The 144,179-nt window shown below is 48.0% G+C and overlaps 1 protein-coding gene across 2 annotated transcripts; it reads right to left on the bottom strand.

Moving 5' to 3' along the window:
* Window positions 1-62,987: 62,987 nt before the first annotated feature.
* EPHA4 (EPH receptor A4) lies at window positions 62,988-133,173 on the bottom strand. 2 transcript variants are annotated; one of them, XM_075569686.1, is made up of 18 exons: window positions 132,963-133,171; window positions 128,293-128,360; window positions 124,119-124,782; window positions 102,581-102,736; window positions 95,472-95,807; window positions 83,440-83,564; window positions 83,081-83,240; window positions 82,811-82,922; window positions 78,580-78,638; window positions 77,493-77,606; window positions 77,175-77,360; window positions 75,708-75,769; window positions 74,633-74,842; window positions 72,584-72,733; window positions 70,932-71,125; window positions 67,454-67,609; window positions 66,405-67,141; window positions 62,988-64,993 (listed from the first exon to the last, which is right to left on the bottom strand). In XM_075569686.1, the coding sequence occupies exons 1-17, from the start codon at window positions 133,051-133,053 to the stop codon at window positions 67,027-67,029; spliced, it is 2,958 nt and encodes a 985-aa protein (XP_075425801.1). In that variant the 5' UTR covers window positions 133,054-133,171; the 3' UTR covers window positions 62,988-64,993; window positions 66,405-67,026. The 2 variants fall into 2 exon arrangements, with proteins under 2 accessions (XP_075425801.1, XP_075425803.1); XM_075569688.1 differs by lacking the exons at window positions 62,988-64,993; window positions 66,405-67,141 and having other exon boundaries at window positions 67,450-67,609; window positions 132,963-133,173.
* Between the last annotated feature and the right edge of the window lie 11,006 nt (window positions 133,174-144,179).

Genomic DNA, 144,179 nt, shown 5'->3' with positions numbered 1-144,179 from the left:
TCGGAAGGGGATGTCGGTAGCAGCTCCAGCTGGGCTAGTTTGGGCTAACATAATGGCGGCTTAAATGTTTCTGCATTCTACGGGCCAATAGGAAGCTGTGACGTCATCCCTTGCAGCTCCCTATTGGTCCACGTGACACGGGACATTTAAACAGCAGAGTAATACCTTACGGAGGTAAGTAACTCGGGAAGCAAGGGGTCAACGCAGTTCTGCTCCGGAAACCCCCTGCTTCAAATGTATGTAAAAAAATAAATAACATAAAGGGTCCCCATACTGTATGTATTTTGGGAAATCTTGCCAAAATGATATAATACTCACGTCATTATGTTTAGAAGAGTGCTGCTGGGATGTGACCACACACAGGCACAAACCCAACATGATACCTATGTACATCCTGAGCCGCAATGCTGGATGGATTAGTGTAATAAACCCTTTTTTGTTTCCTAATTCACCACAAATGAGGATTTTTTTAGTTACTTCTTGGAGTCACCAAAAGGAAAGTTTAACTCCGCAGCAAAGGAAATGAATCTTCTCGTTGCGCAGTGAGTCTGCAAGACATTATCCGCTTATACGGTCACTGGTTAGTTTAAGTAGCGTCGCTGTACTTGGAATGAGAAAGACACAATCAATTCCTGTCCCAAACTTCTTACAATATGATTTTTTTATGTTCCTGTACATGAGGCCGAGTGACGGCTCTTAGTTGAGGTCATTGGGAGCTGGAGCCGAAAAACTGAGGTCCCCACCCAGAGGAGGAACGAGGGAGGGGGGGGGTGGAGGCAAGTGAGACAGTTGCCCTGGGCATGGCCTGTTACGGGGAGAGGGTGGGGCTGGGCCTGCCCCATCAGTCCAATCTGGAAGACAGTCCCAACTTCCAGTGTCTGCCACTGGTAGGGCCGGCTTGTTCTTTTGTGGGGCTCGGTGAACTGGTTTTCCAGGGCCTCTTACCTGGTCCAGCGCGGCATCTCCTCCTGAGACGACGTGGCGTCCTTACATCGTGATGTCACTGTGTCATGCAGCATCACATTGTCATGGCAACGTGATGACATTTGACGTTGCGGTGCCATGATAATGGGACACTGAAGGAGGACATGCTGCCGGACAGGTAAGAGACAGTTCCAGAGGCCCAGCGCTCTCCCCCAGCACCCAGCTTTATTGTTGTGGGGAAGAGCGCACGGCCTCTGTAACTGCGGGACTGTGCGGTGGCGCGGCCATCAAGCCGGCCCTGCCCACCGGGACGGACCCTCCCCCACTGGAGGGAGAGAGAGGGGGTTCTATAAATTGGTGGGTGCAATTGGTGGAACTTGCCCCAGGCACACAAATACCTAGTACCACCTCTGTCTCCACCAATGGTCAACCCCATACCTGCTAATAGGAGTCAGCTATTATGTATGTGGCCAAATGCAGGCCTATTTGGGGGAGCTCAAGGACGGAGTACCAGCAACTTTAGGGATCAACAAGAAACTCCATAGTTGTATAGTAACTGGGGGTATAATGAATAATTTTTCTATTGGATTTTGTTATTTAACGCTGACCTTTTAATATAGTGTTTGTATAAAAAATATATTTGTCCTTCCGACACCTTTTTCCTTTCAAAAACACCACCCTGACAAATCTGCTCCCCACAAATGCAGGGTGCGCCCTGAAACCAAGACGCCTCAGTGCACATCCAATATGACAAATTATTTAGTACCTAACTATATGTTTTTTCTTCTTATAACTTTGGGTCATTTAGTTTAATTTTTTGGCCACAACATTTTAAGCCTACGCCCTGAACACGGTAGATCCTATTTGCAGGTCCTACACTACCTATTGTATACTGTGATCTACTGTACCCCCCCAAAGCACAATACCCCAAAATACCCCCACAGCACAATACCCCAAAATACCCCCACAGCACAATACCCCAAAATACCCACACAGCACAATAACCCCAAAATACCTACACAGCAAAATACCCCCCACAGCAAAATACCCACACAGCACAATACCCCAAAATACCCCCACAGCACAATAACCCCAAAATACCCCCACAGCACAATACCCCCACACAGCACAATACCCCCACACAGCACAATACCCCAAAATACCCACACAGCACAATACCCCAAAATACCCACACAGCACAATACCCCAAAATACCCACACAGCAAAATACACCAAAATACCCACACAGCACAATACCCCCACACAGCACAATACCCCCACACAGCACAATACCCCAAAATACCCACACAGCACAATACCCCAAAATACCCCCACAGCAAAATACCCCCCACAGCACAATAACCCCAAAATACCCCCACAGCAAAATACCCCAAAATACCCCCCACAGCAAAATACCCCCCACAGCACAATATCCCACAATCCCCCCTCCCCAAAGCACAATCCCCCCCACAGCACAATCCCCCCCACAGCACAATCCCCCCCACAGCACAATCCCCCCCACAGCACAATCCCCCCCACAGCACAATTCCCCCACATAGAACAATACCCCCCACAGCACAATACCCCTCACAGCACAATCCCCCTCACAGCACAATACCCCACAATCCCCCCCCCCAGTACAGCACAATACAGATGGACCCCAACTCACCTGCACCCCGCGCGTCACTTGGAGCGGGGGGACCGCGGCCAAAGTGCGGATTCCCGGCTTCTGAATGCAAATCCCGCTGCGTTAATCCTACAGGGCCGCGCCAGTCTGGAAGAGCTGCGCAGCGAGAAGCGGTCCCTCTGTCTGCGTCTCACACACACCTTGTGCCACACTGGTCTCGCCCACACTGGTCTCGCCCACACTAATCTCGCCCACAGATGCGGAACTTGGGCCCGGAACAGATGACTGGCAGGGGAGGCAACACAGCCAACAAACTCCCCCCCCCCCCCAGCAAAAGGATTGCCGGGATTGCGTTGGGGACCTCTTCCTTAGAGCAACTCCTGTCCTCGAAGGCCACCCACAGGTTAGGTTTCAAGGATATCCCTGCTTCAGCACAGATGGTTCAATCTGTGGCCACTAATTGGGCCACCTGTGCTGAAGCAGGGATATCTTTGAAACCAAACCAGTATGTGGCCTTTGAGGACTGGAGTTGGTACCCCTCCTGCCTTAGAGCAACTCCTAGACATCAAACTGCCCCCTGACTGCCCTCCGGGGATCAGCTGCTCCCTGATTGTCCTCCGGGGATCAGCTGCTCCCTGATTGCCCTCCGGGGATCAGCTGCTCCCTGACTGCCCTCCGGGGATCAGCTGCTCCCTGACTGCCCTCCGGGGATCAGCTGCTCCCTGATTGCCCTCCAGGGATCAGCTGCTCCCTGACTGCCCTCCGGGGATCAGCTGCTCCCTGATTGCCCTCCGGGGATCAGCTGCTCCCTGATTGCCCTCCAGTGATCAGCTGCCCCCTGACTGCGCTCCGGGGATCAGCTGCTCCCTGACTGCCCTCCGGGGATCAGCTGCTCCCTGACTGCCCTCCGGGGATCAGCTGCTCCCTGATTGTCCTCCGGAGATCAGCTGCTCCCTGATTGCCCTCCGGGGATCAGCTGCTCCCTGATTGCGCTCCGGCGATCAGCTGCTCCCTGACTGCCCTCCGGGGATCAGCTGCTCCCTGACTGCCCTCCGGGGATCAGCTGCTCCCTGACTGCCCTCCGGGGATCAGCTGCTCCCTGATTGCCCCCCAGGGGATCAGCTGCTCCCTGATTGCCCTCCGGAGATCAGCTGCTCCCTGATTGCCCTCCGGGGATCAGCTGCTCCCTGACTGCGCTCCGGGGATCAGCTGCTCCCTGACTGCCCTCCGGGGATCAGCTGCTCCCTGACTGCCCTCCGGGGATCAGCTGCTCCCTGACTGCCCTCCGGGGATCAGCTGCTCCCTGACAGCCCTCCGGGGATCAGCTGCTCCCTGATTGCCCTCCGGGGATCAGCTGCTCCCTGATTGCCCTCCGGAGATCAGCTGCTCCCTGATTGCCCTCCGGGGATCAGCTGCTCCCTGACTGCGCTCCGGGGATCAGCTGCTCCCTGACTGCCTTCCGGGGATCAGCTGCTCCCTGACTGCCCTCCGGGGATCTGCTGCTCCCTGACTGCCCTCCGGGGATCTGCTGCTCCCTGACTGCCCTCTGGAGATCAGCTGCTCCCTGATTGCCCTCCGGGGATCAGCTGCTCCCTGACTGCGCTCCGGGGATCAGCTGCTCCCTGATTGCCCTACGGGGATCAGCTGCTCCCTGACTGCGCTCCGGGGATCAGCTGCTCCCTGACTGCCCTCCGGGGATCAGCTGCTCCCTGACTGCCCTCCGGGGATCAGCTGCTCCCCGACTGCCCTCCGGGGATCAGCTGCTCCCTGACTGCCCTCCGGGGATCAGCTGCTCCCTGACTGCCCTCCGGGGATCTGCTGCTCCCTGACTGCCCTCCGGGGATCAGCTGCTCCCTGACTGCCCTCTGGAGATCAGCTGCTCCCTGATTGCCCTCCGGAGATCAGCTGCTCCCTGATTGCCCTCCGGGGATTAGCTGCTCCCTGACTGCGCTCCGGGGATCAGCTGCTCCCTGACTGCCCTCCGGGGATCAGCTGCTCCCTGACTGCCCTCCGGGGATCAGCTGCTCCCTTACTGCCCTCCGGGGATCAGCTGCTCCCTGACTGCCCTCCGGGGATCAGCTGCTCCCTGACTGCCCTCCGGGGGGTTTTCTGCTGCTCCCTGACTGCCCTCCGGGGATCTGCTGCTCCCTGACTGCCCTCCGGGGATCAGCTGCTCCCTGACTGCCCTCCGGGGATCAGCTGCTCCCTGACTGCCCTCCGGGGATCAGCTGCTCCCTGACTGCCCTCCGGGGATCTGCTGCTCCCTGACTGCCCTCTGGAGATCAGCTGCTCCCTGATTGCCCTCCGGAGATCAGCTGCTCCCTGATTGCCCTCCGGGGATCAGCTGCTCCCTGACTGCTCTCCGGGGATCAGCTGCTCCCTGACTGCGCTCCGGGGATCAGCTGCTCCCTGACTGCCCTCCGGGGATCAGCTGCTCCCTGACTGCCCTCCGGGGATCAGCTGCTCCCTGACTGCCCTCCGGGGATCAGCTGCTCCCTGACTGCCCTCCGGGGATCAGCTGCTCCCTGACTGCCCTCCGGGGATCTGCTGCTCCCTGACTGCCCTCCGGGGATCAGCTGCTCCCTGACTGCCCTCCGGGGATCAGCTGCTCCCTGACTGCCCTCCGGGGATCAGCTGCTCCCTGATTGCCCTCCGGGGATCAGCTGCTCCCTGACTGCGCTCCGGGGATCAGCTGCTCCCTGACTGCCCTCCGGGGATCAGCTGCTCCCTGACTGCCCTCCGGGGATCAGCTGCTCCCTGACTGCCCTCCGGGGATCAGCTGCTCCCTGACAGCCCTCCGGGGATCTGCTGCTCCCTGACTGCCCTCTGGAGATCAGCTGCTCCCTGATTGCCCTCCGGGGATCAGCTGCTCCCTGACTGCGCTCCGGGGATCAGCTGCTCCCTGATTGCCCTCCGGGGATCAGCTGCTCCCTGACTGCGCTCCGGGGATCAGCTGCTCCCTGACTGCCCTCCGGGGATCAGCTGCTCCCTGACTGCTCTCCGGGGATCAGCTGCTCCCTGACTGCCCTCCGGGGATCAGCTGCTCCCTGACTGCCCTCCGGGGATCAGCTGCTCCCTGACTGCCCTCCGGGGATCTGCTGCTCCCTGACTGCCCTCCGGGGATCAGCTGCTCCCTGACTGCCCTCCGGGGATCAGCTGCTCCCTGACTGCCCTCCGGGGATCAGCTGCTCCCTGACTGCTCTCCGGGGATCAGCTGCTCCCTGACTGCCCTCCGGGGATCTGCTGCTCCCTGACTGCCCTCTGGAGATCAGCTGCTCCCTGATTGCCCTCCGGAGATCAGCTGCTCCCTGATTGCCCTCCGGGGATCAGCTGCTCCCTGACTGCTCTCCGGGGATCAGCTGCTCCCTGACTGCGCTCCGGGGATCAGCTGCTCCCTGACTGCCCTCCGGGGATCTGCTGCTCCCTGACTGCCCTCCGGGGATCAGCTGCTCCCTGACAGCCCTCCGGGGATCATCTGCTCCCTGACTGCCCTCCGGGGATCAGCTGCTCCCTGACTGCCCTCCGGGGATCAGCTGCTCCCTGACTGCCCTCCGGGGATCTGCTGCTCCCTGACTGCCCTCTGGAGATCAGCTGCTCCCTGATTGCCCTCCGGAGATCAGCTGCTCCCTGATTGCCCTCTGGGGATCAGCTGCTCCCTGACTGCGCTCCGGGGATCAGCTGCTCCCTGACTGCCCTCCGGGGATCAGCTGCTCCCTGACTGCCCTCCGGGGATCAGCTGCTCCCTGACTGCCCTCCGGGGATCTGCTGCTCCCTGACTGCCCTCCGGGGATCAGCTGCTCCCTGACTGCCCTCCGGGGATCAGCTGCTCCCTGACTGCCCTCCGGGGATCAGCTGCTCCTTGACTGCCCTCCGGAGATCAGCTGCTCCCTGATTGCCCTCCGGGGATCAGCTGCTCCCTGACTGCTCTCCGGGGATCAGCTGCTCCCTGACTGCCCTCCGGGGATCAGCTGCTCCCTGACTGCCCTCCGGGGATCAGCTGCTCCCTGACTGCCCTCCGGGGATCAGCTGCTCCCTGACTGCCCTCTGGAGATCAGCTGCTCCCTGATTGCCCTCCGGAGATCAGCTGCTCCCTGACTGCCCTCCGGGGATCAGCTGCTCCCTGACTGCGCTCCGGGGATCAGCTGCTCCCTGACTGCCCTCCGGGGATCAGCTGCTCCCTGACTGCCCTCCGGGGATCAGCTGCTCCCTGACTGCCCTCCGGGGATCAGCTGCTCCCTGACTGCCCTCCGGGGATCAGCTGCTCCCTGACTGCCCTCCGGGGATCTGCTGCTCCCTGACTGCCCTCCGGGGATCAGCTGCTCCCTGACTGCCCTCCGGAGATCAGCTGCTCCCTGATTGCCCTCCGGAGATCAGCTGCTCCCTGATTGCCCTCCGGGGATCAGCTGCTCCCTGACTGCGCTCCGGGGATCAGCTGCTCCCTGACTGCCCTCCGGGGATCAGCTGCTCCCTGACTGCCCTCCGGGGATCAGCTGCTCCCTGACTGCCCTCCGGGGATCAGCTGCTCCCTGACTGCCCTCCGGGGATCAGCTGCTCCCTGACTGCCCTCCGGGGATCAGCTGCTCCCTGACTGCCCACCGGGGATCTGCTGCTCCCTGACTGCCCTCCGGGGATCTGCTGCTCCCTGACTGCCCTCTGGAGATCAGCTGCTCCCTGATTGCCCTCCGGAGATCAGCTGCTCCCTGATTGCCCTCCGGGGATCAGCTGCTCCCTGATTGCGCTCCGGGGATCAGCTGCTCCCTGACTGCCCTCCGGAGATCAGCTGCTCCCTGACTGCCCTCCGGGGATCAGCTGCTCCCTGATTGCCCTCCGGAGATCAGCTGCTCCCTGATTGCCCTCCGGGGATCAGCTGCTCCCTGACAGCGCTCCGGGGATCAGCTGCTCCCTGACTGCCCTCCGGGGATCAGCTGCTCCCTGACTGCCCTCCGGGGATCAGCTGCTCCCTGACTGCCCTCCGGGGATCAGCTGCTCTCTGACTGCCCTCCGGGGATCAGCTGCTCCCTGACTGCCCTCCGGGGATCAGCTGCTCCCTGACTGCCCTCCGGGGATCAGCTGCTCCCTGACTGCCCTCCGGGGATCTGCTGCTCCCTGACTGCCCTCCGGGGATCTGCTGCTCCCTGACTGCCCTCTGGAGATCAGCTGCTCCCTGATTGCCCTCCGGGGATTAGCTGCTCCCTGACTGCGCTCCGGGGATCAGCTGCTCCCTGATTGCCCTCCGGGGATCAGCTGCTCCCTGACTGCGCTGCGGGGATCAGCTGCTCCCTGACTGCCCTCCGGGGATCAGCTGCTCCCTGACTGCCCTCCGGGGATCAGCTGCTCCCTGACTGTCCTCCGGGGATCAGCTGCTCCCTGACTGCCCTCCGGGGATCAGCTGCTCCCTGACTGCCCTCCGGGGATCTGCTGCTCCCTGACTGCCCTCCGGGGATCAGCTGCTCCCTGACTGCCCTCCGGGGATCAGCTGCTCCCTGACTGCCCTCCGGGGATCAGCTGCTCCCTGACTGCCCTCCGGGGATCAGCTGCTCCCTGACTGCCCTCCGGGGATCTGCTGCTCCCTGACTGCCCTCCGGAGATCAGCTGCTCCCTGATTGCCCTCCGGAGATCAGCTGCTCCCTGATTGCCCTCCGGGGATCAGCTGCTCCCTGACTGCTCTCCGGGGATCAGCTGCTCCCTGACTGCGCTCCGGGGATCAGCTGCTCCCTGACTGCCCTCCGGGGATCAGCTGCTCCCTGACTGCCCTCCGGGGATCAGCTGCTCCCTGACTGCCCTCCGGGGATCAGCTGCTCCCTGACTGCCCTCCGGGGATCTGCTGCTCCCTGACTGCCCTCCGGGGATCTGCTGCTCCCTGACTGCCCTCCGGGGATCAGCTGCTTCCTGACTGCCCTCCGGGGATCAGCTGCTCCCTGACTGCCCTCCGGGGATCAGCTGCTCCCTGACTGCCCTCCGGGGATCTGCTGCTCCCTGACTGCCCTCTGGAGATCAGCTGCTCCCTGATTGCCCTCCGGAGATCAGCTGCTCCCTGATTGCCCTCTGGGGATCAGCTGCTCCCTGACTGCGCTCCGGGGATCAGCTGCTCCCTGACTGCCCTCCGGGGATCAGCTGCTCCCTGACTGCCCTCCGGGGATCAGCTGCTCCCTGACTGCCCTCCGGGGATCTGCTGCTCCCTGACTGCCCACCGGGGATCAGCTGCTCCCTGACTGCCCTCCGGGGATCAGCTGCTCCCTGACTGCCCTCCGGGGATCAGCTGCTCCTTGACTGCCCTCCGGAGATCAGCTGCTCCCTGATTGCCCTCCGGGGATCAGCTGCTCCCTGACTGCTCTCCGGGGATCAGCTGCTCCCTGACTGCCCTCCGGGGATCAGCTGCTCCCTGACTGCCCTCCGGGGATCAGCTGCTCCCTGACTGCCCTCCGGGGATCAGCTGCTCCCTGACTGCCCTCTGGAGATCAGCTGCTCCCTGATTGCCCTCCGGAGATCAGCTGCTCCCTGACTGCCCTCCGGGGATCAGCTGCTCCCTGACTGCGCTCCGGGGATCAGCTGCTCCCTGACTGCCCTCCGGGGATCAGCTGCTCCCTGACTGCCCTCCGGGGATCAGCTGCTCCCTGACTGCCCTCCGGGGATCAGCTGCTCCCTGACTGCCCTCCGGGGATCAGCTGCTCCCTGACTGCCCTCCGGGGATCAGCTGCTCCCTGACTGCCCTCCGGGGATCTGCTGCTCCCTGACTGCCCTCCGGGGATCAGCTGCTCCCTGACTGCCCTCTGGAGATCAGCTGCTCCCTGATTGCCCTCCGGAGATCAGCTGCTCCCTGATTGCCCTCCGGGGATCAGCTGCTCCCTGACTGCGCTCCGGGGATCAGCTGCTCCCTGACTGCCCTCCGGGGATCAGCTGCTCCCTGACTGCCCTCCGGGGATCAGCTGCTCCATGACTGCCCTCCGGGGATCAGCTGCTCCCTGACTGCCCTCTGGGGATCAGCTGCTCCCTGACTGCCCTCCGGGGATCAGCTGCTCCCTGGCTGCCCTCCGGGGATCTGCTGCTCCCTGACTGCCCTCCGGGGATCTGCTGCTCCCTGACTGCCCTCTGGAGATCAGCTGCTCCCTGATTGCCCTCCGGAGATCAGCTGCTCCCTGATTGCCCTCCGGGGATCAGCTGCTCCCTGATTGCGCTCCGGGGATCAGCTGCTCCCTGACTGCCCTCCGGGGATCAGCTGCTCCCTGACTGCCCTCCGGGGATCAGCTGCTCCCTGACTGCCCTCCGGGGATCAGCTGCTCCCTGACTGCCCTCCGGGGATCAGCTGCTCCCTGACTGCCCTCTGGGGATCAGCTGCTCCCTGATTGCCCTCCGGAGATCAGCTGCTCCCTGATTGCCCTCGGGGATCAGCTGCTCCCTGACTGCGCTCCGGGGATCAGCTGCTCCCTGACTGCCCTCCGGGGATCAGCTGCTCCCTGACTGCCCTCCGGGGATCAGCTGCTCCCTGACTGCCCTCCGGGGATCTGCTGCGCCCTGACTGCCCTCCGGGGATCAGCTGCTCCCTGACTGCCCTCCGGGGATCAGCTGCTCCCTGACTGCCCTCCGGGGATCAGTTGCTCCCTGACTGCCCTCCGGGGATCAGCTGCTCCCTGACTGCCCTCCGGGGATCAGCTGCTCCCTGACTGCCCTCCGGAGATCAGCTGCTCCCTGATTGCCCTCCGGGGATCAGCTGCTCCCTGACTGCGCTCCGGGGATCAGCTGCTCCCTGACTGCCCTCCGGGGATCAGCTGCTCCCTGACTGCCCTCCGGGGATCAGCTGCTCCCTGACTGCCCTCCGGGGATCAGCTGCTCCCTGACTGCCCTCCGGGGATCAGCTGCTCCCTGACTGCCCTCCGGGGATCAGCTGCTCCCTGACTGCCCTCCGGGGATCTGCTGCTCCCTGACTGCCCTCCGGGGATCTGCTGCTCCCTGACTGCCCTCTGGAGATCAGCTGCTCCCTGATTGCCCTCCGGAGATCAGCTGCTCCCTGATTGCCCTCCGCCCTCAGGGGATCAGCTGCTCCCTGACTGCGCTCCGGGGATCAGCTGCTCCCTGACTGCCCTCCGGGGATCAGCTGCTCCCTGACTGCCCTCCGGGGATCAGCTGCTCCCTGACTGCCCTCCGGGGATCAGCTGCTCCCTGACTGCCCTCCGGGGATCAGCTGCTCCCTGACTGCCCTCCGGGGATCAGCTGCTCCCTGACTGCCCTCCGGGGATCAGCTGCTCCCTGACTGCCCTCTGGGGATCTGCTGCTTCCTGACTGCCCTCCGGGGATCAGCTGCTCCCTGACTGCCCTCCGGGGATCAGCTGCTCCCTGACTGCCCTCCGGGGATCAGCTGCTCCCTGACTGCCCTCCGGGGATCAGCTGCTCCCTGATTGCCCTCCAGAGATCAGCTGCTCCCTGATTGCCCTCCGGGGATCAGCTGCTCCCTGACTGCCCTCCGGGGATCAGCTGCTCCCTGACTGCCCTCCGGGGATCAGCTGCTCCCTGACTGCCCTCCGGGGATCTGCTGCTTCCTGACTGCCCTCCGGGGATCAGCTGCTCTCTGACTGCCCTCCGGGGATCAGCTGCTCCCTGACTGCCCTCCGGGGATCAGCTGCTCCCTGACTGCCCTCCGGGGATCAGCTGCTCCCTGATTGCCCTCCGGAGATCAGCTGCTCCCTGATTGCCCTCCGGGGATCAGCTGCTCCCTGACTGCGCTCCGGGGATCAGCTGCTCCCTGACTGCCCTCCGGGGATCAGCTGCTCCCTGACTGCCCTCCGGGGATCAGCTGCTCCCTTACTGCCCTCTGGAGATCAGCTGCTCCCTGATTGCCCTCCGGAGATTAGCTGCTCCCTGACTGCCCTCCGGGGATCAGCTGCTCCCTGACTGCGCTCCGGGGATCAGCTGCTCCCTGACTGCCCTCCGGGGATCAGCTGCTCCCTGACTGCCCTCCGGGGATCAGCTGCTCCCTGACTGCCCTCCGGAGATCAGCTGCTCCCTGACTGCCCTCCGGGGATCACCTGCTCCCTGACTGCCCTCCGGGGATCTGCTGCTCCCTGACTGCCCTCCGGGGATCAGCTGCTCCCTGACTGCCCTCTGGAGATCAGCTGCTCCCTGATTGCCCTCCGGAGATCAGCTGCTCCCTGATTGCCCTCCGGGGATCAGCTGCTCCCTGACTGCGCTCCGGGGATCAGCTGCTCCCTGACTGCCCTCCGGGGATCAGCTGCTCCCTGACTGCCTTCCGGGGATCAGCTGCTCCCTGACTGCCCTCCGGGGATCAGCTGCTCCCTGACTGCCCTCCGGAGATCAGCTGCTCCCTGACTGCCCTCCGGGGATCAGCTGCTCCCTGACTGCCCTCCGGGGATCAGCTGCTCCCTGACTGCCCTCCGGGGATCAGCTGCTCCCTGACTGCCCTCCGGGGATCAGCTGCTCCCTGACTGCCCTCCGGGGATCAGCTGCTCCCTGACTGCCCTCCGGGGATCAGCTGCTCCCTGACTGCCCTCCGGGGATCAGCTGCTCCCTGACTGCCCTCCGGGGATCAGCTGCTCCCTGACTGCCCCCCGGGGATCAGCTGCTTCCTGACTGCCCTCCGAGGATCAGCTGCTCCCTGACTGCCCTCCGGGGATCAGCTGCTCCCTGACTGCCCTCCGGGGATCAGCTGCTCCCTGACTGCCCCCCGGGGATCAGCTGCTTCCTGACTGCCCTCTGGGGATCAGCTGCTCCCTGACTGCCCTCCGGGGATCAGCTGCTCCCTGACTGCCCTCCGGGGATCAGCTGCTCCCTGACTGCCCCCCGGGGATCAGCTGCTTCCTGACTGCCCTCCGGGGATCAGCTGCTCCCTGACTGCCCTCCGGGGATCAGCTGCTCCCTGACTGCCCTCCGGGGATCAGCTGCTCCCTGATTGCCCCCCGGGGATCAGCTGCTTCCAGACTGCCCTCCGGTGATCAGCTGCTCCCTGACTGCCCTCCGGGGATCAGCTGCTCCCTGACTGCCCTCCGGGTATCTGCTGCTCCCTGACTGCCCTCCGGGGATCAGCTGCTCCCTGACTGCCCTCCGGGGATCAGCTGCTCCCTGACTGCCCTCTGGAGATCAGCTGCTCCCTGATTGCCCTCCGGAGATCAGCTGCTCCCTGATTGCCCTCCGGGGATCTGCTGCTCCCTGACTGCGCTCCGGGGATCAGCTGCTCCCTGACTGCCCTCCGGGGATCAGCTGCTCCCTGACTGCCTTCCGGGGATCAGCTGCTCCCTGACTGCCCTCCGGGGATCAGCTGCTCCCTGACTGCCCTCCGGGGATCTGCTGCTCCCTGACTGCCCTCCGGGGATCAGCTGCTCCCTGACTGCCCTCCGGGGATCAGCTGCTCCCTGACTGCTCTCCGGAGATTAGCTGCTCCCTGACTGCCCTCCGGGGATCAGCTGCTCCCTGACTGCCCTCCGGGTATCAGCTGCTCCCTGACTGCCCTCCGGGGATCAGCTGCTCCCTGACTGCCCTCCGGGGATCAGCTGCTCCCTGACTGCCCTCCGGGGATCAGCTGCTCCCTGACTGCCCTCCGGGGATCAGCTGCTCCCTGACTGCCCTCCGGGGATCAGCTGCTCCCTGACTGCCCTCCGGGGATCAGCTGCTCCCTGACTGCCCTCCCGGGATCAGCTGCTCCCTGACTGCCCTCCGGGGATCAGCTGCTCCCTGACTGCCCTCCGGGGATCAGCTGCTCCCTGACTGCCCTCCGGGGATCAGCTGCTCCCTGACTGCCCCCCGGGGATCAGCTGCTTCCTGACTGCCCTCCGGGGATCAGCTGCTCCCTGACTGCCCTCCGGGGATCAGCTGCTCCCTGACTGCCCTCCGGGGATCAGCTGCTCCCTGACTGCACCCCGGGGATCAGCTGCTTCCTGACTGCCCTCCGGGGATCAGCTGCTCCCTGACTGCCCTCCGGGGATCAGCTGCTCCCTGACTGCCCTCCGGGGATCAGCTGCTCCCTGACTGCCCTCCGGGGATCTGCTGCTCCCTGACTGCCCTCCGGGGATCAGCTGCTCCCTGACTGCGCTCCGGGGATCAGCTGCTCCCTGACTGCCCTCCGGGGATCAGCTGCTCCCTGACTGCCCTCCGGGGATCAGCTGCTCCCTGACTGCCCCCCGGGGATCAGCTGCTTCCTGACTGCCCTCCGGGGATCAGCTGCTCCCTGACTGCCCTCCGGGGATCAGCTGCTCCCTGACTGCCCTCCGGGGATCAGCTGCTCCCTGACTGCCCCCCGGGGATCAGCTGCTTCCTGACTGCCCTCCGGGGATCAGCTGCTCCCTGACTGCCCTCCGGAGATCAGCTGCTCCCTGACTGCCCTCCGGGGATCAGCTGCTCCCTGACTGCCCTCCGGGGATCTGCTGCTCCCTGACTGCCCTCCGGGGATCAGCTGCTCCCTGACTGCGCTCCGGGGATCAGCTGCTCCCTGACTGCCCTCCGGGGATCAGCTGCTCCCTGACTGCCCTCCGGGGATCAGCTGCTCCCTGACTGCCCCCCGGGGATCAGCTGCTTCCTGACTGCCCTCCGGGGATCAGCTGCTCCCTGACTGCCCTCCGGGGATCAGCTGCTCCCTGACTGCCCTCCGGGGATCAGCTGCTCCCTGACTGCCCCCCGGGGATCAGCTGCTTCCTGACTGCCCTCCGGGGATCAGCTGCTCCCTGATTGCCCCCCGGGGATCAGCTGCTTCCAGACTGCCCTCCGGTGATCAGCTGCTCCCTGACTGCCCTCCGGGGATCAGCTGCTCCCTGACTGCCCTCCGGGTATCTGCTGCTCCCTGACTGCCCTCCGGGGATCAGCTGCTCCCTGACTGCCCTCCGGGGATCAGCTGCTCCCTGACTGCCCTCTGGAGATCAGCTGCTCCCTGATTGCCCTCCGGAGATCAGCTGCTCCCTGATTGCCCTCCGGGGATCTGCTGCTCCCTGACTGCGCTCCGGGGATCAGCTGCTCCCTGACTGCCCTCCGGGGATCAGCTGCTCCCTGACTGCCTTCCGGGGATCAGCTGCTCCCTGACTGCCCTCCGGGGATCAGCTGCTCCCTGACTGCCCTCCGGGGATCTGCTGCTCCCTGACTGCCCTCCGGGGATCAGCTGCTCCCTGACTGCCCTCCGGGGATCAGCTGCTCCCTGACTGCTCTCCGGAGATTAGCTGCTCCCTGACTGCCCTCCGGGGATCAGCTGCTCCCTGACTGCCCTCCGGGTATCAGCTGCTCCCTGACTGCCCTCCGGGGATCAGCTGCTCCCTGACTGCCCTCCGGGGATCAGCTGCTCCCTGACTGCCCTCCGGGGATCAGCTGCTCCCTGACTGCCCTCTGGGGATCAGCTGCTCCCTGACTGCCCTCCGGGGATCAGCTGCTCCCTGACTGCCCTCCCGGGATCAGCTGCTCCCTGACTGCCCTCCGGGGATCAGCTGCTCCCTGACTGCCCTCCGGGGATCAGCTGCTCCCTGACTGCCCTCCGGGGATCAGCTGCTCCCTGACTGCCCCCCGGGGATCAGCTGCTTCCTGACTGCCCTCCGGGGATCAGCTGCTCCCTGACTGCCCTCCGGGGATCAGCTGCTCCCTGACTGCCCTCCGGGGATCAGCTGCTCCCTGACTGCACCCCGGGGATCAGCTGCTTCCTGACTGCCCTCCGGGGATCAGCTGCTCCCTGACTGCCCTCCGGGGATCAGCTGCTCCCTGACTGCCCTCCGGGGATCAGCTGCTCCCTGACTGCCCTCCGGGGATCTGCTGCTCCCTGACTGCCCTCCGGGGATCAGCTGCTCCCTGACTGCGCTCCGGGGATCAGCTGCTCCCTGACTGCCCTCCGGGGATCAGCTGCTCCCTGACTGCCCTCCGGGGATCAGCTGCTCCCTGACTGCCCCCCGGGGATCAGCTGCTTCCTGACTGCCCTCCGGGGATCAGCTGCTCCCTGACTGCCCTCCGGGGATCAGCTGCTCCCTGACTGCCCTCCGGGGATCAGCTGCTCCCTGACTGCCCCCCGGGGATCAGCTGCTTCCTGACTGCCCTCCGGGGATCAGCTGCTCCCTGACTGCCCTCCGGAGATCAGCTGCTCCCTGACTGCCCTCCGGGGATCAGCTGCTCCCTGACTGCCAACCGGGGATCTGCTGCTCCCTGACTGCCCTCCGGGGATCAGCTGCTCCCTGACTGCGCTCCGGGGATCAGCTGCTCCCTGACTGCCCTCCGGGGATCAGCTGCTCCCTGACTGCCCTCCGGGGATCAGCTGCTCCCTGACTGCCCCCCGGGGATCAGCTGCTTCCTGACTGCCCTCCGGGGATCAGCTGCTCCCTGACTGCCCTCCGGGGATCAGCTGCTCCCTGACTGCCCTCCGGGGATCAGCTGCTCCCTGACTGCCCCCCGGGGATCAGCTGCTTCCTGACTGCCCTCCGGGGATCAGCTGCTCCCTGACTGCCCTCCGGGGATCAGCTGCTCCCTGACTGCCCTCCGGGGATCAGCTGCTCCCTGACTGCCCTCCGGGGATCTGCTGCTCCCTGACTGCCCTCCGGGGATCAGCTGCTCCCTGACTGCGCTCCGGGGATCAGCTGCTCCCTGACTGCCCTCCGGGGATCAGCTGCTCCCTGACTGCCCTCCGGGGATCAGCTGCTCCCTGACTGCCCCCCGGGGATCAGCTGCTTCCTGACTGCCCTCCGGGGATCAGCTGCTCCCTGACTACCCTCCGGGGATCAGCTGCTCCCTGACTGCCCTCCGGGGATCAGCTGCTCCCTGACTGCCCCCCGGGGATCAGCTGCTTCCTGACTGCCCTCCGGGGATCAGCTGCTCCCTGACTGCCCTCCGGGGATCAGCTGCTCCCTGACTGCCCTCCGGGGATCTGCTGCTCCCTGACTGCCCTCCGGGGATCAGCTGCTCCCTGACTGCGCTCCGGGGATCAGCTGCTCCCTGACTGCCCCCCGGGGATCAGCTGCTCCCTGACTGCCCTCCTGGGATCAGCTGCTCCCTGACTGCCCCCCGGGGATCAGCTGCTTCCTGACTGCCCTCCGGGGATCAGCTGCTCCCTGACTGCCCTCCGGGGATCAGCTGCTCCCTGACTGCCCTCCGGGGATCAGCTGCTCCCTGACTGCCCTCCGGGGATCAGCTGCTCCCTGACTGCCCTCCGGGGATCAGCTGCTCCCTGACTGCCCCCCGGGGATCAGCTGCTTCCTGACTGCCCTCCGGGGATCAGCTGCTCCCTGACTGCCCTCCGGGGATCAGCTGCTCCCTGACTGCCCTCCGGGGATCAGCTGCTCCCTGACTGCCCTCCGGGGATCTGCTGCTCCCTGACTGCCCTCCGGGGATCAGCTGCTCCCTGACTGCGCTCCGGGGATCAGCTGCTCCCTGACTGCCCTCCGGGGATCAGCTGCTCCCTGACTGCCCTCCGGGGATCAGCTGCTCCCTGACTGCCCCCCGGGGATCAGCTGCTTCCTGACTGCCCTCCGGGGATCAGCTGCTCCCTGACTGCCCTCCGGGGATCAGCTGCTCCCTGACTGCCCTCCGGGGATCAGCTGCTCCCTGACTGCCCCCCGGGGATCAGCTGCTTCCTGACTGCCCTCCGGGGATCAGCTGCTCCCTGACTGCCCTCCGGGGATCAGCTGCTCCCTGACTGCCCTCCGGGGATCTGCTGCTCCCTGACTGCCCTCCGGGGATCAGCTGCTCCCTGATTGCCCTCCGGGGATCTGCTGCTCCCTGACTGCCCTCCGGGGATCAGCTGCTCCCTGACTGCCCTCCGGGGATCTGCTGCTCCCTGACTGCCCTCCGGGGATCAGCTGCTCCCTGACTGCCCTCCGGGGATCTGCTGCTCCCTGACTGCCCTCCGGGGATCAGCTGCTCCCTGATTGCCCTCCGGGGATCTGCTGCTCCCTGACTGCCCTCCGGGGATCAGCTGCTCCCTGACTGCCCTCCGGGGATCTGCTGCTCCCTGACTGCCCTCCGGGGATCAGCTGCTCCCTGACTGCGCTCCGGGGATCAGCTGCTCCCTGACTGCCCTCCGGGGATCAGCTGCTCCCTGACTGCCCTCCGGGGATCTGCTGCTCCCTGACTGCCCTCCGGGGATCAGCTGCTCCCTGACTGCCCTCCGGGGATCAGCTGCTCCCTGACTGCCCTCCGGAGATCAGCTGCTCCCTGACTGCCCTCCGGGGATCAGCTGCTCCCTGACTGCCAACCGGGGATCTGCTGCTCCCTGACTGCCCTCCGGGGATCAGCTGCTCCCTGACTGCGCTCCGGGGATCAGCTGCTCCCTGACTGCCCTCCGGGGATCAGCTGCTCCCTGACTGCCCTCCGGGGATCAGCTGCTCCCTGACTGCCCCCCGGGGATCAGCTGCTTCCTGACTGCCCTCCGGGGATCAGCTGCTCCCTGACTGCCCTCCGGGGATCAGCTGCTCCCTGACTGCCCTCCGGGGATCAGCTGCTCCCTGACTGCCCCCCGGGGATCAGCTGCTTCCTGACTGCCCTCCGGGGATCAGCTGCTCCCTGACTGCCCTCCGGGGATCAGCTGCTCCCTGACTGCCCTCCGGGGATCAGCTGCTCCCTGACTGCCCTCCGGGGATCTGCTGCTCCCTGACTGCCCTCCGGGGATCAGCTGCTCCCTGACTGCGCTCCGGGGATCAGCTGCTCCCTGACTGCCCTCCGGGGATCAGCTGCTCCCTGACTGCCCTCCGGGGATCAGCTGCTCCCTGACTGCCCCCCGGGGATCAGCTGCTTCCTGACTGCCCTCCGGGGATCAGCTGCTCCCTGACTACCCTCCGGGGATCAGCTGCTCCCTGACTGCCCTCCGGGGATCAGCTGCTCCCTGACTGCCCCCCGGGGATCAGCTGCTTCCTGACTGCCCTCCGGGGATCAGCTGCTCCCTGACTGCCCTCCGGGGATCAGCTGCTCCCTGACTGCCCTCCGGGGATCTGCTGCTCCCTGACTGCCCTCCGGGGATCAGCTGCTCCCTGACTGCGCTCCGGGGATCAGCTGCTCCCTGACTGCCCCCCGGGGATCAGCTGCTCCCTGACTGCCCTCCTGGGATCAGCTGCTCCCTGACTGCCCCCCGGGGATCAGCTGCTTCCTGACTGCCCTCCGGGGATCAGCTGCTCCCTGACTGCCCTCCGGGGATCAGCTGCTCCCTGACTGCCCTCCGGGGATCAGCTGCTCCCTGACTGCCCTCCGGGGATCAGCTGCTCCCTGACTGCCCTCCGGGGATCAGCTGCTCCCTGACTGCCCCCCGGGGATCAGCTGCTTCCTGACTGCCCTCCGGGGATCAGCTGCTCCCTGACTGCCCTCCGGGGATCAGCTGCTCCCTGACTGCCCTCCGGGGATCAGCTGCTCCCTGACTGCCCTCCGGGGATCTGCTGCTCCCTGACTGCCCTCCGGGGATCAGCTGCTCCCTGACTGCGCTCCGGGGATCAGCTGCTCCCTGACTGCCCTCCGGGGATCAGCTGCTCCCTGACTGCCCTCCGGGGATCAGCTGCTCCCTGACTGCCCCCCGGGGATCAGCTGCTTCCTGACTGCCCTCCGGGGATCAGCTGCTCCCTGACTGCCCTCCGGGGATCAGCTGCTCCCTGACTGCCCTCCGGGGATCAGCTGCTCCCTGACTGCCCCCCGGGGATCAGCTGCTTCCTGACTGCCCTCCGGGGATCAGCTGCTCCCTGACTGCCCTCCGGGGATCAGCTGCTCCCTGACTGCCCTCCGGGGATCTGCTGCTCCCTGACTGCCCTCCGGGGATCAGCTGCTCCCTGATTGCCCTCCGGGGATCTGCTGCTCCCTGACTGCCCTCCGGGGATCAGCTGCTCCCTGACTGCCCTCCGGGGATCTGCTGCTCCCTGACTGCCCTCCGGGGATCAGCTGCTCCCTGACTGCCCTCCGGGGATCTGCTGCTCCCTGACTGCCCTCCGGGGATCAGCTGCTCCCTGATTGCCCTCCGGGGATCTGCTGCTCCCTGACTGCCCTCCGGGGATCAGCTGCTCCCTGACTGCCCTCCGGGGATCTGCTGCTCCCTGACTGCCCTCCGGGGATCAGCTGCTCCCTGACTGCGCTCCGGGGATCAGCTGCTCCCTGACTGCCCTCCGGGGATCAGCTGCTCCACCCACACGCATTTATTTTCCAAGCAAAACTCCATTTTTCTTCCACGAACGGATCGCACGTACATCCCGCGTCATGGGATCATCATGCAGCGGTTTGCCCGGTACACATTGTGCAGTGTACACATTGTGCAGTGTACACATTGTGCAGTGTACACATTGTGCGGTGCGGTGTGTGTGCAGTGTACACATTGTGCGGTGCCGTGTGTGTGCAGTGTACACATTGTGCGGTGCCGTGTGTGTGCAGTGTACACATTGTGCGGTGCCGTGTGTGTGCAGTGTACACATTGTGCGGTGCCGTGTGTGTGTGCAGTGTACACATTGTGCGGTGCCGTGTGTGTGTGCAGTGTACACATTGTGCGGTGTGTGTGCAGTGTACACATTGTGCGGTGCCGTGTGTGTGCAGTGTACACATTGTGCGGTGCCGTGTGTGTGCAGTGTACACATTGTGCGGTGCAGTGTACACATTGTGCGGTGCCGTGTGTGTGCAGTGTACACATTGTGCGGTGCCGTGTGTGTGCAGTGTACACATTGTGCGGTGTGTGTGCAGTGTACACATTGTGCGGTGCAGTGTGTGTGCAGTGTACACATTGTGCGGTGCGGTGTGTGTGCAGTGTACACATTGTGCGGTGCCGTGTGTGTGCAGTGTACACATTGTGCGGTGCCGTGTGTGTGCAGTGTACACATTGTGCGGTGCCGTGTGTGTGCAGTGTACACATTGTGCGGTGCCGTGTGTGTGTGCAGTGTACACATTGTGCGGTGTGTGTGCAGTGTACACATTGTGCGGTGCCGTGTGTGTGCAGTGTACACATTGTGCGGTGCCGTGTGTGTGTGCAGTGTACACATTGTGCGGTGCCGTGTGTGTGTGCAGTGTACACATTGTGCGGTGTGTGTGCAGTGTACACATTGTGCGGTGCCGTGTGTGTGCAGTGTACACATTGTGCGGTGCCGTGTGTGTGCAGTGTACACATTGTGCGGTGCAGTGTACACATTGTGCGGTGCCGTGTGTGTGCAGTGTACACATTGTGCGGTGCCGTGTGTGTGCAGTGTACACATTGTGCGGTGTGTGTGCAGTGTACACATTGTGCGGTGCAGTGTGTGTGCAGTGTACACATTGTGCGGTGCGGTGTGTGTGCAGTGTACACATTGTGCGGTGCGGTGTGTGTGCAGTGTACACATTGTGCGGTGCCGTGTGTGTGCAGTGTACACATTGTGCGGTGTGTGTGCAGTGTACACATTGTGCGGTGCAGTGTGTGTGCAGTGTACACATTGTGCGGTGCGGTGTGTGTGCAGTGTACACATTGTGCGGTGCGGTGTGTGTGCAGTGTACACATTGTGCGGTGCCGTGTGTGTGCAGTGTACACATTGTGCGGTGTGTGTGCAGTGTACACATTGTGCGGTGCCGTGTGTGTGTGCAGTGTACACATTGTGCGGTGCGGTGTGTGTGCAGTGTACACATTGTGCGGTGCGGTGTGTGTGCAGTGTACACATTGTGCAGTGTACACATTGTGCGGTGCAGTGTACACATTGTGCGGTGCCGTGTGTGTGCAGTGTACACATTGTGCGGTGCCGTGTGTGTGCAGTGTACACATTGTGCGGTGCAGTGTGTGTGCAGTGTACACATTGTGCGGTGCCGTGTGTGTGTGCAGTGTACACATTGTGCGGTGCCGTGTGTGTGCAGTGTACACATTGTGCGGTGCGGTGTGTGTGCAGTGTACACATTGTGCGGTGCCGTGTGTGTGCAGTGTACACATTGTGCGGTGCCGTGTGTGTGCAGTGTACACATTGTGCGGTGCAGTGTGTGTGCAGTGTACACATTGTGCGGTGCAGTGTGTGTGCAGTGTACACATTGTGCGGTGCCGTGTGTGTGTGCAGTGTACACATTGTGCGGTGCCGTGTGTGTGCAGTGTACACATTGTGCGGTGCGGTGTGTGTGCAGTGTACACATTGTGCGGTGCGGTGTGTGTGCAGTGTACACATTGTGCGGTGGGGTGTGTGTGCAGTGTACACATTGTGCGGTGCCGTGTGTGTGCAGTGTACACATTGTGCGGTGCCGTGTGTGTGCAGTGTACACATTGTGCGGTGCCGTGTGTGTGCAGTGTACACATTGTGCGGTGCAGTGTACACATTGTGCGGTGCCGTGTGTGTGCAGTGTACACATTGTGCGGTGCAGTGTGTGTGCAGTGTACACATTGTGCGGTGCCGTGTGTGTGCAGTGTACACATTGTGCGGTGCGGTGTGTGTGCAGTGTACACATTGTGTGGTGCCGTGTGTGTGCAGTGTACACATTGTGCGGTGGGGTGTGTGTGCAGTGTACACATTGTGCGGTGCGGTGTGTGTGCAGTGTACACATTGTGTGGTGCCGTGTGTGTGCAGTGTACACATTGTGCAGTGGGGTGTATGTGTGCAGTGTACACATTGTGCGGTGCAGTGTACACATTGTGCGGTGCCGTGTGTGTGCAGTGTACACATTGTGCGGTGCAGTGTGTGTGCAGTGTACACATTGTGCGGTGCGGTGTGTGTGCAGTGTACACATTGTGCGGTGCGGTGTGTGTGCAGTGTACACATTGTGCGGTGCGGTGTGTGTGCAGTGTACACATTGTGCGGTGCGGTGTGTGTGCAGTGTACACATTGTGCAGTGCGGTGTGTGTGCAGTGTACACATTGTGCGGTGGGGTGTGTGTGTGCAGTGTACACATTGTGCGGTGCAGTGTACACATTGTGCGGTGCCGTGTGTGCAGTGTACACATTGTGCGGTGCCGTGTGTGTGCAGTGTACACATTGTGCGGTGCGGTGTGTGTGCAGTGTACACATTGTGCGGTGCCGTGTGTGTGCAGTGTACACATTGTGCGGTGCCGTGTGTGTGCAGTGTGCAGTACAGTCGTCTCTCTGATTGCTGTCCTCCGAGCTGCATTGTAATTCTGCCCCCGTCGCTGCATTCCTGCCTCATTTACATGCGGGGCCGCTGGGGAGAGCCCTGCAGATCCTCTTTCTGTCATTGTACCGAACTCGCAGGCACCGCTTTCAGGTCTAAATGTATTCATCAAATTCTACGACAGCCTTGATTGTATTTTGCAGGTTAACATGATCTTGAAGCTGCACCTCCCCCCCTCCCCCCCCCCCCCACCCCCAGAAGTCTATATGAGTTTAACAGTCTACATTGCGTTTAAACATTTTTTTTTAAGCAGGGGTTCTCCACAGCTTCACCCCGTTAATTTCAGCTCTGCGCACCCCATGCTTCCAGACCTTCATAGGGGGTGCCGGTATCCCTGTGAAGTTTAAATCTCCTGGTCACACTGGCCAATAGGAAGCCACAACGGATGACATCACGGCTTTCTATTGATCCGTGTGACGCGGAACATTTAAAGCCGCCATTATGTTAGCTACGCAGTTTCTCTGACTGCAGAGATACTGTACCGGCACCCCCTTCGGAGGTAAGAATCTCGGGAAGCAGGGGGTCCCCAGAGGTGAAATTAACGCAGTTCAGATCTGGGGACCCCCTGCTTCAATCCTGTAATTAAAAAAATTTTTATTTTAAAATGCAGCCTGTTCTGCAGCATTATCTCCTATAATGTGTTTCCCCTGAGAATCTTCTGCTCTTGTTAAAAAAAAAAAAAAAAAAAAATGTTTTTCTAGTGCTAAAAATCATGCTCAATCTCTATTTTCGGAGGTTGCCATGGCAACATTTACACTGCACTGGGCTCTGGGGAGAGCTCCATTTTAACCTCCCGGGCACTTAATATGTCAAACCCTTCTATCTCCTGAACGTATCTTCAAATGAAAAAATAATAAAATAATAAAATGAAACCAGCGTTGAGAACAGATATCTTAAAGTGGACAAAAAAGGCACACAAGGCATTACTTTCCAGCACTAGATAGACTGATGTAAAAAAGGCCATAGTCATGTGACAGAAGTTACCCATGGGACTATTCTTTCAATGTTTGTTGGTTGTTTAAATGAGCAATCTAAGTGCGTCGGGTCTCTGGAGCTGAACCCCTTTTATTTCAGCTCGGGGTACCTCTGCTTCTCGAGATACTTACCACCATAGGGGGCGCTGGTATCTCAGTGCGGTTTAAAGGTCCTGGTTACGTGGGCCAATTGGAAGCCATACCTGATGATGTCACGGCTTCCTATTGGCCTGCAGGACATGGGAGCTTTGAAACTCCGCCATTACGAGAACCCCAGCTAGACCTGCCTGCGCTGCTACCGGCACCCCCTACGGAGAAAAGTGTCTCGGGAAGCAGGGGGGCTCTGGAGCTGAAATTACTGGGGTTCAGCTCGGAGACCCCTTGCTTCAATCCTATCGCATGGCTTGGATTGCCTCTTTAATCCCTTCTCTGCTAGACGGGTCTGCAGTACAATGCGGGGCAGACACCTCCTGCAGCAGAGGGAAGACGATATAGGAGTTTTTCTATTCGAGGCCAACTCCACAGCACATAAAAAAAAGTATATATACAATACATATCTTCGTGAAGGGAGAGTCAGTAACACCAAGGTTGGGTGCTAAAAAAAAAAATGTGGTTTGGTTCTGGACCTTTTTTTTTTTTAATGACGAGGGGAAAAAAACTCAAAATTTGCAGGACTTTTTATTTTTTACATGTCTTTTTTTAAAAAAAATTTTAATTAATTTATTTATTTTTTACAAATGGTTGCGTGAAGTTCGGATTTCAAACCCACAAACCTGGCCGTCCTAGTGAATCCCAAACCGAAGAGAGAAATCTTTTTCTACTTCATAGTTGCAGTGATTAGATCAAGTATGATTGGCAAAGTAGGCCTCGGGAGATCTGCAATGGCAGTCATCTTTAATATGCCCCAGCAGTATTACTGCACTGTAGTGCAGTATTTCTATTAGACGATTTCACAGTGTGGCATGAGATGACTAGGAAGAAAAAGAGTCAATATTGCCATTTGAAGCCTCGATCCTCCCAACACCTTAAAAAAAAAAAAGTTATATCATAAACTAAGTTTATATTGTGCATTTCAAACATCCTTTCCCCCCCCCCCCCCCCCAAAACATTCATTTTTGAATTTTTCAGCTGCTTATTATTTGACTTGAATCTGCTGATACCATCACAACCTCTGTTGTTTCAATGTGTAAGGATGGCGGCAGCCATTTTAATTTCCCTGGGAGGCAACGTTTCAGAAAAGGATATCTCCAAAGTGCAACTATAGGCTTCACATTGCTAAAAAAAAACTAATTGCCTATTTGTGTATTTATTAAATGTTTAACCAGGAAGAATACATTGAGAGTTACCTCTCGTTTTCAACTACGTCCTGGGCATAGTTATGGTAACAATACAAAACATGTTTGGCAGCTAAAGGATTAAAGTTTTAGTGGCCGAGAGGCATGTAGTGTTTTGCAAAGGAGTATGTCGAATACCCCGCTGGGTGCAGTAGAGGTTAAAAAATGGAATGGAACGGGTGCATTAATTGCAATTCGAAAGTACATTTCCAAGTGAGACTGCTGCTTTTAAGCGCTCCATTTGTCAGTTTCAGTTCGCGGGTATAAGGGAGTGCAGATAGATTCTATCGGTACAATATGGCACCCATTAAAGTTTCAGTGGCTGTAATTTAATCCCGATGGGGAAGCTTCAAAATATGCTTCTCCAAGGCTGAACCAGATGTTTCCAAACCCAGAGATGGGGGAGGGATGAAAATGATCCCTAAACCACGAAACTTCACTCTCCAGAGGGAGAAAGAGATAAATACTCAGTTTGGCCTTGTCACAAAAATTGCATGTCTGCTGCTCGACTATAAACCTTTACGCTGGTTGCCGGGGCATGATTGAAGCGTCGGCCATTTTGAATTTGTTTGTTTTGTATGTGTGTGTGTGTATATATATATATTATATATTATATATACAGTAATGTACGCAGCGCCTTACAGAATAGACATTAGAATACAGGGAGGTAAAACAGATTAAGTGTATTGAACACAACCGCTCATAAAAGGAAACGGAATCCCTGTTTCCGGAGAGTTGTTGTGGTGATGTCGCCAGATTTACTGTTCCCAGAGCCGCGGGCTATAAATCAAAATGCGCCAGCTCCGGTGGACAGTAAACGCAAGTGGGGGAGGGGGTCCGTTCTTCTAACTAAGATCTCCCACGTAGAGATTTCCCGCGGCAGGGGATGCCGTATTCTGGACTCTGCGGGTTCTCCCGGCAGCAGGAACATTAAGGTTGGATATATACACACACGTCATTAGGGTTGCCAGACAGCTTCTCCAAAAATACTGGACACAATGGTGAAAGGTGCGATGCTCTTGAGAGTCACACACACACCTCTCACCTCTCTCTGCTCCATGCCGTTTCCTCCTCTCCTTGGCCCCACTCCTAGGCTCCTAACACCTCCTCCTGATTGGCTGCATTACCCAGAAGTATTCAATCAGGGTGGAGGAAGCTGCCCAGCCCCCTAGCAGCAGCCCTGCTCTCTCCCTGCTCGAGGAAATCCCACGGCCCCCCAAGCCGGTCAGGTCACTATGTCCAGAGAGTTAATACCAGTATACACATACATGCCCAGTATTACCTTAAATGTTTTACTGGACAGTATATCCAAATACTGGACAGTCCGGTTCAATACTGGACACCTGGCCACCCTAGACTCCATACAATACATAAACGAATCAGCTATTCATTCAAATTGGTTATTTAAAAATAGGGCCTTCTGCTTTATTGAACACTAATATAGGTTGGGTCATCAGGGACACAGTTCAACAAATGCCCATTTGTAGTGTACGTTTTACAGGTACATTCCTGCACAATGAGTTGTGCGGTGCTTGTGCGTCACAGGGATTGCCTTCAAATGTCCCTTGTAAGAATGTATTAGCGCATTACCCAAGAGATCAGTAAAAAGCCACTCTTTATCAAAGTATCAAAGCCCTGTATAATTGGTATTACATCTTTAAGCTCGCTATTCCCACAGAGCTTGAAATAGGGCTGTGAAATGAAGTGTTTTATCAAAAGTTTTAAACAGGGACCTTTCCTTTAATACAAAGGCCACCTTCCTAATTTCCATTCGTAATACGCGCAATTGATCCTGGTACCATTTTTCTGTTCATCCTAATATACATATATTTTATATTATACATGTATTTTCTATGTGCCTGGAGATAACAGCCACCAATTATCGACAATAGCACTTGTCAGATAAAAAGAAAATTGCTTTTAATGATAGCGCCGTGTCCTAGGAACAGTACTCACGTTGTGATAGTGCGTGTGATGAGCTCGTCTCTGTCTGCGAGCTGGGCTCTGAACTTTGGGAGTGGTACATAAGTGCGGTACCCCACCGGCCTAAAAGAAAGAAGATCGAGAGGTGAACTGCAATAGAAAAAACGAATTTATTTCATCATGGGTAAAAAATGGAGCTAAAATAATAATATCACCTACGCGTTTCGCGTGTCAACGCTCTATCAAGGTAGTGGTTCTGTGGGGAGAAAGATTGTGTCGGCCATGCCCATCACGTGCATGTTGGGTCCCTGGTCTGAGCACTTGGATTAAAGCACATCATGTGTTTTCAAGAGATATACAATAAACACATCTACTGAGCCAGAAAGCCGTTTCAGGAAGCCATGGGGCAGTTGTCCTAACCCCTCCGCATTGCGAGGGGTTCAAGATGTCGTCCTATTCAACGTAGCCACAAGCCATAGGAGGAATGCAGAGGCACACTATGACATGCAATTTACTGTGAAAAAGTGCTTATTTACCATATATTTATTCACCTGGTCTGAACAAATCTCAGAAAAAGCACCAGATAGACAAGTATTCTCCTAATTCATCTTTAAGTAAGCTTCACAATCCCCGTGCAGTGAGACGCATCCACACCTACTGCAGTCTGTCTCCGGTATCTTAGAACAATCGTCGTGGGCCACTTCTCTTTTACTGGGGTTGCTTTAGCACAGGGGCGGACAACCAACAGGTGAAGTTTTCAGGATATCCCTGCTTCAGCACAGGTGGCTCAATCAGTGGCTCAGTCAAAGACTGAGCCACTGATTGAGCCACCTCTGCTGACGCTGGGACTAATTGAGCCACTTGTGCTGAAGCTGGGACTGATTGAGCCACCTGTGCTGAAGCAGAGATATCCTGAAAACCTGGCTGTTGATGGCCTTTGAGGACGGCAGTTCCCCACCCCTGTTATAGCATGAAAGTGCTTGGCCATGTAAGAGTGTCTGCAACTTGTACCAGTTCTTTCCTCATTTCAGATATGTTACATCCAGAGAACCGTGCCAGGGTTTAGAAAACCTAAAACCCGTGTAACAAGGGGGCAAATATCTTTTGACCTTGAAAGGAAGGTGAAGCAACAATTCAGGCTGTTTGTTTGGGGGGTTTTAACCCTCACCTCCCCTTTTTATTCATTTTTTTTTCTTTACAGGTTTGGAGCCAGGTGACCCTCAGGAGCTAAACCATGTTATTTTCAGCTCCAGGTACCCCGAGAGACTTGCTGATTAAGTTACCCAATCCCCATTCAGGGTAAACAAAATGGCCACCACATCTTGCACCTCTGTGGGCCAATAGGAAACCGCTACATCATTGTCCGGGTCATCCTGTTGGACGCTATTTAAATACCAGGAAGTAATGCCAGTAACTTCACCGGGAAGCACCCCAGGAGCCGGGGGTCCTCGGAACAGGACATATTGCAGTTTAGCTCCGGAGGACCTTCTGGTTCCCATCTGAACAAAAACAACGTATTTATACTCTGGGTTTGTAAGTAAAAAATTAGCAGTTCTCTGTAAAATTGAAACAAATCTAACCACTGGTTTAATAGCGTAATTCATGCACTTTTTATTATAGTTTTTTTTTTTTTTTTTTAACCCGGATTGAAGTCGGGGGTCTCTGGAGCTGAACCCCATTAATTTCAGCTTTGGGGACCCCCTGCTTCCCGAGATACAGACCTCCGTAGCGGGCGCCGGTATCTTGGCAAAGGATAAAGCTCCCGTGTCACGTGGGCCAATAGGAAGCCGATCCTGATGACATCACGGCTTGCGATTGGCCCGCTGGGCGCTGGAGCTGGGAAGCTCCGCCATCACGTTATCCCTGCTAACCTAGCGGAGCAGGTCCCGGAGGGGGAAGGAATGGGGATCAGCTCCGGAGACCCCCTGCTTCAATCCCATGTTAAAGGGCTGCCTCTTAACTCGCTCACAACGGTTTTATTTCCCCGGTAGGGATTTGTAGATAACAGACTTGAGTAACGCATTGTGTGATATGAATACGACCTGCTGTTTACGTTTTATTCCCATTAGCCCTCTGAGTTCCCACTAGTAATCCACCAGATTGCCACAGCCCCTCCGCCCTCCCCCCACCCCTTCCCCGCGATCACGGGACCGCTTCTCAGAAGAGATGTCCCCCTCCGCTTCTGTTCACGTTCCGTGCTCCACAGACGAGCAAATCCCAGAAATCCCCTACAAAAACTGAGCAATTAGATTATGACGTAGCTCGGGGGTGGCCAACACCAGTCCCCGAGGACCGCCAACAGGTCAGGTTTTCAGGATATCCCTGCTTCAATCAGTCTCTGCTTAAGCACAAGTGGCTTAATCAGCTGTTGCTTCAGCACAGGTGGCTCAATCAGAGGCTCAGTCTTCGATTGAGCCTCTGATTGAGCCACCCGTGCTGAAGCAGGGATATCCTGACAACCTGACCTGTTGGTGGACCTTGAAGACTGGAGTTGGCCACCCTCTGACGTAGCCATGGGGCCCCTGGAGCGTCTGACCGCATATCTTAAGAGCTACATCCCCAAAGGGTTAATCAGTCTCACCGTGCATTCCTGTGCGAGGTTTTACGTTTGTGTAGAAGTATATTTGCGCGGTACGTGGCAGACAGCAGCGATTCATCTCTGCAGAGCTGTGAATATTCCTCTCCTATTTCTGGATTCCCAGCGGCAGGATTTTCCCTCTGCTAGATCCCGTAGAGAGCGCCCGTCTGCGGCTTGTCCCGCTGGTACAGGCGGAGCACTGCGTTACTGGCCGCATCTTGCAGCGTAATGTACGGTTGCCAAGTATCCAGTATCGAACCGGACTGTCCTGTATTTGGACAGTGTCCAGTATAAAATGAGTGGACATAGTGACCTGACCGGCTTGGGGGGGGAGCGGGATTTACCCCGGGCGGGGACAGACACCATTGTGTGCAGTATTTTTGGAGAAGCCACCTGGCCACCCTAAGTGTAAGGGGCTACATTCAAGACAAGATGTGACATAACCCTTCTCTTTATTACAGCCTCCAAAATACACAGCTGTGTTCACGGCTACGTTCTGCCAGGTATCCTTCCGTAAAGCAATAAAAAACTTAAAAAAACTCGCAGCAGTCGTAGCCAGACTTAATATCGCCTTGAGGATTTGGGCCGTGTGAATACAAAGGGACAAGTGGTTAGAACTCCGGCTTAGCTTCTTTTATCATTAGGAGAATTAATGGAATCCTTTCAGGGGATTGAGGGAAGGAATCTGACTTGTAAAGACAACAGCTCGGCCAATCTTGTGAGGGGGAGGTGGGGGGAACGGGCAGGTTGTTTGCTTGCCAAATTGATGCAGGATTGTGTTCGGGGGGCTGTTTTTGGAGGAGAAGGAAGAGAGCCGTTGCGCTCAGACCTGTGTGTGGGACTCATTGTGGCCCCTAACCTGTCTTGTATTTTCAGCACAAATAACCCCTTAACGTGTTGAAGAGAGGAGTAAGAAATGCATTGGGGAGTGGCTTTCTAAGAGGTTGAGGAGCTGGAAATGTTTGGGTTGTACTCCATGGTCAGATAGCCAGGCCGGGGACTCACACAGTCACAATACTTGTAAAATGCTTCCATGCTTTTTTAAATCCAAGAGAGTGTTTTCTTTTCAGAAGTTAATTTTTTTTTTTTTTACATAGGATTGAAGCAGGGGGTCTCCAGATCTCAACCCCATTATTTGCTCTGGGGACCCCCTGCTTCCAGACATATACACCTCCGTAGTAGGTACCGGTATCCCTCTGCTTTTTAAAACGCCCGCGTCACGTGGGCTAATAGGAAGCTGCCCCGGATGATGTCATGGCTTCCCATTGGCCCGCGAGGTTTGAAAAGCGGCCCCTACCTGACCCCTGCTAGCTGAGCAGAGTGGCCACGGGCACCTACTATGGAGCTAACCATCTCAGGAAGCAGGGGGGTCCCTGAGCTGAAATTAAGGGGGTTCAGCATCGGAGACCCCCTGCTTAAAAAATTTGCAAAAATCTTCGCCGGCCTGGATTGGCGCTTTTTAAAGGATGAAAACGTCTGTAATGAGACAGGCCAGCTGTGCCTGTCTATTCGGGAGACTTCCTGATATTTAGCTTGTTTTCATCTCTAATCTCCCTGAAACAGATTATACGTTGGTCAGTACGGATGCCACCCCGAGTCCAAACGTGCGAAGCGTTATTAAAAAGAGGCTTACGTTGTGAGACTTTTAACCCTTTCAGTGCCATTCCAAGACCAGCGCGGTTGTCTTTTTCCAGCATCGGCCCCAAACCAGCTCTAAAAAGCTCACTTTAAACAAACGCTGACCCCGTGATTACGGTAATTGCACCTAGCTGCGCACAGACGGGAAGCCCCAATGGCACCTCTTTAACGTAGCAAGCTGTACTGCTTGACCAAAACACAGATGATCCTGCTGTTTGGGGTCTGTCTCAGTTATCTCTTTGTTACCTTGTACTCTGCACATACCGAGCACTGAATAACAGGATCCCACAGATGGATTAAATTGTCTGCCAGAAAGATTACCCCAGGAACCAACAGAGAGGAAAATATCAATCTTATTCTTTAGGAATTCTTTGGAGGGGGAAAGGCTACAAGAATCCATAAGACAGACAGGCTACATCATACGATCTGAGCTTTAATGGTGATGTGGAGGGGGCTGCCACTTTTACACATAGGCGATATAAATAACTGAGCATGACCGGATTGTTCTAGAGCAGGAGGGGCCAACTGAAGTCCTCAAGACCCCCCAACAGGTCAGGTTTTCAGGATATCCCTGCTTCAAAACAGAGGGCTCAATCAGTCCCAGCTTCAGCACACGTGGCTCAATCAATGGCTCAGTCTATGACTGGGCCACTGATTGAGCCACCTGTGCTGAAGCAGGGATATCCAGAAAACCTGAGCAGTTGGTAGCTCTTGAGGACTGGAGTTGGCCGCCCCTGCTCTAGTGTGTGTCAGATACAAATTAGCAATGACGTTTCATTCATTCCACTAATACGGTGAATTCTCTGAAATATAGGGGAGCTACTTCGTGCTCAGGACAAATACTACATCTCCAAGGGGTTACAGCTGTGTTACAAGACATTAAAACAAGGATTGTATTTCACTGGTCAGTGGGATGGCTGCTTTATGTAAACATTGTTTATTACATGAATCAACCATATATCTACATCTATATATATAAAATTGAATGGTTAGTGCTATCTGCGGTGAATCTGATTGGTCCTCAGCCTATGGCCAATCAGATTGGTGGGTCTGACGTCACCCAACTGCCACTCTCTTCCCCCTCGGCGCCACATACACACACACACACACACACACACCTCTCTCTCCGGCGCTCATCTCTCCCCTCCCTCCGCTCACCTCTCCCCTCCGCTCACCTCTCCCCTCCCTACGCTCACCTCTCCCTCCCTCCCTCCGCTCACCTCTCCCTCCCTCCGCTCACCTCTCCCTCCCTCCGCTCACCTCTCCCTCCCTCCGCTCATCTCCATCCCCGGCGGGGGAACAGGCAGGCTGCCTCGCGGCGCCTAAGATGGCGGCGCCCGGAAGGACCCCCTTCCTCCCTCGCGGCGCCTAAGATGGCGGCGCCCGGAAGGACCCCCTTCCTCCCTCGCGGCGCCGAGTGAGAAGATGGCGGCGCCCGGAAGTAGAGGTAGGTGTCACAGCCTCCCCCCAGGAGTGCCTCCCTGACCCCTGGTCTTACCTGCGCGCAGCTCCACTCTCTCCCGGTGCCCGGCTCCCCCCTCCCTCTAATACCCCCTGCGCGCTCTCCCCACGCGGTGCCCTCCCCGGCCTTTCCCCCTCCCGACGCCGCTCGCTGGGTGTCGCGCTCGGTTCACACACACACCGAAAGGCGGTTACGTCAGGAGGACCCCGGGGCGTGGAACGTCATTAGGTGACGTCACGGGGCGGAGCCTCGGATGACTTTTAACCCTCTGGCTGCCGTGTGTGTCTCACTGTGTGTGTGTGTGACACTGTGTGTGTGTGTGTGTGACACTGTGCGTGTGTGTCGCCCCCCCCTGCCTTTCAGGGCCCCCCCTGTATTTCAGGGCCCCCCCTGCATTTCACGCCCCCCCCTGCCTTTCACGCCCCCCCCCTGCCTTTCACGCCCCCCCCCTGCCTTTCACACCCCCCCCCTGCCTTTCACACCCCCCCCCTGCCTTTCACGCCCCCCCTGCCTTTCACGCCCCCCCTGCCTTTCACGCCCCCCCTGCCTTTCACGCCCCCCCCTGCCTTTCACGCCCCCCTGCCTTTCACGCCCCCCCCTGCCTTTCACGCCCCCCCTGCCTTTCACGCCCCCCCCTGCCTTTCACGCCCCCCCCTGCCTTTCACGCCCCCCCCTGCCTTTCACGCCCCCCCCTGCCTTTCACGCCCCCCCCTGCCTTTCACGCCCCCCCCTGCCTTTCACGCCCCCCCTGCCTTTCACGCCCCCCCCTGCCTTTCACGCCCCCCCCTGCCTTTCACGCCCCCCCCTGCCTTTCACGCCCCCCCCCTGCCTTTCACGCCCCCCCCTGCCTTTCACGCCCCCCCTGCCTTTCACGCCCCCCCCCCTGCCTTTCACGCCCCCCCCCTGCCTTTCACGCCCCCCCTGCCTTTCACGCCCCCCCCCCTGCCTTTCACGCCCCCCCCCCTGCCTTTCACGCCCCCCCTGCCTTTCACGCCCCCCCTGCCTTTCACGCCCCCCCCTGCCTTTCACGCCCCCCCCCTGCCTTTCACGCCCCCCCCCCCTGCCTTTCACGCCCCCCCCGCCTTTCACGCCCCCCCCCTGCCTTTCACGCCCCCCCCCTGCCTTTCACGCCCCCCCCCTGCCTTTCACGCCCCCCCCTGCCTTTCACGCCCCCCCCCCCTGCTTTTCACGCCCCCCCCTGCCTTTCACACCCCCCCCCCGCCTTTCACGCCCCCCCTGCCTTTCACGCCCCCCCCTGCCTTTCACGCCCCCCCCTGCCTTTCACGCCCCCCCCCTGCCTTTCACGCCACCCCCCTGCCTTTCACGCCCCCCCTGCCTTTCACGCCCCCCCTGCCTTTCACGCCCCCCCTGCCTCCGGGCAACGCCGGGTATATCAGCTAGTACTCAATAAAAAAGACATTATGGAACTAGAGAGAGTGCAGAGAAGAGCCACCAAATTAATAAGGGGGATGGAAAATCTGATTTATGAGGAGAGGCTAGCTAAATTAAATTTATTTACATTAGAAAAGAGGTGTCTAAGAGGGGATATGATAACTATACACAAATATATTGGGGTGAAATACAAGAAAATTTCAATAGAACTATTCATCCCACGGGCAGTACAAAGGACACAGGTATACCTTAAGTTTGGAGGAAAGGAAATTTCACCAGCAACAAAGGAAAGGTTCTTTACAGTAAGGGCAGTTACAGTATGTGATTCATTACCCATGGAGACTGTGATGGCAGATAATAATGTACACTACACCTTGCCTAGAATGAATATGCAATTATTGCAGTTATGCATTTCTCTGCATATACTGTATTACAGCGACAAGTTGCTTTGTCTATCATATTGATTTTCTTTGCTTAATATTTGCAACAAACACTTATTATACTGCATGTAGTACACATGTACATTGATCTGCTTATTATAATCCAGATGTGCGTTACAATGAATGCAGCTAAACATTGCACACGCATTTATCTGCATAGTGTACCAATGGTCTTTGCCTAGCATATAACACAGGTATACATTGCCCTGCTTATAATGCATATACACATTGCTCTGCACACAGTACAGATGCATATTGCTCTGTATATAAAACAGCATTAGTTATCTTTGCCAGTGAAAGGAATAAGGACCACAACAAACCCCCAGGGGAGTGAAGGAGCTAATTATGTCTTGAAGTGAAGTGTAACCCATTAAATAGATGGCATCTACTATTGATTGCAATTCATGGGGAAATCTCTGCTTGTCGTGTCGAAAGGTTAATGTAATTACATGGTCGGCGGTAGGATCGGCTTCAGCTGGTGATATGGAGAAGTGGAAAGCTTTGTCCGAGGCTTATTAAGTTGTCATAGAATAAATAATTAATCTCTACTTTTCTGGGGAGATTTCTCCGCTCGCAGTTAATCGTCCTCTATTTTGCAGGGTTAGTCACACAGATGTTTAGTGTTCAGTGCATTCTTCACTGGGTTTTGTAGCTCTGCACTACTGATTGGTTACCGTTAAATGATTGTTTGGGGGTCACATGGCTCCTAAACAGGGGTGTATCTGTTGGTAACCAAACCACTGCGGTTCATTGATACAGTAATATACCAATCCCCTGCAATGTTAGGACATACAGTAGCGACATCTTTTATTGAACTAAATGCCGGCGGCATGCCGGGATCTACCCCAGCTGCCGCCAGTAATAACCGCGCGCCGCCGCGTTTCCCCCACGCACCCCCCCTCCACTTCGCGCGCAATTTACTCCCCTTCCCGACCCCGGCTCCTGCTCTGCCCCTCTGCTTCCCCGCACCCCCGCTTACCTTAATTTGATCTCCAGGGGTGTCGGGGAAGCCTGGGGAAGACGGGGAAGACGGGCGCGCATGTTACTGTGACGTCACAGTGCGCCGCCACGCGCCGCAGCTACCCGCTTCACAGACGCATGCAGCCAGCGGCTTTTGCTCGAATAAAAGCTGCCGCTGCTGTATAATGCCTCACAATGTGTATGTTGAGGGTACAGTAGTGTAACCCATAGAGCCCCCCCCCCGGTCGCAGATCGGACGCCTAGGGTGTACTAAGGTATGGCTACATGTGTCTAGGTGGTGCATACCTGTGTGGAACAGGAGGGCCCGAGTCTCCCGCGATGGTATGGGGAACAACAGGGACAGGTTTCTGGGGTACATGCCTTCATCTCTTAGTGGTGCAACGCCTCCATCTCTGGCAAGCCCTAGCAGGGTAGGGTGAAATCCTTCCAGAGAACCCCACTCAGGGGCGAGAGATTTCAGTCTCACACAGTCTCTTATAAAAGCAGCAGCTGCTCTCTTTATTGCTCACAGCACACAGCAGGGTAGCAACAGCAATAACAGCACACGGTATGGCAGGTACAGGGTCTTCTCTTCCTCCAGATTGCACCCCTTCAGGATGGGCTCTCTGGGGCTCTGTATCCCTGCCACCACCCCAAGCTGCGGGCGCTCAGGGTGGGGCTAGCTCTTCCCTCACCCCCTAGGCAGGGTGAGAGGCATTGGTCCACCGTAGCTCTATCAGCTCTACTCAGGGCCGGCCTGAGCTCCTCCAAATGTGACACACTACTGGCACTCTCCAACTCTGAACTGCCAGGAACTCTTCCACTCAGAACTGACACTGGGACTCACTAAATAGACTGTGCACTGCCCTTTATGACTTTGGCAGGCCCCTCCCCTATGTCTCTTGCCTTAGACACAGAGTCAGGTGGCCTACCTCCACCACTCAGGGCAGGGCTTGAAGTGGGGGAAACCCATGATAACTACTGGCAGCCTGCCCTTAGCAGGGCATACACCAGTAGGAGGATAGACATATAGCCCAATTTCTTACCAGGGCTACAGTAGTATCAGGTGGTTCTAGTTATAGGGTATTTGTCACCTTGTGTAATCTCTGTATACACGACTGTAGCTGTAAGAAGAGGCTGTAAGTCAAAAAAGGAGCCGTACACATTGCATAATTTAGGGGAAAATATGACTGTTCAGAACCTGTTGTAATGGATTTATGGATCATTGTTTTATATCCGAAGTGTTAGAGACGCAATGGTCCATAGTGTTCCCTTCTGTCTGTGACACCTTGTTAAAATGAGAGTTGCTCGGCCCATTTGCACTGTCTGTCTTTTTAATGTTTCCATTGCAGTGTGGTCTCATTGTTACATAGTTACAGAGTTACAGAGTTACATAGTTACATAGTTACATAGTAGATGAGGTTGAAAAAGACATCTGTCCATCAAGTTCAACCTATGCTAAATTTGGTCTTGCTGTCCTTTGAGCTGAATACGTGTTTGTGCGTACGTGTGTGTGAGTGTATGTGTGAGTGTGTGTGTGTGTGAGGGGGAGTGTGTGTGTGGGGGCGTGTGTGTGATCCGCTGCAGATCCAAATCCGCCCCCAAAATTCGCCTGGGACCCGATGAAGCTTCCGGCCTGCACGAGTTGGGTAGGCAGTGACCCCTCGTTGTACGATGGGGAAGTTCTAGGACAGGAGTGGAAACTCCAGACCTCAAGGGCCATCAATGTCAGGTTTTAATGATATCCCTGCTTCAGCACAGGTGGCTCCATCATAATGATGGAGCCATTAATTGAGCCACCTGTCTTGAAGCAGGGATATCTTTAAAACCTGACCTGTTTGGTGGCCCTCCAGGACTGGAGTTGGCCATCCCTGCTCCAGGGCAAACCTTCAGGGTCTCAGAGTCATGTGTGCAAGTCTGCACATGACTCTGCCATTGTATATAATGAAGGTGGTTGAGCACATGGAGAATATATGACTCTTCCCCCTTGTTGAGATGCTTCTTTTGAATTGATTATGACCTATGTAGGTTGACATATTATTCGCTTGGGCATTTAAATAGTAATCTGTATACAGAGTCTCTTGGAATGGATGAAGGTTTAGTTCCTTTCCTATATATTCATCACCCACACTATCCCAGCGAGCAAATTTGTTTGCTCTTCAGTGAATTTAATTACTTTTTTTATTTTACACGTGTGGGTTATTTGTTATCTATTATTTTTATTATTACCACTCTCCCTCAATGCCAGGGTATAAATTACTGGTTATATTTATGTATTATGGCTACTGCCTGTCTGTTACTCACCTTAATGATCGTTTTTGGAGTAATCGCATGAGAGATCTCTTTGGATATATAGGGGATATATAGGGGCCTATGCTTGTAGCCTTCATTTAAAAAAAATCGCTGGGCCATTTAAATCGCCATTGTTTTGAGCGTTGCTATCACGGTATTCAGAAAGCCTCAATATCCTGTAATAGCAAAATTCCCAAAACGGCGAGTAGCCAGTGGCGTGATGATCACCTCTCTGAAAAGACCTTATGCTGCGCAAATCTCGCCCTAAATTAATGTATTTTAATAAAAAATGTAATACTAGTGTAGATGACCAGAATCGCATTGATTTCAGTTCCGGGGACCCCCTGCTTTCCGAGATACAGACCCCGTTATGGGGTGCCTGTATCTCCTATGCATTTTATTCCCACGGTCACGTGATGCGGGACATTTAAATTCATAGGAGATACCGGCACCCCATAACGGGGCCTGTATCTCGGAAAGCAGGGGGTCCCGAACCTGAAATCAACGCGGTTCTGCTCCGGAGACCCCCTGCTCATCTACACTTATAATAACATTTATATTAAAACAGCTGCTACCCACAATAAACATTAAAAACACAACAACACTAATAATCACCTCCTCTACCCCTACATGATTGATACCAGAGGCTGCGGGTGTCAGGGGTTCCTCAGGTGGTTCCCGCGGGTGTCTGTGGGCCCTCAGGTGGTCCCCGCTTGTTTGAGGTACCAATCATGTGGCCAAATTTTTTACATACATTGAAATAAATACACTCCCTTCCCCCACCCCACCCAACACATACAGTACAGCAATGGGCAAAATAACTATTATCCAGATATGGATAATAGCTCATTTGCCCATTGTAAAATAAAACATTAGCCAGCCAGCATAAATATTGTAAAAAACCTTTCTATTTACCCCTTCCATCATGAAGGGCATCCTCGTCAGCATATTCCATGTCCATGTCCTCCAATGCCAGCAAGAATACATGAAAAAATACACTCTAATGGCCCCTAACCCCTTAATCACCTTAGCGGTTAATAAACTCTGTAGTAATTGAGGGGTGTCATGGGAGACCAGTACTTTTACACCGAATCCACCGGGATCACTAGCACCAGACGGGACAAGGTGGTTGAATAAAATGAGGTTTATTTTGGCACGCCAGCAGATAAAAAAAAGATGCCCAAAACAAGATACAATACCAATGGGGGGACTGGGGAGTAGACTCTAGCCTCGCTAGGTGCAGGGGCCTGCTTCAAGAAGGCTTGCCCTGTCCGCTTCTCATCCAGGATATCAGAGTGCTGATCACACAGCAGCCACTCTGACATATATCTCCAGCTGGTCACAGTCAAGATCCAAACTCCTTCACAGAATGTCTCTTAGATAGTCTAGTGCTCTGATCAGCAGCACCCCTTATAAAGACCTCGGTGGCTATCCTTTACATGGGATAGGGGCTGCTAGCCAATTGGAGCACGGATTAAGTTTGTGCCACAAAAGCCAGAGGAGGGGTGTGCTAAGGCACTCAAGACCTCCCACTGGGTAGGAGCCTCAAAGTCTGGGCAGTACAATGCTCTTACTCCTAGATCTAATCAGCAGCCTTTCACCTCTCCCCAGGAGTCCTGACACCTAGCTGTCCCAACCCCGGTTTTAAGCCTATTATTTCTATGGAAAGCAACAACTTAGTGGATCGCTGAGTCTTTCTCCATAGAAATGACAGTAACAGTGGAATATCTCATTTACTTTCTTGCAAGGTTGACACCCAAAGCACATTACAGTGATTTACACACAGACCACAAATCATAAGACAATGCTGTTTTTCTAAACTGGGGGAAGGATTAAAGAATACATGCTTTGAAATACATTCTTACAGACATGGGTTACATTTACATATTCCCTGTTCTTACCCAGATATTAAAGTAGATTTCGCCGAAATAAGCCTTACATAGGTGGCCAAGTTACATGGATTTAGGGGTAGCTAGCTGGGCTTCAACCCAGTTTTGTGATGCCAGCTACCGCTACCGTTACAAGGGGTAAACCCCCGTCCCCTGCTACCCACCCGGGAGGCCTAACCATCCACCCAGGAACACTATACCCACCCTGTACCCATCGATTGGCATAGTGGTACATCATACTCATATAATATGGGCACTATAAGCCACTATATCAGCCAATGGTCACCCTAATCAAAAAGCATGAAGGCCAAAAATACACAATAATAAAATATATACACAAGCACCTAAACACCCCAACAATAAAAGAACTAAAAATCCTAATAGTAAGCCACATCAATAACATTTATCTATCTCCAAAACTTAAAGTGATGTCACATCATTTTGAACTAAGGTAACTTATCACATGGTATAGCAATCAATGGTATTGTCTTCAATCCCATTAGCTGTAATACCATGTGATATAGCTATGTGGTTTTAAGGATGTGACATACCTCCTTTGGAGATGACATCACATCCTTAAAAAAAAAAAGAGGTGGGCGCAAGAGGTGGGCGCAATCAGATTGGAGCTGTACCATCTGACCTGAAAATGTGACGTCACAGGCCCTTTATAAATCCTGGATGCCTCATTTAACAGGAAGAAGATGACGAGACAACATCCATTGGGACTTACCATGGGGTTCGGTTGACAGATGAAGAAAGAAGATATAAGATTAAAGAAAAGAAAGAAATAATGACAGAAGAAGATAGAAGTAGGTAACCAAACACGACATGACTGGAAACGTCAACCAAAAACTCAACCAAAATCAAAACCTCTTTCAAATCCAAAACACCAAAAACCTGGAGGGGGCCGCTCGCTGGGACAGCTCACCTCCAATGGAAAGCAAACAAAACAAAGATTATACCCCCACAGAAGGAATTGGATAGATGCAGCCTCAAGACAAAGCTAATGTAGAAACCAAGGATTCCCAAATCCGGGTGGACAACCTCAAGATGGTCTCCTGGAATGTTGGGGGCCTGAACTCACCAGCAAAAAGAAGGAAGATACTCGCCCACATCAAAAGATCCAAAGCGCAGGTGACATTCCTCCAAGAGACATACCTCCTGAAGGAGGATACCAAAAGACTAAAAGCGTCACGGATCTAATAAATAATCGCGGCACCACACACTAGAAGGCAAAGAGGAACTGCAATACCAATAAACAAAAATGTGAACTACACCATCCATAAAATTCTGAAAGATCCGGGAGGAGGATATCTCATGGTCGACATAACCATAGAAGACTCGAGATTGTTGTTGGTTAATGTATATGCCCCGAACTTGCCTAACCATTGTTTTTCACAGATCTTTACCAAAGAATTTTGGAGTGGGACGCAGAGACCGTTGTTGTAGGAGGCGACTTCAATGTATTGGAGGACTGGACACTTGACAGACCAGGAAACAAAAGGGTACCGCACCCCTCACACTCACAACGGGGAACTTTAAAATCCTTCAGGGAGAACCTAACACTGGTAGACCCCTGGAGAATTTTAAACCCGCTAGAAAAAGATTTCAGTTTTTTTTACACGCACACAATATGTTCTCAAGAATAGACCGGTTCCTAATCTCAGCTAATTTAATGCAGAGAATAAACTCAGCTAAAATAGAAAATATAATAATTTCAGACCATGCACCAATATGGATCAACTTAAGACTAAGTAAACCCAAAAATATCTCACAAAGCTGGCGCATGCCTACGTATCTAGCCGACTCAAAAGAGTTCAAAACGTATCTACAAAACCAGTGGTCCAACTATGAGATGGACAACCAGCAGCACACTGTAGAACCCATTCTGTACTGGAAAACATCTAAAGCAGTACTTAGAGGCCATATAATTGCTTACAGTATTAGGGAAAACAAAACCCTAAACACACAGCTAACACAGGCGTTCCAAATATACAAGACAGGTAATACAGAACAAAATAAGAAGCAGTATTTAGAAACCAAAGAGTTGTACGAGACACTGCTGACTTAAAGAGCACAATACTAAATTATGTAGAAAAAAACCCAGTTATTTTAGATGGGGCAATAAACCTGGGAATTTATTGGCCAATCTAACAAAAGAAACCAAAATCATTAATCAAATAGTGTCCATTAGCACTAAGGAGGGTAGCAGAACAACAAACACCAAAGAAAATTGTGCAACATTCCTAAATTACTAGAAAGAAGTCTACACAACAATCCCAGATGAAAAAGAATTAGGAGGAAAAGTTATACAAGAAGCATACCTTCCTCAGATCTCCCAAGCAAATAGAGAGGCCCTAGATAAATCTATAACAACCCAAGAAGTACAGGAAACTATCAACACACTTAAAAAGAACTAATCTCCAAGAGGCCTTAGCGCAGAATACTACAAATTATTATATCCCAAAATAGCAATATCACTAACCAATTTATCCAACCATATAAGGGAGGAAAAACAAATGCTGCAAAACTTTAATCTAGCGAAAATAATTGTCATCCCAAAACCAGGCAGAAACCTGGAACAACCATCGTCATACAGACCCATTTCCCTCTTAAACCAAGATTTTAAAATTCTAACAAAAACTTACACATATCGCCTCAAAAATATACTCCCCATTATTATCTCCAGAGCAAACAGGGTGACAGTCAGTTACGAGTGTAAGATCTGCGGTGGATACAGGACAGTAAATCTCAACGCCGAAAAGGCATTCGACAAAATGACATGGGCACACATTACCAGGACTCTCCTGGCACAACATTTTGGGGAAAATGTTACAACTTTAATTCAAACTATATACAACTCCCCCAAAGCCTACTGCTGCGGCCAAGTTTATTCGAGCATTTGCCCGTTCTTGGCCGCAGCAGTAGCCTGGCGCGCGCCCGAGAGTGACGGGCGCGCGCCGAAGCAGCGGAAGAGCGCCCTCCGATCGGGGCGCTCTCCCTACCGCTGCCGGGTCCGCCGGGTCCCCCGGAACCCCCTGCCGCTGTCCCGCGATCGCGGGACACCAGGGCTCCCTCGGGGAGCCCCTTGACGCGCGTGCAGGGGGCGCACGCTCCCGAAGACGCGTGACCGCGCGTCTATGACGCGCGGCACGCCGAGGGGCGGCCACTAGCAAGCCGGGAAATCTCCCGGCTTGCGGTACCGGCCACACTCTAATAAAGTGTGTCGGTAGTGTATATCACAGCTAATGCACTGAACTCTGAACTTTTCACTTTACAACGGGGAACAAGGCAGGGCTGTCCCCTATCCCCAATGTTATTTGATATAGCGCTAGACCCCCTAATTCGACAAATAAAACAGATGAGGAATTCAAGGGCATTCAAATAGGTGACAAAGAACTAAAAATAGCTACATTTGCGGACGATAAGCTTCTTTTCATTTCAAACACTCAAAAGGCAATACCCGCTATTATAGAGGCAATACAAATATACGGCAAAGTCTTGGGTCCCTTTCCATTTAAATGGGCAAAAAAACACATGAAATTTGTGGGGATACTCATCCCGAGTGATATCCATCAATTATATAATATTAATGTTAGACCACTGATAGATAACATCACACAAACACTCCAAAAATGGCAAAACGTAAGCATAACATTTCTGGGGAGATGCCACCTGGTGAAGATGACAATCTTCCCAAAAATCATATATATACTACAGATGTTGCCAATCATAATAAGAGACAAAGACGAAAAAGCTCTAAATAAAGCATTTCAAATTTTTATATGGAAAACAAAAAGACTAGAATTAGTATGGCAAAACTACAGCAACATAAAAGCAACGGAGGTGTAACCTCCCCTCACTTACAATGTGCTGCTATCTTGAGATATGCGGGAGAAGACCAACACATGAGCCCAGATATAAACTTGGCATATTTGTTACACATGCCTTCTCACGAGGTCCCAAGAGCCATAAACGAAATCCCATTATTATTCAGCACATATAAAGCCATATAGAGCCAGGAAAACACTCGGTATAGAGCCAGGAGGAAAACACTCTCTTTACAAAGGAAAAAGTCGCTATTTCTACCGTTCACTAAGAATCCGAGGTTTCAGGAAGGGAAGGCGAATTACCCTTTTGAGGCCTGGGAAAAGAAGGGAATCCTTGGAATAGGACAGTTCCTGCATAAACTAAATCATACAATTTACTGATTCCAGGAACTGAAAGATAAATATACGCTACCTAACACACAATTCTTCGCATATTTACAGGCCAGGCATTACGCATTGACATCACTAAATGACTTACCAACAGCAGATAGAGAAAATCAACTTGACGCTCTCTTCCAGATGGCAAAATATGGGAAAATCTCAATATCACATTTTTATCAATGTCTGAAGAAAACATTACATTTTGATAACACACCGGGAATTGGAGCTTGGGTAACAGACTGCCCAAACCTAAGTATGGAGACTATCATGAGACAGTTTGGGAAATCGTTGAAAATCATCCCATCCACAGTATATCAAGAAATGCACTACAACATTCTCCATAGGACATATACTCCGCCCAAATTCAGATACAAAGCAAAACTATCACTGGACAGTAAATGTACAAAGTGCGCAGCCCCAGAGGCAGACTTATACACTACTAGCTGATATACCCGGCGCTGCCTGGGATTTAATGTTCTGGCTCCCCCTCTCTCTCTCTCCCTTCCAATGTCTCCCCCCTCTCTTTCTCCCCCGTTCACACCAATATGCCCCCCCCCCTTCACAGCTCCGTCACCCCCCCTGTTCACAGCTCTGTTTCCCCCCCCCCCCCCCAGTTCACATCTCCGATGGGTGAGTGGGTGGGTTGGTAACTGGGTGGGTGGGATCGTGACTGGGTCGGTGAGTGAGTGGGTGGGTGGGTTGGTGACTGGATGACTTTGACTGAGTGGGTGACTTTGACTGAGTGGGTGACTGTAACAGGGGACTTATCCCTGTTCAGTAATGTGCCTTTAATCTAGCAGTGTGGTATTAATTACTAAACACCACCTGCCTGATTAGATTGCTTACAAAAGCCTGCCTTTGAGACAGGGAGTGACTCTCCTTAGCTCTGACTGAGATCTGACCTTTGGAGCTGAACGGTCTTGAGCTCTGCACAGCAGAGCTGATTTCAATATACTGGTAACAGCGGACGTCAAGTCACTGTATACAATTATAGACCATCAATTGGGCTGCAGGGCAATATCTCAAAAATTGGATTCCACTACCCAACTAACATCTGTTAAAAAACAATTTTTGATTGACAGCATTTTTTTCATTTTAACCCATAATTATTTTACTTTCAACTCACTTTTTTATAATCAAGTATGTGGAACCGCGATGGGAACCAGGTTTGCCCCAAGTTATGCAAACCTTTTTATGGACAGTTGGGAAGAAAGTTCTATTTGGAACAACTGTCTATATGGGGCAGACCTGGTGCTCTGGAAACGTTATATAGATGACGTTATATTCATCTGGTCCAGCGGCGAAGCATTATTACAACACTTTTTTTCTTATTTGAATAATAATGATAAAAATCTTGAGTTCACTTTTAATCACAGTACAGAGCACATTGATTTTTTAGATTTAAATATTTATATCACCAATCACACTCTACACACTAAAACATACTTTAAGCCAGTGCAGGCAAATACCTACCTGAGAGCCGACAGTTCACATAACCCATTGTGGATAAAGAATATACCGAGGGGCCAGTTTCTCCGCTTGAGACGCAATTGTTCCGATATTGGTGACTTTGCGTTACAGGCGGAGGAACTGAAGTGCAAGTTTCTTAGTAGGAACTACCCAGAGCAACCTTTAGATGAGGTTATCAATCATGTTACCAACATGAAAAGAGAGGATCTTCTGGTTTATAAGAAAAAAGATTTGAAAAACAATTTTTTTGAAAAGGTCCCATTTATTACACAATATAATGGCATGGCACCAAAAATCAGAAAAATAATCAACAACACTGGCCAATCCTACTGAGGGATAGTGTTCTAGCAGGAGTTCTACCTGTGAAACCGCAAATTATATTTACTAGGGCGTCCAATTTAAAATCTAGGGTAGCTCCTAGTTGTCCACTGATTCATTTAAAAGAGAATAGAGCTGTGTTGAATAAGGGTTTTTTTAAATGCTTCAAGTGTATGGCGTGTGCATACAGTAGTAATGCTAAGATTTTTAAATCTAACGTCACTAAGATAGAACATCCTATCAAGTCACATATTAACTGTCATATGTGTTTTGTCATATATCTGCTACAATGTCCTTGTGGCCTGCAATATGTGGGAAGGACCGGAAGAACATACCAGAGGAGAGTGTATGAACACATATACAATATCAAAAGAGGACTGATAACCCATAGCGTATCCCACCATTTCCTCACACATCATGGTAAAAATCCTAGCGGTCTTAAATGTCAAGCTATTGAGACAATTCCTGCTAGTGCAAGAGGTGGTGATAGATTACAAAAATCTAGTATGCGTGAGGCTTACTGGATATACGAGCTTAAAACATTATCACCTCAAGGGTTAAATATAGACTTTGAGCTAGGAGCGTTCTTATAACATCAGGCGTATGTTTTCTTTTATTCCTGCACCCTTTGAATGGGACTTTTTATATATATATATATATATATATATATATTTTTTTTTTTTAATTATTTTTATCTACTCTACTGTTCATTGCCTATGCCATTAACTTATCCATCCACTATCTTATCTGTTTTTATGTCATGTTAAATGTTGTGTCATGTTGTTTTTTTATGTTTGCAAAGCTGAATCAAATGTCAGTGATCTATTAAGCTAATTGGTGTATCCCCTTGACTGCCCTGATTGACAGACCAATCGGAGCCAAGCTAAGGATATATATACCAGGGCTCACTGCCATAACTTTATATCACCTGAGGAAGTGTGGTTACCCACACGAAACGCGTAGGGCTGTTTTATTAAATTTTGGACACTTTTGCTGAGTACAAGCTGTTATATCGCTGAGCGCTTTTGTTGAGCGAAGTAGGGGCAAGGAGGTGCGGATCGCCATTTCCCTGAGGCTTCACTGGATTCACCAGTCCTGGCGTCACATCCGGCGACGTCATTTCTGGTTTCGGCGCAACGGAGACGTCATTTCCGGTCCTCACCAGTAAGGAGTAACAGAGGGAATACACGGCATCCTGAGAACCCTGCGACCCCCCCACACGTGGATTTCGGCTCACATTGACTTATGCGAATCTACATCTGCCGTCCTGTGAGTGTTATTCAGATTTTAACCCACCGGAGCGGCATATCAGCAACCTGTCCTACTTTTTATTTTCAGTTATAATAAATTAACTTTTATCACTAGCTTTGCTTTAATGTTGTCTGTTTAGTTGTGTCTGTCTGTCTTGTCCCCCTGTGTCAGCCAGCTTGCATTTTTTTGTCTGTGTAATCTGTTTAGCTGTGTTGCACTAAATTCTCTCTTCTTTTATTCCACGTTCCACATCCCCTGCATGAATTCCTAACGGAGCACTCAAAGATTCAGTGACTGTAGCACATCCTGGAATTGGGACTATTTCTACTGGACTTCCATCCATTGTGGACTGATCAGGCGCCGGTATCTCTCTTTTATTTATGCTGTTCATCTGATTGTACTATCAGTTTCACCAGGCTGCCTATCTACCAATAAGGTTCCCCCTCTTAACAGGGTACATTGTTATTCCCATTAGCGCTTTTTTACATCACCTTTTTTTCTTAGAGCTGATTTCAAGACACAGGAAGACTACTACACCTGAAGCTGAACCAGGAAGTGAGAAGATTTTCCCTCCAAGAAACAGATAAGACTTTTATTCTTAAGAGTCTGCTTATATCTGCTTATTTTCATGCTATATGTTTTGGGGCTGCGAGACATGTTTAACTAATGGAGATGTGAACTAATTGCATGGGATTTCACTAGAAATACTCCCAAGTGAATGGAAGCTTTGTTCCCCCCCTCCCCCCCTGTGTTTGGATAATTTCCTGATGAAAAAGGAACATGCACAATAAAGCCTATTATAATTTCTCCTAATTGTGTACCTCTGTGAACGTCCATCTACATTTGGTGTCCGAGGTGGGACAAGAGGTGTCCTTGTAGTTAAAAAGGACCGGAGATTTTTAGACGAAAAATTTTTTTGATGCTTTTTGCCTACAAACAGTCTGAGAAAAAAAACAAAAAAAAAACTCAAGCAGCAGAGATCAGAGTTAAAGGGACACACCACTGAAACTTACACTGCATTGAAACTTAAAAAAACACAGATGGACTCTTTGCCCCAATCCCAAGAGGAGAGAGACTGCTGAAGCAGCTAAAACTTTATTTGCCTATCACAAAGCGTAATATGGTCATTGAAATAGGGGTTTTGCCTTCCAGCCATAGTCAAGGTTCAAGAAGTGAGTCAGCCCTTAAAAAGGGATAGGTGTTTGTTCTTTTCAAAAGTTTCGCTGAAGCAGTAAATGCAGATGGTGACCCACGAGTGGTACTGATTTTGCAAATAAAGGTTGCCACACCGCATAGGCTACCAGCTGTGAATGGAGTATATGCAGAAAAGTGTGAAAATTGATACAAGACTGTGCTGAAGCAGGGGAATTTTTAGCAAACAAATGCTGAGTGTAAAATTGCCCTATAAAGGAAAAGGTTTTTCAAAGCCAATTGCTGAGTGTTGAGTCTACTGCAAAGAATGTTTTTTTTTCTGCAAGTAAAAAAGTATGCCTATTATCTTGGGAGCAGAACAGACACCCAACGTGTGAAGTGTGAATGCCATAATACCCAAAGATGAGACTGAAAATAACTGAACTCAGGCAGAAAACCAAATTCTGTTGCTGAAGTGGAGGGATTGCATCTAGCAAGTAAATGGTGTATAGCAAATAGACTTTTTTTTACCTAGCAACTGCACATCTTGTATACCTGATAAAAGAAAATGCATGCACAGTACTGCTGATATTGAAAAAAAAAAAAATTACCCAAGAAAGAAAAGTCTACAGAGATGCCTGTGAGAGCTACGACCTCTACAAGCAAAATATGCCCATCTGTAGGACTACCACAATTGGGGGTTCTAGCAAATACAGTGGCAACAGCTGCAATAGCGCCTCCTGAGGTCAGGAAGAAAATTACACCTGATTGCCTAAAAATGGAGGACAAGATGCAGCGTTCCTGTAATGAACCCTACCGCACGGAAGAGTGGCCCTTCCAGTCCAATAAAGAGAAAGACATCTTTTACGGGAACCCGAACCGAGTCACACCCACAAAACACCCCAAGAATGGTGGGGGTGCCTGAACTCGGCACGAACAGAAAAGACCGCTCCCTTTGATGACGAATATGATCAGCAGGAGACAGAGCGGGAGCAGTGGATCACCGAATATTTCTGTCAGCTAAAGCAGCTGCAAGAAAAGCCTGGTGTATATAATGAAGCTGCTAAAATTTCAAATGAAGATGGAGACCCCAATATCCCTGAAGGGACGGTGTCATCCAAATCAAAAAGGCGGAAAAAGAAAAGCAGTTCTTCACTTACCGTGGAAGGAACAGACACGTCCGCAGATCCTGTGGAGGAAAAGGGGGACCAAGTTGCCCTGCAGCGTAGAGAAAATGGAGAATTCGTCCCGCGGGTAACCGAATATCCAGAGGGCCCAAGGCAGAAGTCATGTACCCCAAAGATGTGTCTGTCCGGTGCCAACAGTGAGGAACCCTCGGCCAACCATCCCAGGGAAGTGGAGTCGGAGCCAGTGAGTGACGATCCCTTGACCAGCCCTGAAGATGCACTGCAAGCTGCCAGGCGTGACTGTGATCTACTCTGTGAAGAATTGGAAAGGGAGAGAAAAAATAATGCTGAGCTACAGAAGACTGTGCTCGCAATTTACTCTGCGGCCAAGACCGAATTGGAGGATCTCAAGACTGAGCTAGATACTGCAAAGGCTACTATTTCCGCCATGGAGGAAAAGCAGAGCCAATCTGATAAAATGGTGGCTACGCTAAAGCGGAAGTATGAGGAGGCACTGAAGCAGATGACAGTCTTCCAGCAAGAGGTTCACACTCTTCGCATAGAGCTGAATGCCTCACAACAGGAGGTCAACAGTGTCCGGATAGAGGTGGACGTATCTCAGAAAGAGGTTCAGACACTCCACAGAGCACTGGATGCCTCACATCATGAGACCAACAGCTGCCGCACAGACCTGGAAGTTTCCAGAAAGGAACTACACAGTCTCACTGAGGAGCTGGACATTGCTAAAGAAACTATTGGTAATCTTGAAACAGATCTCAAAGTCTCTCAGAAGGAGCTTCAGACCCTCAACCTAGAGAAGGAAGTCTCACGCCAGGACATGGTCATTCTCAAAGCAGATGTGCGTAAATGGAAGGAGGACTGCAAAGAGGCCCTGAAGAATACAGAGACTGAAAATGGAGAAAATTCAAGATTAAAAAGAGAAAACTTAAAACTGAAAGAAGAAAATTTTCAGTTAACAGAACAAGTCAAGGAAACGTTTGACGCAGAGCACCGACTGCAGAACCATACACACCTCCAGTATGCTGAGGAGAAGCAGCAACCGCTACAGGAAGAAAAACTGCAGGCTGCTAAAGAGGTACAAGCGCTGCAGGAACGTCTGAATACCCAGTACGTCCCCACAGAGCAGTATGAGGAGCTAAAGGCCACGCTGCATGTCTTCAGAGTATCGTTGGAAGCGGAGCTTCGATACCGTGTGACTCTGTATGAGAGGGAGCGTGAGAAGGCTCAGAAACTGGAGCAAGAGCTGGAGAGACAGAGAGACTATTCCATTCCCTTGTGTCAGTACACCAAGGAGAAAACAGACACAGCAGCAACCTTGACGACAAAAATTACAGAGCTCCAGAATGTGAAGGAGACTCTGATACAGATTCCTCCAATACGGAAAAAGGTATTGGCTCTGCCCAAGCACCAGTATCCCACAGTAACTAATGCCCGTAAGGACAAGAGTACAGTGAGAGTTGGGGACTCCACGCAACTTCAAAACAAAATTACGAAGTTTGAGCCACCAAAGAAAGCACTAACCAAACCTACAGCTGCCCAACAGGCAACAAACAGAGGTAGGAGTGCAGAATCAAAGCCAGAAGAATCCTTAGCTGAAGAAGCTGAACTGGCAAACTTTCCCTCCAAGAAACAGATAATACTTTTATTCTTAAGAGACTGCTTATATCTGCTTATTTTCATGCTATATGTTTTGGGGCTGCGAGACATGCTTAACTAATGGAGATGTGAACTAATTGCATAGGATTTCACTAGAAATACTCCCAAGTGAATGGAAGCTTTATTCCCCCCCCCCTGTGTTTGGATAATTTCCTGATGAAAAAGGAACAGGCACAATAAAGCCTATTATAATTTCTCCTAATTGTGTACCTCTGTGAACGTCCATCTACATTTGGTGTCCGAGGTGGGACAAGAGGTGTCCTTGTAGTTAAAAAGGATAAAGCCTCCTAATTGTGTACCTCTGTGAACGTCTGTCTACAGTGACTTTGACTGAGTGGGTGGGTGGGTGACTGACTGGGTGGGAGACTTACCTTGACCGGGTGGGTGGTGGTCCTGGCGGCAGACGGTTCCCCTCCTGGCCCTGATATCTCCGTGGCATGCGGGGGGCAAGAGTGGCAGGCTGTGACAGGAGGGTCGCGCCGCGCTTCCCCTCCGTTCCTCGTTGGGAGCGAGGGGGGAGGAGCCTGGAGTTGGCGGCTGGGGCAGGAGGGCCACGCCACGCTTCCCCTCTGTCCGGGAGCTGGTGCAGGGTGGCGAGGGTGAGAGTGAGGGCCACGCCGCGCTTCCCCTCCGTCCGGGAGCCGGTGCAGGGCGGCGAGGATGGGGGCCACGCCGCGCTTCCCCTCCGTCCGGGAGCCGGTGCAGTTCGACGAGGGTGAGAGCCGCGCCGCGCTTCCCCTCCGTCCGGAAGCCGGTGCAGGGCGGCAAGGGTGAGGGCTGCGCCGCGCTTCCTCTCCGTCCGGGAGCCTGTGCAGGTCGGCGAGGGTGAGAGTGAGGGCCCCGCCGCGCTTCCCCTCCGTCCGGGAGCTGGTGCAGGGCGGTGAGGGGTGGTGTGTGTGTGTGTGTGTGTGTGTAGCTGCGGGTGAGGAGAAGCGAGTGTCAGTTGGGTGACGTCATAGAGGCACCAATCTGATTGGCCAGAGGCTGAGGACCAATCCGATTCGCCGCATCTAGCACCAGACTCACAAGATTCAGTTTTATTATATATAGATGGAAAAGTGCCTATGCCTATGGAACTGCCCAGTGGTCCTAGACTTCAGGTCACGAATAGGCGAGTACTGCAAGGATTCCCTGAATACAACAATCCGTATAGATCCTGAATATGCGATTTTTTATATTATAAACCTAAACGCTGAAGGGGCAGCAGGGGACCAAACCGATAACAGCAAACTCAAACAAATTATAGCTATGGCTGCAAGGGAAACAATCTTACAACAACGGATACATAACACTCCCCCATCTCTGCAGCTGTGGAGAGAAAACATGTTTGGCATATTCACATTAGACTGGGTGGAAGCCACGATGGGCAAAGAAAAAAAAGCGGAACCATTCTTCCAAATCTGGGAAAGCTTAATTGCCGCACAGTCAGATGAAACAGAGGCAAAAATCCAGGAAAACTTTCAACACACAACATAGTATGCAACACGCACACACACACACAACATGGTAAGCAACACACACACACAACATGGTATTCAACACGCACACACACACACAACATGGTATTCAAGACGCACACACACAACATGGTATGCAACACGCACACACACAACATGGTATGCAACACGCACGCACACACACACACACAACATGGTATGCAACACGCACACACACAACATGGTATGCAACACGCACACACACAACATGGTGTGCAACACGCACACACACACACAACATGGTATGCAACACGCACACACACAACATGGTATGCAACACGCACACACACACAACATGGTGTGCAACACGCACACACACACACAACATGGTGTGCAACACGCACAATAACCAGGAATCCCCCAATAAGATTCTGAACACCACACCATTTTAAAAAAAAACCCAGAGGCCTGGGGGTAGGAAGGTACCAACAGGACTACTAACCATACCATAAGACTAGTGAAATAAACATTTCAAGGTTTCAGACAGAGGTGTATGGGTTGCACAGGATAGAAGAGAGTATAAACATAAGATTGAAGAGTCCTTATATGAACGACTTAGTTAGTCCGACAGAGGTCCAAAACAGACGAAGCAAAGGCTGGGGTACACTATCAAGAGGGAAGAAGCGGAAGATAAAATGAGATAACGGGTTGACATAGTACAGTTAAATGTTTACAACCTGAGTTAAAGGTTAAAGTGTTACCATATTAAAAAATAAAAAGGAAATTATGCAAAACGAATATTGTATGGAACATACTGTAAAGAGATACCTGTATAAGAATCTGATACATGATGCATGTTAAAAATGTATTGTATATATAAGTATATATAAGTCTGTAGAATTTCCAATACAAAAAATGTAAGTTTTTGATTAGGATGACCATTGGCTGCTATGTGGCGTATCATGCCCATATTATATGGGTATGATGTACCACTATGCCAATCAATGGGTACAGGGTGGGTATAGGGTTCCCAGGGTGGGTGGTTATACCTCCTGGGTGGGAAGCGGGGGACGGAGGTTAACTCCTTAATTACTATAGCGGTTATTAACCGCTAAGGTGATTAAGGGGTTAGAGGCATTTAGATTGTATTTTTTTATGTATTCTTGCTGGCTTCGGAGGACATGAACCTGGAGTATGCTGACGAGGACGCCCTTCATGATGGCAGGGGTAACTAGAAAGGTTTATTTACTTTATTTATGCTGGCTGGCTGTTTTATTTTATAATGGGCAAATGAGCTATTATCCATATCTGGACAATAGTAATTTTGCCCATTACTGTACTGTATGTGTTGGGGAGGAGGTGTATTTATTTCAATGTATTGGAAAAGAAATTTGGCCACAGGATTGGTACCGTACCCACGGGGACCACCCGAGGGCCCACAGACACCAGCGGGGACCACCTGAGGGCCCACAGACACCCGCGGGGACCACCCGAGGGCCCACAGACACCCGCGAGGACCACCTGAGGACCACCGGAAACCAGCGGCCTCTAGTATCAATCATGTGGGGGTAAAGGAGGTGGGTATTAGTGTTTATTGTGGGTAGCATGGGTGGGTGAAGGGGGTATTTGGCCCTTGGTGGGTAGTGGGAGAAGTTAACCTCTTCATTGCCTTAGCTGTTAGCTGTTAAGGTAATGAAGTTGACTGTAAAAGCATTTTTACTGCATGGAATTCATGTCGGGGGTCTCTGGTGCTGATATTAATGGTTATCAGCTCCGGAGACTCCCGGCATCAATCCAATGCAGGAAAAAAGCATTTTGTTTCTAAGTCCCGTCTCGCCGTCTCAGCAGCTTCTCACCAGCCTCACGCCAACTTTTCCTGGTGTGAGGAATTTGGGAGAAACTCGCCATTCTAGAGCCGCGATAGGCCTCGATAAGCTAATCGATTTTACTAGAATTGCCACGAGTTTCAAAACCTGCTGATAAGTGGCTTATCGGCGCTCACCCGGCGATTTTTACTTGAAGGCTCAAAATTTGGGCAATTCATTCTTTTATCGCCCACTTATCAAGGCTTACTGGATAGCAGTAGGCATTTTGGCCGATAAGTGCTCGATAAGTGTGTTATGAACTAAGGAGAAGATCTGGAAGAGTCCCTGGCAGAGCAAGCAGAGGTAGCTATGCGCGATGCTGAGAGATCTTAGGACTGATTGTTGGGTGACCTGGGGCCAGTCTACGTTTCGCCCGGGTTAGCGGACACTAGCTGGCGGGAGAGCAGTTAACCTAGCAATATAGTCATATAAAGCGGTACTGAAGCGTTTTGCGAAGTACAGGCCTGCTACACAAATCCATAGTTAAGAGCTCCCACGGTGTCCGAGCTGCCAGTTTGACGGGACCATTACACAGGCATTGATGTCCAGGATTGGGTGCCCTCAGCAACAAACACTGACATACACCTGCGCAGAGTTTAGTGGGGAGTGTTATGTTACTATGTTATGTGGATGCATGTGATGATCCTTCTGGTAAGAATCACAAGGTACCAGGGTGTCCATTGCTACGTACTTTATAAATACTGGCGTACTATAAACACTATTGTACCCTGCTTCCTTTATGTATGACCCAACGTCACATGTGGAACATCACATAGAGAAGGACGACTCGGGCCCCCACTTCGGCAGTTGGTGTTAGTCTGAGGCAAATAAGAGTGTGTACATGTACAGTATAAGATGAGGGTATGGATAGGTAGTTGTAGAAAGAAAGAGAAATCAAAAGGCACTCACGGTTCCACAAATCAGTTGCACAGGGGTTTCAGGGACACAGATTAATTTGAACAAAAAAAAATGTAGTAACGATGCACCCGCAGAACTCCTTAACTTCAAACACTTCTTTCATTCAAAAAGGCAGGATCGACATTTCGATCGATCCTGACTACTTTAATAAAAGAAATGTTTACAGTTAAGAAGTCCTGCGAGTGCATTGTTACCATCACACACACACACACCATTCAAACCTAATCCTGGCCACGTACAACTGCTGGACTCTCTCCATGGGATATTGTTTGCCTTAGTGGTGTTAGAAGAAAAGATGAATGCCTTATTGAGCTCAAAAGACACCTATTCTATTGCAGCGGTAAGGATAATGGATGAATCAGTGGAGTAAACTTCATCATTAAAAAGAGATTGGAAAAGTGGAGTATGATAGCTCATCAGAAAGAGTGCCCACAATCACCAGTTGACAAAGAAATACAGGCTTCCAATAATCCAAGTGCATGCTCCAACATCAAGTCATGCAGACAATGAAGTGCAAGACTTCTACCATGAAATCAACAAACTTAACAATGGAAATTGTCACCTCCAGATCGTTATGGGAGATTTCAATGTAAAGATTGGTGCTCATCAGCAAGACGAAGCATCAGTTGGTAAGTATGGTTACAGTAACAGGAATGAACATGGTGACACATTGGTACAATTTGCAGAATGTGAAAACTTCTACATCATGAATTTATTCTTCAAGAATCCAAATAGAAAATGGACATGGACTGGACCCACAGGAGTCAGAAATGAAATGGACTATATCATAAACTAACGAGAAACACGTGATGGAAGACTGCATAGTCCTTAACCGTTTTGACACAAGGAGTGATCACTGATTGGCTCGCTGCAGATTACATCTGAATGCAAAGTTGGAAAGAAGAAAACGGATTAAAAAGAAGACAAAAATAATCAACATTGACCTCAAGAATAGCAGCAGAAAATTGCAACTGGAACTGAAAAATCACTTCAGCTCCCTCAAAATGCGTGGGGACACGTTGACAAAAAATGATGGCAAACTTTTGAAGATTGTAGTTGAACACAGAAAAAACTGCAGGAATCAGGATAAAAAAAACAGGATAAGAAAATATCTGATAGGAGATCAGAAATTAAGCAATCCCAAGAAGCAGGAATACAAATGGAATATGCAGAGCCATGCAAGACAATCCGCAAGTGTATCAGTGAAGATGTAAGAAAGTGTAACTGTGATATGGTGAGGAAGATTATTGAAGATAACAAATCTTAAAGACGACAAAAACAGTGACTTATGGTGGGAAAGAAGAAAACCATTGCACTCATACAAGACGACGGATCATATCACTGCTGATCTCCTCTTCTCCCTCTACCACTTGCCCTCTTGATCCCATTCCCTCCCATCTCCTAAAACCTCTTGCTCCTTCTATAATCCCTATGCTCACACAGATCTTTAACTCTTCCCTCTACTCTGGTACCTTTCCTTCATCCTTCAAGCATGCAACCGGTATACCATTACTCAAAAACAGCAAGCTTGACCCTACCTGTCCTTCTAACTATCGACCTGTCTCCCTCCTGCCTTTTGCCTCCAAACTCCTTGAACGTCTTGTATTCTCTCGATTGCTACACTTTCTCAACACCTATTCTGTACTAGACCCTCTACAATCTGGCTTCCGCACTGCTCACTCTACTGAAAGAGCCCTCACTAAAATAACTGACGACCTCCACGCTGCCAAAGACAGAGGTCATTACACTCTGCTCATATTACTCGACCTCTCTGCAGCATTCGACACCGTGGACCACCCTCTTCTCCTTCACATTCTCCATACTCTTGGTATTCGGAACAAAGCTTTATCCTGGATCTCCTCTTACCTCTCCCATCGTACCTTCAGTGTCTCTTTTGCTAACACCTCCTCCTCCTCCTCTATTGATCTCTCTGTGGGGGTACCCCAGGGCTCTGTCCTGGGACCCCTTCTCTTTTCTCTCTACACACACTCTCTAGGTGACCTAATCACATCTTTTGGGTTTAAATATCACCTCTATGCTGACGACACACAAATTTACCTTTCAACCCCTGACCTTACACCTGCTATACAGACCAAAGTTTCTGAATGCCTCTCTGGAATATCATCCTGGATGGCCATCCGCCGACTGAAACTTAACATGGCAAAAACAGAGCTCCTTATACTACCTCCCAAACCTGGCCCTACTACATCCTTCCACATTGCTATTGGAAATACGATCATTCACCCAGTAGCCCAAGCACGCTGCCTAGGGGTCACACTTGATTCCTCTCTCTCATTCTCCTCTCATATTCAAAACGTTTCTAAAACTTGTCGCTTTTTCCTCCGCAATATCACAAAGATACGCCCTTTCCTCTGTTACTCAACTGCTAAAACTCTGACTCAGGCCCTCATTCTCTCACGTCTCGATTACTGCAACCTCCTGCTGTCCGGCCTTCCTACCTCTCACCTGTCTCCCCTACAATCTATCCTAAACACTGCTGCCAGAATCACTCTACTCTTTCCTAAATCTGTCTCAGCGTCTCCCCTGCTGAAATCCCTCTCCTGGCTTCCGATTAAATCGCGTATCTCACACTCAATTCTACTGCTCACTTTTAAAGCTTTACATTCTTCTGCCCCTCATTACATCTCAGCCCTAATTTCTCGCTATGCACCATCACGACTCTTGCGTTCTTCTCAAGGATGTCTTCTTTCTACCCCCTTTGTATCTAAAGCTCTCTACTGCCTTAAACCTTTCTCACTTTCTGCCCCACACCTCTGGAATGCCCTTCCCCTCAATACCCGACTAGCCCCCTCGCTATCCACCTTTAAGACCCACCTTAAGACACATCTGCTTAAAGAAGCATATGAGTAGCACTGGATAATCATGGACACATGACACAAAGCTTGGCCCCCTGCAGACGCACTTACTAGTATTCCCTCCTACTGTCTCTGTACGTTCTCCCTACCTACCAATTAGATTGTAAGCTCCTCGGAGCAGGGACTCCTTCCTTAATGTTACTTTAGCAGTATGTCTGAAGCACTTATTCCCATGATCTGTTATTTATATTTGTTATTTATATGACATGTATTACTACTGTGAAGCGCTATGTACATTTTATGGCGCTATACAAATAAAGACATACATACATACATCAACAACAAAGGACCGTACACTTATCATAAAGAGTGTTGAGGACTTCTTCCACGTGAAATGATGCGCAAACATCCGATAACAGAGGGCATAATCCAGAAGAGGAGAAGCAAAAAGAAACCACCAGTGATGTACTATGCGTCCTTCCATAAGAAGCGACAAAAGCACTAAAATCCATGAAGAATTGGGAGGCTCCCGGGAAAGATGGAATTACAACTGAGATCTGAGCAGCCAGGGAAGAAGTAGAATAAAATCCTTAAACTCTTTACACGCTGTTTGAAGAACAGGAAAATTCCAGAGTAATGGAGTAATGCCGTAGTTATCCTCACCCACAAGAACGGAGACAAAGAAGAACTCAAGAACTATAGACAAATCAGTCTACTTGCAATCACTCACAAGATTTTCACGAAGATATTCCCTAAATGGATGCAACAGACCCTGGACCGTGCCCAGCCTCGAGAACACGCGGGATTTCGTAGTGGATACAACAGAATGAACCACATCCAAGTCATACAAAAAGTGATTTTCAGAAATAATGAGTATGACCTACCACTTAGGATTCGTAGATTACGAAAAAGCCTTTGGTTCTATCTACAACTCAGCGGTCCTAGATGCATTAAGACGACAAAATGTTGAAGAAACTTACATTGATTATTATAAAGAAAATTTATGGAGATTTCTACATCAACCATTGGATTACATTAAGATGCAAGCAAGATAAGGATCAATAAGGGAGTGCGGCAGGGAGACACCATGTCACCAAAGCTTTTCACAGCAACACTTGAAGAATTGTTCAAGACATTAGATTAGGAAGAAAAAGGAATCAAAATCAATGGTGTATACTGTATCTGAGTCACCCATGATTTGCAGATGACATTGTTATTTTTACCACACGTTCAGAAGACGTTCAGCAACAAATTGGAGAACTCGCCAAAGCAAGTAAGAATGTGGCCTCCGTATGAATATAAACAAGACAAAAGTGATATTCAACAAATGTGTCAAGTCTGTGAATAAATGGAATAGAACTAGAAATCAAAGACTGTCTACCATGGCCGGTAAATAACACTGGATGGGGGAACCCTTTAAATTAAATCAATAGGAGAATGAGGATGGAATGGAGGCATTTGGAGGAAACAAGACAATATTTCAAGGAAACCTTCCACTGTGCCACAAGAGGAAACTTTTTGACCAGTGTATTCTGCCCTTATGGATGTGAAACTTGGACCCTAAATGCAAAGACAATTCAGAAGCTTCAGACAACACAAACATATGGAGAGATGTGTGAAGGGTATTACCTGAAGAGACAGGAAAAAGAATGAATGGGTTCGAAACCAAAGAAAAAGTTTTGTGACATCATCACAAGGGGGAAGAAATTAAAATGGCGGTGGGTCGGACATATCACAAGAAGAAATGACCATAGTTGGACACAGGTGGTACTTGACTTGATTCCAAGAGAGATTAAAAGACCATGACAATGACCAAAAGTAAAATCGGAGAATAAAATCAGAACATTTGTTGGAGCAATGTGGAAGAGTAAGGCTTGTAACCGGAGTTCCTAGAAAATGATTGGGGAGGCTTCCATGAAGCAGTGGATCGACAAAGGCTGAAGATGTGTGTGTATAGAGAGATAAGAGGGAGAGTGGGAGGATCCCTCTATCTTGGAGCACGAACACTATACTGAGCAGGTAGGAGACGCGCTGCCCGCTGCATATACACCACAGAAGCCGGAAGGGTGACGTCATCCCCCCTGGGGCCGCGAGGGTGGCAAAAAACAACAGCTGGCTGAGGACTGACCCACAAGAGTCTATCTGTGAATGAACGGACATCTGACGGAGGCGGGTGGTGAGCGGCCATGATGTATTGTCTCTCCTTTATACTCATTAGTGTTATTGCATTTTTGTAAGTGCATTTTTATACTTTTTCATATAAACATTTTTATACTCACTGATCTGTGCTATGGAGCTATTTGTCTCTTACTGTTGAGGTACATCTTTCCTGACCTTACTGGGAGATCACACAGCCTTTCCAGCTTTTCCTGCTACACAGACCACAGATTACCACAGCCTATTGATTTATGCCTGAAAACCACTTGTATCTTGTGAGTAGGCTGAATATAGAGCCAAGATAAAGATCTGACATATTCCCCTCATTGCAATACATCTGCACTTAGATTTTTGTTTTGTGTTGCTGGTTCTCCTTCTACATATGCTCCCCCTGGATTGTGAGAATACATTTACTACGTTGTGGGACCAGTGAAGACAGGTCCCACCAGAGGCTTTGAGCATGGAGTTTTCAACCGTATATTTGTATTTACTCAAGTCACTTTATCACATTTCTATATTTAACAGATTAATTTTTTCACTTTAAAAATAGTGATCACTCTTTGTTGCTTTGCGCCTTATTTGATCACCTTCACTTGTACATCTAACCATGTATTGTCATCATAACTCTGTGCCCAGGACTATACGGGAAAACGAGAGGTAACTCTCACTGTATTACTTCCTGGTAAAACATTTTACAAATAAATAAATCTAGATCAGAAGTGAAAGTTGACTTCTAACTTTTTAGATGAACCTAGCTTACTGTCCTATTCTGCGGCACAAACCTAGCATCTGTAAAAGGCATTTATGGCCACCTGCACCTCTCACTTGCTCCCACCATCTCAAGGTCTCATGTATTTAAAATAAAATGGTTTATCTGTATACTTCTGATGCATCCACAACCTTCTAACCCTTTTAACCTTTTTTTTTTGGTTAAGGAACCTTATAATTATATTGTGAAATTCTGCGGTACCCCAACCCACTCTAATAGCATGGCTCCGATCAGATGCATTGTAAGGAACCCCAACCCTCTCCAATAGCGTGTCTGAGATCAGATGCATTGTAAGGAACCCCAACCCTCTTTAATAGCATGACTCAGATCCAACACATTGTAAGGAACCCCAACCCTCTCTAATAGCGCGTCTGAGATCAGATGCATTGTAAGGAACCCCAACCCTCTCTAATAGCGCGTCTGAGATCAGATGCATTGTAAGGAACCCCAACCCTCTCTAATAGCGCGTCTGAGATCAGATGCATTGTAAGGAACCCCAACCCTCTCTAATAGCGCGTCTGAGATCAGATGCATTGTAAGGAACCCCGACCCTCTCTAATAGCGTGTCTCATATCAGATGCATTGTAAGGAACCCCAGCCCTGTCTAATAGCGCGTCTGAGATCAGATGCATTGTACATTCTTCTGCATTTGTTACAATTTGCAAATAATCTGAAAATTGCAGGGAATCCTTCAGGGGTACCCGGGGGAACCCAAGTGTTCCTAGGAACCCTGGTTGAAAAACATCTAACCTCTGACAAGAACTAGCGGTCTCTCCTGCAAGAACCCTCTCTCCACTAAGCTTATTGATGGTGGTTGTTATGGAGAAAAGCTGCTCTGTAGTAAAGGGATTTTCCTTGAAATGTTTTGTGTGAGTGAGAACAGGTCACATTGCGTCTAATGCACCAAAACTGTAAGCTCTTTAGAGAAGAGCTATACTGTGCCTATACATTGTATATACAGGGCTGTGATCACTGCTGGCTTGATATACTCATAAAAAAAATATACTCTAAAGCAGAGTCTATGGCAGTTTGCAGCTTCACTGGACTGTTACGAAGCTGCAAACTGCCATTTCTTTGCATATAAAATCTATTTGTGTTTTTTGCATTCCTTTTATTTCCTAAGCTTCTTTAGTTATTAAAGCAATAATGTTTAACCCTTCAACCACATCCCGTTCTCAACACAGCAAGAGCCCAGCGGGAGCTCTGCCAGGCGGTGAGCAGACACAAGCAGGGAATTAAACAGAGCCTCAAGATTATTTCACAGGTTGTGCTTCTCCCCCCATTCATTTAACACGCAACGATGAAGCCATGTACTGTAGCGCTAAGCTCATGTAAGGACGCTGCCTTCTACTTTCAGAACCACGCGTGGCACATTTTGTATCCCAAGTTGTATTTATGTAGCAGCTGTATATCAAGAAATGAATGCGAGTTACCAGAATGGGTTTGGAGCAGAGATGTGCTTCTAAAGAGTACAGGATATGCAGAGCCATTAAAAGGTCAGCACCGATCCTTAGAATCCGAACGCTCATGCAGTTAAATACACCGACGGAAAATAGACCTTTTGCATTAAAATGCATTTTTTGGTTGTAGAACCCCAAAAATCTCACTATTTTGGACATTCTATAAAATGGTAAATTCTAGAAAACATTTATATATTTGTATTGCGCTGACATAATTGAAGCAGGTATAGAATATTGTTATTCCTACTGTAATATGATTGCACACGTGGTTGTCAAAATAGCCATGTGTACATACATGTAATTGGCGAGAGTGCCTAGCGCAGGGCTTCTCAAAGGTCTCTTCTGGGAAGCCTGGGTGCACCGGGTTTTAGGAGTAACCAGTGGATTACCAAACACGTGTGTGCACTTATCCAACGTAATAAGGGGGACGGTTGCTAGGAAAGCCTTGGCCAGCCCATGTTTTGCAGAGTAGGGGCAGAGCTGACATGGCAAACATCCTCTGTGATGCCTATTGCTAAAAATGTAACGGATGTTTTGGCTTATATTTTTAGAGATGTTTATCCATATCTTTACCTTGTGGTGCCAGGTGAACCTGCACATGAGGGCTAAATAAATGTTAACCTCTTACGTAGCAGAGGGGTAGAACAATTCCCAGGATGGTAGCTACTAACGCAGGGGTAGCCAACTCCTGTCCTCAAGCCACCTGTGCTGAAGCTGGGACCGATTGAGCCACCTGTGCTGAACCTGGGACCGATTGAGCCATATGTGCTGAACCTGGGACCGATTGAGCCACTTGTACTGAAGCCGGGATATCCTGAAAAGCCCTTGAGAGCTACCAACAGGTCAGGTTGAGTTGGCGACCCCTGTACCAACGTAACACACATGGACGAATGTTCCAGACTGAAGACATCACACAGTGCTCAGGTTTTTTTTAAATCTTTTTCAGCAACTACTTTATTTTTTTCTCCAGAACGCAAACTTTTGCATGAAGTTTGCCATTTTACAATTTTACAAACTAGGTATAAAAAGACCATAAATAAACAAGATAAGTTATGCGTACCTAAAATTCCAGGGAAGAGGAACCAGTTACCCTTCCCCGCCGGAAAAAAAAAAAGTTACAAATTAAACCAAAATAAAAGATCTAACCAACACATGAACCAAGAAAAATGCTCTGTTAGAACTTTATTTCTAGTGTGAGCTAAATTAATATCCCTTATTTGCAGTGGCACAAACAAAAATATAAAATGTCCCTTTTTGTTTTAGTAACTTTCTCTGGTTACGGCTCAGTGGGTTACGGACAAACGTTAAGAAGTGAGAATGCTGCTAACAGCCAATGTGTTAACCCCTTCACTGCCAGAGGGGCCAGCAGCGCAGGGGCGAGAGGCTCCTGTAGGACTCCAGGTATGGTTATGGATACACCATTTGCAATGTATTTTTTTTTCCGTGGCAGTAACACACAAATACTGATTATTGTGCACAAAGTCTGCAGCATGTGTACTACTTAATGCGGCACGCAGGACCGCCTTAAGGGATGTGAAGGGGCTTAACAGAAAGGTAATGCTTTGTCTGTCCATATGATAGTTGAACATATTGCAGGTCACTATGTGCATGTTCGTGAATACCAAGGGTTAGTTGAACGTGCTTGCAATTTATATCCATGTTCTTGGGGTAAATAGCACGGCTGCGTTCACGTGTTGAGGTGTTCCCTCTACGTCTGGGTCACAGAATAGAAGAAAACCCCAATCTGCCTTTTGTCATATTCATGATACCATTTATTTCCACCACACTTCCAGATGGCAGGCAGCTACCTTGTCATCGTTGGTTTCATGAGCGTTACGGATGTCACATGGAGCTCATGGCTTTATAGGAGCAGTGTTAGGCTCTGGTGACCCTCCTCTTAGAAATCACATAAAGGCAGGGGTTATCAACTCCAGTCCTCAAGACCCTCCAACACCCCAAAAGGTCAGGTTTGAAGGATATCCCTGCTTCAGCACAGGTGGCTCAGTCACCTGTGCGTAAGCAGGGATATCCTTCAAACCTGACCTGTTGGGGGTCTTTGAGGCCCAGAGTGGTGAACCCCTGACATAAGGAATACCTGAGACTAACCCTACGCCTTCACTGTTTCCAGTCTGTATGGCTCAGAAGTGGAGTTAATCCAGAGGGTTAAGCACGAAGACATCTGTCTTGGTTATATATAATATAATATATATGTATAAAAAAAAACTTAGTTGGCAGCTCTGTCTGGTTGTAACTGTGATAACTGATAAATTGCATATCTTTATCTTGAAAGCAAAGTCTCTCATAATCTCATAAACGGGGCCCATTCCAGACAGATGAGGAGCAGACGTTGACGGTAGTGCAGCAACCGTGGCAATCTAATGGATGCACCATAACGCAAACGAGTCCCTGGGGCGGGCGCACGCCGGGCCCCTTTATTAAGGTTAGTTTTGGCATCTAGTTCTGTTCCAGGCAACAGTTACCTCCTTAGGGTTTCACCTCTCTCTTACAATGCACTGTTCGAACGTTTGTTTGTTTTGTGACTTGGCAGTGGAACAAAAGAAAGCGATTTGGATCTGAAGAGCCACTGTTCCCTTCCATTTACTCAGTGGGAGGAGGACTCCCTGATGGTCTCCACCATTGGGGCTTACTGAAGGCCGCTGACATTATCCTGGTCCAAGGTTGTTGCAGCCAACATGGCACCAGTTGTCTTCCAATGTCATAATGCCGGGGCATCAAGCGGGGGGCGTTGCCACTGCATGGAATGAACTTCAAGCGAGGAAGACCCGTGGGGTGGTTTTTCCCCCTTTTTCCTGGTTGGAGAAGCGATAGTTGTTTTGCCGAGGTGGTAATTCCACTGACCCATTTCTGTGATGTTTGTAGGAACGTTTTTACTTCCGTTCTGTTGCCCTTTTCCCCCCCTGTGGGTTTGCCATGGATCACCAGAGGAAGTAGAACGTAATTCCCTGCAAAAAAAAGGAAATAAGTCAGAACTTCTGATTTGTATCCAATAAAGCAGAGTTTTGTGTTTCGAAAACCACTCAATTAAAGCATGACAAAGTAATGCGGAGATTATTTAAAGCATTTGTCACTTTCTTTTACCCTCCATAACATATTTAATGTGTGGTTGAAACTATATCAGATTCATGTTGCAGAGCCAGTATAACCAGCCTCACACTGATGAGACCCAAGAGGTTGAAACTGCTGTCTGTGAGTAGGTTACTGTCTCTGCACTTCTTTAACCCAGGCTGTGCTGAAAAGCTGTGTAATATGGCAGGCATAAGCTTATAGGGGTCCATGTTAAAATGGATTCGAAGCAAAAGGTGACAGTGTGTGCTCATTTCATGTAATTTCCCAGAATCCCTAGCTACAGTGGAAACATTGTATGCTAAAAGATAATGAGGAAAGGCAGGGTTGCAGACCTGTCTGAGACATGTGAATGAGCTCACAAGTTATATTTTTATTTGCTTTAAATAATTCTAAACAATTACATTTTCATCTACATAAAGAATGGAATCCCACTGCTATTATTGGAGCCATCAAGATTCTCCTGATGACTATTTCCCTCCAACCCCCCTACTGTATTAAGGACTCCCCCTCTGGTTATTACTGTGGCAGGGCGGTTATTACCGTGGCAGGGCGGTTATTACCGTGGCAGGGCGGTTATTACCGTGGCAGGGCGGTTATTACAGTGGCAGGGCGGTTATTACAGTGGCAGGGCGGTTATTACCGTGGCAGGGCGGTTATTACCGTGGCAGGGCGGTTATTACTGTGGCAGGGCGGTTATTACCGTGGCAGGGCGGTTATTACAGTGGCAGGGCGGTTATTACCGTGGCAGGGCGGTTATTACAGTGGCAGGGCGGTTATTACCGTGGCAGGGCGGTTATTACAGTGGCAGGGCGGTTATTACCGTGGCAGGGCGGTTATTACCGTGGCAGGGCGGTTATTATCGTGGCAGGGCGGTTATTACCGTGGCAGGGCGGTTATTACCGTGGCAGGGCGGTTATTACCGTGGCAGGGCGGTTATTACAGTGGCAGGGCGGTTATTACAGTGGCAGGGCGGTTATTACCGTGGCAGGGCGGTTATTACCGTGGCAGGGCGGTTATTACCGTGGCAGGGCGGTTATTACCGTGGCAGGGCGGTTATTACCGTGGCAGGGCGGTTATTACAGTGGCAGGGCGGTTATTACCGTGGCAGGGCGGTTATTACCGTGGCAGGGCGGTTATTACCGTGGCAGGGCGGTTATTACCGTGGCAGGGCGGTTATTACAGGGCACCACACAAAAGCAAAAAAGTTCACTTTTTCTAGGAAAATGTTGCTTTCGCTAGTGCAGGCAGTAGACAAATAATGATATATATGGATTAAGCACAACTTACCTTTCTATCCTTCTTTACAGCTGCTGCTTATAAGAAAGAGTAGCGTTGTACATATGATTCCATTTAATCCCAGGTGTTCAGAGACTGTCCCAATGTAAGATCAGCGTCCGCAGATAACCACAGGAGGACAGTCTGCCAATAACACACAGGATGCTCCCTCCTCCAGTGGCTCCCATTCTCCCCCTCCCCCCATCCCCCATGAAGTGTCTTCAGCAACAGATCACAAGGTATTTCCCTTCACCACACTGATGAAGTAATGTTTATCCTCTTTCCATAAAGTAGAAGCACATGTCGTAGGTAAAATAATCATGGGGAAATGGGTCAAGTCTTGTAGATCAGCTGCATCTAGCGCGTTCTCCAGAATACCAAAATATTCGTGTCCGCTGTTTTTTTTTAATGTATATCCTTATCTTGCCATGACTTTGTCAGGGTGTGGCACAAATGACTAATTGTTTTGTGTTTAATGGGTTCCACCTCACCCCGTGGTAGTTAGCAGAGTCTTTATCCAATAGGGTGAGGATGATGTAAAAAAAGTGCAGTTTCTTCAATTAAAGTGCATGGATGAGGTAAACTAATTTGCAAGAGTTCTGAGTGTGTAACTCCCCCCCGATGTCCTGCAATTTCAGACAGGAACCATCCTGCCTTGCATCTGTTGCATCTGGGTCCGCATTCCCTGGACACTGCTCAGGATCTTGTTCTGGTGTGCAGGGGATGTGATGCCAATCCTGGTTAGGTCACTGTGCAAGGAGAGAAGAGAAATAGGAGCTTAACCCAACTGCGTTATGCGAGTGTCCATGATAATGTGATCTTGGGCAGCCCTAGGTCTATCCAAGTAATGAATGATTAGTAATGATGTCAGTGCTGTGTTCGGAGACTTCTAGAAGTGAGCTGGTAAAGCTAAAAACATTGTTGAGCAAAAGCCACATTTGTACTGAATTAAACTGTTGCAATTTGAGCGAGCAATGCCCATCAGCATTAAAACTGGGCAAACCACCAATTGTTATCTCCCCCGTAACATCACCTTCACTTGGAACATTGCATTTACTTACTCTTGATTCACATGCACGACTGCTTCCAGGCTGGTGTATCCGGCCGCTGTGAAGTTATCTTTGTATCTTTCCATCTTGATGGCTTGCAGCCAATCCGCCACAGAAACCACCTGGGACCATTCAGGCGAGCTGGGGTCCAGCAGAGCAGTGTTTGTTCTGCCAGAATCAGAAGCAAAAAGAGAGAGATTAACGCGGAGGTTAGGCAAGGTCCGGCAAATATCCGCAATATTCCACACACCTATTTCTGGACAGCTAGTTGTGTGACTGTACAGCAAAACTGGGACATGGGGATGTTGCAGCGTTTTGTCTGTGCTAGAACTCATTTATAGTTTGTGTTGCAGGACACAGTTGGTTGCTAATTTATTAAGAGGAGGCTAGGGGAGTACCTACAGAACATTGTACCACCATTAATTGAAGCAGTGTTTAGCACTGAAGGGGTTAATAGGATCCGGCACCTGGTTTATAATGAAGTGTTCTGACCAGCAGGGAGGTGGTGTTAACATCTACATTCTACCGCGGGGAGGTATCCCAAATAGAAGGTGCTTCGTGGTGCTGAACTGTGTTGTAGACATCTATACGTTTTGTTGTAGTGCAATAAGCCCTTCATCCAAAAGCTAAACTGCACTCTGGTGACATATCCAATGAAACATCCCAATCAAGCAGACCCTCGGCAAGCGTTCTGAGAACAGACAAACAAAGCCCCAGCCTGCTGGGGAGATAATCCCCTCTTTAATCAACATGTTCCTGAACAGCGCATAAGATGGAATTGGCTGGAAGAAGGGGTTCTTTGATGTTTGGTTGGAGGAATGTAATTTTCCTCATCTCCCGATGCTCTAGACCTTTGGAGTAATTGCTTTAGCAGATTCACTGCAGTGATTAGTAACATATCCTGTAGTTGATTTTTCTATGAGTTCCTTTCTCTTAGGGATAAAGCGGTTTTCACGCATGTCATGGAAAGGACAATGGAGAAGTTGTTTTGTACCCTACTTTTTCTTTACAAAGGGACAAATATGATTTGCAAAACCCACAGCTTGAATTGTTTCAGTGGGACCCCTGTGTCTCCTTCAGCGCTGTAGGGGCATGATATACAGTGGCAAAAAAGGCTGTGAACCCCAATAATAATTGCGGAAATTCTTTAGTTTTTCCATGATAACCATGAACCAAAACTAGCCTTTTCTTAAATATCCAAAAGGGGTTAAATTAACCAATTCCATGAGTTTTGAGAAAAAAAATGATGTATGAATTAGACAAACAATGAGTAATTAAGAGTTAGGGTATGTGAAAAAGTAAGTGAAACCCTGGTTTTATCAACTAAATTAAAGGGGCTAATGAGAATCAGGTGTTTAAATAATTAGGTAGATCTTCAGGGGTGAGTTTGGGAGGCCCCACTTTATATAAAGATCAGAAACCTTATGAGTTTGATCTTCACCATACAAGGTTTGTGGAAATATGTCATGCCACTATCAAAAGAAATCTGTGAGGACCTCAGAAAAGTAGTTATTGATGCTTATCAGTATGGAAAGGGTTACAAACCCATTTCTAAGGATTTGGGGCTCCACCAACCCCTGCCAGACAGTCTTAAAATGGAGAAAGTTCAAGACCACTGTCACGCTCTACCCAGGAGCAGTCGTCCTGCCAAAATCTCTCCAAGAACAAACCGAAAAATCATCCAGGAAGTCACAAAGAACCCCAGAGTAACATCCAAGGATCTGCAGGTCACTCTTGCCTTGGCTAATGTGAGTGTTCATGACTCAACGATCAGAAAAAGACTGAACAAGAACGGTGTTCATGGAAGGATAGCCAGGAGGAAACCACTGCTCTCTAAAAAGAACATTTCTGCCTGTCTGAAGTTCACATAGATGATCCACAAGACTTCTGGAACAAGGTTCTCTGGACAGACGAGTCATAGGTAGAACTTTTTGGCCTCAATGAGAAACGTTATGTTTGGCGCATACCAAACACTGTGTTTGAATAGAAGAAGCCCCTCCTAACCAGCAGCATGGTGGTGGGAGTGTGATGGTTTGGGGCTGCTTTGCTGCCTCAGGACCTGGACGGCTCGCCATTACTGGCACGACCATGAATTCTGCATTGTATCAGAAGATTTTAGAGGAGAATGTCAGACCATCTGTCCCTGAGCTGAAGCTGAAACGAACGTGGGTCATGAAACAAGACATTGATCCTAAACATGTAAGCGGATCTATAAACAAATCGCTGCATACAAAGAAACTCCGTATTTTAGAATGGCCTAGTCAAAGTCCGGATCTAAACCCATCAATACGTTGTGGCCGGACCTGAAGCGAGCTGTCTGAAGCCCTTAAATGTCACTGTGTTGAAGCAGTTCTGTAAGGAGAAATGGGCCAAAATTCCTCAAAACCGATTGGAGAGACTGACCAGCAGTAACAGGACGCGCTTTGTTGAAGTCACTGCTGCTCAAGGGGGAGCCACCATGTGCTGAATCTAACGGTCACAGACTTTTTCACGTGCGATATTGAATGTTGAATCATTTGTGGATAAATAAATGATGTGTGTTTGTGCCATTTGATCAGGTTATCTTCATCTATTATTGGGACTTAGATTAAGATCTAATAACATCTTCGGTTTGAAATATGTGAAAATCCTAAGGCGTTCAGACTTTTTCTCGCCACTGAACCTTGTGCAACAAAGTATGACGGGTGCCTGCAGATAGAATGACTAGCCCTGCCCATGCTGGGGGACGGAGCAGCAGGCTTCTGCAAGTCTTTTTTTGAAACCATGCTCTGTGATTGGTATATCTCGTTTCCCTTCAAATGCCATTCACAAAACTCCCAGATTTTCTAACGTTTTTTCTTCATTCCCATCAGGCACTTAATATGGTAACAGAGCCGTGTCACAGTTGCCAATAGATGCGATCGTTTTTCAATCTGAGCCGAACACTACAGAGCCTCCTTTGCAATGAGAGCCCGAGGGAAACCTCCTGCTTTCTAAAGTATCCAATCAATATCTATAAACAGTGATACTTAAAAGGCTGTACAGTGCGGTTACAAATGTAAAACGATCAGAGACTTTGATTCGGGGTCATGACGAGGGGGGATTAAACAGTTGCTGTTACAGTTCTCTCCTACTTGAATAATTTAACAAATTGATGCAGATGTGCCCGTGTGATGATGGAAACCCACTGGGACTTGTAACCTATTGTCAGTCATTTGCTTGGTACAAAATACTCCAAAAAGGGACCAGCTGAGTGAAATATCACGGCCTTTCTATTGGTACATCTTTGTAAATCAGTATGCAGCACTGCAGCCTGCAACTCTCGTCATCCATCTATGTTGCACTGTATACGAAGATATATATATATATATATATCATTTATGCAAGATGAGCTGCTTAAGAAGCAGGATACATGAATTCACGTTGAAGCTGGTGTACCTCTGTAACAAGCTTAGTGGAAACCCCTTATTTATTCTATCCAACATTACAATATTAAGACAGCTCTACTGACCGTGAGCCCTCCCCTCCCGTCCTTTTCAAGCTTGTTGGGTTCCGGATGAGCTTGTCCAGCATGCTGACAATCTGGCCAAATTTGGGCCGGTCACTGCGTTCCTTCTGCCAGCAGTCCAACATGAGCTGATGCAGGGCAATGGGGCAGTCCATGGGAGGTGGCAGGCGGTACCCCTCTTCTATGGCTTTGATGACCTTTAAAAAAAATTGAAAAAAATGAAGGATTGCATTTATTTACATAGTACTTTGAGGATCATAGTTGCCATATTACTACATAGAGGTAACGCTAGGAACAGGAAAAGTACAGACATGCTTCTGCAAAGTTCACAAAGCTCAACCCCCGGCAAGTTTTCAGGACATCCTGCTTCAGCAAAGGTGACGCAATCAGTCACAGGTGGTTCAATCTTTGAGCACCTGTGCCGTGCAGCAGGGATACCCTCAGAACCTGGCCTGTTGGGGGTGGGGGGGAGGGGTGCTTGAGGACTGTAGTCCAGCCCCTCTGCTCTATATTACAAGATAACCACTCAGCTCTAGTAGAGTGGATGTTAATGGTCCGCTAAAGTATCTTTAGTAATGTCTCCCAGTAGTACCTGCCAGTACTCCAGATGAGATGCTACGTGTCTGAAGTACCTGAATATCTCCCCAATAAAAGATGTCACTATTTCCTAGGTATCTTGTGATAAAGCTGATATTGCTTAGCATTTTGCTACTTGGCCTCTCATGTTCCATGGGATACAGGCCCCAGCTGGCTCTCTCATGTTGTCCTAGCTATCTTTGGCTGGCATGAGCTGATCATGTTTCCAGATGCACCTGGTTCTACTCTGCTCGCTTGGGAAGACTTGATGACTTCCTCTTGACATGGGAGAGCGCGGTAAAGTTGGATCATATGTGCACATCAGGAAAACTGCACTCCTCGATGGGAGAAAATGAAAAAGAAACCCCTAAACAATGGAAGATATAGAAGGGTCTGGCACAGGGATCCCCCTTGGAATTTGTACAATGGGAAATTGTTACAGATTCACCATTGCCAAATTACAATCTGGATTTTTTCCCCCTGTTCTTATTCCGGCTTCCTAGATTTCACTGGGTCATCTACAGACAACGGTCTGCGCGTGATCCCTTATGAAGCTGTCCAGATGGTACAGTTAAAAAAAAAAAATATATGAATAATTTAAGAAGGGCCATTTAGTGAATCCTTTTTTTAATGCCCCCCAGGGACAGCCATTCAATTGGCTCAAGATATAATTACCCCAGACACACAATGCTTTACAAATCAGACATTGAAGATGTCAATGGAGCATTGCAAAATTCAGTGGTTTCAATCAAAATTACTATTAGCCTGGAGTCATTGAATATAAATCTGCAAATGTGTCCCTTATAGCTCAGGTCTTGTGCAATGATGTCATTCTGGTTACAGAGTAAGGATTCCTGCAGGGACATCACCAGCCCTAGTTATAGGATATTTAAGGCTGCTTCCTCATGGACAAAAAAAACAACAAACTCCACTCGAATACCCCAATACATAACCTAATATTTGTAACTTTATAGTGATGCCTGAATGTGAAAACAATCCAATGTGAAAATTCACTATGGAATTTATCTTAATGATCAGCGTTGTGAAGGTCTAAATCCAATGACTATACAGATACTCACATCTTGATTGGACATGTCCCAGTAAGGCCTCTCTCCGTAAGACATGACTTCCCACATGACAATGCCGTAGCTCCACACGTCACTAGCCGAGGTGAATTTCCGGTAGGCAATGGCTTCTGGAGCAGTCCACCGGATGGGGATCTTGCCTCCCTAGGAAAAGCACAGGCCGATAAATATAGGAAAGGGAGAAAGGTCACGGAATTCCTTTAATAAATGCTGCATTTGACTTTTTATTGAATCAAGGGCAATGTTCTGCGAGCTCATCGGTCACTGGATGAGTTTATTTCCGGGTAGCAACCAAACTCCAGTCCCAAGCAGCTAATTAGGAGGCTAAGGACCACCCAGCTCTACCGGTGGCTGGTCCACTTGTGAGGCCCTCAGGGTATATAACATATGTGTTCATAATGCCAGATCATGAAAACAAAGCATCCCTAAAGAGGTCCTCAGGTGTGAATAGGCCATGCAGACAGATTAAAGCACAGTTATTACATGTGCAGGTCTCGTTGTGATATCTGTTTTGTTTGGCCATGGTGCAGTGAGCCAGGCTCAGTGTTAGGCCTGGGACATAGTAGGTTCAGCCTCGCTGAGCCGGCTGAGCCGCGCTGAGCAGGTGCACTATCCCCCTGCATCTGTCATCAGCGCGGCTATAGTATCCCCTTCCGCATGCGTGCGGATGCGTGCAGAGGCTCAGAAGCTTTGCAGAGACAGGCAAGTTTCAAATTTCCCGCTCGGGGAAGCGGAGGAGCGGTCACGTGACCGCTCACATCCAATGGGAGCGAGGGACTAGCCCCACCTCCCGCTCTGCCTCCTGACACGCCTTCGCCCCGCCCCCAGAGCGCGCTCACTGCCTCGCCTGCTATGTCCCAGGCCTTAGACAAGAAGTACATATTGCTATGGGGTAGACAATCTATACTCCTCCCATCACCCTAAATGGAACAGGAAAGACCTATGTTCCATCACAAGTTCACAGTATCACTATCCCATGGCCTCAAAAGGATAGACTGATGCAGACAGAAGAGTCCTGTTATCTTCTGAGCGTATACCTCTTATTGTAGGGTGACAAAGTGAATCTACCTATTACTCATCGTGTCTGTTATACTAAAGGCCGGGTGACAGATAGGGCTGATGAGGCATGATGGCAATTTCTCGGTCTTCACAAATTTAATTTGAATACACAATATAAATAAACGATGCGTTCACTTTCAACAGTGTTTTCAAACTCCATTATCAGGTGGAAACTGGTCTCAATAATTGTACAATAAAGCAATGCTTTAGTGGCTGCTACAGCAGCGAAGGTGTTACATATCTTGGGTAACAAGATACATGCAGGTATGTCTTCAATTAATGGAAAAGCCAACAAGGGCTTGGCTTCCGTAGCAAGCCTCAGTGCGTGGTTAGATTTGTAAAGGAACTCCTTGATGCCTATCTCTGCTCGATTCACTTGGCTGAGATCCTGCCACTGATACACTTAATTGTTGTGTTATGCACAAAGTGTGTTCCCTTCCCATAACATAACCCCCCCCCCCTCCTTTCTCCAGTACTTTCTGTTCAACCTGGAGCTGTTTATGTGAACTCCAAATCCTTCAGACTATGGAATGCAGCATGAAAACAAGGCAATGCATATTCTAACATGAGGCCAGATGCCTTGGCAGTAATTATACAGAGATCTGTTTGCACCCGCTTTATAAATCGGCAACTCGAAGTACAGCAGCAGTGCCTATCGGGCGGCTTCTATTATCTGAACTGCAAGTACCCAGGGCCACAAAACCATTTGGTATTGGAGAAAGACGGCACGCATGTCTGGAATAAATGTAATTAAGCGGCCGTCAAGGAAAAGATTGCCGATTGGCTCCTGTTAGCTGCAGGTCGCCCACTTTCTGGGCGCAACATTAAGGCCCAAGTCACGGACCTCGGGAAGGACTGGTTTTCATTTCGGTGGGTTATAGTCGTTCTGTGCACGTCGCAATGTAGCAACGGTACAAGGTAAGTGAATGCAGCCGTTGTCTTACTTTGTTTTCCTATCTGGATGACTAAGACTCCCCCCCTTACCCTGGTGGTGTAAGCAGCCTCTGGATCATCTTCTAGCACTCGGGACATGCCAAAGTCGGACACTTTGCAGACCAAGTTGCTGTTGACCAGGATGTTGCGAGCGGCCAGATCCCGGTGGACATAGCTCATGTCGGAGAGATACTTCATCCCAGACCCGATGCCGCGCAGCATTCCTACCAGCTGGATCACGGTGAACCTGCCATCGTTCTTCTGAAGGGAGAAATAACCGCGTTACTGACACAGGCGCATATGCCCCGGAGACAATGTCCGCAGCGATTTGCAGCGGTTTAAACATGTGGCCTCACCGAGGCACAGACACAAGACTCTACAACAGGGGCGGCCAACTCCAGTCCTCAAAAGCTACCAACAGGTCAGGCTTTCAGGATATCCATGCCTCAGCTCAGGTGGCTCAATCAGTCCCAGCTTCAGCACAGGTGGCTCAATCCGTGGCTCAGTCTCAGACTGAGCCACGGATTGAGCCACCTGTGCTGAAGCAGGGATATCCTGAAAACTAGATCTGTTGGTGGTCCTTGATGACTGGAGTTGGCCACCCCTGCTCTACACCCATCTAGCCATTCATGCGCAATGCTTATAAAGTGTGTGTACGAAACTGCATGCTCCGTCAATAGGATATAACAATATTTACTGTTATTAATAGTGAAGAATGACTCCATATATTTGTGTAAATGATAGCAAAAAGTACAGTCAAACTTGGCATAATGCACCTTAAACAAGTGACTGATGCACAGCGGTAATAACATCCCGCCGGTTTCGGCACCAGTGGCTTACATTTTGAAGGTCTTTTGAACTAGCTAGGTCAATTTAGGAGAGTTTAGGCAAGCTGCAACACACGTGAATTTCTGGCCATAAAACATAATTGCCTTTACTGGAGAATGCCGTAAAATTGTCTGTTTTGTGTAACGCTTAAGTAAGCGCAGTTATATGGGGTATGCAGCCTCATTAGACTATATACAGAGTAACAGCAACAGCCCCAAGTCCAGCTGTGTAACTGTCCACATGAAGTTCTTTTCAAAGTTACATTTGCAAGGAGCCGTGTGCAGCAGCAGCAGCTCACCCGCAGGAATGCGTCCAGGGATCCATTCTCCATATATTCTGTGATGATCATGACTGGCTTACCTATAATTCAAAGCAGGAGGAGAGACGCACAAACCATCAATGGCAGATCATGTATGGGACGCAACAGTTAGGCAGCAGGTGAGTATTTCAATGAACATCCACATCCCGTCACTTGCTGGAGAGAGTGAATAGTACCATGCAAATGATTCCACTGAGACTGGTTATTTCATGTTCCTCTGACCATTATGTGAAATGTGAATCCGATGGCCAGTTCATTGTGGGTGTTTGTCGCTGGTGCTTCAAGGCAGTCCACACGGCAACATGGACAATACTACAATTAGCAAAGGACCTGTGATTTAGCCACATTGAGTTAGCAGCCAAACAGCTAGGACCGAAGCTCAGACGCACTAAAAATATTTAGGCAGATGGAGCAGTAATCAGAATAACCCATTAGCTGATAGAGAGAGCTGCAGAGTCCTGGCTTCTATAATGTGGTTGCTGTAATGAAAATGAACAAAGGAAAGAAGAATGCCGTGCACGGGAAGCTTTCTAGCTTTTGAGAACTGTGTGGCAGAAGCTTGTGGAATCACACAGCAGATGACTGCAAATGAGTTTTAATGAAGCCTGCTCCCATCAGAAGATGTGCCGTCAATTGCCACTAGCAAGCTCTGGGTTGCAGTAACATGTGCCAAAGGAGGTTACACTACAGAACATGTTTTCCTTCTCGTGTCCAAAAAAAAAAAGTGTTGTGGCCATCTGCTTCCTGCCTATTCTCCAACAATTAGCTCAGTCTAGCACAGCTCTGCAAGATGTCCCCGCATATCCCAGAAAGGCTGCCGTATGCACTTGTCCCGGAGACCTGCAGCACCCTTTGCCTTGGGAAAGGGTAAGCACGAGGCCCATGAATCCCATTACTAGCTGCCATCAAGATCGATGGCTTGCTCCACACCGTTTCAGGCAGTGCTGCAACTGTCATTTCACAGAGATATTTTGTATCGAGATTACAACTAGAACTTGCCGAGAATAAAATGCTGGAGGTTCAAGTCCACACTGTATGACACAGAAGGGGTCCTACCCTATAATCACCTATGGAATCTGCAGGGACAAAGTGAGTGCATTATTGCCAGATCAACAAATCCTTTCTGGAAAGCCATAGTAACACTCCCCTGGCATGTGAAATTGATATCACATGACCTGTTCATGATGGGTACTTCTTGAATGATTTTACGACAGATTTGGAGCGTGGTAGCCATGGCATGTCGCCTTTGTGAATGGGAAACAAAAATGTGGGGGAATGCTTTGAATGAGATTCCATGAGTTTATAATACTCTGTATCCCAATATTCTACAGCATCCATTCCCTACTCCACCTTCATGGAGAGCTCCTAACTCGGAGAAGTGCATAGAGGTGAAGTAGAGGGTCGACCTACAAGCAGTGGGCCAAGTCTGAGAATGATGCTACTTACATTTGGTGACAACTCCTTCCAGGTGGATGATGTTGGGGTGGTCAAACTGCCCCATGATGCTAGCCTCGCTCAAGAAGTCCCTCCTCTGCTTATCTGTGTAACCAGCTTTCAGGGTCTTGATTGCCACATAAATCTCTCGCTTCCCAGGAACCTTGAGCCGCCCACTGCACACTTCGCCGAACTCGCCTGTGTGCAAACCGAAGAGATTATCACCATTGTAAAGACTGAAAAGGCCCCGATCGCTGCACACTGCAATGTAGGCACCTAGCACAGCACTGTGCCCATTTCACATCAGCTGCTGGTGACAAATCTCCTCACCTACGCCAATGACTTTTTCTATCTTGATGCAAGAAGCATCGATTTCCTTTGCAAATTCACGGACTGCCTGGTTGGGGTCCTCATAAGTGAATGGGTCCACATACGTCTTTACACCTGGTAGAGGAGGGACACAAAAACAGCACACCTTTAGGAGGAATACACAGCACGGCTTCATCGCAACGCAAGACTCCCAACTAACCAGCTTTTAATGGGCAGTCCCACGTCCCGGGTCAAACTCAATGAATACAACGTCTCTGTGTAGTTGGCTTGCTAAGAACGATTCAGTGACCCTAAATACATGTTAGGTATTTGTAACGTGAGAATAAAGCTCATCAGCCGTTTATGTTTGTAGCTCTGGAAACATGATGGCTTTATCATGACTCTGCCCAACGAACTCGTACATTAAAGGATTGGCAAACCTTCCGATCGCCAAAAGAGTTTAACGATGGTAAGAGCGCTCTAAAGCATGTGGCACCCCATGTAAAAACTTCAAAGTTGGAAAGTAATGTAAGAATACTTCTGCGCATTAATGTTACCCATTAAACATGCCACTTTGTTCTAGACGGGACTGACTGCCCTTTAATGCAGCCGTCCAAGCTGCCGTTTTTTTAAATATATATTTTTTCCCTTTAATATGCGCATCAATACAATCCACACAATGATAAGTAATTAGCCAAGTTGCTGATCGATCTGTGAAGATTTGGCTCTGGGGTTCACTAAATGGATGTCAGTGCAGCAGAAGAGGACCAAAGATGCAAAGTTCTGTGGGGAAGCTCAGGTGATCAGACAGGCACTAGATATAATTGGTGCACTGCTAGAGAGAGGGCAGGGCTCAAAAAGGGGTGTGCCAGAGCCTGTTTCAGAAGAGGAAGAGGACGTGACTTTGTAAAAGGTTGCTATAGAAAAAAAATGCTTGTTACATTACAATACATACAAAATTTAATTTAAGAGTTGTTTTAAAACAACAACAAAAATGTTGAAAAAAGTATTTTCTCATAGTACAGAACTGATTTATTAAAAAAAAAACACACATGTATAATATTGCTTGGTCTGAAGCTTTAAATTCCCCACTTGTTTCTCTTTTTACCTTGGTTTAAATGCTTCTCCTCATCAGCTTCCTGCTTTGCTTTGCTGTACTTACTCCGCCTGCAGGTTAGAAGGAAAGGCATCACGTTACGCTCCGAAATACCATGTAACTGCATTGAAGGGCAAGTAAAACCGTGCGGATCAGAGGAGCCGTGAGTTAGGGACACTCGTGCCCTTACAAGGAAGCCTGTGGCTATGAGCAATAATTACCCCACAGATCTTCTGAAAGGTATTAACCTTTACATTGCCAAAGGGGCTCTCTGGCACCAAAACATTACGTTAGAATGCACGAATATAAAATTTTACCTGCAATGATAATTATTCATCTAAATGGATACAGTGCGCACACAAAAAAGACTTTCTGGAATAGTGATTAGTATCGGCTTGTACATAGACTGTAAGCTCTCCAAGGGAAAAAGGATATATTTTGTTACTGTGTAACCATTAGATACAATTATTGAATTATATTTTGACGATGTTCTAATGCCTTATTTGTACATTAATAATATACATGCAATAGTAATAATATGCTTTATAATGAAAAATATAGATACATTTCTTAACATTAACATTTCACGGAATATCATTTTATTTTTATAGCTGCAATGGTCACGGTTATTTGCAGGAGATAAAAAAAATTAAACTTTACATTGATGAGAAGTTTAGGAAGTCTACTCTAGAATAGGTTCATGTATGTTGTCTCAGAAGCTTATTTATGTATAGGAGTCATTTCAAAAGTAGCTCAACCTGCAAAGAATCCAGTTAAATCAACATTTAGACACAGATTTGAATAGGAATAGATTTGGGATGAATAGAAGAAGGCAATTAGGACAATCTGTGATTTTACTGTATCCAAAGGGAGCTTTGTCCAAGGAACACAGGCTTACTGATAAAACACTAATTGAAGGCTTTAAGTATTTAATGATCGGGTTACCGTGAAACTCCTTCCCCCCCCCCGCACCTCTTGTCACCTGTGTGACCTTTTGTAACCTGCATGGAATGGGGACACTGAGACTGCTATTGTCCCGGTCACCTTGTGAGTTCCTATTTAGCAGCAGAAGAGGAGAGTCCACAGGGGAGCAGAGGGGGGTCATTGCCTCTACATGGAAGACCAGCTCACCTGACTGACACAAGCTGGAAACTCAGAATTATAGACACACTGATGGTGCGGATGAACAGAGTTGAGTGGGGGAGATAGGGGTGAATGAAGAAACTGTAGCGGCTAGAGAAGGGATGTTCCCCCCTACAGGTGAGGGGGTCAAACAAAAGGAAACTCTTTTCTATAGTGCGCCACCGTAAACAAAAAGGATGGTACGTGCATGCATTGTGGGAGAGCAGCCTTGTGTGAGAATCAGGCTGGTAGCTTCCCTATATATCAAACACACACACAAAGGGGAGAGGTGCGTGTAGCAGTGTAGCAGTCAGGTCAGCTTTGATCAGCGCTTCCATCACCTCTGATTGATGGGCTCGGCTGAGGAGCAGAGCGGAGCCCAAGAAATAAATAAGATCTGATATCCGGAATTGTCTGTCTACGGATGTGTAACAGAAAACAAAGACCGTTCAGCCGGTCCTGAGCACATAAAACACAAAAAAGAGATTGCAGGAAAATGTCACCGTTCATTAACTCCTGATCTGCCAGAGGTTCTTTAAGGTATTGCCAAGCAATAGAGCCAAAAAAAAGAGATAAAATAACTCTCTTGCTCCCCCACTTCCACTTTGCAAAATCAGTCTGTTCGCTGAAAACAGCCTCTAAAAACACCCTCGTAAAGGCGTCATTGCAAGTAAGAGAATGAAGCCGTGTACGGGGTCGACAAGCTGCTATGAAACGATGGAGATGACACCTGCCACCCCCCAAACCCCTTCTGCGAGATGCTTACATAGCGTCATTGAAGTGCATTGGGATAAGTGTTCAGAACTGCCCCGCTAGGTAATGACAGAGCTGGGTATGAAAGACTTCCTGCTGTACATGCCACAGTCCTAATCTCAAGTCTAAACAGGTCATTTTGGGTTCTATCCCCACCCTGACATCCAACTCATGCATTTACGTTCCTAAACCATGTGAAGGATCATGAAACAGTGGTTATGTTTTGGCTGTCCATCCCCAGGCGTAAGAAAGGAGTTAACACATTATTCTAGCCATGCAAAAAAGTTTATTGTGGCTGTGTTTAGCATACAGATTGTAATAGGAAATATAGATCAATATAGACTGTAAGCTCTTCAGGGCAGTAATTATGCATGGCTTAGTTTTATAATGTCCATAAGGCCCCATTGTTTCGATCGGGAAGGTACCTATTTAACCAAAGCCCATGTTGGGCAAACATCCAGCCAGAGATTAAAGACTAAGATTTAGCATATGGCTCACCGCCCTGATTCAGTGCATCATTATTTATTTAAAGGTGCCCATGCATTGTATTCATTTACAGGATATGTAATGAATAGAACCTAATGATTACAATTGTAACCCACACTGGGGGTATATGCAATGCATTGTGAATAAATGCATTACAAGTCTTCTTCCAGCACGAAAATAGGAGGTGGGTGAGAGCTATGGACCACCCCAAAACATTCTTGCTTTATCAGCCCAATCACCCCAACCCCTAGGTGTCCTCTATTCTCTGCACTGTATTGAAGAGGAAGAAGAACTGTTTGGATTCGCATTAGGAGCTGTGAGCGTGGCGGCTCCCTGGCTCCTGCCTGCATTCCCTGGGACAGCTTTATGGCTGACACTAAAGAAAAATCAATGAAAGTCCAAGGGGTCGACGTTTCATTTTCTACTCAAGTGATCCATTGAGGGCCAGTCACTGACTACCTCATATCGACCAAAGCCAGCCCTTCTCTTTTGTTGTTATCGAGGGATCCTGATGAGTTCACAAATTCACCGTACAATGATCTTGAAGGTGAGCTGCTTCCCACTATGTACACACACTCCTACATAAAATAGCACAGGGGCCCTACATAGCGCTCTAGGACCGATTACGTCCTGTGGACCAACGCGGCTTTACAGGGAAAGCACAAGGAGACACTAGCAAATAAGGGGGCGAGAGGGGCAAAAAAGTTACATGTATACATGGGTCGCAATTAAGAAACAGAAGCGGGTAGAGAAAAATAGTTAAATAAGTTACTTTCATGTGCTTATATGGTTTTAAATGCGATAAACCCTTTTATCACCCAATAACATTTATCGCTTAGTTGCACGGACCGCTCCTGCTCTCTAGGTATCTCGCAGTTAAAATGTAGCACTTACACACTGTATAATCATATAAAAAAGACATGGACTTAATCAGAGCGCATTAGGGAGAACACAGGTGGCCCGGTTTAGCAACAAAGATTTGCACAGCTCGAAGGCCTCGGGAATGTTAGATGCTGAGACGCAATGAAAATGGGGTCCCAGGAATTATTGGAATGTGTTCTGCATTGGAAGGGGGACTCCTGCTGCAGCCATCCTGCTTATACGGCAGACTGCTGCTGTACCCCTGGGGAGATCAAAGCTCTTGGTAGGGGGTTTGTAATGTGACTGCTATGTTTAGATGCCAATCAGAGAATGCAGCTTTGTTTCAGTGTGGAACTCCACCCGGGAGAGGAAGGAGAGCGGAGATGTGGAGGGGGAACGACAAAGGCTGAAAAGGGAATTCTCAGCAACCTATAAATAGCTGACATCGTTTTCCTGAAAATGATCCCAACCCCCCGAAAAAAACCAGAAGGATTTTTATTTTTTTTTTATAAAAATAAAAAAAAAAAATTGTGTTGCAGTTCGACCAGTTTGGGAAGTTCTTAATATTATCATTGCGCTTCCTACACATCAGCGGCTGTCACTGAATCCTTAATTGTCTTAATTTTCCTCCTGTATTTGCAGGTGTAATTGTGCTTATTCACCATTTTACAACCATTCCTATGTAGCAACTACGATGTATTTGTCCTGATCTAATACATGTATTTATCTTTGATAGGGAGACGCATATTAAAAAGCTAAGTTTCTATTCACTTGAAAAATGAGCAGAGAACTTCTCAGAATAAAACATAAGATCATTTTGTTGCAGTTATGTGACTTCTCGTTTTCATCAGAATCTCCATAAGATTTTTTCCCCCAGCACTGCAGCCTGTAAATAATGTAACTTTTGGTTGAAATTAATTTTTTATTATTATTTTGTTTTGCAGGATTTGAGAAGACTGAAAGATGTAACCCAGAAACGTTAAACATTTATAAACACGCCGGGCGTCTTTCCCCCCCTTACCTTCTGCTGATGACAAAAGCAGCGATGAGAATGACCACAAGGACAATGCTGCCTGCCACGGACACCAACAGCACGGTGGGGCTGGCACCTTCACCGATCATGGGGGAAGGAACTAAAAAAAAAACCAGCAAAACAGAAGATACAATGCAAGTTAGAAACATCTCAGAACGGCAAACCGGTGACATGTACATTATACCAAGTGCATCACGTGGGGAAACGGGCACCCAGGTTGCACCTCTGTGCTCCTGCTGGAAGATGACAGAACCGTACCGGTATTCGTGGTGAACTCAAAGGGCCCGCTGAACTCCCCGTATCCGGCTGCGGTCCGAGCACGGACATGAAACACATAGGCGGTCAGAGGATTGAGGCCTTTGATGTCTGCATTTCGTAGGGCTGTCTTGACGATTCGGTAGCTGCGCTCATTTTGATCCTGCAGGAAAGGGAGAGAGCAATGTGTTCACACCCTTAAAAGGAAGCCTCATTGTGGCACCTTGGCTGATGGATGGTCTCCACACCTCTCCAGTGTCCACCTTTTAGTGTACTTCATGTTTTGGGAAAACACTAACACGCCTCCCTCCATTAAGTAATTAAGAGAACCAATAAAGCTATGCCATGGTGAAGATAATTACCTTCTCATAATACTTGATTTCATATTCCAGGATGACACCATTGGCTCTCTCTGGTTCTGGCCAGGATAAGGACACGCTGTGCCTGGTGATTTCCTTGGGCTGGATCTGGGTCACTGTTGAAGGAGCTGCACAGAAGAAATGATAGAGTTAGACCACTTCTCCCACCACTAAACAGATGCAAACATTAGGTGATTGGAATGACTTCTCACATTTTTGTTTCTGGTGACTTGTAACCCTCTGTTAACAATGCCTGTGTATGGGTATTGCACAGTGCTGTGTACAATATACTTATCATTTCAAGATCTTGGCAGCACCATGAAAACCCATTAAAGGTAAAGGACTCCTGGCACGTGAAAAGAATCCCAACAAATGGGTTCAACTAGTCTTTAAAACACATGAACACACCCTGTCCACAAACAATGTATGGAATTTACTGTTGGCTGTGAACTTTAATACCCCACTCGAATATATTCAGGTCTTGTGTTTCCCCTTGGACTAACCAATGAGTTTTGGGGCAGGCCTGTGGGGGGTATATGAGAGTTCTGTACCCTTTTAAGACAGCTGTTGAAGGGCCCTTTGAACACTAACAATGCTCTGTTCAGAGAAGTCTTCCTTCTATCACAGCAAAGCACATTCTTGTCTTATTTAGTTTTATCTTCACTGGCCAAGCGATAGGTACACTGCAGGCTGCTCTGACCTACAGTGCAAGTAGGTTTCTCTCTGAAGTCTTAACCACAAAGAACTTTTAAGAAATCAAAGGCAATAAGAGTTCAGTAACCGGGACACAACCTTGAGCTAAGTTCTAGGAAGGGTCCGCGACCTTCTGGTTGACTTCTTAACTGCTGAAGGGACGAGTAAATGCATTGAATTGTACTATAAGGTTCTGAAGCAGAATTGGTGGTATGTAGATGTTTATCTCTCTATTATGCTCATATACTCTTTCACCCCCATTGTACTGGGGATTCAGCAACATGTTGGCTCATTCGATATAAATATTATTATTAATAATAGGAGTTAAGAGCTAATTCACACTACACCAGGGGTGGGCAACTCCAGTCCTCAAGGGCCACCAAAAGGTCAGGTTTAAGGATATCTCTGCTTCAGCACAGGTGGCTCAGTCTTGGTGGCTCTTGAGGACTGGAGTTGTCCACCCCTGCTTTACACTAAACCACGTTTTCCAACGTCTTCTCTTTTGGAAAATGTATTTGATAAAAACGCAAAAACACCCGCAGTCCCTCAAACAAAAAATAAAAAATGAAGGGAAAGAATTGAAATGGTTAAGAAAACCAAACCCTCAAATTTAAGCTCAGTATGGCTACAAAAGAAACCAAAAAAATGTTATGAGAACTCATAGGGTGGCTCCTAAGAGCCGGTCACACCACGGAAGTGCTGAATCTCAATTTTTAATTGGTGCTTGGCTAAAATACAGCTTATAAGGAAGGGGAACACCCTCCGAGTGAGGGGGAGTTGAAATGAGGTTCTCAAAGCTTGTGAAACCGCCCTCTTTCAATGACGGAAGAAGGTTTTTCTCATGACATTCAAGGATGATGAGGCCTGGTTCATCATTTCATGGATCTGACAGCCACTGACTCATCGGGGAAAAAGCTACTTTGCCTGTTTACTCCTCGTTTCTGAAATAAGGGCTAATCCTCCCACTTCACCCAGGTGACCTCAGCATTGGGAGGTCTGTCATTTCATACACACACATGTATTAAGTATTCTCGTGGCAGGTCGCTTATTCATTATTTTCCTTATGGAGCACTGAACGTGTACACAGCGCTAGTCATTGGATGTTGCTGGGAAAATAAGTCCCTGTCCTGAAGAGATGACAACGTGATCACACTTAGATTGTAAGCTCTTCAGGGCGGTGACTACTTTTCCTAAATGTCTATTTTTATGTATGAAGAGCTTATTCCCATTATGTCCCGTGTATTACTGCTGTACAGCACTATGTACATTGATGGCGCAATATAAATAAATATAAGACATACACAGGGAGATAATGCGTTACGCACGCACACCCACTTCTAAGACAGTGCGCTTACCACTGTGCTACTGCGTCAACACTCTTGTTAAAATTGCCTTTATTAGGGCTCTCTTAACTTCCAAGTCTTACAGCACTCAAATCATTTAATAGCACTCTTTAAAAATATGTGTATTCTGTTCATTGCTCAGTGGAAAGTGGATTCATATAACAAGGAAGTGCTTGTGATCACTAACGTGAGCAGATATGATCATGCAGAACCTGGACTGGTGCCCACCTGACAATGAAGGGGGTTCAAAGCAAAAAAGACACCACTAACAAACATTTGTATTATGTTGTGTATGTGTGTGTGTGTGTTTTTTTTCTCAAGATTAATCTCCAAAAAAATGAGTGAGCTTACTTCTTTATAAGTCATGCTTTAAATTGCAATAAAACATTGCAGAGTTGGGTATATATTACCTAATGTTATGTGCATCTGATCTCATACACTATTAGAGAGGGTTGGGGTTCCTTGCAATGCATCTGATCTCAGACGCGCTATTAGAGATGGTTGGGGTTCTGCAGAATTTCACAATACAATGATAGGGTTCCTCGACCAAAAAAAATGGTTAAAAACTGCTCTAGAACATCTTGCAATGTATACACTGCATGTATCGATTGTGGATATGCAAATGATTGTTACCTGTTAGCAGAGAATCATTTTTATTAACATCCACCACTGAAATTCCCTAACCAAAAAGCCGTGAGTAGGTTTCCTGGCTGTGCACTTAACACAGCTTTTCAGCACAGCCTGGGTTATGGGCCAGGCATAAGCCATGTTAAAATAGATTTGAAGCAAAAGGTGACACTGTGTGCTCATTTGCATGTAATTTCCCACAATCTCTTGCTGCAACAGAAGCACTGTATGCTAAGAGATAATGGGGAATGGCAGGGCGCAAGCCAGTCTGGGATGTGAATGCGCTCACAAGTGATATTTTTATTTGCGAACAAAGCTCAAATTTAACAACTCATTTCGAGATGCAGATAAAAAAAACCTCCTGAAAGTGACAAAAACCATCAACTGTTTGAACCCAAACCGGCTCGGCTTGTTGATTTTTATTAGGGTTATTCTCCAAGCCCAGGGTTTACTCTGCAATAAAGATACAGGGCTGCTGGCCTGGTGTGACAAATTGTATAAAAGTGAGTTCAAAGCTCAGATGTGGAGCTGTCGTCCTGTGAACAGACACAGCTCTGAAGTTCACTTCCTCAATACATGGCTAATAAAGCAGCTACCACTGGTTTTACTGGTACCATCAATGTGCTTAGTGGTATCTATACTGGAAAAACAGGGCCAGCTACAAAGCGCTCATTCCCGCCTCCCAGATGTTCTGCAATGTGTTTCCTGGGTACAAATTGCAGTTAAGCAGAACAGACCTGGGCCCACTGCTAATGTCTCAAATGAAGACAGGGATGCCAAGGAGGAAGTCAACAGCTGCAATTAAAGTGCTCCAGCCTCGGGGCGATTACAAGAGAAACAGCTCTTTGTACAGCCCGGACTGTAATCTGACCTGGCCATTCAAACTCTGCAGTGCCCAGCGCGTCCAAAACTAAACAACTGTGCACATCTGACATGGCTGCATCAACCATGGCGAAAGTATTCCGACGCAGTGTTTGTAAACGGCTGTTTGTGCGCATTTTACGAATGACGTCTGTTTCACTGAGCTTCTGTTCAGCCATCGTTAAAAGCGGCACCGGAAAATGTTCCCTTGCAAATGGATCCTTTCGCTCAGTGTTGCGATGTGCAATCGTACTAGCACAAGAGGCTTCCAATCACTTTAACGCTGCCACCCATGCTGTTTTTCTTGATACAGGATTGATGCAGGGGGTCTGCTGAGCTGAACCCCCCCATTCATTTCAGCTCATGGGGCCCGCCTGCTTCCCGGAGATACGTACCTCCGTAGGGGGTGCCGGTAGCTGCTCTGACTCGCATCCAGGGTTCATAATATGGCGGCTTTCCAAAGCTCCCGTGGCCTGCGGGCCAATAGGAAGCCGTGACGTCACGCAGTGCGGCTTCTTATTGGCCCACGTGATGTGGGAGCTTTAAAGTGCAGAAAACTGCAGAGAGACACCAGCACCCGCTACGGAGGTCAGTATCTCTGTAAGCAGGGGGTGCCCGGACCTGCAATTAATGGGATTCAGCTCCGGAGACCCCCTACTTCAACCCAGTATAAAAAATAAATGGGGGAAAAAAATAAATAAAACATGATGATTGCTCCTTTAGAAGCCTCCTTCCCAGAGAAGGTAGGACCTCACGCAGCCTCAATACACAGATCCTTGATATTAAAAGTTCTGCCGTGTCCGCAGTAATCACCAGCTACAGAAGGCGAGCACTTATAGTTCCAGCTCAGAGCTCACTGCAAGTGGCCGAGGCAGGGGAGGGTCACCTTCTGCAATACCGGAGGGAAATTTAGACTGAAGTACTTGGCATGAAAAACGGCTTTAAATCACTCTCGACTTTTGGAACTTTCCGCTGGGAAATGAAGCAACCTTTTCAGTGCAGCAGAATTTCCATGCTCGTCCACACGACATTATTATTTCATTCTCTTGTAATAAAAAGGCAAATCCATAACAATGCAAGTGCTCACAGATATTAGGAGCCACCTATGTATTGTTGGGTTTGTTAATGCGTATGCATGCCTGTTCCTCACCCCATAATCCTCTCCTTAAGCAGCGTCACTCTCCATTTCACAGTAAGCTTACCCGGCTTGTAACCCGCATTCCTCGGCCTGTTTGCAGAGGCGCCTCCTTTATATCCGCCTCGTTGTTCTTGATCCTGGAAGTAAATTCCCAGGAAACCGTTTCCTTCCAAAATCACTTGCCAGAGTACCGCTTAACCCAGGGGCGGGCAAACTGTATCTGCTGCGCTCCCCCTGCCTGCTCTCCTCTGTCGGTGCGCCCCCCTCCCTTACCTCGTGCGGCGTCATTTGATGTTGTGTTACCGTGGCAACCGTGTCGTCACATGACCCCCCCCGGCTGAACCTCGGTAAGTAGAGGTTGCAGAGGCCTCGCGCGGTCCCCCAGCATTTAATTTAAATGCCTTGGGGAACAGCGCGGGACCTCTGCAACCGCCTCCCCCCCCCAAAAAATAATCTTGCGCGCCCCCCAGTTTGCACGCCACTGGCTTACCCCTTAGGCTAAGGCCCCGCTCCCTCCGTCTGAGCTCCCGCACTGCAGACAGGTGGGGCGCTGACATACACAGACCGCAATATGCGGTCTGTACGGAGCGGGAGCCGGAGCGGGAGGTGGGCGGGAGTGGGAGGCTTGAGCGGGAGGGGGGGCGTGACTTGAGCGGAGGGACCCGCTACTCTCCCCCCCCCTCCCTCCACGGGCTCGGGCTCGGGCTGGAGCTGGAGCTGATGATGGAAGTAATCACAAGCAACACACACACACTCATACACACACGCAGGCACTCTCACACACACGCAGGCACTCTCTCACACACACAGGCACTCTCTCACACACACAGGCACTCATACACACACGCAGGCACTCTCACACACACACACAGGCACTCTCTCACACACACAGGCACTCTCTCACACACACAGGCACTCTCTCACACACACACACACTCATACACATACACACAGAGACAGAGGCAGGCACTCTTGTTTAGATTTGTAGCAGGGGGTGGGAAACTTCAGTCCTCAAGGGCCACCAACAGGTCAGGTTTTCAGGATATCCCTGCTTCAGCACAGGGGGCTCAATCAGTGGCTCAGCCAGAGACTGAGCCACTGATTGAGCCCCCTGTGCTGCAGCAGGCTCTTTGACTGAGACACTGATTGAGCCACAAGTGCTAAAGCAGGGATATCCTTAAAACCTGACCTGTTGGTGGCCCTTCAGGACAGAAGTTGCCCACCCCTGGTCTATAGCCACAGCTGCAATGCTACAGCTACAGCAACATGCAAGAGGAATCACTGTAACCGCCTCATCGGTGCAAACATTTGCCATATATTTCCATATTAAAATGGACGAGAAGCAAAAAGGGATGCACTGCGAGTGCTCATTTGCATGTCATTACCCAGAATCCCTGGCTGCCATGGAAGCAGCGTATGCTAAGAGATAATGGGGAAAGGCAGTTTGGAGACCTGTCTGAGCCCTGTGACTGTGCTCACACGTGGGTTGTGTATTTGCCGTACACTGTATATTTCAGGATACACATAACACAATAACACCGCGGGATATACGAGTGCTGCGTTGATTTGGGGCTGATCGCCAAATAAAAAATGGCCGCTGCAATTCCAAAAGTTACAACGAGACGCGGGGCGGCAAGTTATAAAGCCGTTTTCCCGAAATGTAGAAATCCACATTTCTCCAAGAAACAGAAAATTATTTCCCAGTGTTCGATCGGCATGAAAAAGGTGGCGGTTATTAAAACGCTTTGGAGTTAATATTGTTATTTTGATTTGAAGTTTTTTTTTTCTTTTTACATTTAATAACTGGTGCTGGAACAGAAAAGGCATCTGTACCTTTTGGGGGGTGGGTGGGTGGGTGGGGGGTTATTTCCAGAGAAATTGGCTCGCTAGGTTTCGAACAGCTGCAGGAGGAAACAATTACTTAGTGACAAGTGAGTAGCAACCTATTGCAGTCAAGCCCTTGAAAAAGTTATTAAACTTAAGTATCTGGAGGCGCAGGACAGAAAAACACACGCAAGTGCCATCCATCATCTTGTTAAAACCCAATCCCGGCCACAGTGTGTTTGATTAGTCTTGTGTCGTCCTGATTTCTTAACATTACTCAAGCAGCGGCGCTGTGCCCCTCTGCTGCTCTAATCAATCATGTGGTATCAGAACACAGCAGAGGAACGGAGGGTCTCGTGGGGGGGGGAAGAGAAAGAAGCTGGAGTATGAGCAGAGGCAGCGAGTATTGGGAGGGACCGGAGAGTCCCGTCCCACAGAAGAATTACCAAGTTGCCGGGGATCAGAGTTGCCTATACGGAGCAGACATCTTCCTAATGCCAGACCGTAGGCACTCGCCCTAATGGAAGTCGCAACCAGGGCAAGCGTGGCAGCTGCGTCTTGCCAACTGCATGACCCAAAACGTTTGAGGGCTACCTCCAGAGCCGGCTTACTGCTGAGGGTCAGAGGGCTGGGTGTCGTTCCATAACACTTTGCTCTTCTTTCTACAAGTGGCAGAGCAGGGGACACCACTGGTTTACAAGACGATGTGTGGTCCAGGTTACAGTTTGCTTGCGGCAGATATAATGTACACACAGAGCTTTGTGACACTACTAAAAAAAAAAACAAATTCATGAGGTTTTATAATTAAGGGAATAAACAAAGGGTTTTCTCTCCGAGCATTGCATGTCTCTCCAGCAGTGAGGAATGTGACCACACGGATATAACAGCATTATCCGAGATCATATGCATGGTCATCACAATAAGGATAAATCTGGACCACAACCAAGAAATAAGTGATGTAGCCACTATTCATCTCTCTTCATAAAGTGCATAAGAGTCCCAAGCCATTTGCTGCATCATAAGTCTTCATTATGCCTGCCCCCTTTAAGGTAGGTACATTAATCCTATTGCTGGACTGGCAAAGGCCCTCATGTGTAATGTGGAGTTTCACTGCCCGAGCCCCTAAAAAATCTCATCTATTTAAGCTTCACAATCCCATCTCTTTAGTGCTGTCCTATGCAACTTTATCAATTTGGCTTGTAGGTCCACATGGTGACCCTTAGGCTGCGTCCATAGTACAACGCGCTAGCTTCTGCGCTCCTCCATGACCTGGCGTCGAGCTGGAAATACAAACTTGTTTGTGTTGCGAAGTGCCGCTCTCCCCTGTAGTACGCGTGCACTATGCACATATGCATTGGCGTCCTAGTGTTTGTGTCTTATCTCGCACTATGGACAACGCCTTACTCCAGTGGTTCTCAACTCCAGTCCTCAAGACCCCCCCAATGGGTCCGGTTTTAAGGATATCCCTGCTTCAGCACAGGTGGCTCAGTCAAAAAGCCTGCTTCAGCACACTCGGCTCAATCAGTGGCTCGGTCTTTGGTTGAGACACCTGTGTTGAAGCTGGGATATACTTAAAACCGGATCCATTGGGGGGAGGGGGAGGTTGAGAACCACTGCCTTACTCTGTAACTGTAACACAAAGTGCACGGGGCAGAGAGAATCAATAGAACTGGCACATTGGGTGCTAGAATGGCATCCAAACCCACAGAGCCCCACACTGGGGTTTGAAAACAAGCTGATTTTGGCTATTGTGACAAACACAAACAAATACTTTCTAGTGACCAAAATAGATGAAATGCTGGGAGGACCATTCAATGAAACGCAGAACAGCCTCGATTAACATTCAACACACCACCGCTCACAAAATCCATCCTTTAACCATGCCCCTTTTTTACATTTCACGTTTGTCTATGATGCAGCAAATAATTGCATAACTAAAGAGAGCAGAAGCCCCCGAAAATAAGCGGCTTCATTTTGCTTGTAGCCCTCACTGCAATCAGAAAGACAGATTGCAGCATATCCAGACCGTGCATCTCCCGGGGCATCTTGTGTCAGGAGCAGTCTACCTAACCTGCTGCCTGGGCAAGCCGGCTTGTGATTTATCTTACAAAGATGTGTTACTTTGTGCTCTTTATAGCTAGATGGGGCCAGCTGAGAAAGATGGACCCTCTAGCGGCAAAGGAGTTTATCAGATGCCCTTCCCACTCCAGTAAAATAAACAATGCTGGGACTAAAGCGAGATCAAAGCATCTTCTCATAATGGTTTCATGCCCCCTCCAAGCACCTACTGAGAGATGTCTGCTCTTGTTTGTTATTAAGTGCATTCAACGCCAGAACTGAATGCACCCCGCCAAGTCAAGTAACCTGGATTAAGGGGATGTAGCCCCTTTATACCAAATAAAAGGGCGAGGAAAGCAGAAATCAGAGTTGCCAAAAGATTGAGTCTTCAGCATACAAACCAAAACATGAGGGTGTTCGTAAACAGAGTCTGGGCAGTTCAGCCTCTGGGGCAAACAGCTCCGCCCAAGCTGTGGCACACCGGCCTTCTCTTCTTGGCAGGCTTTACCATCAACAATATAGAGCACATCAAGGCCTTACAGAAGTAGTACATGGATACATCCCTTGAACAGGGGTGCCCAATTCATGTCCTCAAAGACTGAGCCTCTGATTGAGCCACCTGTGCTGAAGCAGGGACTGATTGAGCCACCTGTGCTGGAGCTGGGATATCCTGAAAACCTGACCTGTTGGGGAGGGGGGTTGTGAGGTCAGGAGTTGAGCACCCCTGCCCCAGAGGGTAAAACCAAGCTGACAAGAAAATCCACTCAGCTGAAACCTCAGAGACTCATATTAACCAAAAATTAAGCAACAATTCATGTCACCTGCTCAAAATCATTATGCTGCAACACAGAGCAGACATTAGTATTGCCACATGCTTCGAACAGGCTGAAGCAGTGGTTCCTGGTAGGGGTGCTTGAGGATTGGAGTTGGAAACCACTGGTCTAAATCAGGGGTGCGCAAACTTTTCTCCCTGCGCCCCCCTGCCTGCACACCCCCCTGCCTGCTCTCCCCCCTGCTCGCGCCCTCATCCTTACCGTGTCTCTGAAGACAAGATAAGGGAAGTTGCAGAGGTTTCGCGCGATCCCCCGGCATTTAATTTAAATGTCTTAGGGAAGAGCGTGGGGCCTCCAACGCATGGGGGGCCAACTCGTCCTCAAGGGCCACCAACAGGTCAGGTGTTCAGGATATCCCTGCTTCAACACAGGTGGATCGATCCATCCCAGCTTCAGCACAGGTGGCTCAATCAGTAGCCCAATCTTTGTCTCCTGTGCTGAAGCAGGGATATCCTGAAAACCTGACCTGTTGGTGGCCTTTGAGGACTGGAGTCAGCCACACCAAGTCTAAAGCATCTTCTAACTCAAGAGTTCACAAACTGTAACAAAAACTATCAGTGCCACCCCACCCCACCCTCTAATAGCCGCTCAGCACCTCCAGATATCGGTACAGACCATCCTACGCCTCTTGTTTATTGCAGTTGATTAAGAAGGAAGGGCAGCAGGCACCAGACAAAATGAATATATAGCATATCTAGGGTGTGGTTGTTTTCTTGGAAGGTATTGTGTATTGTGTGTACAGATACTCTGCATCAGTATACAATGCAGTATGTTCATTTTCATGAGGCGAGAAAGAACATGACACATTATGACCAGAGGGTTGGCTTATGCCTAAAGGGAGCTTTGCTTTAAACAACCAGCAGCTGTTTAAAACGATCTGTCACCTCGCTCAGGGAGAAAAGGCTTGTACAATTTATTTACACACTTGCAGTGCTAATTGGCGTATCCTGTGTCCAGCTAGCTGTGATGTGATGGGGGAGCGAGCAAGAGGGGACGCGTTTGGGTAACTGAAACCCAAGCTGTTTTGTTTATGTCTGTTGGCAAAGCGGAGGCTGGTGAGCCCTTTGAAAAAAAAAAGTAAACTAAAAGCCTTCAGTGACCTCCCCCACGCAAAGCCAGGGGAATGGGGGGGGGCTAACAGAGAGAGCCATTATTCCAGCCCTCATCTGGACTTCTTCCTTACACTTCATGGGTGATGGGTTGTGATCAGAATACACAAACAACATCTCTAAGCTGTCATCCCTCCCACACACAAACTCCTACCCGCTTTAAAACACACACACACACACACTCTCAAACAGGGGTCTACACAAGCCAACATTTTGGAAAGGGGGTTGGTTTGTTGCTATGTAATTGTAAGAGCATGCTGGAGTTGGGTTACCATCAGGTGATGAAATTGTAGGCCCTACTGCCTGATGGTAACCTATCTTCTGCGTGCCTTAGTGCGCTGTCCGTGCGCTGTCCCCTAACAATCCTTTAAACACGCAGCATCTTAACTTCTAAGTGTAGGAAACGCGTATCTGACCTACACATTGCAAATAAGTGCAGCACTTCGGGGCTTCCTTACACAATAACAGCCAAGCGTCTTATATCGGGCGTGCAATGTGCAGTCGCAATGGGATCCAGATTTGGATTCGTTTGGGGGGGGTGGGGGGGTTCCTTCCATCACATCTTTCTCCCTGTCTCACCCCCTCCCCTACAGAGCGCCTGTCAGATCCAGGCACAATTCAGACTTTGAAACTCTGTCATAATACAAGCAAAAGGAACTCGTCTGATGGGTGAAGGCGCTGGTCTTGGACAATACACAAAAAGAGGAGAGACGCGCTTTGCATATTCAAATCGGCCGGCGCTTTTGCATATTAAATCAGAAATGCCAGAAGATTTTCACACGGCCCCGGCTGCCCGCTGTTCCTGTTCCTCCAGACGGTACCTTCCCATGGTGACGGTGTAGCCAGACACCCTCCCTAACACAGTGACTCCTGTGCAGCCAACATATTAAATGATAGGGTGGAGAAGCGTTTAGCGCACCTGTGTAATTTCCCCACTCATGGAAATGTATGCACTAATCCCTTAAAGTCAAAACCTGCTCACTGACAAGACAATGCTCAGTCATCATCTTTTCAATCTATTTTGAGCTCTTTATTGTCGAAGTTGTCCTATTGTGTGACAGCCTTGAATTTGTTTTATTTTGGGGGGGGGGGAGCTGCAGTGAAGTTATATACAGCTGGAAAATATCCAAAATCATTCAAACTCATCAGAGAGGGGATCATTTGGAATGATGTCAATACACAACATTTAGGGCTGAAGGAGTGATGGTACACAATTGTGAAGATGTAATTACTGTCCTTACTAATACTGACGCATGAAACAAAACGGTTATTTTGCAGAGCACACGAACAAGGTTTGAGGCCATTTAACATACAAAATAAAGTTGTTTAAGTACAATTACCTTTATTGTGTTCTATTGGACCAGATCATCATTATCATACATATTACAATATAATCCCACTATATACTGCGCGATCTCTGCTAAACTAATTGTCTATAAATCATTTTTATAATGAAGGATCAATATGTGATCATTGCTTCAATTCCTCTTTCTAATAAACAGCTATCACATTTGATGGGAAAAGAGGTCATCTCACTAGGACGTCTTACCGGCTTGGTTGGTTGTGACGGTGACCGACACGGACTGGTCCTGACTGGGGGTCTGCTTGGAGACGCCATTCACAGCCCAGATCTCAAAGGTGTAGTTGGTGTGAGCCTGCAGGTCGGTGATGGAGACCTTGGTGGTTTTCAGGCCGTTCTGCTGAGGGGTGTAATGGACGCCACTCCCGCAGGGCCGGCAGCGGCTCAGATCGGCACCGCACCTCTTACACACCACGTTGTAGGAGATGTCAGGCCTCCCCCCTGTGTTCTGGGGAGAACTCCACTCCAGGTTCACAGAGGTCTCGTTGACGTTGGAGATCAGGTTTTGAGGAGCAGACGGGGGACCTGTGGGTTTAAAAAATGGGCGGTTAGAAACAGAACAATGGCTGGATCAACAGGCAGAGATATTTCAACTATCTGTTAACACTCAAAGGCTGTGTTACTTCATTATTACCCAATGGTAACCCAACCCAAGGGCTTTACAAAACATTAGTTACTGCTGATAAGAGTTTACCATTACCAGATTAATTATGAGGCCTCTCTTTCATACTTGCTCCCACTGTTTTTTTTACAGGGGAAGCACATGATATTAGGACTCTATACATGAACAACAATATGCATATATAATGATGCCGTTTCCAATAAGGAACCTAAAAAGAATGGATGGATATTTGTCATGAGTTCTCTTTTAGCGCTGTTCAGATCTCTGCCGTGCATTGCCGTTAGTTACCACCACCAAACGGGTCCCGTTTGTCGCACAATGGGCAGCTCATCATTCTCAGGAGCACATAGGGCTTCAGAGGGCACCTCTCCAAAAGGCCGTGTCCACTTTCACGTGGGAAAAATGTGCCACATAGAATCAGGATCCTCAGAAAGTGAAAAGTTGTAGTAATTGGTATGTGGGACGAGGCCCAGTCAGCGTCTGAACACAGGGGCAGTCAAGCGGAAAACTAGGCACTGCAGATGCTGGCAGGTCTAGAGAGAGAAGGGTCAGGGCGAAAGAGAAGAGTCTCTCCCCCCCCCCCCCCCTCCTTCCCGGCATGAATGGAATGGAGATGGTAAAGGGGGGAGGGAGGGGGGAAACAGACAGTTGAACATCAAGGAGGAGACAGGCAAAAGCAAAACCTGACGTTATCAGCGAGAAGGAGCAGAAATAGAGGTGCCATTCCTGGCAGGTGGGTCTACATCAGTCTGTACGTGGCTGACATCTCTCTCACATCTTTGTGCTTTACACGCCAAGTAATATCAGAGAGTCTGAATTTATTGGGTCGGGATATAAATCTCACTGCCCAAGCATTAAGCACACGTCGGACTCAATAGTATCATTTAGTACAAAAATAAACAAAAGAAGGACTCCACATTTAGGATGGTGATCCTGTGCTTGTTTCCATGTCTGTTCTCAGAATCCTTTGTGTCTGCAGTATATTAACTCCAGTCCTCACGCCCTTCCCAACAGGTCAGGTTTTCAAGATATACCAGCTCTAGCACAGGTGGCTCAATCAGAGGCTCAGTCAAAGAGCCTCTTTGACTGAGCCTCTGATTGAGCTGAGCCTCTGATTTAGCCCCCTGTGCTGAAGCAGGGACTGATTGAGCCACCTGTGCTGAAGCAGGGAAATCCTGAAACCTTAACTTGTGGGGGGTTTGAGGACTGCAGTTGACCACCCTTGTATTAACTTACATGCTATTCAGGCAGCTGGAACGTGCAGTGGAGGAAAGCTCTAGAGTGCTTTGTCCACTGCAGTGACCTTCCCACTGTGGGATTTTGTGGCTAGTTGCTTTAACCATTTACCTGTCTTGTGTCTGGCTCGCAGCGGTTTGACTCATTACTTTGCCGTGCATCCAAGGATCTGAGCCAAAAAGGGCACACAGACGTATGCGTCTATATCCTTTTCCATTTTACCTTTCAATGCATCTAGGTATAGTACGGCTTTCTTGTCACGCTCAGTACATCCACCAGTGCAAGTGCAATGACTGCATGTTCTGAAGAGCCTAGATCGGATTGTAGGGAGCGGGTATGCAAGATAGTGCAACTCTGAGCTAGCAACGGGCTACTGAATAAATAGGTGTTTATTAACCCCTTTAATGCTGGTAGCCCATGAAAAAACATTGATCTGGGTTCATTAAAACGGAGTCCTCATGTCCTCACATTCCTTTTGCTTCCTTTTCACACACTAATCACACCGAGACCTCAACTGACCTTGCTATTCTCATCAAATGACCTTGGATTCATTGTGGTCATTTAATGCAAACAGGAGCATCATTCAATGTTTTGCCGTTCCCCATCAATGCGACTGAACGATTGTGCTTGCTATTCTGTTTTGTTGACAGACCCTTCGGATTTCGCCGGCCGTTTTTTCCGCTTAGCCGGGCGATTTTCTTGAGATAACTCTGACGCAGCCCATTAAATTACAGTTTTCCCTTTCTCAGCTGGGCGAGTTTGGACTAGAGAGGGTGTGTGTCGTGGGCTAGGATTAGTCGCAAGAGAAAGCAAAGAGAAACCAGCAGAGTCTGACACGGAGTTCTGTTTTTTCCTGATTGCCGGGGTCTGTCGTTCAGCAGCAAGCAGACGCCCAGGGCACGAGAATTAATTTCTCGTTTAGATGATAATGCCTAATGAGCACCACGCCAAATGGAACAAGCTCTTTAGGATCTCAGGATTAGGAAATTATCCGTGATTAAAGGGAACAATTTGAAGCAATAGCCTATGGAGCGGGATGTGTCACGTGAATTCATGAGAAGAAAAAAAACAAATGTGTGTATCCAAACACATATCTAAGCACACTCATGTAGCATTCAGCATAGACTTCCATATAGAAAAACACCACATGATCTGGCCAGGAACTGGGGTACAATGCTATAGAGTAGTGGTTTCCAATCCTTTTTTGGTTAAGGAACACAAAGTGAAATTCTGAAGAAACCCCAACCCTCTCTAATACCGTGTCTCAGATCAGATGCATTGTAAGGAACCCCAACCCTCTCTAATACTACGTCTGAGATCAGATGCATTGTAAGGAACCCCGAACCTCTCTAATAGCGTGTCTCAGATCAGATGCATTGTAAGGAACCCCAACCCTGTCTAATAGCGCGTCTGAGATCAGATGCATTGTAAGGAACCCCAACCCTCTCTAATAGCGCATCTGAGATCAGATTAAATTAGTTTGTATTTGATACAATTTTCAAATGACCTGAAAATTGTAGGGAACCCTTTGAGCATGCCCAGGGAACCCAAAGGTTCCTAGGAACCCTGGTTGAAAAACACTGCTCTAGTGGAAATTGTTCATAAATTGTAGCATAAACCTCAAGCCGTAGAGGTGTTGATAAACATCAGCCAACCAAGATTTACAAGCTGGTAAATGAATGCTTGGATGTGGCTGACGGAGAATGATTCAGTGCTCAAATCACATGGGCAGTAGTCTGTGTCAAGCAAGCAAAAGTAAGTCTCTGTCTTCTTTTCCAAGCATGCCAAGAAAGGCAGGGAAGTAGCTGGTGAAGGATAAATGAAGTGGATACTGCACTCAAGCAGCTTGTGACAGTTGTAAAAACAAGATCCCCTTTCTCCCCGCTGTCCTCTTCAAGACGATAACCCAAGCTGGAATGTCCTAAACAGAGGAAGTAAAGAATGACCCTAAATGGAAGTCTTCGGGATGACGCCGGCTGTTCTGAGCAAAGAAGACGAGGTGCAGCAATCTACTGCTTTTAGTAATATCCCACTTAACCACTTCAGTTCCGGGGGAACTTCAATCTAATTTGTCAGACGTGAGCTGCCAGGTGATAAATGATAGCACTAGTAAACCATTCAATGTCACCTTTAAACAACTTGCAAAAAAAAAACATCAATTCAGACCTCCCAAATGATACAACGGCATCATAGTCATGTGCATTATTAACATGAAAAGCAGATATCGCCTGTGTATTATGTCAAGGGCCCCCACACATACATGGAGAATTGGTAATCTACTGCCGGCAATTAATCAATAATTCCCTAGAGCACAGAAGAGCACTACCACACTGCAGTGCAATGCAAAATACAATCGCAAGAGTTTGAAACTTTTACAAAGGGGATTCCTAATAAACCAATGACGCCAGAAGCTCCCGTAAGGTCAAAGTGGCTCGCAGAGGAGCAGCTGGTTCCTTGGGCTTAAATTACGCTCTGCTGCTTGTGCCTTGGGAACGCTGGGAAACTAAGACAGATGTGCCACCAGTACCCTGCCAAGCTAATTAATTATGTCCATCCGCTGAAGTGCTGATGAGATGTGCTTAGGGTGATGATGGACAAGGCACTACTGCGGCCACCGTCTAATAATAACTTAACCGAGATAGCCAGACCTTAACCCCTTTAGCTCTCATTCCCGCCAGCAATGCATTACCATCTTACTTTTATACGGCAGCAAATAAAAATACCACTTGTGGTGCATTTGCGTGTCTCAGACAGGTCTGCCACCCCTGGCTTTTCCCATTATCGCTTAACTAACAGTGCTTCCACTGCAGCCAGGGATTCTGGGTAATGACATGCAAATGAGCAGTCGCAGCATGACACTTTATATATAGGCACAAACCCTTTTCACAGAGCATTCCACTACAGGCAGAAACCCTCTACAAACTACAGGGAAACTACACAGGTCACGGATAAGAGAACCAGACCTAAACTTAACCCCTCACACACTGAAGGGGTGCAAAAGTAAACATGACAGGGTGGGAACCAACCCCCCAAACACAAGAGTGTGTGTATAACACACACAAACACACACACACTCCCTGAAAAAGCAGCAGTGTCAGTCAATGGCCACCACTGTGCATTCTCTCCGAGCTTTGCCATCATCTCTAGCTCAGATTTTGCTGCAGCGTTGCTTGAATCCGTTATACCAGCACCCCTGGAGAACACAGTAGGGACTGCAGATTCCCTGATAATTGCTATTGTGCTGTTCTGTAAGTGGCTCAAAGATGGTGTGGGGGAGGGGGAAAAAAAAACACATTTTAAATGAAGTTTAAAAAAAAAAACCCCACCGGGAGAATGTTAAGAGGCGATGCTGTTTTAACCACATTGGTGCTGAAAAAGCCTGCAAAAACCGTGCAGAGCAAACTCTTTCCAGCAGTGAAGGGGTCTTTGCAGAAGATGAGCCCAGCTGAGAGAGATGTGCACCATCCAGCACACAAGTGAAGAAAGGCTTTCCTTTCATCCTTGACCTTGGGTGCCGGAGTGAAGGTTGGCCAGGCTTCTCCGTCTGCCCTTACATTTCAACACGCGAGCTCCCGCCGCAGTGGTGGGATTCACAGGCAGGTCGCACCAGTCACTTCATTAGGGTTCATTACGCGGATAACTGTCAGGACGCATTAAAGCAAGCGGCCAAGATTAATAGGGCTGCAATGGCCATTTGAAAACAATATACTTTCTGGAGGAAGCAACAGCCAGAGCGGCAAATCTGATTACTGAAAAAAAATAATAATAATAAAAGGAAATTAGAGACTTGGGACATTCTGCCATATGAAGCCAGAAGATTATGAATGTGTAGAGAAGGCTCTCTGTAATAGCACACGCAGCTAACAGCCTCTTCTACGGTTTGACCTTCGAGGGCCACGGACAATACCACGTCAATTATACTCTACAGCAGGAGTGGCCAACTTGTGTGCTCATGGGCCACCAACAGGTCAGGTTTTAAGGATATCCATGTGTTAGTACAGGTGGCTCAATCAGTTGTTGACTGGGTCACTGATTGAGCCACCTGTACTGAAGCAGGGATATCCTTAAAACGTGGCATGTTGGTGGCCCTTGAGGACTGCAGTTGGCCACCCCTGCTGTATCGTCTTTCTGTGCTGCATGCCAGCCTTCACTATGCCAACTAGTAAGACACTTACAGCAGCATTTCCTTACTGTGGCATTATAAAGTCACAGGCTAAATACTAAGGATATCCATTTTCTCCATGGAAAAGACGCCGTGAGAATAGAGCTGCTCAAGATCATTGCAAACGGAAGCATATTCAATTTAGGATTTCAATATGCGGAGAAGCCTTCTTGAAATTGCTCGGGGCGAGATCTTTCCGGGTAAAGGGAAGGCAGCGTCAAAGCATATTAAATAGAGGCCATTGAGGGGCAGGACAAGGGGTAATTAGCTCGCCATATAATTCCCATTGCTGAACAAAAATCTGATTTTAAAGAGCAGTGGAGCAGAGTCTACCTTTGGCTTGAAGAGCGGGTTGTGTGTTTTATTTCTTCATTAGCACAGCCGTCACACTGAGTGACTGCCTAATGTAGGCCAGAATGAGAAGCGGAGGTATAAAGAGACCATAATGGGGGGGAAGAGTGGTGTCAACGTAAGAACCAATGTGGACAAAGGGTTTTTGGTTCAGCCACGCAAATGAGGACACAAGAGGCATGATCCATCCAACTTGTGTACAGTTAGTAAAAATGAACCTTAATCTAGTTTTCTAAGAGAGTACAAAACAACTCCAAGTTCCAGTTTTGGGGACGTGCAATGCAGATTGAAAGGCAAACCTGTCCGATAATAGACATATGCCTAATTTTAACAAGTCAGGCAGGTTTCATTTCAAATCGCCATATTTTTTTTAACCCATTATTGCAAATCGGTCCCATATAGTGCAGGAATCGGTGTACAGACGGGTAGACAAATTGCTTACTTAAGGGACAGAAAATCTAGACTGATCAGAGCGTTTGGACTATGATTTATGGCCACATATCAGAATGTAACTGTGGGCATTGGGTGTGGATTGAGGTAATGCCACTCAGCCAACAATATATAGTTTGACAAGTCTTCCCATAAGGTGCCCAGGGAACACAACCTGGACACCTGTGGTGAGGAAGGTCACCAGCACCGTGGGATCCATGGAGCCTTGCTCACTAGCCCAATTTACTGCAACATCCACCCTAGTCACACAATGGATAGGTTCTTCCGAAACGACCTTCTGCCCGACAGCTGCGGTGAAGTTACTGTTCTATTTATTGAGTATTTACGGATCCTCCCAGAGACCGGTCCAAATGTCCTGAAAGGGGCATCTATTCTAGAAAGTGACTATACACCGTGCTGACATGCCTTGTTTTTCTTTTGAAATCAAAAACCGTCACCAGTCCGCATCATGGGACGGGAACAGAAAGCGGGACTTACGTGTGCAGGGCATGGAGGCTGGGTCACTGTCCGCTCGAAAATAGCCCCGGTCACAGGTGCAGGAGGTCGAGCCTTCCCGGAGCGAGTAGCTGTGGGGGGGACACTTGGAGCAGACTGCATCTGTTGAGAGGGCTTTGTAGTATCCGATTTTGCAGGCTGGGGGGTAGAAAGAAGAAGAGCGCATTAGTGATAATGAATGCAAACATAAAATCAAGCAAACCCACCCGTACAACTGGAGACTTCTCATGGCAATCCCTGTGTGCCAGGACTCAGAGTCCCTATATACAGCATCAACACAGGTTCCCCATATAGAATCTATGGGAAAGTACAGGGCCCCTTAAAATGAAAGGGACGCTCATGCTACAGATGGTAAACTCCTTCAGGTTGTAAACTCCTATGAAATAGGATTCTCTCACCTACTGTATCCACATATATGCCTTTATTCATCTGTGTGTGTTGTACAGCGTTATTTTCACATCCATTTGTTCCAAAACAAGTGTTTTCATTAGCCAATATTAATAGCCTAAGCCAGGGGTGGCCAACTGCAATCATCAAGGGCCACCAACAGGTCAGAATGACTGAGTTACATCTGCTGAAGCAGGGATATCCTGAAGGCCTGGCCTATAGGTGGTCCTTGAAGATTGGAGCTGGTCACCCCTGTCCTAAGCCCTTGAAATGAACCTGCTGCCTTCATTATAATGATGCACAGCATCAGCGCCTCATAGAATTGTAGGCTGCACAACACCCAAACCCTTGCCGTGTCTGCCAACTTGATTTTGTCTCATATTCACAACCATGCCATGGATTTCTCTGTTGATATCTGGAGTAGTTTACAGTGCATTACATATCGGGTGTTGCTAATATTAATGAAGAGCACTAATAAGTCTCTGTCTAACAGATAAGAAGCAATGAGCGCCACTGTCCTATACAGCATTTGCGTTAGTTTAGCGCATGTTCCCTTTTCATCGGAGGGTCCTGCTGCGTTGACTGCCTCCTTTCTAAATGGGGGTCCCCTCTTCTCCCAGAGCTCTGTGCCTAGCGGACAGCCGACAACTCGCAAGGTGTTCGATTAGCTGCGCTTTGGAAACCGCCTCAAGGGGGGGAAAGTGACAAGAATCCCAAACCGCAGCTCGGCAGACAGATAGGCTGGGGTCTGACCCGACATCCCCACATCAAACGCAGCCACATCCCCCTGCCCGTACAATGCAAACCCACTGGAAACTGCCTGTCACTCAGCCGTCATGGATAAACAAAGGCAGCTTGTGTACAGCCAGCGACTGTTTGCAAGAAGGCCTCACTTTTTTTTCTCCGCTGGACTTGACAACATTTTAAGTACGGCTGACTGAACAGAGCCGCCACTGTGCGCGGGGAGTATTTATCGCCGCATTTCGTGTTCAGGAGGAATAAAATCTCCCCCCTTGAATACGAATGTCTCCACCATACATACATACATAATCAAATCTCCTAGTCCTTAGATCAGGGGAGCGCTCAACTCCAGTCCTCAAGACCCCCCCCCCCCCCTGCCACCCCAAACGGGTCAGGTTTTCAGGATATCCCAGCTTCAGCACAGGTGGCTCAATTGGTCCCTGCTTTAGCACAGGTGGCGCAATCAGTGGCTCAGTCTTTGACTGAACCAGGGAGGTTATGTGTCCAACCGTAGAAACGAACGGGCGGGTGCCATGTTAAAGCGGAGTATCTGTACCGGTTCTTATTAAAGATTATCCTATTCTACTTCCTGTTGCCCCCCAGTAATGGTTTTGGGGGGGGGAATTGGAGGCTTGCGCCTGTGCTAGCGCGAGCCTGGGGAAATGATATTGCTGGTGAATACGCTGCCTTTAAAAATGGAATTCTTCTATACGACCAGAACATCCCTGCGCTTTCTGCTGCTCTTTATACATCCAAAGCGATATTTCTCCACGGTTTTCCCCTAGTACAGAAACCCACCGAGCTTTTCATTCATGCCGTCAAGTAACAAAAGCAAGTGATTTTTTCATTTATTTTTTAACAAAGCCGTTGACAAAGGGCCAGGTAGGACCCAAACATCGCCCGGTTTTATGGTTTGTATTTTTACTGTGGGTTAAATAAACAAAGAACATTTAAAGCATTTGATTGCGGAGGACAACTATTTATTTAAAAATAAAAAATTATATATACACACACACACACAAAGGACACTTCTGATTTGGAACCTTACTTTGTATGGTGCTATTGTCTAGTTTATTGTGTCCTGTTAATACATTCTCACACCAAATCCCCATTCTCTGGGCCCCAAATTAAAATCTTTGGTGCGTGCTTAATGCTGCCCTCCCTGTTTTGTCCCTTTCCTTTTCTGTTACGGATTTGCTGGATAAGATGGGGTGGGGAGAGGAGAGGGGTTATTGCCAGAGCTTTGGGACCTTCCCCTTTGTCCCAAGCTTAGTTCACATGTTCAATACAAGCTCCAAATTCATTATCTTTGGCTTGGCTTTGAGGAGTCCCCCACACCCCCCCCCCCCTTCTCATTCTCATCATGCAACAAGAGAATTGCCCCAAACCAGATGTACACCAGCATGACTGGGGTTAAGATTTCGGATATTCAGATTGGTGAGAAATTAGTATTATTATATCTATATATATTTTTTTTTTTTTTTTTTTAAGAGAAGGATGCTAAAACTTACAGCCCCCGGTGCCACTTACCAAAGTTGAATATATATTTTGTTTCCCTAAATATGCATATTATTTTCCCCAAAGGTTTTCTACATTCCTTAACTTTTTGGGTAGTTTCTCATCCAAATCCCATTCAGAAATCAATGAGAGATAATATACTCCGGGCTCATTAGAGATGGCTGCTCTTATAAATACTCCTTGATCCTTGTAACATAGATCGTACATGACAAAACTAGCAGAAATGGCTGTCAAGGGGTTACAAAAAAAAAAAAATGGTTAAACCCTGGCTAAACGGGATGGCTCCTTCAAAAAGAGGCTACCAAGTGGCACTGAGTCACTGGGACAGTTATTTGGAAGACCAGATTTTACCAATAGTACAGAGGCACTCCCAATGCTTATAGGAGTACACAAGACAAAAGGCCTTGGTGCAAACTAACGCATCAATCCCTCTATGGCCGTGCGCATAGTGCCCGCGACGACGGCGCCGCCGCCCAAAAACAAATACATTGCCGCCGCCGGGTGCGCTTATAGTAAGCGCGACGGCGGTAACGCGACGGAGCGACGGAGCGGACTTTGGAAGCCGGGAATATTTGATTTTTCAAGGGCTTTCGCCTCATGTGACAGCCCCTGAGCAAATCAAATGACCGGAAGCCCGCGCCACCGCCAAGCAAAATATAACTTTTGCTAGCGGCAACGGGTGACGTCACCCGTCCCCGGTCGCGGGCACTATACGCGCGACCTATGTCTCAAATAGAGGCCTATGGTTCTGCCTACTACTATGTACGTAGCCTAAGCATTTTTGCATAATTGCTTGCGTGCCGCCATCTTTTTTCTAAATTGTACTTGACAATGTGACAAATGGCGAAAACCTCAAAATGCTTTGAGCAGTTTCCCAATCTGCCCCCGTGGCCCGGAGTCGTGAATAGCAATGACAAAATAAAATACAAATTTGCCAGAACAGAAGCCAATGGACACCCCTATTTCCCCCCCCCCCCCCCCCCCGTGCGAGGCGTGAAAGGCTCAGTATGGTGGGAATGTGTTTAAGGGGCGGCCTGTTTGCAAAAATATAACAGCACAAGTCGCCTGGGTGTTGTGCTTTGAGCTAATTAATTGGTTAACTGCTGAGTGACAACTGCTAATCCTGTTATCTAAAGCCCTTTCCTTCTGTATTCCTGCCCCCGGGGAGAGGAACAAGCACTCAGATTTAGCCCCATGTCTCCGTTTTAAATTGTTCGCTACATTTTAACCCTTCCTTTCCCCCGTATTGTGACTTAAGAGGAGCCGTACCCTGTCACAGAGGTGCTCAACTCCAGTCCTCCAGATCCAACAGGTCAGGTTTTGAGGATATCCCAGCTTCAGCACAGTCGAAGACTGAGCCTCTGATTGAGCCACCTGTGCTGAAGCTGAGTCTGATTGAGCCATGTGTGCGGAAGCAGTGATATCCCAAAAACTTGACCTGTTGGGGGGGGGGGGGGGGGGTTGAGGACTGGCATTGACCACCCCTGCCCTATAATAAAGGCAAAACTGGCACAGGTCAGCATGCTAGATCCGCTCGGAAATTTCTAGTGAGGCAGAGTCCCTGGAGGGAGGCAGAAGTGTATTGAGTGCACACTCCGTATCGTTGGAGTGCAGCCCGTTCACATGCATTGCAGGCGCCTCAGGCAGGAAAGGGGTTATGGCAGATTTCTGTGTTCAGCAGCCAGGGCCCAGAAGCAGCTCTAGCAAACTGAACAGCCATCACTTCGCAATCTGTTTGGGAGATGCAGTCGTCAGAGCTGTCGGATTCAGCTGTCGTTAGCTGTGTGTTGGCAGAACATCGTTTCCAGCTCTGAAAGCGGAACAAAAAAAAAAATCCCTTTCCCAAATTCGGCACCACTGAATTCTCCATCTTCGAGTTGAAAGGTCCGCTAAACGCAAGCTGTTTTCTGCTGGGGAGACCTTCAGGTTCCCTCTTTTGGTTGGAAACATGATTGTCCTATTTTAGGCATTCAGAGACTGTTGACACAGGACAGTTTGCATAAGAAAATCCCCAACCGATAAGGATAACCGTACCATCGGCAACGTTATGTTTTTGTTTAAATAAAGTACCCTAGGTAGCCCCCCATATCGAATATATTGTTGATTCCCATAAATCTGTTCTGGTTGAGCCTGCAAGAAATGTAGAAGCTTGAACTGTGGCTTATTTCGGTTTGGTTGACTGTAACCTCTCCGTTTCAATGCTGCCCCCCTTAACGCCGGTCCCCATGCGCTTTCTCACCGGTTTCTTTGTCTCAGTCACAAGCAAGGCATGGAGAGACTGCCTGAATCTTGTGTTGGTTACCATGATGGATCTCAACCTTTGCTGCCCACCCAATGCTGAGGTTGGCCAAAATGGGTGGTCTCCAGAAAAATACAAGCGGATCCCGGACACTTTCTAGGGTTGTGACTTCAGCTGACATTTTTATGGTGGCTGTGAAATACATCTTGCATTTATTCTCCTAGCTTCTTATTCTCTGTATTGTAGCCTCAGTTTAACCTCTTTCTACCCTCTTTGTAAGGGGCAAGTGGAATTTATTTGGGCCAAAAGCAGAGTTACAAAGATGGCAACCTCCCAGTGAGCTGCCACGTGGTTCTGAAGCTTTAACTTCTTCATTACTGGGGCAACCAAGCAGAGCATCGTGGAAAGGTCACAAGACAGATAACCCACTCATGTGCAGTCATTACGTACAATTTTAGCATCTAATGGGGTTTATGATGTATACATTTTTTTTTAACGGAACACTTTCCAACCTCTTATCTCCCAGTGGGGACTTATTCACCCACCATAATACATACATACATACATACATACATACATACATACATACATACATACATACATACATACATACATACATACGTACGTACGTACATACATACGTACATACATACATACATACATCACCACCTTTGAAAGCTGAATAGTTATATACCAATATTTTGGAAAAACCATTAATAATATGAATGTGAACTCGTGAAGAATACGGATGCTGCCAGCTGTCAGCTCAAGAAGGATTCAACCGACAGCATCTCATCTATTAGAGATATTTATAAGGTTACAGGGCCTCTGTTATCAGCACCCTGCGCCTCTGTTATCAGCACCCTGCGCCTCTGTTATCAGCACCCTGCGTGGAGTAGAAATATAAAGTAAGATGCATCTGTGCAAAAAATTCTGATCGGCAATGTTTCACTATCTGTGATGGGAATAGCATATTTCTAGCACAGCATCTTCACAAAGTCAACATATGGGTCCACAACACAACAGGAGTGTATTAAATTACATGCAGAAGGTAATTTCAGAGAATACCTGATTTAAAGCCGTGTGGAAGCCAATGTTTTCCACTCCGTGATCTCTTTTGAAAATGTAATAAATAAAATTCGACCCTTGCCGACGTAATTACATTTTCAATCAAAATTGTGGCATACAAATCATGGCCCATTAATGACGACCTACCCTTGAGTAACACTGACATTTCGGAGGGGGAAAACACATCCTAATGAGACCGGTGTCTGTGATGACCTTTGGGATGGAGTTCATCATGGAACATTGAACGGGCGTGGTTCATTTCAGATCTAGAGATTACAAATATGCAGGTGAGTCTGCAAAAATAATAGTTATTTTTCACACTCGGGCAAGCGAGTTAATATTAGTTTTTTCTTTGTAATTCTGCCAATGTACTGAACCAATGAAATACACACACACACACACACACACACACACACACACACACAGAATTTGGTGAAAGAACTCCTGAAGATAATTAGAATGAGGATAGACACTTCGCTGTTGAATAAGTGCTCGCTGGACGATCCGTGCTCACCTCTCCGAATCAAAACAAGATAAAAAATAGAATCGGGCCACGGCAATCCAGAACTAGAAAATTATAAAGGATACATTTAGCACATCGTGAGATACAAACAATATAATCTACGCAACGTTTCCGCTTGAGAACGGGCTGGTTTTTGGCTCGAAGCGTCGCTTACATTTCATTGTTTGTATCTCATGACGTATTAAGTAAATGTATCTTTATGTTTTTCTAATCCTGGAGTGCCGTGGATATTTTCTATTTTTATATATACGCCACTTACTTGTGGTTGTATGAAACATAACCGTCATATTTACAGCCAACTGGTTACTTAGTATTGATCGTGCCTGGTATTGTGAAATCCCTGTATGCATTAAGATATGTGCGGTCTTATTAACGATTCCAGTCACCATGACCTATCTTCCCCGCTCCCAATACATGGCCGCCACCTCCGACAGCTTTTTATAAATGGCTCTCGGTGCCTTTTTTACTAGGGGATTTCCTATGCTGAAGCAGGGCAGCCTGCCAGCAGAGCCCACAGGTGAATTCCAGAGTCCTTGCAAGCTCATCCCATATGCACAGGGGGCTGGTCGGACATGTTGTTATCTCTCCATTCACAGGGTTATTAACGAGCTCTGCGTCCGCTCTGTGCTGGATGCTTTATAAATCAACCTCAGCAGAGCCAAGCAGCTAATGAAGCAGCAGTTTCTCAGGCGTGTTACAAGAGGGCAGGGAACGGGCCTACAAGACCATGGGGACCCGTGTGAACATGTAAAGGTGCAGTTCCACTTCCAGCAACATGAGTATTGCAACGGAGTGAAAGCCCACAGCTATGTTATGGCTGGTCGACCTTGGCTTCCAGCACCTCCCTTCGCACCACACACAGGGGAGTAAACTGCTTGAGTGAGGGACTCAGAAATGTATCAGAAGACGGCTTGACTCATGCAAGAGAGTGCAAGCTCCCTGGTGCAGGGATTTCCTGTCCTAGTGTCTGATTTTTTTGTTGCCCTTATTCTGTTACAATTCCCTTTATTGCATTGTCTCTTGCGTAAAGCGCTGCGTACCTTGTTGCCACAACATAAAGCAAAAGATGCATGCAGTACATATACACGTGTGGCTGAAGAGACACTTTCAATGGGTCCCGTCTGTGTCACAGGTGTCCTAAACATCGAGGTCTCACTGGGTGTTAGATACACAGTGTCACCGGGTATTTGAAGGTCCGAGGTCTCACTGGGTGTTAGACACACAGTGTCACCGGGTATTTGAAGGTCCGAGGTCTCGTGGGTGTTAGACACACAGTGTCACCGGGTATTTGATGGTCCGAGGTCTCGGTGGGTGTTAGACACACAGTGTCACCGGGTATTTGAAGGTCCGAGGTCTCGTGGGTGTTAGACACACAGTGTCACCGGGTATTTGAAGGTCCGAGGTCTCACTGGGTGTTAGACACACAGTGTCACCGGGTATTTGAAGGTCCGAGGTCTCACTGGGTGTTAGACACACAGTGTCACCGGGTATTTGATGGTCCGAGGTCTCACTGGGTGTTAGACACACAGTGTCACCGGGTATTTGAAGGTCCGAGGTCTCGGTGGGTGTTAGATACACAGTGTCACCGGGTATTTGAAGGTCCGAGGTCTCGGTGGGCGTTAGACACACAGTGTCACCGGGTATTTGAAGGTCCGAGGTCTCGTGCGTGTTAGACACACAGTGTCACCGGGTATTTGAAGGTCCGAGGTCTCACTGGGTGTTAGATACACAGTGTCACCGGGTATTTGAAGGTCCGAGGTCTCGGTGGGCGTTAGACACACAGTGTCACCGGGTATTTGAAGGTCCGAGGTCTCGTGCGTGTTAGACACACAGTGTCACCGGGTATTTGAAGGTCCGAGGTCTCACTGGGTGTTAGATACACAGTGTCACCGGGTATTTGAAGGTCCGAGGTCTCACTGGGTGTTAGACACACAGTGTCACCGGGTATTTGAAGGTCCGAGGTCTCACTGGGTGTTAGACACACAGTGTCACCGGGTATTTGAAGGTCCGAGGTCTCGTGGGTGTTAGATACACAGTGTCACCGGGTATTTGAAGGTCCGAGGTCTCACTGGGTGTTAGACACACAGTGTCACCGGGTATTTGATGGTCCGAGGTCTCACTGGGTGTTAGACACACAGTGTCACCGGGTATTTGAAGGTCCGAGGTCTTGTGGGTGTTAGATACACAGTGTCACCGGGTATTTGAAGGTCCGAGGTCCCACTGGCTTTTAGATACACAGTGTCACCGGGTATTTGAAGGTCCGAGGTCTCACTGGGTGTTAGACACACAGTGTCACCGGGTATTTGAAGGTCCGAGGTCTCACGGGGTGTTAGACACACAGTGTCACCGGGTATTTGAAGGTCCGAGGTCTCACGGGGTGTTAGACACACAGTGTCACTGGGTATTTGAAGGTCCGAGGTCTCACTGGGTGTTAGACACACAGTGTCACCGGGTATTTGAAGGTCCTGCCACTGTCTTTCAGCTGCAGAAGGGACAAAGTAGGTCTCTAGTCCAGGGGCGGCCAACTCCAGTCTTCAAGGGCCAACAACAGGCCAGGTTTTCAGGATATCCCTGCTTCAGCACAGGTGATGCAGTCAACAACTGAGCCACCTGTACTGAAGCAAATATCCTTCAAGCCCGACCTGTTGGAGGTCCTCGACGACTGAAGTTGCCCACCTCTGCCTTTATCTGTCCGATTGTCACTGCATATTTTTTTTTCCTTGCATATTGGGCCAATGGCGCCATCGCAGAGAAAGACAGACCCTATGGACTGAAAGATTGAAAAAAATATCCCATCTACATTTCCCCAGGAATACACGTCCTTCCTCCGTGGCAGGGAACGCGTCCTTCCTCCGTGGCAAGGAATGCGTCCTTCCTCCGTGGCTGGGAACGCGTCCTTCCTCCGTGGCAGGGAACGCGTCCTTCCTCCGTGGCTGGGAACGCGTCCTTCCTCCGTGGCAGGGAACGCGTCCTTCCTCCGTGGCTGGGAACGCGTCCTTCCTCCGTGGCAGGGAACGCGTCCTTCCTCCGTGGCAGGGAACGCGGCCTTCCTCCGTGGCTGGGAACGCGGCCTTCCTCCGTGGCTGGGAACGCGGCCTTCCTCCGTGGCTGGGAACGCGGCCTTCCTCCGTGGCTGGGAACGCGGCCTTCCTCCGTGGCTGGGAACGCGGCCTTCCTCCGTGGCTGGGAACGCGGCCTTCCTCCGTGGCTGGGAACGCGTCCTTCCTCCGTGGCTGGGAACGCATCCTTCCTCCGTGGCTGGGAACACGTCTCTTTCTAGTAAGTTTTCTTTTCCTCCTGGTTTATTATTCTAAGCGAGCACCTGATCTGATGTCACTGGCCGGACCCAAAGCTCTGCGCGAGCGGCACTCCCACTTATCTGCATGTCAGCCCTTAAGTATCCGGACACGCCTCGGTAATTGCGGTGTGGAGTCTGGCAGTCACTGCCTGAGAAAACTCAGGTTTATGCAGTCCGGGCGCCTTCCTCCCTGCACGTCGGGAAGCCCGGTCACCCACTACAGGAGTTTGGTTGCCATTCAGGGTGATGAAGTCAGTTCAAAGGGCGCAAAAAAACCCCTCCAGTGATGTAGAAGCCAGCCAAACGGTATCGCAGAATGTACAACACACACACGGCTTCTGTTACGTGCCTGACCAGGAAAAAATGCAGCACAAATTCCAAGTTGGATAAGGAAGTTCTTAGAAAATTTGCACGGTGAATATTTTTAAGAGGCCCTCAAAAATACTACAGTACTTCACATTATAAAACAAGAAACAAAGAAGTCCAGAGCAACATCCACTGTGACAAAAATACACAGTGAAATACCTATATATCTCTTGAAAAAAGGGTCATTTAGTTAACCCTCTGGCCAAAGCGTATAAGCCTGCGAGCCACTTTCAAGGCATGACCATAATATCGCAGGTCCTAACACTAACATTACACTATTTGACAAAGCAGAAATGTCAATTTGTATTAATTTAAAAAAAAAAATCTAAAAAATTATACCGTTCTGTGGCTAACAAAATGCTTTTATTTGTGCGAGCTTTCGAGATACACTGATCTCTTCTTCCGGTTTTTGATTATTAAGCTCGGCTAACGCGTACAGGTACCTCTACATCAAATATATATATATATATATATATATTATATATTTATTAGAAGTGTATGTATGTCTTTATTTATATTGTGCCATTAATATACATAGCGCTTCGCAGTAGTAATACATGTGACAATCATATAAATAACAAATAATACATATATAAGTACATACAGACACACACACACACACACACACACGTCTGTGTGTATGTATACACACACGCATGCACAAATATTTATGCACAATAAAGCCACATGAATGCACACATATATAACCAATTATTTGGGGTTGGAGCTTTAATCGTAGAGCATATTTGATTTTCTTGTTTGTTTTTTCTTGTTAAATAATATAAATGATAGTTATTCATATAGTTACCTTTCAATGGTTTATGACCCACTGTCCCTACAGAGAATTCACATCCTCCCGGAGACTGAAGGAAGGTGTCGGCTTTTGATGGTCTAGCAGCAAATAAATGGCAAGGGTCTGTGAGCAGGAAATTGGAAATTTAAACCTTAATCGCCCCCTCCCCTGCTGCGGTGGGCATGGGGGAGGTTTCAGAGGTGTGAACCCGGAGTGTTAATGTTCCGTCCCCATTAAGTTCAGTTGTTTGCAAAGCACATAAACAGTTGGGGATGTGTGTTGTGCGAAGGCAGAAAGGAACACTTTGCACTTGGCTTTTTGTTTATTGCAGCTGGAAATGTAACAAATGGTAGATGTGTAAAAAAAAAAATAAGATTGGTCTTTTAACCGCTTCCTCACCCACCTCTGCGGTGTCTTGTACTGAATTACACGGTTACGTGCCACGGTAACAAAAAAGTTCGAAATCAACATTCAGAAAATATTTTCAAGCACACATAAAATAAGTTATGGTGGGTAAAAAAAAGTGACAAAAACCTTCCCCTGTATAGCGCTCGGCAAATAGAAATCCCGCGTGTGAGGACAGTCACGTGTCTCAGACAGCTCTGCGGCCCTGCCCTTCCCCATTATCTCTTAGCATACAGTGATTCCACTGCAGCCAGGGATTCTGGGTAATGACATGCAAATGCCCCCTGCAGACGCACTTACCAGAACGCCCTCCTACTGTCTCTGTACGTTCTCCCTACCTACCAATTAGATTGTAAGCTCTTCGGAGCAGGGACTCCTTTTCCTTAATGTTACTTTTATGTCTAAAGCACTTATTCCCATGATCTGTTATTTGTATTATTTGTTATTAATATGATTGTCACATGTGTTACTGCTGTGAAGCGCTATGTACATTAATGGCGCTATATAAATAAAGACATACAATACAATACAAATAAGCACACACAGTGTGTAACCTTTTGCTTCAAATCCATTTTGAAACCTATCCCAGCGTCACATTGTAAAGTCAGTATAACCAACATCACACTGATGAGGGCCGAAGGTCGGACCACGATAGGCTTACTGGCTCTGCACTTCTGTAACCCGGGCTGTGCTGAAAAGCTGTGCAATACGGCAGGCATACGTTTACAGGGCTCTACAGTATGTTAAAATGGACATGAAGCAAAAGGTGACACTGTGTGCTCATCTGCATGTCATTACCCAGAATCCCTGGCTGCAGTGGAAGCGCTGTGTGCTGGGAGATAACAGGCAGACAGGGTTGCAGAGCTGAGACTGCAAATGTACCACAAGTGGTATTTTTAATCAAATATTTTGTAACTTGAAGATGACGATACAGGCATACCCCGCATTAACGTACGCAATGGGACCGGAGCATGTATGTAAAGCGAAAATGTACTTAAAGTGAAGCACTACCTTTTTCCCACTTATTGATGCATGTACTGTACTGCAATCGTCATATACGTGTATAATTGATGTAAATAACGCATTTGTAACATGCTCTATAGTCTCCCCACTTGCGCACAGCTTCAGTACAGTTAGGGAGCCGGTATTGCTGTTCAGGACGTGCTGACAGGCGCATGCGTGAGCTGCCGTTTGCCTATTGGGCGACATGTACTTACTCGCGAGTGTACTTAAAGTGAGTGTCCTTAAAGCGGGGTATGCCTGTACTGAGTTTGCTATAAACAAAACCCGCTGTATTACTCGGCGCTGATCACTGCAACACTGTAATCACCGCAGCTACATTCCTCAGTCCTTTTGTTGCCCCTGAAACCCCCAGTCGGTGTTGCATATTCTCCAGTGTGGATTGTGTCCGTTTGAGTTTAACTTTCAAGAATATACATTACGGGCGGTCCTCGGTTATCCGACAAAATGCGTTCCGGAACTAGCGTCGGATAGTGAAAGCGTCGCAACCCCGTGTTATGAGCGGCGGATAAGGCATTGTGCAACGTCACACTGGCATGTATTGTAACGCGTGGGATATGCCTTTCGCCATCAAGTGGAGTGTCGCCGAGCGAGGACCGCCTGCGGACGCTTAAAGTAACAGAGAAGTTGCCGCGTGGGTAAGTGCTAACACTTTCTTGCGCAGTTCCCGCGGGCAGATATGGGGTTAAGCAGAGTATTCATGTCTTCCCAACAATTAGCAGTTATAGTAAAGTGCATCACAAATACGGAGGAAGTGGCGCGATGATTGATTTGTTTTTGTGTAGCACAAAGCGTGTGACGTGGGAACAATTGGAGCCTCTTCTACAAATGTTAAAAGCCCAGCCCAGCATCAAAGGTGGAGTGCACCCCGACACCCGCCCTCCTGAGCCTGTTCCACCCTGAAATACTGATTCACTGGGTGCTTTACACTTCTCCCCAAAACCTGAGCCTGAAACTGCGCCCGTGTAAATAATAATAACAATGCCCTATGCCTTAGACTGCGGTGTTTATGAGCCAAAGTCGTGATTACCCAGGGGACAGCCTGAAACCAACCCACAATCCTCAGGGGCACGGGACCTTGGCCTGGATGTGTTTTATTGCTTTTCGCCTTGCTGCGGGAGAAGAAACAAGGCTTCCAGTGACAGCTTGCCGTGGAAGAGGCATTAAAACTCTGCGCTGAAAGAAGATTTGCAGACGGGAGCTGAGGGGAATGACATCACTTTATGGCTAGACACAGATTAAACCTGTCAGTTCCGGAGAGAAGCGAAAACGCACCGCCGAGCAAGCCGCGGCACGGAAAGGGTTAAGGCAAAGGATGATACACTCATCAATCCATTCCCAAAGGGTTGAAGGGATGACCAAACACTTCTAACAAATATGAGACCAGGGCTCCTTATTCAACACCCGGTCTTTCCCGTTTCAGTTCCATTCATTTAAATGGAGCTTTACTCTTCCCCAGCGTTGGGAAGAGTCTTCGCGGCATAGGGGACCTCAGACAGTGTTAGTTTATAGCAGGGTTGGCCAACTCTTGTGTTCAAGAGCCACCAACAGGTCAGGGTTTAAGGTTATCCCTGCTTCAGCACAGGTGGCTCAGTCAACAACTGAGCCACCTGTGCTGAAGCAGGGATAGCCTTAAAACCTAACCGGTTGGTGACCCATGAGGACTGGGGTTGGCCCCTCCCGGTCTCTTGTATACCGTGTTGCTGACTGCGGGTCTGTGGTGGGCGGGGAACACTAAGCACAAACGATGTTCAACTTTTCTTCCTCCTGTACCCAAGCACTGAAGGATCTGCTGGCCTCCTCATTTCTTCTCCCAGTCCAACAATCTGCAGGCAGGGTGAAGGTGCCACAGGAAAGAAATGGGGACGCCAAGAGGAGAAAGCAGAGGGGGTGAGAACAAAAATATAGGGGAAGGAAAACAGAAAGAGTATTGATTCAGGGGAAGCATTGACATGCTAATTTATTTGTGGTGGGCTCGCTCTTGTTTTGGGCCCCATTGCTGGTAGACTCAAAGCCAAACGCCTCAACAGTTTATGAAGTTTTTTGGGCCGCACAAACACGGGCAATTTGAACGGGAGATAAAAGTCTGCAACGCAGCAAGGATTAACCTGTGGAGCCCCCATGTGACAAGATCCCCGGAAAAATCCCTTCTTACACACCAAACAAAAAACTGCTAAATGCTGGTAATGTCATTCGCCCCTTTGTATCCCGAGAGTATTAAATGAGTCTAGATTTTACTTCTACAGGAAAAAATGCTGGAAAATTCATTACAAACCAGCAGCCCCACCCACTCTAGAATGGGAGAAAAAAATATGGAAAATACACTGTTGTATATACTTCTCTTTATAGCCAAATTCCTTGTGTCTTTCTGCCTAAACAATTATGGTAATGTCTTAGGACTTCAAACATCAGTGCTGCTAATGTGACAGAGAGGCTGTGTGTAAATGTAGGTAACTCACTTATGCTACAATGTCACTCAAACAAGCTGTGTTATGGCATGAGCCAACTGGGCCATTTCTTACAGCCCAAACATCTCCACCACCACTCAATTAATCTCACAGTTCTTCTTCTCCTCCCACCCTCATCAGTTACAAAGTTTCCTTAAGTCTAATTGTATCTATTTATGGAGGTTAAAGCTGCAGACCAAGCAATATCGTACTTCTGTGTTTTTTTTTTTTTTAATGAATCAGTTCTGTACTATGAGAAAATACTTGTAGCATTTAAAAAAAAACAACTCTGAATGATATTTTTAATGTATTATAATATAACAAGTATTTTTTGTTTCTATAGCAACCATTTACAAAGCCACATCCCCTTCCTCTTCTGAAACAGGCTCTGGCACACCCCATTTTGAGCCCTGCCCTCTCTCTAGCAGTGCACCAATTGTATCTAGTGACTGCCTGGTCACATGATCTTCCCCGCAGGACTTTGCATCTTTGGTCCTCTTCTGCTGCACTGACAGCCATTTAGTGAACCCCTGAGCTGAATCTTCGCCGATCGATCACAGGAGAATGAACTGATCGGTAACTTAGCTAATTACTTATCATTGTGTGGATTGCACATACTAAAGGGGAAAGTTTTTAAATGGCAGCTTGGACTGCTGCTTTAAGGCCCAACACTTTGAATCACTTTATTTGCAAAGTCCAAGATTGACAAGTCATTATTTGGTAAATTAAGAGAGGAGGGAACAAATCCTACACAAATGCAACAACAAACGCGGCTCTCTACACTGCACTGCTTTTAGGAGAAGTCCTGCAACGGTTCCTATCACTTCTCAGCCAGACTACCAATGAGAGGCCGAGATATATTCAGTTTACATGAACTGCAGAAAGCTCCATCAGATGCAAAATTCTGCAGCCGGCAGGATTCCTACCGAGGCAAAGCACGATCGTTACCCTAATCCCAGACCATTCGTGCTACCTACTCAGTTAAAATGCTAAGAAAGAAGTCATGTTAACTGTAACACAGCAAGAGTGGGACCCTGCCCCTCCCACCCCACATATAGCAAGATGTGGGGTGACAGGCTGCAGATATCTTTTAGTGGAACATGATCTTGGAACCTTTGAGCAATCACCCATCTCCTGTTACACCCCCCCCCCAAAGAACACCAGGGCGCCAAGATTGGAGGTCAAATTGGGCAGCAGCTTTCTTGATCGACAACAATTTGTTGAAATCAATTGGAGACGGAAACTGCCCCCACCCGGCCAGTGTGTCCTTCAGCAGATATCTAGCCCCATGTTACCCCACCATGGCCAGCCTCTGCCACAAGACCAGCAAGAGTAAACCACCAGTACCTACCGGCCAGGAGATACGGCATAATAATAATAATAATAATAATAATAATAATAATAATAACAGCATGTTCTTGTATAGCGCCGCTATACGCAGCGCTTTACAGAGACATTTTGCAGGCACAGGTCCCTGCCCTATGGAGCTTACAATCTATTTTTTGGCGCCTGAGGCAGAGGGAGATAAAGTGACTGCCCAAGGTCACAAGGAGCCGACACTGGGAATTGAACCAGGTTCCCCTGATTCAAACTCTCAGTGCCAGTCAGTGTCTGTACTCACTGAGCCGCTCACTCTCCCTTCCCACTTCAGACCCAAAGTTCCAGTTCAAAAATGAATCAGAGTCCCTGCTGACAAAGTATCACCGCCCAAACATTCTCCATAGCTGGGCCGATATATAAAACTGAACCAATATACCAAATAGCTCTTTTTTTAATAAATGTACATTTTCAAAACAAACTCATAATCATGAAGCAATAGCAGCCAAACAATTGGAACATTATGGGAGGGTGGGTGCTTTCTCCTGCGTGTGGGAAAATAGGAGACCCTCACCCTTCCAGCCTGCCTTTAAAGGCCTCCGGAGGGACCTCCACACACCTAGCCCAACCACTCATCCTTCACCTCTTGATACCACAACCCCCACCAGGAATGGGGGGGTGGGGGGGTTAGGGGTAGAGGTCTAGGGGCCACGGCTGCCTCTTTCTCCTATGGGTCGAGGCTCCTTTCTGATCCCTAGTAAGAGCCGTGATTACCAAGTCAAATACCCAAGGACTTGGCATCCATAGGTGGCGCTGATGTAACCCTCTTATTGCCCGAGAGGCCTGCAACAAACTGCTTTGAAACCAGCAGCCAGGACTTCACGCTGCTAGGAATAAAAACCTTAGGTCGGCTCAGCGAGGCTCTTTGACGTCCTAATTACTGTTTATCCTGCGGTTTGCCTCTTATTAAAAAGTGGATGAATGCCCGTCTCTCACGATGCTCTGTGGCTCTAAGAAGAAACAAAATGTGTAGAGGGGGCACGGGGGAGAGTTTATGCAGACCCACATGCCCCCCAAAATCTCTTTCACTCAGGAGGAGGGTGAGAGTCAAAGATAAAAGAGCACAGAGGAACCCTTTTCTCCCCACAACCCCCCCACCCCCCCTTGAACTTGTGAAACAAAAACAAAACCCAGATACCAGAATGGAACAGATTTGCATGCAATCACAAGCAGGCAGTATGTGCAGAAGGAGATTCTGGCTGGGGTCCTTCCTACCATATTCTTATCTCCATTGTGAAGTGTGTGTGTTGAGTAGTGGAGAGAGTTGGGGTGGAGGGAGGGGGGGGGGATGCTTGGTATTATGTATGAAGAAGCATATACACTATGCAAATGAGGAATCAGTGGCATGGAGTGAAATAATAGGAGAAGCTGCAAAGACAGCTGACAATCGCCATTCATTAGGGAGAGAGAGAGAGAGAACGCAGGAGTAGGGGGCATGAGGATACATTTCAGTGGAGAGGAGAACCGGTTTCCCAGGCAGGAAAGAAGAGAGACTTCTGAATATTCATAATATGCATATGTATTTATGCAAATAATTGTTGAATCTGCATTTAATTCACCTGCTGCTCCTTTGAATGTTTAGGACACGCCAGGGCTCTGCTGGTAACTTATCTCCTGCAGTTCTGTGTGGCGGGCAGAAGCACAAGTCACAAGAAGTTGCTGGGACTCACACATTCTTTCATGCATCATTTGTGCAAACCCTCTTTTTAAAAATAAATAAAAGGGTTGTAGGAGCTGGACACTTCACGTAATACCTAAAAGCCTCAGATATTTCAGAAAAGGAGGCTTGCTTTGTGAGAAAAATTGTCCCCAAGAAAAGTGCCGAAACGTCAAACCATTACTGGTAAGAGTGACACCTTTATTAGTGAACTATGTTTAAATATGCATCTACCTCACAGGACCGCAAGCCTTTCAAGGCTTTTAAACTGCCAGTGTACTCCTCAATGCTTAGCCAGGTACCAAAGTGTGTGTGTGTTATATATATATATGCCCTGAGGAAGGTCCCGTTGGGAGGACCGAAACGTTGGCGGCCTTGTGTTACTGAATACACTTTTTTGATACCATACCTGCAGTGTGCTGTCTCTTTTTGGCTATCAGGATCCCCTGGTCTCCATATGTCTACATACTCTCTATGGGACAAGCATCTGCCTCCTGCAACAAAACCGTGAGTGCTAATCTCCATACCTGACATATATATATATATATATATATATATATATATATATAATCATTTTCATGTCATTTCCCAGAATCCCTTGCTGCAGCGGAAGCACTGTACGCTAGGTCAGCGGTGCACAAACTAGGGGGCGCAAGACTTTTGGGGGGGGGGTGGCGCCTCACTTGCCCGACTTCCGTGTTCACTCGGCTCCATGACAACGCGGCGGGGGGGGGAGGGCAGGGGGGCGCAGTGCAGGGAGTTTGTGCACCCATGTGCTAGGTGATAATGGTGAAAGGTCTGCAACCCTGCCTATCTAAGACATGTGAATGTGCTCACAAGTAATCTTTTTATTTGCTATATATATATATACAGTTATATTTAACTGTGTGTATATATATTAAACACAGTTATATTTCCATTTGCTATATATTATATATATATTTATTTAATATTTATAATTCATGATCGTTTCTAGCACTCCGCCATATGATGCCACCAAAGACACAATGGTATTAACATCACCCAATCACGGCCAGATGATTGCAGCACAGGGGAATAAAGTGTTTGGCCTAAGATCAATGCGCTGGCGGTTTTGCCGTGCCAATGGGGGTTTCTTTTAAAGGCCTTCAGATTCCCTGGCCCTGACCCTTGTCCACTGAAACCCAACAGGCCTTTGTCAAACTGAAGATCTTAATCAATCTTTGGCTGTGACTGGGGAGTGACAGGAGGAAGATGGATGAGGGATTGAATGACCTCTGGCCCTCCCTCTTGTGTTTGGTCTGCTTGCATCCAACCTCCCTTAGACAATTGAGGAACAACCTGCTAGCAGAGGTCACAACCTCCAGCCTGGTGCTTCTTTCTTATCCTCTCAGAGGGACCATTAATTCCCCCCAAATCCACGCCCATGGCCCTTAACTGCATGAGATCTGAGTCCAAACTGGACATTGAGGAGGGGAATCCCTGGAGATTCCAGGAAGGCAAATAATTTAATATACAGGGGATGGATGCTGATAATATAGGGGGAGACGTGGAGTGTAGGAGTGAGGGGATGATGTGATGCAGGGCTGGCCAACTGGTTGCCGGCAAGGCAGATGCACAGGGATTACGTGTGGCCCCCAAAACTGCCACTATGTATATGTACCATACAGACACCGAGGGCAAATGAGGGCTCAGAACAAGTGCAAAAGAGAACAGCGGACACAAGATGAGAGAGAGGTATCACTTGCTGAAGTGTCCACTCATGGAACAAATCCTGCCAATAGCACTGATGCTAAACATTCACGAGGAATGCTACAGCCTTAGCTGTACAATATGGGATCAATTCCTACCGTTCAGACATGGACAGGCCACTTTATTGCCCTGTGCCCATGTGCATCCAACTGTAAATAAGTCATATTTTTATGTAAGGTGTTAGAAATGTACGGTCAGGTTTGTTTGGTAAAGGCAAAATGTAATAACAAGTTATGACTATTATAGGTTATTCCTACGATACAAAAATGAAGTCAGCTTTCTTGCCCCTGGGATAATGGTGTTTTTTGGTCACCAACAGGTTAAAGCTTTAAAAGATACTGGAGCACAGCAGCATAAATGAGAAGGACCAGGAAGATGTCCATTCAATTAAACGGACCCTGAATAACATGCTACTCTATAGTAGGCTCCGATATAGTCGCCAGCCAAGACTTAATCCAAAGGAGGGAGTTATTCCCGTGTGGCAGATTTCAACTAATATAGCTGTGCATTCACTTAACATCAGAGAGCCAGAACATGGGCCAGAAGTGATGCACAGTGTGTTTCCATTCCCGTACCACTCATGGCAAAGAGGAAAAAACTGACTGTCTTCATTCTATGAAATGTTTAATATAGGACACTACAAGTCTGAAGTAGCCCAAGGAGGCCAGAAACAAACCGGTTACAGTCAAAGCGATTGCGGTGTCACAGATACAAACCGGATGAACTAATTACACATATAGCAAACTGAACTTATATATGAACAACGTAGATTGTAAGCTCCCCGGGACAGGGACTTCTTTTCCTAATGTTACTTTTGTGTCTGAAGCGCTTCTTCCCATTATGTGTTATATTATTCACTGCTGTGAAGCGCTCTGTACATGGATGGCGCTATATACATAAAGATATACATACCAGTACAAACACAAGAAAGGCAGAACATTAAGAAATTCTACATTATGCCTTAAATCTCTTTAAATTAAAAACCTTCATTTCCACGATAAGTCACTTAGAAACCTTGGTGGCGCTGCATAGAGGCGGTTATTATATATTAATCCCCAATTAGTTTCTAGGAAAACTTTACTTTTACTATTGATTTTTAATTCCCTTGTTTGAAACTTGAGATTATTCTAAAACACAAAGTTTTATGACACATCGGGGGTTATTGATTAAAGTGTGTTGGGCACTACCCCACGGAAAATCCTATTAATTCAATGGGACTTTTCATACACTAGTGCTCGATCTAGTGCACTTGCACTTTAAAATAAACAACAGGGATTATTCATTAGAGATTTGAAACTAACTAGGATTTCATTTGCCACAAAAGCAATAGGCATTGTGTAATTGCTGGAATTTATTACTGTGCGGTTAAACTTACTTTAGGGATTATATTTGAAAAATTAAAATGAAACAATTACACGTTTACACCTAGTATTAAAGTTACGTGCCTCGGTGTTTTATTGTCTCTGTCATTTACAGTTGGGCTACACCTTCCAGGCACCAATGTGAGAGTTCCTCGTCAATAGATATCAGAAGACTACAAATGAGATGTTTGCCGTCTCTAATACTCCTATGAAACAAAATGAGAGAAATTCAAAGCTGATTCTATAACATATATATTAACCAGACCAATACAGCTACTAGCTCCCTGCCCTAAACATCGTGTATATCTCGCCTCAGAAATATCAATGGTTAATTCATCTATATTGGTTATACTTATCTATACTCAGCCAATCATTGTGTCTGTTTCTCTGCCTTCTGCCATGCCATTTGTTCAGATTCTCCCCGTGTGCCAGCCCTGCCACCTGGACCTCTTGGCCTTGTGTGCAAGCCTTCTGTCAACTGCCCTCCCTTGGGACCTGCTAATTAATGGCTTGTTTCCATTCCCCTCATGGCAGATTTAATTACACGATTTGACGCCAGAGAGAAACATATAGTTGGGATCATTCCTACCTTGACATCCCCCATTGCGCTCTTCATAACCGGCGTTGCACAAACAGTTCCCAATGGGCACCAGCCACTCGCCATCAGCCCCACAGTACATCTTGGGCACATCTTTCTCCTCCGAGTTATTGACGCAGGAGCCGCGGACTTCCACTAACGAGGAGGTGTCAGAGCCTGTGATGGTATCAGGGAACTGGGCCAGGTTTCTGACAGTCAATGGACACTTCTTGTAGAACACACGGACTGACACAAGGGCAATGCATGCTCCCACATCTTGGAAGGCCAGGTAAAAGCCCTTCTTGCTGAGCGGACCCACATCTCTGACCTCGGTGTTGAGCTTCATGATCCGGTCTCCAATGTCCACTTGGGTGAAGCTCTCGTCGGCTGCAATGGTGTCAATTTTGACAAACTGAGTCTCACGGATGTAACGTTCCTTGTCATTGTTGGACTCGTAGTAGTAGAGATTAAAGGTCTCCTTGCAGGTGCCCATCACCCCAGGCAAGCTATTGCAGTCCCTTAGCGTGAATTTGATCTCAACATACACTCTCTGTGCCCCACTGCGGGGGATCCAGTCAGTCCTTAACCAGTTGTTCTGGCTGGACTCCATGACATTGCAGACCTGATACGTTCGTATGGGAGTGTTCTTCTCATCCATGATGCTCACCTCCTCCCACTATCACAGTAAAAATACACAAAAAAAGCATGTTAGATGGAAATACTGTTTTCTGGGACTTCACTCTAATGTGGAAACACCATATTCACCCCAGTGTGATTATGACGAAGTCACATAATAATAAGAAAGAAACAAAGAAAACATACGATGGTCTTCAGAGCAGAAGTTTCTTTGGTTGCTATATAGAATTCTAAATATCATTATATATAGTATAGCAATAGTTAAGAGTGCCTTAAAGCAGTGAATCACAACTCCAGTCCTCAAGTACCCCCAACAGGTCAGGTTAAGGATATCCCTGCTTCTGATTGAGCCACCTGTGCTGAAGCAGAGATATCCTTAAAACCTGACCTGCTGGGGGTACTTGAGGGCTGGAGTTGGGAATTACTAGATGAAGACTGAATATAGTGCACCAAAGAACCTACAGACAGCAGATGTCTGCCCAACTACCAACAGGAATCGTTTCTGATGCCTCCTGCTGGCACTAGAGCAGCCGATGACTGCAGAGTGAAACCTACAGCACGAAATCATATCTCCAATTCCTGAAATGGGATTCAGTGTGCTGCTTTTCTGGACAGCCTCCTACTGGGCCATGTAAGTAAGAAGTCAGCACTTCCACAAAGCCTGTATATAGGGCCCCACTATGCACAAGAGAATAACACTAATCCCAATAACATATTATATGAGCAGGAGTTGGAAATTGGCTCAGCAACCTCCCGCTCTGGTCGGACCAGCACTGCTCTTACCTTGCACAGTCCTTCATAAACTAGCCCCGGCTATGGGCAATTATAACCATAACCAGCTCAAGCACAAAGCCAGGAGAGAGGAGGTTAAGTTGGGAGAGGAAATGCTATCCAGGACCTTAACGAGTTCAGGCTGCCCATGTACTGTTACATTTTTCAGTGGAGGCTTAAAAATAGCACAGATAGGTATGCCGGGTTTGAAGAAACAGTCACGTCCACAGAGAGACAGGAAAGTGTCCATCTCACATCACTTACATATCGCTGCAGTACTAACAGCCCAGATATTACTAAAAACACCATCCATTCATATTATGTCTAGTTAAGTTCATCTTAGACTTGGAATTCACTCACGTCCTAAAGATACAAATCAGTTTTGTAGCAATAAGATTGCAAAGTGTGTGCATTATACACACACACACAAATGTATACACATACAATCACACACAGATGTATACATAGAGATGCAGCGGCCGTCATTCGAACATATCACGGAGCCGTTTTCGTGTGCGCTGCTGTACTCCGCGCGGCCAATCACGAGGTTGCTTTGTTTGAATTTCATGGATCCCGATTTCTTTGGGCGCAATTCTTCGCGTTTCCGAGGCAGAAATTCATGAATTGTAATGTGTACAGTACAGTATCAATTTTGCAGGTTTTTAAAAACCAGAACACTAAAATGCCATTTTCTGCACTCGATAAAAACGAGTCAACACGCGCTCATGACGTGCCATGACATGGGTATTCCGAGGTATACAACGCGTGATATGTCCGAATAACGGCCGCTGCATCTGTACACACATACATACAGTGCTTTTGTTGACATACACTAAGCTTTATGTGTTGTAATTAACTTACAATCTAATTTCTTTCGGAATCAAAAGATCAGGGCGTTTTTGTGACTTCCTCAAGGTCGTGTCTAAGTTGTTGTTTTTCCCCCCCACTAAACTTGCAGTCAGAAGAAGGGTTTCATACTTTCACCAGTCATGCCATTGTGCTAATCTGGTGTGGGAACAGGACAGGCCATGTCCCAACAAAAGCCCTATAGGCTTTAGAAATGTGATGCACATCCTCTTCCACACTGTCTATTGCAGACAATCAGAAGTAAATAGATCCTGGACACCGTGCCAGCTGCCTGTCAGTCATCCCAACCTCTCTCCGCCGCCGACAGAAACTCGAGAAATTGCATAAACCAGAGCTGTGCTCAAAATCAGGCTCAAAGGGCCGAGCTGCCAATTATTAGGAAGTCTTGTGACTGTCACATGTACAGTAGGCCCGCATACTCTGGCCACCGCAGGTGTGTCGGAAGTGACCAATCAACTTCTAAGTAGGTTTATATCTTTATCAGATTATACTCATATCATGCAGGAAATGTAGTCTGCGCTTTGCATTATGGGACATAACCAATGCAAGTACAGGGTATAAAATAGCAACACAGGCACAGGGGGTAAGTATCGTTAGAGGAACGTAGGCATGCGGCCCTACTGTTGTGTGTTAATGAGCGACTGTTGTAACTATAAACCCTTTTTACAATCAAATATTAGCACTATGCTGTAGCCTCATAGCAAAAACTAATTGCACAACACACTACTATAAAAGAACATGTGAGTTTAGCATTGCTACTTTCTTCCACTCATCTCCCCGTGTTATCTCATATTTTGGTAAACAGCGGTCACAGATCACAGCGGCAAAGCTATGCTTATCTGTAACCGCAGAATCTAACAATGAATGACTCAAATACTTGGTGCTAGAAGACTGCTTTTTTTTCTGTACGAACCTGTAAACCTGCCCAAAACGTCCCGTCTGCGAAAACTGATCATTGAATTTGATAGGCTTTTTTTTTATCGGGGGGTGGGGGGGTGTATAAAACATTTTCTCCATTTCAAATTGGTAAATGCCAAGGTGCCCGTTAATTTATTTGAGGAAGATTATCTCGTCAAAAAAAAAGTGCAGTTCTAAACATGTATAAGGTAATTGGAAGTGAATCAGTAATTAGATAAATATACCAAATAAAACTTTGGATAAGTGTAGCGGTAATCAACTCCAGTCCTCAAGAGCTACCAACAGGTCAGGTTTTCAGGATATCTCTGCTTCAGCACAGGTTTCTTTGACTGAGCCACTGATTGAGCTACCTGTGCTGAAGCAGGGATATCCTGAAGACCTGACCTGTTGGTGGCCCTTGAGGACTTGAGTTGGCCACTCCTGGATAAGTGCATATTGCTGAATCTGTGGGTGCAAATGATCTGCTTCAGTAAAACGCGACAGTAAAAGATCTTCCAGTGCTAAAACATTAACATTTTATCATTTTTTTCCTGCCTGTGAATACTATATTCTTTCTGTAGCTAACACGATGTATGAACAAAATATTAAGAGCACATTAACACAAATAGGAAACTTGATGCATTCTTTATTAACATATTCCAGAAATGTACCAACTATAATATATCTCCCTTCAATGCCCTTCCAAATATTCCAATTACAGATACAAATTTCCATTTGCTGCTGTATCCAATTTCAGGTTTTTTTAACAGGCATTCAAATAAGACCCTAATTCCTAAAAATCCTATTTTTTTTTACCTTTCTGGTCATTAGTCAGCCAGTGATGGCTATCCTGCTGGAATATAAGGTTTCAGCCCCACAAAGGGTAATTGATATGGTGGGCTGCAGAGGTAATAAGCCACTCTGCACAATCAACCAAAAATGAGCCTCTCTGAATCGACATAAAGAGCCAATCATCCTATTACAGGCTCTTAATTGTGCAAAATCCACAACTTACCCCTCCTTCTAAAGGACTTGCTATCCAGCCAAGTTCTCCCTGTACTGATCTGGAATCGAGGAGGGTAACTGCAATGAAAAGAACATGTATTTCTGTCAATGGCATTTACTTGCACTCGACTTTTGTATGTGTTTCTATTATATATATATATATATATATATATATATATATCACGCATTGTTTATATATATATATATATATATATATATATATATATATATATATATATCACGCATTGTTTATATATATATATATATATATATATATATATATATAAACTAAAAAAATAAATAGATGATACAGTTTTGTGGCTAACGAAATGCATCTATTTACGAAATGCAATCTATTTATTTCTTGATTATTGAAGCTCGGCTAACACGGTACTGATACCCCTAAATACATATATATATATATACATATATCTCAAGATCATAAAAAGTGGTCAGGTTTACCAGCACAGGGCAAAATATATCAAATACAATATTATATTGTTCCATCAGGCACTAGATAGCCTGACCTTCAGATTATATATATATATATATATATATATATATATATATATATATATATATATATATATATATATATATATATATATATAGTTTCGGGGAACTGATGTGCCTGACGAGGGGATCTTCCCCCAAACGTTGAGCTTGTTTATTCTCTGTGAGACGAACGGAATAAGAGAAAAATGTCCGTGAGACCTCAGTCATTTTTACAGTGAGTGTGACGGACCACTTCGTACTTCTTATGGATAAGGACGTGTTAGTGCCTCCACCCAGCCTGGGAGCACCAGTAACAGGACGCCATGCCTCCCACAAGCAACCGTGAACCCACATTGTGTGTGTGTGTGTGTGTGTGTGTGTGTGTGTGTGTGTGTGTGTGTGTGTGTGTGTGTGTGTATATATATATATACAGTATATATCACAGATATTTTAGATCTCTGATAAATCTCAGTAGTGAACCAAAAACGGTATTAAGACAAAATATACCCATATACAGAGAGGCAAACACACACACACACACACACACACACACGTTTATGTATGTGACGCTTTAGGATATGTTTTTACAGTCACTCAACATTTTAAATGATTTCCATTAAGCTTCACCGTAAAATAATAATAAATAATAATAATAATGTTTTTGCAGCAATGCGCTCCCCATTGTGCCCATTCCCCTCTCTGCACCTCTACTTCTCACTGTGGGGCCTGGGTGCTTGTTTAGAGCCCTCTGGTTAACATTGCATTGTAAAATATCTTCTATCTAGTAAATAAAACGGGAAGGTGAAGAGGTCAGGGGAAAGGTCCACCGTCTAACACACTGTAGTCTAACACACTGTACGGCAGCATTCATAAAACACATCTCATTTATCTACCCCTTACAGCAGGGGGGCTCAACTCCAGTCCTCAAGCCCCCCCAACAGGTCAGCTTTCCAGGATATCCCAGCTTCAGCACAGGTGGCTCAATCAGTCCCTGCTTTAGCACAGGTGGCTCAAACAGAGGCTCAGTCTTTGACAGAGCCTCTGATTGAGCCACCTGTGCTAAAGCTGGGATATCCTGAAAACCTGACCTGTTGGGGGGTGGGGCGCTTGAGGATCGGAGTTGCAGGGATGCCGCAGGATGAATCTTCACTGCTTGTATCTTTAATGGCAATCAAGGGTTTTTGTTTAAATGACAGTGATGGCTGAACCAATACATATTTACTGTAACAAATAACCAATTCACTGCCACAGAGGGCTTGCAATCCATGGGAAAATAGGACTTGCTGACCACCACTCTCCAAGAAATGGTTAATTCCTAGCTAAATCTAACTAGCGCGCGTGTGTGTGTGTGTGTGTGTGTGTGTGTGTGTGTGTGTGTGTGTGTGTGTGTGTGTGTGTGTGTGTGTGTGTGTGTGTGTGTGTGTGTGTGTGTGTGTGTGTGTGTGTGTGTGTGTGTGTGTGTGTGTATCATTTTTTGTATTATTATTTTTTATATCTTATCTTTTTTTTAATACATATTCACTATTTTTGCTTTTACTCCGGTTCAAATTTGGACTGAATGTCCAAAGTCTAAGAAGGTTTCCCCAGTGCAGATGGGTCTTTGGCCACGCATCGATTGCCCTGGCACTCAAGGTGTTAATTCCCACTAGCAAGGATTAATAGACTGATCTGTGCTGATCACAACCAGTTAGCAGAAGGAAAATCTGATTTTTCTCATCAGTCATTTAGTGCATTTCAACAGCTTCCTTTATGCTTTTATTTCTGGACGTTGTGGAGGAAGCTGGATTCCTGTTTAATTAATTTTTTTTACTATTTTTACAAAATCATGCTGATCCCCATTACCCTTTTTTTGTGTAAAACTAAATTCCCAGCCCCCCCCCCCCCCTCAATGCAAGCTACATCCATCTGGATTCATATAAAGTAGATTAAACATACAAAGAGAACAATGAGGCTCAATTTATACAAAAAGAGGGGATAAGGGGAAAGAGAAAGGGAGACGTGACCAGCATCTAAATCTGCAAAGCCCCCCTCCCTATCCCCACTATCAGTACGGCAGACCCCCACCCCCACTATCAGTACGGCAGACCCCCACCCCCACTATCAGTACGGCAGACCCCCACCCCCACTATCAGTACGGCAGACCCCCACCCCCACTATCAGTACGGCAGACCCCCACCCCCACTATCAGTACGGCAGACCCCCACCCCCACTAGGCAGCCTCTGCTGCAACTTTATGGCCGGCAAGTTTAGGGTTGTTAAGGGAATATGGATTTGTACATATGTGACATAGTAATACATTGACAACTGCAAAGGATACATACAAATATCGAAATGTGTGTGTCTACACATATATATATATATATATATATATATATATATATACATGTAGAGGTATCAGTACCGTGTTATATATATATATATATATATATATATATATATATATATATATATATATATATACACATATATGTGCCACAATTATGTGTGTGTGTGTATATATATATATATATATATATATATATACACACATTAAAATGTATGTGTATATATATATATATATATATATATATATATATATATATATATATATATATATATACACCAACATACATACATTTTAATGTGTATATATATATATATATATATATATATATATATATATATATATATATATATATATATATATATATATACACACATGTCTCTCTCTATATATATAGATTTCTTCTAAACAATATTTCTTTGCGAACAGACACTTATGCATAAACACATTAATTAGATTATATTGACACACATGTACTGTATATTACTATAAATAAATTCAACATTACATTATTCCATATACAAAGATACATAACTACTGTCCACATCGTCTGCATACATGCACAACAGTACACACCTACATATATGCACACATTCTAAATGTGTGTGTGTGTGTGTGTGTGTGTGTGTGTGTGTGTTTGTGTGTGTTTGTGTGTATATATATATATATTACACACACACTATATAAACCTGTATACATGGATATTACACAACTACTGCGAATCATATTTATGGCTGGAAAGGTGGGATTATTTCAGTTTAATAAAGAAAACGGTCACTACAGAATCATTATCTTCCACATCTGCATATGTATACTAAGAGGGTGTATATATACACACATACAATGGGAGAGATGTCTCACTGTATACAGACAAAGAAACAACCCCGTGCAAATAGAAAACAACAACCTGTATACGGCTCTCTTTAGAACATTGAAATGCACAAGGATCTTAGATTGTAAGCTCTCCGGGCAAGGATTTCCTTATCTGATTTTCTGCTTGTTGCATTATAATTCACTGTAGTGTGTTAGCGTTGTAAAGCGCCGAGTACACTAGTGTTGCTATATCAATAAAAATATATATATACACACTGTACAGAACTATAACTAATCTAAAGACTGATGTGTGCTTGTGATGTAAGAAACACGCGTGTAAACTATTCCTGTCACTTTTCCCCATTAGTACACTATGCCCAGACACACAGGACCAGCCAAGCCTTTCCCTCTTGTAGTACTGAGAGGGTCTGAGCCTGGCACCAAGGTAAGGAGGACAGATCATTCCCCAAGCCCTCAATCTACAGCCAGAGAGCAAATCACAGCCCACTGCTGGCCCAGCCGCGTTCCCAGATCCAGGGGGCAGGTTAGCCCTTCTCATGCACATGGATATAACCAAAATCAGCACCAAGAAGCACAAGTCTGTAGTTGCAAGACCTGAGAAGCGAAATAACCAGTGCACATCAATTCCATTTACATGTGCAGGGTGTCCCAGTATAGAGGGACACATGCAAGAAGAAGACTCATCCACAGTCATTGTGTCTTGGATTTGGCAACAATAAATAAAACAAAAAGTCTTCAGGGAGACTATCCAACTTCAGTTTCCATTGATGCCCCCCAAAGAAAAGGGGGTTTCTAATCATTCTTCAGTGAGCAGGAAAGAAAAGAAGAGCTGAACTCTGTCCTTTTTTTTTTGGCAACATCTTCTTCTGCTGGAGTCTCATCCCCAGAGAATCTCCATACATCCACCTGGGTGATTGTCCCAATGAAGGGGTGACCACTCCATGCCCCCTGTCCCAAAAGTGTACCCGGCTAAGTGCGAATAAAGAGAAGGACGCGTCCACGGGGGTGACAGGGTTCCTATGCCTTACCTTCACTGGCTGGGTATATCCTAGATCCTGTAACTGCTGAACAGACCCCAAAGAGCAGAGAGCACAAGATGCAATGTACAATCCCAGCCATGGTGGCTGCTGAAGGGGATGATGTGGAAGGATGGTGACTGCACACACTGTGCCTGCTCCAGTTCCCTTCAATATCCCAGTGGAATAAATGCTTTAAGTTTTTAGTGCAGCAGTAAGACATTGCCAAGGAGGCTGGGTCTTGCTGGCTCCTGCCCTCCCCTGTACCTCTGCTCCCTTTCACTCAAGCTGCTATTCACCAATCATATGGAGGAGGAGGTGGAGTGCGGTTGGGGTGGGGGAGGGGGGAGTTGAAGCACCTCCCCGTTTACCTGGACTGGCCTGGGACTGCCAGACAGACACAGACAGAGGGAGTGATTTAAACCCATGCTACAGAAATCTGCACAGCACAGTCTTGCAGTCCTCCTGGAAATATGGCATGTTTGTAACCCACACAGTCTTTTTGAACCCTTCATTTAAATTGCTTCCTTATAAATTAGCACATTACAAACATATTTATACATAGGTAGAAGGAGTGGCTCAGTGAGTAAAGACACCGACTCTGGCACTGAGTGTGAAGCAGGGGAACCGGTGTCGGCTCCTTGTGACCTTGGGCAAGTCACTTTATCTCCCTGTGCCTCATGCACCAAAAACATAGATTGTAAGCTCCACGGGGCAGGGACCTGTGCCTGCAAAATGTCTCTGTAAAGCGCTACGTAAAACACTATACAAGAACAAACAACAATTATTATTATAAGTTATCTGCTAGTGTTTGCCAAGCTTATTTTCTCCTGTATTACATTTCACAGCTCTTTCAATCTAATGATTGCAATGCGAGACATTTCTATACTTGTACTGATATAATCCTGAGACACGTGAATACAGATTAATAACTATACACAGTCCTTCCCGTGCATTGAAGATCACAAGTGTGCCAAAGATGCATACTCTATATAAACTGCATAAACAACGCAGTACATTGCTACCGCAGCCAAACATTGCCCTGTGCACACTGAAAATCTTCATTCCGTCTGGGCCTGGTCATTCTTTTGAATGTCTAGTCTCTTTGGCACTAGAAAGCCTCCCTGGCAGTGAAATGGTTAACACATACGATTTTACTTCGGTCAGCGTAAAGGGCGTTCACCGTCCCTGCATTTATTTCCTATTCTAATGAAGTGCTGACCGTTTCCATTATGAGCTTCTGTCATATTGACCAAACAACAACAAACTGGCACTTAGACTATTTCATTTAATTTCCAAGGGGAAATCAGCGCTAAAGACCTCTGAAAGTTCCTCCCACCATGGCCGCTAAGGAAAGAAGTACTGTACGTCTCATTATCAGAGATCTTTGCCATCAATCCCTACATGTATTCTCAAGAAGAAGGATATATTCTTATATCGGGCTGACAGGCGTATGCTGCATTTCACTGATGAGCCAGGAACATACATTTACGGTGACATTCAATGTCACAAGGAGTCCACACTGGTCTATGACACACGGTCCCTCTAATATTAATAATAATTTTTTTCTTGGCAGCACTGTACATAGAATGTTTGCCGGCACGAGTCCCTGCCCCACAGAGCTAACAATCTGAGGCACAGGGAGATAAAGTGACTTGCCCAAGGTCACAACGAGTTGACACCGGGATTTGAACCATCCTTCAGTCACTAATATGAATAGAGAAGGAAGATGCCGAGGAGACGGGCACTGGGACATGTTGGAGTTGGCATACAGTATTACAGTATAAGGGGCATGTCTTTTTTCCTAAAAATTAAAGGAAACATTTGGGGCAATTAAAGGATGGGCTGAAATCCTTTGTTAGTGTTTCTGAAAACAGACACTAAGTTGCCTAAATGTACAGGGTCTAAATCAGGGGAGGGCAACTCCAGTCCTCAAGGGCCACCAACAGGTTAGATTTTCAGGATATCCCTGCTTCAGCACAGGTGGCTTCGTCTTTGACTGAGCAACTGATTGAGCCACCTGTGCTGAAGCAGGGATATCCTGAGAACCTGACAATTATGTGCAATGATCTAAGCTGACGATCGATTAACGAAGATCTGGTTTCCCGGGGCGCACAAAATGGCCACCAATTTCTTAAGAGGACGTGGTGTGGCTTCCTAAATACTTGCTGTAGCAACCTGAGGAAGCTTAATGAAGGACAGAACGAGTGGGAAATAAAATGCAGTAAGTATTATCTAATGCTACACAACTGATGTATTTATAAAAAACCACATATAGTATTTTGATGGAAATGCTGCTTTAAGCAGAATAACTCCATTCTGGTTCCTAATTGAAATGATGTTTGTTCGATTCCCTTGCCAGACTGCTCATTACCTCCTGCCCATCAGTCAAGAGATAAATATTGAACTTCCCCACGCCTCTTTTAATTTGCTCAAACCGCCACAAACGCTGACTTTTGGCAGAGCTGTGTTAGGGAGAGGGGAAGCAGATCTGCGAGCACACCGGCCAACATCTGAACCCTCTTTGCAGGGACGTTTGGAAGTAAAGACTGGGACATCTCTTCATCTTATGTTGGGATAAGCCCCGCAGGGACTCCAGTCCTCAAGCCCCCCCCCCCCCCCCTACAGGTCAGGTTTGAAGGATATCCCAGCTTCAGCACAGGTGACTCAGTCGAAGACAGCACCAACTGTGCTGAAGCAGGGATAACCTTAAAACCTGACCTGTTGCGGCTTCTTGAGGACTAGCGTTGAGCACCCCTAGAATAAGGGATCTATTTATGGGGAGCAAGTAGCGTGAAAAATGATACATTTATCAACAAATGATAAGGAAGTCTCCCACACATAAATAGGGAGATTTGGACACGGGCAAAACTGTCAGAACCCTGTTATCAAACTCAAGCTTTAGGGGGGAAAAGAAATCGTGCATTATTCTGAGGCACCTTTTAACTGAATAACGAATATTTCAAAGCCCCTGAAATTTGAATGACCGATATTTTGCGTGGGTTCATTTAAAATGGACACTGCCCTAAATCTTGTACATATTCCTGAAAGGCTGTAAGGTTTGAGATCGCTGTCGTAACATTGTAAATTTGTCTTCACAGGCCTAGCTGCAAAAAAAAAAAAATGTAAAAAGGCCCATATAATTTGTAGGACATCATTTGTAAAGAGCGTTAAAATATGACAGATTTACATTTAATGTGGTGAGTGCTTTTAAATTTCCAATCATTTCCAGTAGGTCATTAAGGAGGGCTGGTGTTTTAAAGACTTCATGGGAATTATCCTAGGGATAGTTAACTCTCTCAGTGCTGGAGGGATCTCACACCCTATTGCTTCAACACCAAAAGAGTTAATATTTCAGAACAGTCATCCAGAGAAAAACCTCTTGCCTTCAGAGTGCTGCAATGTTGAAATATTACAATGTCAGATGCAGCAGTGCTTGTGCTGTGTCTCAATATGCTGGCAGAGGCATCGAAATAATCCAAATAAAAGCTATGGTTCCCGTTGCTGCAGCCGGCTCTGTGCAGAGTGCAATTGTCAGTGAAAAATGGATGGCTTTGTTAATGAATTTGGTTGTTAACAGTGTTTGCGGTGCAGAAAGTGGCAATTTAAAGCCCTTTCTGCTTTCATGTGGCGAGCTACAAGCTGAACAATGATTTAAACACTGTCCTGGGACTTACCATAAGGGCTGCAGCAATCTCACTATGAGTCAACAGCTCCCCCTAGCGGGCAAGGCTTCAAAAGGCAGGCATGGGGGAGCCCACTTTTACAGCACCAGAGCTATCAAGAAAATGACTTTCATATTTATTTATTTTTTATTTATTTATAAAAATGTTTTACCAGGAAGTAATACATTGAGATTTACCTCTCGTTTTCACGTGTGTCCTGGGCACAGCGCTTGCAGAGTACACATCACTGAATGTAGACGTTTTGCAGACAATGCCCTGAAGAGCTTACCAGCTCATTATTGGTGTGTGCGGCATCGGGAGAACAAGTCACAAAGACGCTCAACCCTTTTAGTTGAGAAAACCCACAACTATACCGTCTGAAGGAAAGAAACAAAACCCCTTACAATAAAAACGGAAATACAGTTTATCTTGTCTGATTAAATAATAAAAATCTTAGTCTTAATAAAGAAGCAATGCAAGCTAGAGATTTGTTTTTATTTTTTTAACATAGGATTGAAGCAGGGGGTCTCCGGATATCGACCCCATTCATTTCCGGTTCGGGGACCCCCTCTATCTGGAGATACTTACCTCCATATGTGGTGCCGGTAGCAATCCGCTCGGCTAGCAAGGTTCATGTAATGGCCTCTGTTCATACTGTAGCTCCTGCGCCCTGCTGGCCAATAGGAAGCTGTGACATCATCAGATTCGGCTTCCTATTGGCCCAGGTAACGCGGGAGCTTTAAACTTTAAACCCCAGCCAGCTCAACCGGAGCTGCTACTGGCACCCACTACGGAGGTATGTATCTACGGAAGCAGGGGGTCCCCGGAGCTGAAATTAACGGGGGTTCAGCTCCGGAGATCCTCTATTTCAAACCTGTTAACACTTTAGTACTTTCAAACCTTCTCTGCCATTTTTACACTTTACAACCAGAGACGTGTAGTTTTACAAAAAAACATTGTCTGCCTTTTATGGCACTTGGGTTAATACAATATTTTTCGTACATGACCTATTTACGTTGGTCACTTACTTATATTGGCAACTCCTTTTCGTAGCTTTTCATATCAGAAGAGAAAAGTGCATTAAATATGACTATTTTTTTATACACTTTTTTCCTGGCACAAGCAATGCTGGTTTCTTAGTCCGGTCATGTGCTATAGTAATATTTATTTTTCCCATATAGCCCTGAGAATCCATACAACAACAGAGCCAATGAAAAGATTTCAGGTTGCAAAGGTTGGCCTGCAATAAAATCTACAAGATGTGTGATGCCCAGGACGAGCGAGGTTATTTGAGCTGAATAAGTGGCTCGGTGAGTAAAAACTAGAGTTTCCATGGGGCTTCTCCAAAAAATCTGGGCACAATGGAGAAAGATCCAACGCGCTCGAGACACACACACCTCACTTCTCTCCACTCCATGCTGTTTCCTCCTCTCCTATGCCCCAACCCCAGGCTCCTGACACCTCCTGATTGGCTGCATTACTCAGCAGCAGCCAATCAGGATGGAGGAAGTTGCTCAGCCCCCTAGCAGCAGCCCTCCTCTCTCCCTGCTCGCCGAAATCCCGGGCCCCCCAAAGCCGGTCAGGTCAGTATGTCCAGAGAGGTAATACCGGTATACACATACACGCCCAGAGAGGTAATACCGGTATACACATACACACCCAGAGAGGTAATACCGGTATACACATACACACCCAGAGAGGTAATACCAGTATACACATACATGCCCTGAGAGGTAATACCGGTATACACATACACACCCAGAGAGGTAATACCAGTATACACATACATGCCCTGAGAGGTAATACCGGTATACACATACACGCCCAGAGAGGTAATACCGGTATACACATACACGCCCAGAGAGGTAATACCGGTATACACATACACGCTCAGAGAGGTAATACCGGTATACACATACACACCCAGACAGGTAATACCGGTATACACATACACACCCAGAGAGGTAATACCGGTATACACATACACGCCCAGAGAGGTAATACCGGTATACACATACATGCCCTGAGAGGTAATACCGGTATACACATACACGCCCAGAGAGGTAATACCGGTATACACATACACGCTCAGAGAGGTAATACCGGTATACACATACATGCCCAGAGAGGTAATACCGGTATACACATACACGCCCAGAGAGGTAATACCGGTATACACATACACGCCCAGAGAGGTAATACCGGTATACACATACACGCCCAGAGAGGTAATACCGGTATACACATACACGCTCAGAGAGGTAATACCGGTATACACATACACGCTCAGAGAGGTAATACCGGTATACACATACACGCTCAGAGAGGTAATACCGGTGTACACATACACGCCCAGAGAGGTAATACCGGTATACACATACACACCCAGAGAGGTAATACCGGTATACACATACACGCCCAGAGAGGTAATACCGGTATACACATACATGCCCTGAGAGGTAATACCGGTATACACATACACGCCCAGAGAGGTAATACCGGTATACACATACACGCTCAGAGAGGTAATACCGGTATACACATACATGCCCAGAGAGGTAATACCGGTATACACATACACGCCCAGAGAGGTAATACCGGTATACACATACACGCCCAGAGAGGTAATACCGGTATACACATACACGCTCAGAGAGGTAATACCGGTATACACATACACGCTCAGAGAGGTAATACCGGTATACACATACACGCTCAGAGAGGTAATACCGGTGTACACATACACGCCCAGAGAGGTAATACCGGTATACACATACACGCCCAGAGAGGTAATACCGGTATACACATACACGCCCAGAGAGGTAATACCGGTATACTCATACATGTCCAGTATTAACTCTCATTTTAGAATTTCCAAATACAGGCCAGTCCGATTCAATACTGGACACCTGGCAACCCTAATTAGACACTGAGTCTGGAAGCAGGTTCAATTCCCAATGTCAGCTCATTGTGACCTTGGTCAGGTCACTTTATCTCCCTGTGCCTCAGACACCAAAAACATAGATTGTAAGCTCCTCTGGGCAGGGACCTGTGTCTGTAACTTTCCTTTGTGCTGCTGTAACGTAAAAGTTCCTGCATTAACATTAACACACTTTAGTGGATATGCGATGCTATGATAAAAAACACTTAATTTGCAGGTCATAATCATAAATATCCATTCAAGAAAACGCCAGAGCCGGCGCAACCTAGGGGATGGTGTGTGTGTAACGCGACATCAGTTACCGCTATACTCTTTCCAGTCGAAAAGATAACTACTCATTATGCTATTGTCCTGTGTGGATACGGCATTACTCTTAACGTGGCCTTAGGCTGAGTCCATGGTCAGCGCTTAGGCGCTGACCCGTGCTGAGGCGCGATGACGCTTGTCAGTGAGCCCCTGCAGCGCATTGAGAGCAGCTTTAGCAGGGGTGCTCACGGGAGCGCAGGGCCGGTCACGTGAGCGGTTCGCCCAATGAGGGCGAACCAGCTCCGTGACATCACTGGCCCGCCCCCCGACACGCCCCCGGACGGCGCGCGAACTAAGGCCAGGGAAAGCACCGCTTTCCCTCAGCCTCAGCGCGCCTCCGCACGGCTGCAGTCACCATGGACGCAGCCTTACGTGTGGTGAAGTCAGTGAGCCTGACTGAAGATCACAGCGGCCTGTGCTGATCACAGTGGGACTTCCTGGCCTTAATCATAAAACATTGTCAAACATACAGTAGACCAGGGGGTGCTCAACTCTGGTCCTCAAGCCCCTACAACAGGTCAGGTTTTAAGGATTCTTCTGCTTCAGCACAGGTGGCTCAATCTGTGGCTCATTCTATTGAGAAAGCTTGAAAGAGACCCTCTGTGTATGATGCATGCTGCCCGTTTTCACTCCTCTGTTTACAAAACCTACATTTTCACCCCTGTTTTGATAGAGAAAATGATTCATAGTCAAATTCTCTTTTTCTATGAAAAGCATAACTATAGCACAAACATATTGCTAATTACTATGAATTATTTAAAGCAGTTATCCTAGCTGTATGTATATATATATATATATATATATATATATATATATATATATATATAGTGATTTTGTTTCCTCTCCCTCCTTGCGTTTCAGAATGTGTTCCAAGCCGCAGGCCATTACAAAGTCAAAATGGATGACGTTGCGGGTTCCTATGTGCGGGCCACGGGCGCCATCTTTGAAAATCCAGGAAGTGCCCCGGCACCAAAAAAACAGAGTATCTCAGGGGTGTTCTTCCAGGGATAAAATAACACAATTCAACTCCCAGTTCCAATTATGATTTAAAAAAATGTAAAAAAAACCCCACATCTTGGGCGGTATTGCTGCTTTAATACGGAAACCATTTCGATAAGAACGAGAGAGGATTTTTTTATAATGTTACTGTACTTACATTTTTTTCAAATAAATAAGTAGAAGATAGGGTTGGTAGACTCAATTGTACCACTGACTATACAGCCCCATTTCTACCGCTGTATAAACATGTTGTGTTTCCTTAGCATCATTTATCTGAAGTAACATTTCACCCGAGCTGCAAATTGATGTACTTTTCCGTAACTAACCGAAAACCTGCACTTATCCAAAGATTACAGTAATCTTGCCTGCGATGGTTAATGTCTTATTCTTATGTTAGAATAACACTTTTCATGCGATCATGCTTTATGAGAGGGTCAAAAGACAGCAAATCATTAGCTTGTGATGGAATCCGAGTACCCCGGAACATCGTGTATCTGTAGCACAGGGAGCAAGGAACAGCATATTGGTAAATTATACACAAAACAGTGTGTAACTGCACAGTTGTGCTCCGGTACAGTCTGTAACTGTGTGCTTCAATTATATATATATATATATATATATATATAACATTGTATAGTTACCAGAGTAGCCAGAACTGGTCCGGTGACAGAGAGGCAGCACACAGTGATATAGAAAAAACTGTATTAAATACCATTGTGTGCTGTCTCCCTCTCTTGCATTCCCAGTAAAATCAACCCCACACTGATGAGACCCATCAAGGTCGAAACAGCTGTCTGTGGGTGGTTTTCTGGGTATGCACCTTAACCCTGGCTGTGCTCAAAGCTGTGACCATGCAGCAAGCTTAAGCCTATAGGGAACCATGTTAAAAATGGTTATTGAGGCAAAAAGTGACACTGTGTGCTCATTTGCATGTCATTTCCCAGAATCCCTTGCTGCAGTGGAAGTGCTGTATGCTGGGTGATAATGGGGAAAGGCGGGGTTGCAGACCTGCCTAAGACATGCAGATGAGCATACAGTTATATTTGCATATATATATATATATATATATATATATATATATATATATATATATATATATATATATATATATATATATATATATATATATATATATATAATACTGAGTTAAGTTATGGTGAGTAAAAAAAATGACAAAAACCCTCCACAGGAAAGCAAATATGCAAATACAACTGTATGCTCATCTGCATGTCTTAGGCAGGTCTGCAACCCCGCCTTTCCCCATCATCACCCATATATATATATATATATATTATATATACACACACACACACAAGTACAACCTTTTATACTCAAAATGTTGTTCATATCAAGCGACTGTGTGTATCTGAAGAACCACAAAGCATTGTGTATTTGTGATTTCTATACAAAGCACAGTGTGTGTAGACTTGCACATGGTCCCCTCCCACACCTCCAGCTCGGACCGAAGTCTCCTTCTCTGAGGAAATAGCTGAAAGCGGAGAGCCTGGGTTAATTCACTCGTCTGTCTTTGTCAGACCCACCTACTCATGTCCATCCATCTCCCTACAAGACCTCTGCTGTCAGTCATGCACCGGGGCCCAGCGGGACACCTTACAAATGTGTGCGGACTTACAGAGGCCTGGCACCCCGTGTGATGACAGGAGATGAGACAAGGTGCTGAATCGGATCTCTTTACTATGCAATCCCACCGCTTGCAGGAGCAGATTCACAATGAGAACCAGCTGATCTCTAATAAAACGTAGGAAGGCAGAGCTGCCCACTCATACCTCCCACACCTTATCTTTCACATCTGGTGCGCGTGTGACACAACTGCGGACTTTCCTTGCACATGGGATGCAAAAATATACACAAGCAGGGCCTTTGTGTAAGCTCTCAACCTACTGATACATTCAAGTGGGACATTTCTCATATTTAAATGGGTAACCCTTCATACTGCAAACCCGTGTATATTATTTGATGCTATTGAAGTCTATAGATGCACCTAATGTGTAGAGTGGTGCGAACTTATCTGTATTTGTTTCGCTGCCGTTTCAAACAAACTGTCCAAAAAGTATGAAAACCCTCCAAAAATGTGAAATGTTCAAGTGAAACAGCCAAAATTGTTTAAAATAGCATCGACTTAGCAGCCCTATGACTATATATAAATAATTTTAATTATGTTCAATCAACCTTATTACATTTTTCTGTTTTTTGGTCCCTTTAGCAAAACTCAAAATATGTTACTTATTATAATACTTCCCTTGAAAACATCACCAGAGACTTTACTTGGCTGTATCTCTTTACTTGCTATTATGCATGTACTTCATGTACTTGCATGTCAATAACTTAGTGTACCGGTTACCTTCTTTCTGTACCTCACCGTATTTCACTTCTATGAAAACTCTTCTGTTCTGCTCAATGATGTCTTCTCTCTTCACCTTTTGTAACTAAAGCCTTCTCGCACCGTATTCCCTTCTCACTGACTGCCCCACACCTCTGGAATGCCCTTCCCCTCAATACCCCAGTAGCACCCTCTCCATCCACCTTTAAGGCCTATCTAAAAACACACCTCTTTAACGAAGCATATGAGCGGAGCGCTGGCTGATACTATTCATCCCATGTGCATTTACCCTGATCCCCTGCAGACTCACTTACCATAACACACCTCATATGTTTCTAATAGTCGTTGACAGGGTTTTTTTTTGTAATAGGAACAAGAAATACACGTTTATGACAAAAAGAAAAATATCAATAACCCTCCACTAATAGGAATTTCTGAAATAGGGTTACGCTGAGGGAATGAATCTGCATTGTAACATGGATATGTGTGTACACACCTATTTTAGGGGATTGCTGTATGAAAGGTGGAAATAACAAAGTTGCAGTGATCAGTGCAGAATTATAAAGCATAATGGTAGGCAGCAAAAGGGGCGAAAACTCCCTACAAAAAAATGATACAGGGTTTCCATATAGGTTCATAATTCCAATATAGAGTAAGCCCTGTACTATATTTACAGTAAATGGAATAAAATGGCTTTTAGGTTAATGTTAGGTTCTATTTTTCCATTGGAGTACAGAGCTACTGTGAACCAAAACGCACCAGGTTAAAGTGTTAGAAGACGCACAATATCACCATGATGGGGTTAGACTGGTAAATGAAATGGAAGCTTTGTAACATGCACCGGAGTCACAGCCCTTGTGGGAGATGCATTGTAGGAAGGGGAGGAATTGGTTCACATGCTAAATTCAAATGAGGTTCCAGTCAGTGAATAAAACACGTTCGGTGTTTAATCCCGTTAAATGCAGTGTAGTTACGGG

The sequence above is a fragment of the Ascaphus truei genome, chromosome 14 (assembly GCF_040206685.1).
Source record: "Ascaphus truei isolate aAscTru1 chromosome 14, aAscTru1.hap1, whole genome shotgun sequence".
NCBI lineage: Eukaryota > Metazoa > Chordata > Amphibia > Anura > Ascaphidae > Ascaphus > Ascaphus truei.
This window is presented reverse-complemented; position numbering and strand designations above follow the sequence as displayed.

Bases quoted from the DNA above. Each gene is read 5' to 3' on its own strand.
- EPHA4 (XM_075569688.1), bottom strand. From the start codon at position 133,173: ATGTCTTACTGCTGCACTAAAAACTTAAAGCATTTATTCCACTGGGAT. The intron at 128,361-132,962 runs GTAAGGCATAGG...TTTTCATTGCAG, and splicing joins GATATACCCAGCCAGTGAAG to TTACCCTCCTCGATTCCAGA. The intron at 102,737-124,118 runs GTAGGAATGATC...TCTACCCCCCAG, and splicing joins GCGCAATGGGGGATGTCAAG to CCTGCAAAATCGGATACTAC.